Raw genomic sequence first — 141,634 nt, forward strand, 5'->3', positions numbered from 1 at the left:
CTATAACCTCCTAGCGCTGACCACGCAACCTTAGGTGAAGACCCGAGGTGCGTGGTTCGACTCTCCCTAACCGTGTCGGTTTGTGTTAATCGGAAAGCTGAGAAACGGTCCATAGTTGCGTCCTTGTGCTAGGAACGCCACTCAAATTGCTCAGGATGGCATGCGATGAGCTTCCTGTATGTTGTTCAATGAGGTAGTCACCAGCTACTACAAATATACCCGGTCTCAAAATGACCCTGGCTGTTCACGGGGCGAAAACCCCCAGCATAAAACAAACAAACAAACAAACAAACCATCTGAAACTCCTCGGGAATCTACTGTTACGTGGTAATTTCATGATTGAGCTGACCCCATAGTGAATGTCATCTTTTCCAAAAGAGTTTAACAAGATTTTTATCCCGCCAAAATCCAACATAACATTACAGAAATAATGTATGACTTCTGACGCACCTGACTTTCGTAATGCTACTTTCGCTAAAATCCATTTGATTTTTAACAGTCTGTTTCAATGTCTCTTTAAAAAAATTCGGCGAACAGAATGGCGATTTGAAATCGATGTACCTGTACGTACACAGTTTAATTTCTCACGGCGAGTGTTGTAAGAAAACAATTTATAAATAAATCAATATAACAAGGACCCGAATAACATTAAATCAAATTTTAATTAATTAGCACATGATAATTAAAACATATAAGTAGATAAAGTCCTCGGATGTCTAAGTCACGTTTGAAATACCAACAATTGGCATTATCTATGAGCGTTTGATTATTTTGTTATAGATGGTAGGTAACCTGTTTCACATCGATCATTTCCTGGGCGGGTTCCGACATCTTGGTTTTTGCCAGTTGACGAACTGCCGCTGTTAAAACCATTGTCCACTAAAGTGTAAAACTTATTTTGAAATCTTCATCAACTAAAGTTTTGGTTTTCGCCACTCCTCCGGCAAACAGATTCTCAATATTTTATGAGATTGGACGCTTAATTCCAGATCCAAGTTCTTCTTGCAGGTGTGAAAGTCAAATGTCAAGAAGATGAGAAATATATCAAATCAATTTGAAGACAGATTGACTCTAGCAGATGCAGGCTTAATTGGCGGAAGCAGAGGATACAAAGGTCTGTTTTGAGGCGGAAGTGATGACAGCGCGGGAAGCTTTGGATTTGCTTTGGCCGGAAGTGGAGACGGCGGTGGTGGCGGCGGACACGGGTAAATTGGATCATTGTCTCGAATCCAGCAAATGCCTCTCTTGCCTCGTGTGAGGATCGGGTATGTGAATAATATCTTCAGTCCACGTGGTGACGGAGCAAGTCCCAGACGGAAATACTTCTTGCCACATGGTTCCTGTGGTGGCACGCCTTCCATTTCTTCTTCGGTCATATATGGATGAATTTTTGGCTTTCGGTGACGCTTCAGACACTTCAAGAAATCAAAACAGCCCATTCTTTTTCTTGAGTTATATATCGTGTCAATGTTTGTTAATGTTTAGGACATCAATTATGACGTCATACGTATCTATGCGTAGTCTATTGTGACGTCATCAGCTAACTGTAATCTCGTCTTGACGTGATTTGATGCATTGACAAATTACAATGACATCTTTTTTTCTTTGTTTTTTTTTATCAAATTGAAAAAATGAAAGATAAGGGCGAAACTCATTTTATAATTCATTCTTCTTTCAAGCTATTGTTTTCGCCTTTGTAACATTATATATATTATTTAAAAAAAAAACAATTTGACCGTCCGTTCAGTATATCGATTTTTTTCGCACAGGAATTCATTTTTGATAATTTTTAAATTAAACTATTTTTATTGCCTTATTACATAGCAATGGAAATTGCCACAAGTTTTACAACTTACACCAAGCCCGTTTCCAGTACAATAATGTTTTAGCAAAAGTTCATGATGGCTGAACTACAATAGCAAAGTATGTATGATAAGTTAAACAGTCGGAGACTAATAAATGACACTAGAATGCAGGATTTTGCATTTACCTGCTAAAATTTTCCCGTGGGAGTACCCCCGGACCTCCGTAATTTGGCACGCCCCTAACTGAAAATCCTGTATCCGACCTTGCTTGTGTAATGTCACAGGGTTGGGTGTCATGCTGGGTGTCGCCGGCAGAATTTGCTTCAGTGAGGTAGCATACCGCCGCCTCCCAAAACACACGAAGAGACTCTCGCCACATACTGTACATGCATTCCGCACACAGGGGAGTCCGTCCTTTGGCCGACCAGGAATAACCAAACCAAATGACACAAATCAGTCACTGATTATTATAGATAGTTCAAAGTATAATAGATTTAACAAATTCAGTGCATTGTAACAGAGACCTATATACTAAAGTATATAGGTCTCTGTTACAATGCACTGAATTTGTAAACAATATTTTTACTTGCATGTTTGCAAAGCAGCTGGAACATCAACATTATCCAACCTCCCAAATTGTGTTTTGACTTTTTAAGACTGACGTGATTGAAGGGGAATATTAAAAGGTATATGCGTAATTGGCCTGTTTCTACCTACAGGTAACGTTTTCAAGATAAATATATATATATAAATGCATTCCGAATGAAAGCCTAAATTTATAGCATACATATGTATAAAAATTCTTCTTATTTGGAAGTTCAATTGTTTATTAAAGTAAGTTATGTTTAGCAATTTGTATTTATACACTATAATACATAAAACAAAATAAACTATAAGACATTGCATATTAAAAGTTGATAAGGTACAGTGTAAGCATATCCTACCCCAGATTTCTTTAGTTACGGGACTCGACGCCTTAACATCATATCAACAAAACTTAGACACAATTGCAGCCAGTTAAATTATGACCAGTGTCGTTTTAATCTTGTAGAATCTCCATCATGTGCTTGTGGTTACCCTTGTGAAAACTCTTTTCACTATTTTTTCAATGTCCAAATTACACGAATATTAGACGTATAATGTTTAATCAACTCTTACATCATCAGCCTATTCGCTTGCATTTATTGTTGTGTGGAAACGTAGACTTGACGATGGCTGAAAATGAATTCATTTTTCGAACAGTTCAAAATTTTATTCAATTTAGTGACAGTTTCTAAATTCATACATTCGTGTGAACAGATATATCTCTATGTTTATTCTAATTTTAACCTATGTCTTACTTAGAATATGTAATTTGATAATGTTTATATTGTAATATGTTCATATGGAGGTACGGACAAAAGCCCCCCCGGACATTAGCCCCCCCGGACATTAGCCCCTAGGACAAAAGCCCCCCCGGACATTAGCCCCTTTACACTAATCAAAAAGTGGACAAAAGCCCCTTCATAAAAAAAAATTATATTTATTTTTTTTATTTTTTATGTTTTTATTTTTTTTTTTTTTTTTTAAATTACAATATATGTTTTAGCAGTGGTTATATTAAGTGCTACATATATATGTAAGTGACTTCAGTCACCAGTGGCTTCTGCAATGTAAACAACCAGTTCGAAAAACAACTACTTGAACTGTTACATAAACAATAAGCTGTTTCACAGGTGTTTCGTAGGTTTTATATTCTCCTGGAAAGAAATATACCATTAATGGCTTCATTGTTTCTTTGATTTTAATTACATTGTATTCCTAAAATTAAACGTATTACAACACAGAGCAACATGTTTGGTTAGGTACATTATGTACTTATTATATTATAATTTGAGACACTGCAAATAGGGATCAAATGTTTATTGCTTTTGTAGACATTTCTTTGATTATCAATATTTGCTGTATATTAGGAAGTCAAAAATTATGTGTAATCAGTAACAATTTGTTCATCATGGAGAACTCTCCTGAAATTTTTAGCTTACTTAATAATATAAAGTTTGAAAAAATAAATTATGATGTTTAACCACAGACATATAATGATACACTGACATTGAACCAAGGACCTTCATTTTGCACACAATTATTCTCCAAATTTCAGAGATAAAAACAACAATATATATATATATAGTTTCTGTTTTTCAAAAGTACAGATTTATATCAAGTATACCAGCTAAATTTATAAAGAAGGGGCTTTTGTCCGGGGGGGCTAATGTCCGGGGGGGCTTTCGTCCGGAGGGGCTTTTGTCCTAGGGGCTAATGTCCGGGGGGGCTAATGTCCGGGGGGGCTTTTGTCCTACACTCGTTCATATGATGATATGTTAATTCACCAGTATAATTAAATTCGAATGCGAGTCACACGGACAAGAAACCTAGGAAGGAAAAGCTTGACATAAGAGAATGTTCCATGGATTGTGTTTACTACGAACAATTGATAAGTGACATGTTTTGAATGTGTAGCTAGATAGTGCCACGTATTATTATTTATTATTACTCTGACCTAACAATTAATAATTTGTGTACATTATTCATGAACATTTCATTTAGTAAATTTATTAAAAATATCAACTTTCATCTGCTCACCCTGATATCTCTACATCTGTCCCTTTTCCTTCCAACTATTTGCTATCTTTCTATATAAATCAATGTAATCATTTTGTGTCGTTATCACACTTTCTGTAACATATATTTGTGGAGAGGGCTTTTCTAAGTTGTAATAACTTGTGCCCGATCCATTTGTTTATAACAATAAAATATTTTCAAATCAAATCAAGCATATCCTAAGTTATTAAAAATGGTACATTAAGTAGCCACGTTATCTTCATGAATTAATACTACGAAAAGTTGTTTTTTCTTCACATAACGTAAAGTGGATTGGCTAAAAGATTTAATGGAATTTTTTATCTACTAGATAGGTAGTCTTGGCTATTAGACCATCTAAATATCACTAATTGGAGGGCTGGGCCTTATGGTCCATTGATGGACACCAATGACTGACAACCTCACGATAGCTTTAGGGCTAGCCTCAGGGCCAGAACCTGGGTTTACCTGGACAGTCTGTTTCGTTACAAAGTACGTTTACCAACTAACAACCGTGCTAGTTTATTGAGAAATACATTCGAAAAATAACAATTTTTTAAAATAGTTTAATGATAAATGGAAAATTGGTGAAATGAGATGAACAAATTATGATTAAATTTTTTTTTTTTTTTTGCCTGATGTAGCAGTCAGAGCAGAGACATATATACATATATACATATATACATATATACATATATGTCTCTGGTCAGAGTTAGAACTAATTGGTATATACTCACTATACTTGTTTTATTTTATTTGTAAAAACATTGTAAGGAATTAAATCATGTGCATACCTAAAAGAAACATACAAAAAAATGAAACTTGTCCTTCCTTGGGCGGAAGACAGGGTGAAAATCTTTCACTTTTTGATTCTTTGTTTTCTAAATGAGACATGGAAGATATTTTTAAAATGAATAAATAATATGCGGCTCCTATGGAAAACGTGAAAGGCAAATTTTTAGTCTTTGAGCTGAGCATTGAATGTAGTAAATGTAATTATGAATAGTTACATATAACCTAAGATAAAAAATAAAAAATACGTATAGATGTATCAAATCTTGTATAAATAATGCATGTGCCTTAGTTCTAACGGGTGAATTTTACAGGTAAATGTACCTGTTGGCAGTGAGACTCATTTTAGGGAAAACGCTATAGGACCCCTATCAAAATAAACTGCCCTCTGGGGAAATTAAAGATGCAGGCGTAGAGAGTTACACCCGTAGGCTCTCATCACATCACCATCGGCAAAAAGTGTCAGGCGCGGATCCAGGATTTTCGAAAGGGGGGGGGGGGGGGGGGGGGGGGGTAGTCCAGTAATTAAGCGAGCGCCGTAGGCGCGAGCCGTTTCTTTTTTCTGGCGGGGGGTCAAGGCCCCCAGCGGTTCCAGGACCAAGGCATTTTTAAGGCTATAAAAAAAAATGTCCTCCTCCGAAAAGGGGGGGGGGCTTATCCTAGAATTTAAAGGGTGAGTCTATGCCCTTCAGGGACGTATCTAAATGTGTGTCCCTGGCCCTTTTGAAGGGCAATCGTATCGGCAGAGACCTGTTATAAATATTATACATAATTAAGTTTATGATTTCACATTTACCACTCAATAACACTGCCACGATACGACCTTACCGAATTTGTGTATTCATGCAAAAATGCCATGCAATATAGACATGGATTATCTTACGTTTTTAAGGCTACTCAATTGATACGGTTTAGAAGCCAAAATATACCAATTTAATTATCAGTTTGGTTTTGTCAGGATATCTCTCCAAACTCATATATCTGTTTGCATGTTCAGAACAAGTAATTGCTGACCAAACTGAATTATTTTGTAATAATAATAAGAAGAAACATGTTTTTTAGATAGCTAAAATATCATTGTCGGCCCCAATCGTCTGTCAAGCTACCGCTGTACCGACAAAGTTAAGCGAAGGGAGGTAACTCTGATAGATCAGAATGATAAATGTAAGAGATTTTATACTACATCGTAAAATTACAGACCAACTACAACCCTGTTGGCGTTATCACTTGACCTTTATACATTATCCGTTTTAAATAAATAAATCAGTAAATAAAAAATAAAAATCAATAAATAAAAAATGAAAATAAATAAATGAACAAATAGATAAATCAAGAAGTAAATACATAAATTAATTTAGTTCGTAGTCTAAACATGTCAACAATATTTCTGAAATCTAATGTGATTTAATTGATATTATATAACTGTTAAATCACGGACTTTTATACAAGCATAAACGTATGTGCTTTGACTATGTGACAACTCTTATGTGTACTATTAATTAATTAATTTATTTATATATATTTATTTATCTTTATTTATTTATTTATTTATTTATTTATTTTATCTCATCTTATTCATGTTTTGAAGTAATGTAAATATTTGTAATTTTTCAAGTGTATTTCTCGATCAATTCCACCATGATTGTAGGTTGGAGTATACTTTAGATTGAAACAGACTGTACTTAGATTTTTATATTTTGTCCAGGTGACTCGGGTTCTGCCCTGAGGCCAGTCCTATAGCAATCTTTTGCCAGGTGGTTCACACCTCCTTTCGGTCAAGTCCCCAAATTAGTGATATTTAGATGGTCTAATAGCCAGGACTCCACGTATACTTTGGCTACTGCACAGGAATCGGACGTTATATTGACGGTTCGTGTTAAAACAACTTTTGATATTTTGAAGGAGCCCTTATGATAATAAACATATATCTTTTCACGAAGAGGTGTTTTCCAGTTAACCGATGAGCGTATATCTATTAATTGATAAAATCAATCAATAACAGAAAGGGTTGCTCAAAGACATAAAATGATTTAGTTATCGATATATTTTATGTCGAATTGTAACTGGAAACCATTCAGGAATCGCCAGTGTTTCTATGAGTCCAAAATGCAGGAGAGTCTGAAAAAAAATCAAAATTGACCCGAAGATTTGTAAAGATACATGAAACATAAAATCAGATATAATTTTTAGTTTGTAGAACTGTAATATTATAGATAGCAAGTATATAAAACGATGTTGTTTGAAATCAAAATTTCTGATTTAGAAAGGGGAAAGTGCTTTCTCAAATGGCAAAAAAAAAAAAAAAAAAAAAAAATTGGTATACTTGGGTTACTGCACAGGAATCGGACGTTATTTGAAATGGTCTAAAAATAACGTGATTCCTGCTGTTTAGGTAAAACAATAGCTATAGTTCACATAATAGAAGTGAGAATGTCAGATTCCTGATTAAATAATGTAATTCCTGCAATTTTTTTGATATGATACATCTATAAATGTCGTCTCTCCCCTTCTCCCTTACCATGCAATGTGTATTTAGTTAAGGTTTGAGCTTCAGAAGTACGTGTCCATAAGAAACCATAATATATACCGAAGATATGTACTTGACACTGAAACTTATCATTTGTCATATTCATTTGAACTATTGGGGTTATGTACATAATGTACTTTTATCATGTACGTCAGCGGGCCCAGTTGTTCAAAAGGTGATTAGGCTAGTCACATTTTAACAACATTTTTCAAATCCTGATATAATAATTTCTGGTAAAACTAACTTGACAAAACTTCATGAAACTCTGTAATTCTCTTCCAACTGGCATAATTTAAAGACGACATACTCACAGGTTTTTCAACAAATGAGAAATGACATTTTCACTAATCAAGTGATTGAGCTAATCACCTTTTGAACAACTGGGCCCAGGTCTCTTGCACTACGGTGTTAACTCTAGTGTATTACAGTATTAACTCTAGTGTACTACCGTGTTAACTCTAGTGTACTACAGTGTTAACTCTAGTGTACTACGATGTTAACTCTAGTGTACTACAGTGTTAACTCTAGTGTACAACCGTGTTAACTCTAGTGTACTACGGTGTTAACTCTAGTGTACTACGGTGTTAACTCTAGTGTACTGCAGTGTTAACTCTAGTGTACTACAGTGTTAACTCTAGTGTACTGCAGTGTTAACTCTAGTGTACTACAGTGTTAACTCTAGTGTACTACGGTGTTAACTCTAGTGTACTACGGTGTTAACTCTAGTGTACTACGGTGTTAACTCCAGTGTTCTACAGTGTTAACTCTAGTGTATTACGGTGTTAACTCTAGTGTACTACAGTGTTAACTCTAGTGTACTACAGTGTTAACTCTAGTGTACTACAGTGTTAACTCTAGTGTACTACAGTGTTAACTCTAGTGTACTACAGTGTTAACTCCAGTACACTACAATGTTAACTCTAGTGTAATACAGTGTTAACTCTAGTGTACTGCAGTGTTAACTCTAGTGTACTACGGTGTTAACTCTAGTGTACTACGGTGTTAACTCCAGTGTTCTACAGTGTTAACTCTAGTGTATTACGGTGTTAACTCTAGTGTACTACAGTGTTAACTCTAGTGTACTACAGTGTTAACTCTAGTGTACTACAGTGTTAACTCTAGTGTACTACAGTGTTAACTCTAGTGTACTACAGTGTTAACTCCAGTACACTACAATGTTAACTCTAGTGTAATACAGTGTTAACTCTAGTGTACTGCAGTGTTAACTCTAGTGTACTACAGTGTTAACTCTAGTGTACTACGGTGTTAACTCTAGGGTATTACAGTGTTAACTCTAGTGTACTACAGGGTTAACTCTAGTGTACTGCAGTGTTAACTCTAGTGTACTGCAGTGTTAACTCTAGTGTACTACAGTGTTAACTCTAGTGTACTACGGTGTAAACTCTAGTGTATTACAGCGTTAACTCTAGTGTACTACGGTGTTAACTCTAGTGTATTACGGTGTTAACTCTAGTGTATTACAGTGTTAACTCTAGTGTACTACCGGTCGGCCTTTTGGTGAGCATCTTCTACAGATCCATGCCATTCAGTCTAAATCACTAACTTGTATACGGAATGCTTAACTTTTGTTTCACGTCTGTAACATACTCAGTAAAGTAAAAACCTTTTTACGATTAAAAAAAAAGAAAAAAGGAAAAAGTTGGGAAAAAACAAAGAAAGAGAAAAAAAAAAGGGGGGGGGGGGGGGGGGGGGGGGGTCGCTGATATTATGCAGAGACGTATATACCTGATATACAAGTCTCTGTTTTATGTCAGTAGCGACATCTTGGAATTATGCAACGAATTAAGGCCACTTTTATTTATGAATGGGATCATGTTATGATGTCATATATCAAACTAGATTTTTAATCATATATAAAAACAGTGGCGTAGGAAGTCGTCAAAAAGTGGGGGGGCAAATTTTTTTTTAACCTTAAATTTAAATTTTACGAACTAAACAAATCGTATGTCATCTACCCCCCCCCCCCCCCCCCCCCCCCCCCCCCCCCCCCCGGAAAATGAATATAGCACATTTCCAATCATTCGGGATGTCAGGCGCGGGTCCAGGAGTTTTCGAAAGGGGGGTCCAGTAATTAAATAATAAGCGAGCCGATTTTTTTCCCCTATTTGCGAGAGGTCTGGGGGCCGCCCAGCGAGTCCCAGGGTGGCAAAGCCCCCCTGCGGAAAATGAATATAGCAAATTTGCAATCTGCAATCGAAAGGGGGGGGGGGGGCAGTAATTTAGTGATAATGCGAGCGCCGTAGGCGCGAGACGAAATTTTTTTTTGCTGTTTCCTCGTACCTGTCGGTAATTAGTATCACTCTATTCACGTTAAAACTGCGCATCTTATTGATGTTGCGTTTCTGTCTTGTTCTCATTATGAACTCAATTAACTTCACAAATTATCATCAACTTATCGAATCTATGTGATGAAGTTAAGCAAAATTTCGTATTAAGATATAAATATAAACTTACCAGACTATTGCAGACGACCGACACACAGGTCCGAGGATTGATATACTAGTATAAAAGTCGGAATTTTCCGGATGTACATGTACAGGATAAAGTCTTTATCGCTGCCTTCAAGAAAACATTATCGGTTCGAAAATTTACAGATATTTATCGAAATGAATATATAAATTCGTGTTTTTTCCCCTTTTTTGCCCCCCCCCCCCCCCCTGCCCCCCCGCTTCCTACGCCAATGAAAAAGTTTAATTGAGCCAGAAAACTAAATATCATGGAGTCGCTTTCAGTAGATTGAGGCCTTGTCCAGTCATGATTTGTTCATAGAGGAAGGGAGAGAACTCCTGTTACCTAGAAAAGAGATGAAGAAAAATGTCCATATTGTCCAAGATATGGTCAATACTTGTATGTATTGAAGATAAAACACATTTTGTTTTGTTTATGTGTCCATTATAAAAATAAAGTCTGATTATTACTGTATAAATGTGTTATTCATGAACAAATGTTATCTATACACAATGAAGATTAATTAAGAATTGTCTGTTAATTTACTGCCTAAGCATTCAAGACAATAGATGTACATTTCTCCCTTCTTCAGCTTAGTAAACTCTGACTGCGTTAAAATCAGCGTAAATGCAGTGAAAAAAATGCTCAGCGGATTAATAAGCGCGGGAAAAGGTAACATAATCATGACGTCGTCTCTTTGTGACGTTACCGGAACGCAAACTAGACGGCGCCATTTTCAAAAGACTGATCAACGCTATTTTAGCGTTTTCTCCTGTTACCGTATGATCTCTGTACAAAAAGCTAATGTCAAGTGAGTATTTTGTCAAAAACTAAACCGAAGATTGTGGAAATGAGTGAATATTTAACTTCTCCACGAGGTAAGCTAACAACAAATGGCTGAAGCGTACAGTTCGTATATAACATTCGACCACGTCACTACTAAATCTTTGTCAATATCCGCTGTGCTTGACAACCATAGTTAATCCGAAACGGAAATTATGGATTGTGAATATATGAACTAATTGTTAATGTAAAATGTATTAAAACAAAAATATTGAGTTGTTTCTTTTTAATTTTGTTAACAATACTGGTGTCTTTACGTAGATTTACTGGAACTATATTATCTTAGCAACAACGGCTGCCATAGTTACCAACGTCGCAGCACATCCCGACTTTTATTTACGGTGTTTCAACGATTTGTTTCATGTAAATATATGTATTGATCGATGTTTTTATTGCGTTTACGGTGGTATGAACGCAATAGGATACAGACATATTCAATATATCGCGCTAACGCTCTATATAGAATATGTCTGTATCCCATTGCGTTTATACCACCGTAAACGCAATAAAACACCGCTCAATCCCTACATATCCAAATATGATAATAGCACTGATATGCATACATTGATATACTTGTTGAATAGTTTTTTGCTGGGTTATCGCCGCTTGAACAGTCAGGATCATTTGAGGCGGGGTCTCATTGTAGTAGTTGGTGACTACCTCACTGAACAACATTCGGGAGGCCCGTCTCATGCCATTTAGAGCAATTTGGGTAAAGTGTCTTGCCAAAAGGACACAACCACGACAGCACAGACTGGCTAGTTCCTTAGCTTCCCGAGAAACACAAACCGACACGGGTAGGGAGCGTCGAAAAACGCACCTAGGATTTTTACCGGAGGTTACGTGGTCGGCGTTCTCACCAACTGAGTTATCTACTGAAGTTTACATGCTTAAGTAACCACACAATCAGCGCTGTGATCATCCGGGGCCTGCAGAGTTTACCATTCCATAAGGATCTACATAAATGTATCATGAAAACCGTACATGTCATATTGAAATCTCTTATATTGAGCTGATTTGTTCAGCACTAATAAAGTTATAAAACCTGAAAGAGAAATAGAAAATATAGCATTAGAGACATATAGCTGCAGGTAGTGAGGGATATCAAGAGACTGGCAAAACCAAGTGTTATTGTGATATGTTAGATACATAGATATGTACCCTGGCCTTGAAAGGCTCGTTAAAGAGCCCTTAACCTTGAGTAAGCTGTACAAGAAACCGTCAATATCAGATACTTGTAATTTCCCTTGTATAACAAAAATGGTAGAAATGTTCAGGCAACCAATTAAAATTTTGTTTTGAAGTCAGGAATATCTTTACTCATGTGCTTGCTGCCAGTTAAGTAGCAGTTATTTCCCTTCGTTAATGTTTGCATCGTCGGAATTTACTGATTTGTTGACGGAATATAAATAATTTGTTAGTGGAATATAGCTAATGCCGCCGATATCCACATCCACACATTAAGTATTCTCTTGGCGCCCATATATACATCCACACATTAAATATTCTCTTGGCGCCCGTATCCACATCCACACATTAAATATTCTCTTGGCGCCCATATATACATCCACACATTAAATATTCTCTTGGTGCCCGTATTCACATCCACATATTAAGTATTCTCTTGGCGCCCGTATCCACATCCACACATTAAATATTCCCTTGGCGCCCGTATCCACATCCAGACATAAAATATTCTCTTGGCGCCCGTATCCACATCCACACATTAAATATTCTCTTGGTGCCCATATATACATCCACACATTAAATATTCTCTTGGCGCCCGTATTCACATCCACACATTAAGTATCTCTTGGCGCCCGTATCCACATCCACACATTAAATATTCCCTTTGCGCCCGTATCCACATCTACACATTTAGTATTCTCTTGGCGCCCGTATCCACATCCACACATTAAATATTCTCTTGGCGCCCGTATCCACATCCACATATTTAGTATTCTCTTGGCGCCCGTATCCCCATCCACATATTAAATGTTCTCTTGGCGCCCGTATCCACATCCACACATTCAGTATTCTCTTGGCGCCCGTATCCACATCCACACATTAAATATTCTCTTGGCGCCCGTATCCACATCCACACATTCAGTATTCTCTTGGCGCCCGTATCCACATCCACACATTTAATATTCTCTTGGCGCACGTATCCACATCCACACATTTAGTATTCTCTTGGCGCATGTATCCACATCCACACATTTAGTATTCGCTTGGCGCCCGTATCAACATCCACACGTTTGGTATTCTCTTGGCGCCCGTATCCACATCCACATAACATTATAACCATGGCGCTCGGGGTTCATGTAACAAAATACTGACAGCGAAACTCGCAGGTAGGTTTGGACAATCAATTCCTAGTGTCTAGGACATCTTAATAGACAATGAAATTCATCCTCGTTCTCATTGTAGTCACAGTTGTTACAATATCTATTGTTACGATCAATATGTCTACTTGTGCAGATAAACGCAGTTTAGTTATTGCAATTCTACGTTGCTAAGGTAACGATCAAGTGCAGAGTAACATCGAATAGATACCTATATATAGGTCACATTTACTCATAAAACTCAGAATCAAATAATGTTTATTTTACCTGGTCGTCTATACGCTGACTAATTAAAGGTAATATGACACCGGAAGGAGTGTCTCACAGATGTGATTAAATCTATATTGTATTATTAAATCTTAACATGGCTCCCAGATACAGAACTTATCTACTATCACAATGGGGTTTTTGTTTGTTTTGTTTTTCTGGTTTTTTTTGAGTTTTTTTGTTGTTGTTTTTTTGTTTTTTGTTTTTGTTTTTGTTTTTGTTGGTTTTGTTTCTGTTTTTTTTTTTTTTTTTTGTCATTATATTTCCAACATTCGTTATCTTTAATACGGCCGCCATTTCTAAAAACTACTATTTTGGTTTTCTCCGTATCCAGTACCAGTTTCTTTACAAAGCACTTTTCAGACCTTCGATTGATTCGGAAAACAAGTCTAAATCATTTACGTGCGGGAGGAGAAATAAACTAAGTCCTCAAAAGGCGTAGTTGGTAGTGCCATTTTCAAGGAAAGTGAACGGTAAAAGTAATGGATATATATATAATATAAACTGTCCCCTTGCATCAATCCGACGTTGTGAGTGAAATAATTAGAACATTTGCCTTTAACTATTGGAGACAAGACCGTACTAATGATTAAAGGGACATAACTGAAAAAAAAAAAATAGATAAATAAAAAAAAATGCGAGTTTCACTTGTAACACAGACTAGCCCTATTGACATAGATCAAAGGCCTTGTGGATTTTGAAAGAGTTTTTGAAATGATAGATTGAAATGCAAAATAGCGTTCACAGTACTAACAACGACAGGAAAGAATCAGAATTGAGCGTCTGTTAGAATGTCGTGTTCCGTAAATGCGTCTCGCAGGTGGTAAGTTTAGGTTCATGACACAACAAATACTGACGGTGAAACTCACAGGTAAGTTTGGGGTCATATTACTAGGCGACTATACATTGTAATTTATTTCGGTAGATCGATTGTAAAAAATATTAGCATTTTGTTAATTTCTGACAGTAAAAACTCATAGATAAGTCGAGAGTCCTTCAAGTGACTGTTGATTTTGTTAATGTATCGACATTGTGACTAAAGTACGTTATGTACATACCTGGGTTGTAAAGGTACAACACAATACCCAGGTAAGATATATATATTGATCATAATTGTAACAGTTCATGAGATTAATACAACATTGAATTAACACAAAAAGTGAAAATAAAAAGGGGGCAGAACAACTCCAATAGGCATATTTCCAAAAGCGCGTATAGATAAATGAACAAATATTTAATTAATTAACTAATATTTTGTTAATTATCAATGTAAAAATCCTACTTCTACAATACCTAAATGTTAGTGACACCGTACAGATTAGTATAAGATTGATGCCGATACACTTACGACATTATCGATTTTAGTGAATTGTTCACGGTTGTCTCCAGATCGCCCTGTATACTGTAGACTGGTTAGGGAGAGCTATTCTTTGGTTTGTTTTTGTTTAACATCCTATTAACAGCCAGGGTCATTTAAGGACGTGCCAGGTTTTGGAGGTGGAGGAAAGCCGGAGTACCTGGAGAAAAATCACCGGCCTACGGGCAGTACCTGGCAACTGCCCCACGTAGGTTTCGAACTCGCAACCCAGAGGTGGAGGGCTAGTGATAAAGTGTCGGGACACCTTAACCACTTGGCCACTGCGGCCCCCGAGAGAGCTATTGTATGAAACAGTTTCATTGTCTAAATTGCATTCAGTCTGCTTCTGTGAAAACTACTAGGGCATAATACACTGTAATTATAATCGTAGCTGAACTGATGTAGAGATATTGTCATACAATATATCTGCAGTAAAATTGGCAGAAAGACATTTATCATAGCTTAGAGTGGGTCTCATGTATTCGTTTGTGGTTATAATATAGAAATGGAAACTTTGGTTCGACTTCTCAATCAAAAAATGAATCTTTCACTATAAATTTCAATCCTGGTAACATTATTTCAGAACCTTGCCATATTTTGACTTCCCAGCAGCGCTACTTGACCCTATGGCTAAACGTCAATGTGTCGAATGTCTCGGAAGTGATGGATCGGTACAGTTGCTAAACGCCTATGACCTTTTTCGTGTAATGGTTAGCATGGAAGCCAAAATTTGATAGGTAAAAGAGCAGATTTCTAAAACTGTTAGGTTGCGTACCAGTGTTAATTGAAGAAAATTATTCCTGTTCCGTCTTTGAACTTCGCTACAGGCATCATTACAAAAAACGCCGTCATACATTTAGCACGTGATTGTATTCCTGCCGTCCATTATAACTATGACGTCATCAAAGGCTACGAATTCAGTGTCGGATTAGGAAACAGATTCAAATTCAGATTTTTTTTATTTCCTTATGTTACAAGGCACATTGGAGGTTAGACATAATTACAAACGCCCATTAGTAAACCCTCCGGATAATTCATCAAAAAGGTTCTTATTAGCAAATCATTGATTTAAAATTATATTTTATCAATATCAGAATGCAATCTATAAACTGTTGACATTTTAATTACGCGGAATATCTGAAATAAAATATTGTAATAGTCTCCCAACATTTGTACCATTTGAGATTTCGATCTGATATAGAAATCATTTAACTCATCAGTTTAATGGCAGAGTGTCCATCAAGGTTAAATGACAACGCAAACCACCTAGCCGATTATTATAACGTGGCTGACGCTATAACGCCTAACCGATTATTATAACGTGGCTGACACTATAACGCCTAACCGATTATTATAACGTGGCTGACACTATAACGCCTAACCGATTATTATAACGTGTCTGACACTATAACGCCTTACCGATTATTATAACGTGTCTGACGTTATAACGCCTAACCGATTATTATAACGTGTCTGACACTATAACGCCTAACCGATTATTATAACGTGTCTGACACTATAACGCCTTACCGATTATTATAACGTGTCTGACACTATAACGCCTAACCGATTATTATAACGTGTCTGACACTATAACGCCTAACCGACTGTTATAACGTGTCTGACACTATAACGCCTAACCGATTATTATAATGTGTCTGACACTATAACGGCCAACCGATTATTATAACGTGTCTGACACCATAACGCCTAACCGATTATTATAATGTGTCTGACACTATAACGGCCAACCGATTATTATAACGTGTCTGACACTATAACGCCTAACCGATTATTATAACGTGGCTGACGCTATAACGTGGCTGACACTATAACGGCTAACCGATTATTATAACGTGGCTGACGCTATAACGCCTAACCGATTATTATAACCTGACTGACACTATAACGCCTAACCGATTATTATAACTTGGCTGACGCTATAACGCCTAACCGATTATTATAACGTGGCTGACGCTAGAACGCCTAACCGATTATTATAACGTGTCTGACACTATAACGCCTAACCGATTATTGTAACGTGGCTGACACTATAACGCCTAACCGATTATTATAACGTGACTGCCGCTATCAGGCCTAACCGATTATTATAACGTGGCTGACGCTATAACGCCTTACAGATTATTATAACGTGACTGACACTATAACGTGACTGACACTATAACGCCTAACCGATTATTTTAACGTGACTGACACTATAACGGCTAACCGATTATTATAACGTGGCTGACGCTATAACGTGACTGAAATAGAGACGCTATGTCTAATATTTAGCGACAGCTGGTTCCATAGTCTTATTGTAGAAGGAAAAAAGGACAGATTGGACGATTCTAGTCTATTATTTGGTAAGTCATAATTTTCTGCATTACGGAGATTGTGTCGAGAGTTATTTGCAACAGGATTAGGAAGTAGGGCATTAAGATAGTTGGGAGTAACATGATTATGTATCTTATAAAAAAGGAGAAGTTTTCGACGAGATCGTCTCTGAGCTAAAGGTTCCCAACCCGTTTCAATGTAAAGTGATTGTCTACTGGTATAGGAAGGTAGACCAGTGACAATGCGACCGGCTTCGAGTTGTTATTTTTCTAATCTATCTGCATCTGATAATGTGCAACCATCCCAGAGCTCGCAACAATATTCTAAGATTGGAAGGATGAAGGATCTATAAATTCTCTTTAGCGTTTTTCGCGACAGAATGTATTTTAGTTTTCGAAGGGCACCTAGTTGTTTAGATACAGATTTACATATGTGTTCTATATGAGAGCTCCACTTACCATTTGAGTCGATGTATACTCCAAGATGTTTATGACAACTGACAAATTCAATATTGACACCATTAAAACTTATATCGATTATATGATCCAATTCAGTATTAGAGAAAAGCAAAGCCTCTGTTTTTGAAGGATTAAATTTAACCAACCAATTATCAGCCCGTAATAAAATATTGTAATAGTCTCACAACATTTGTACCATTTGAGATTTCGATCTGATATAGAAATCATTTAACTCATCAGTTTAATGGCACAGTGTCCATCAAGGTTAAATGACAACGCAAACCACCTAGCCAGTTATTATAACGTGACTGACACTATAACGTGGCTGACGCTATAACGGCTAACCGATTATTATAACGTGACTGACACTATAACGTGTCTGACACTATAACGCCTAACCGACTGTTATAACGTGGCTGACACTATAACGTGTCTGACGATATAACACCTAACCGATTATCATAACGTGTCTGACACTATAACGCCTAACCGATTATTATAACGTGTCTGACACTATAACGCCTAACCGACTGTTATAACGTGGCTGACGCTATAACGTGGCTGACACTATAACGGCTAACCGATTATTATAACGTGTCTGACACTATAACGCCTAACCGATTATTATAACGTGTCTGACACTATAACGCCTAACCGATTATTATAACGTGTCTGACACTATAACGCCTAACCGATTATTATAACGTGTCTGACACTATAACGCCTAACCGACTGTTATAACGTGGCTGACACTATAACGGCCAACCGATTATTATAACGTGTCTGACACTATAACGCCTAACCGATTATTATAACGTGACTGACACTATAACGCCTAACCGACTGTTATAACGTGGCTGACACTATAACGGCTAACCGATTATTATAATGTGTCTGACACTATAACGGCCAACCGATTATTATAACGTGTCTGACACTATAACGCCTAACCGATTATTATAACGTGGCTGACGCTATAACGCCTAACCGATTATTATAACCTGACTGACACTATAACGCCTAACCGATTATTATAACTTGGCTGACGCTATAACGCCTAACCGACTGTTATAACGTGTCTGACACTATAACGCCTAACCGATTATTATAATGTGTCTGACACTATAACGGCCAACCGATTATTATAACGTGTCTGACACTATAACGCCTAACCGATTATTATAACGTGTCTGACACTATAACGCCTAACCGATTATTGTAACGTGGCTGACGCTATAACGCCTAACCGATTATTATAACGTGACTGCCGCTATCAGGCCTTACAGCTTATTATAATGTGACTTACACTATAACGCCTAACCGATATTTTTTTTTTTTTATAACGTGACTGACACTATAACGCCTAACCGATTATTATAACGTGACTGACACTATAACGCCTAACCGATTATTATAACGTGGCTGACACTATAACGCCTAACCGATTATTTTAACGTGACTGACACTATAACGGCTAACCGATTATTATAACGTGGCTGACGCTATAACGTGACTGAAATAGAGACGCTATGTCTAATATTTAGCGACAGCTGGTTCCATAGTCTTATTGTAGAAGGAAAAAAGGACAGATTGGACGATTCTAGTCTATTATTTGGTAAGTCATAATTTTCTGCATTACGGAGATTGTGTCGAGAGTTATTTGCAACAGGATTAGGAAGTAGGGCATTAAGATAGTTGGGAGTAACATGATTATGTATCTTATAAAAAAGGAGAAGTTTTCGACGAGATCGTCTCTGAGCTAAAGGTTCCCAACCCGTTTCAATGTAAAGTGATTGTCTCCTGGTATAGGAAGGTAGACCAGTGACAATGCGACCGGCTTCGAGTTGTTATTTTTCTAATCTATCTGCATCTGATAATGTGCAACCATCCCAGAGCTCGCAACAATATTCTAAGATTGGAAGGATGAAGGATCTATAAATTCTCTTTAGCGTTTTTCGCGACAGAATGTATTTTAGTTTTCGAAGGGTACCTAGTTGTTTAGATACAGATTTACATATGTGTTCTATATGAGAGCTCCACTTACCATTTGAGTCGATGTATACTCCAAGATGTTTATGACAACTGACAAATTCAATATTGACACCATTAAAACTTATATCGATTATATGATCCAATTCAGTATTAGAGAAAAGCAAAGCCTCTGTTTTTGAAGGATTAAATTTAACCAACCAATTATCAGCCCAAGATTGAATTTTTAACAGATCGTTATTAATGTGTTGTTCAATCAGATGTGGGGATTTATCAGAGTACAAAAGAGATGTGTCATCCGCAAAAAGTTTTGACAGACTGTCTAAATTATCGGTAATATCATTAATAAAAATAATAAATAAGAGTGGACCAAGGACCCAGCCTTGAGGTAGACCAGCATTAGTATATTTTACCGAAGATTTAATATTTCCAAAAAATACATAATTAATCAACCAGGCTAACAATTTGCCTGATATACCATAACTCATTAGTTTCACTTCCAGACCCTTATGCCACACTCTGTCGAATGCCTTAGAAATGTCACAAAAGACTAGACAGGTAGGTCGTTTTTTTCTAAATTTTCACATATATTGTGGTATATTTCTATAAGCTGATGAACAGTAGAATGACCTGGTTGGAAACCCGACTGGTACTGATATATAAGAGAATTATCTAACAAATAGTTGTGCAAGTATTTAGCTACAACTCTTTCAAAAACTTTACCGATTGTACAAACTAGTGCAATCGGTCTATAGTTTGAGGGATCTTGCTTATCTCGCTTTTTAAAGATTGGCATAACTAGTGCATGTTTCCATTGAGTGGGGAAAGATCCAGTTTCCAAAGAGACTCGAAAGATTAAACACAAAGGGTAGGCTACAGTGGCTGACATTATAACGGCTAACCGATTATTATAACGTGGCTGACGCTATAACGCCTAACCGGTTATTATAACGTGACTGACGCTATAACGCCTAACCGATTATTATAACGTGACTGACGCTATAACGCCTAACCGATTATTATAACGTGTCTGACGCTATAACGCCTAACCGATTATTATAACGTGACTGACGCTATAACGCCTTACTGATTATTATAACGTGTCTGACACTATAACGGCTAACCGATTATTATAACGTGACTGACACTATAACGCCTAACCGATTATTATAACGTGGCTGAAACTATAACGTGACTGACACTATAACGTGGCTGACACTATAACGCCTAACCGATTATTATAACGTGGCTGACGCTATAACGCCTAACCGATTATTATAACGTGACTGACACTATAACGTGGCTGACACTATAACGCCTTACTGATTATTATAACGTGGCTGACGCTATAACGCCTAACCGATTATTATAACGTGACTGACACTATAACGCCTAACCGATTATTATAACGTGACTGACACTATAACGCCTAACCGATTATTATAACGTGACTGACACTATAACGCCTAACCGATTATTATAACGTGGCTGACGCTATAACGCCTTACCGATAATTATAACGTGGCTGAAACTATAACGTGACTGACACTATAACGTGGCTGACGCTATAACGCCTAACCGATAGTTATAACGTGACTGACGCTATAACGCCTTACTGATTATTATAACGTGACTGACGCTATAACGCCTAACCGATTATTATAACGTGTCTGACGCTATAACGCCTAACCGATTATTATAACGTGACTGACGCTATAACGCCTAACCGATTATTATAACGTGTCTGACGCTATAACGCTTAACCGATTATTATAACGTGTCTGACACTATAACGCCTAACCGATTATTATAACGTGACTGACACTATAACGTGGCTGACACTATAACGCCTTACTGATTATTATAACGTGGCTGACGCTATAACGCCTAACCGATTATTATAACGTGTCTGACACTATAACGCCTAACCGATTATTATAACGTGACTGACACTATAACGTGACTGACACTATAACGTGTCTGACACTATAACGCCTAACCGATTATTATAACGTGACTGACACTATAACGCCTAACCGTTTATTATAACGTGTCTGACACTATAACGCCTAACCGATTATTATAACGTGGCTGACGCTATAACGTGACTGACACTATAACGTGGCTGAAACTATAACGTGACTGACGCTATAACGCCTAACCGATTATTATAACGTGTCTGACACTATAACGCCTAACCGATTATTATAACGTGACTGACACTATAACGTGACTGACACTATAACGTGTCTGACACTATAACGCCTAACCGATTATTATAACGTGACTGACACTATAACGCCTAACCGTTTATTATAACGTGTCTGACACTATAACGCCTAACCGATTATTATAACGTGGCTGACGCTATAACGCCTAACCGATTATTATAACGTGTCTGACACTATAACGCCTAACCGATTATTATAACGTGTCTGACGCTATAACGTGACTGACACTATAACGTGGTTGACGCTATAACGCCTTACCGATTATTATAACGTGACTGACACTATAACGTGACTGACACTATAACGTGGCTGACGCTATAACGCCTAACCGATTATTATAACGTTGCTGACGCTATAACGCCTAACCGATTATTATAACGTGACTGACACTATAACGCCTAACTGATTATTATAACGTGACTGACACTATAACGTGGCTGACACTATAACGTGACTGACACTATAACGTCGCTGACGCTATAACGCCTAACCGATTATTATAACGTGACTGACACTATAACGCCTAACCGATTATTATAACGTGACTGACACTATAACGCCTAACCGATTATTATAACGTGACTGACACTATAACGCCTAACCGATTATTATAACGTGACTGACACTATAACGCCTAGCCGCTTATTTTTAGCATTTCTGTCGCTATACCGCCTACTTCGCCGGTGATTATAATGTGACGACCCTACACCACCTATAGCCACTGATTATAATCTGACAGATTATTTTAATTATGTTACTATCGATCGACTGGAAATCTGATACATGCATGGGCATTTCTCCCAGCTGGTTATCATTGTTGATATACGCTGGTGTTTATCGTAATATCAAGTTTTGCAACGAAAGATATAAATAGGTAGAATCGGTCAATATTGTTTCTTATCATCCTCTTAACAAAATGTTAATGTAGAAGATTTATGTTTATCATTGTTTACTTATATTCAATAGCTGCAGCCACAGTAAATACAAACAATGAGAATATGATATGCCTTTGGTATGGAAGATTATCGTAAAAGGCCACTAACATCGAGCGTTCCATGATTTGAAGTAGCATTAAGCTACTGGAGTTTGCTACGTCGACGCCGGTATATGTCGATAGGTCGCTATCGGCCTTTGTTACATAGATGTGCTAAACACTACCCGTCACAGAGTTGTCGCAATGTTCAATTTACTTGATGGGAACACATATTTGATATGGCCGGAGAGCATTAAACAATAAATCTGGGAAAACCTGTTAGTGATATTGGAGCTTAATCTAGAAGTGCATTACGCACGTGACGTATAGGTGTGAACTGATTTTGTAATTATTGCTGAAGGCACATGTATATATAATTATATTGCTCGTGCCCTCCGCGCTAGCGAACTGTCCAATACCTAATTGCGATTTATTTCGAATTTCAGTGGAGGATTATCTGCCGAAGCCTTGTCACAATACTATCAGCACAGCGATGGTTTACACAGCAAATTCCTCTGCTGTTGTTTGTGAGGATATGCAGTCGGAGTTTCCAAGTGTAAACCAAATTAACCACAGCGTCTTACTAACGGGTTTGCTAGTAGCCTTATTTTGTGTCGTACGATTTTTGTACAGGAAAACAAGGAGAAATTGGACGAGTGTCAACATCTTCATCATCGGAGGGGGTCCGATCGGGTTAGTTGCAGCTCTTCTGGCCGTCAAATCAAAACGGCTACGAAAGCTTACTGTCATTGAATCGGAAAGCAGAAGGGATTTAGTAAAACGTGAATACCAGGTTTGTTTTGACATCGAGAACATCGCCTTTCTCCAAACTGTTGGTGTAGAGTTTGACAGTATCGAAGGGTGCCGTGATAAACATGGATTTTACACCAGAGTTGGGATATTTTTGGATTATTGCTTAACCATTCTAGAGAACTCCGAAAAGAAAATACGTTTGTTATTTGAGACAAAGGTAAGTTTCTTCAGTATTTTGACAGGCGTAAACAAGTTTGATTATTATTTTCGACATATATTTGAATATTCGTATTTCTGATTATATTTATTTATTTATTGTTTTTTAGGAGTAAGAAATGAGATCAAAATATGTATTGTTGAACTAAAATGCCAAAAAATAGTAAAAAAGTTCATCAAACAAAATATACAAAACATGAAAATTATATTCCTTTGAACGAAAATCATCAATACTAAATCAAGAGTATCCATGGTCACGTACAGATATACAGAATATCCATGGTTATATATATACAGAATATCTATGGTTATATATATACAGAATATCTATGGATATATATATACAGAATATCTATGGATATATATATACAGAATATATATGGTTATATATATACAGAATATCTATGGATATATATATACAGAATATATATAGTTACATATAGGCAGAATATCCATGGTTACATATATACAGAATATATATGGTTATATATATACAGAATATATATGGTTATATATATACAGAATATATATGGTTATATATATACAGAATATCAATGGTTATATATATACAGAATATACATGGTTATATATATACAGAATATCGATGGTTACATATATACAGAATATCCATGGTTATATATATACAGAATATATATGGTTATATATATACAGAATATCTATGGATATATATATACAGAATATATATAGTTACATATAGGCAGAATATCCATGGTTACATATATACAGAATATATATGGTTACATATATACAGAATATCCATGGTTATATATATAGAATATCGATGGTTATATATATACAGAATATATATGGTTATACATATACAGAATATCAATGGTTATATATATAGAATATCGATGGTTATATATATAGAATATCGATGGTTATATATATACAGAATATCGATGGTTATATATATACAGAATATCGATGGTTATATATATACAGAATATCGATGGTTATATATATATAGAATATCTATGGTTACATATATACAGAATATCTATGGTTATATATATACAGAATATCTATGGTTATATATATAGAATATCGATGGTTACATATATACAGAATATCCATGGTTATATACATGTATATACAGAATATCCATGGTTATATATATACAGAATATCCATGGTTATCTATATACAGAATATCAATGGTTATATATATACAGAATATCCATGGTTATATATATACAGAATATCCATGGTTATATATATACAGAATATCCATGGTTACATATATACAGAATGTCCATGGTTACATATATACAGAATATCCATGGTTATGTATATACAGAATATGCATGGTTACATATATACAGAATGTCCATGGTTACATATATACAGAATATCCATGGGTATATATATACAGAATATCCATTGTTACATATATACAGAATATCCATGGTTTATTTATATATATACAGAATATATATGGTTATATATTTACAAAATATCCATGGTAATATATTTACATTCTGTGTTGTCTATATGTCGTTAGTAAACCAAATTGTATTCATGAGACTGTATACTACAATTTACAACGATTCCATCAGAGTAGGAATACAGCCCCAGGAGGATCTTTCCATCAGGGGTTTGTTTATCCTTTAGACGATCTTTCCATCAGGGGTTTGTTTATCCTTTAGAGGATCTTCCCATCAGGGGTTTGTTTATCCTTTAGAGGATCTTCCCATCAGGAGTTTGTTTATCCTTTAGAGGATCTTCCCATCAGGGGTTTGTTTATCCTTTAGATGATCTTCCCATCAGGGGTTTGTTTATCCTTTAGAGGATCTTCCCATCAGGGGTTTGTTTATCCTCTAGAGGATCTTCCCATCAGGGGTTTGTTTATCCTTTAGAGGATCTTCCCATCAGGAGTTTGTTTATCCTTTAGAGGATCTTCCCATCAGGGGTTTGTTTATCCTTTAGGGGATCTTCCCATCAGGGGTTTGTTTATCCTTTAGAGGATCTTCCCATCAGGGGTTTGTTTATCCTTTAGAGGATCTTCCCATCAGGGGTTTGTTTATCCTTTAGGGGATCTTCCCATCAGGTATTTGTTTATCCTTTAGATGATCTTCCCATCAGGGGTTCGTTTATCCTTTAGAGGATCTTCCCATCAGGGGTTTGTTTATCCTTTAGAAGATCTTCCCATCAGGGGTTTGTTTATCCTTTAGACGATCTTCCCATCAGGGGTTTGTTTGTCCTTTGGAGGATCTTCCCATCAGGGGTTTGTTTATCCTTTAGAGGATCTTCCCATCAGGGGTTTGTTTATCCTTTAGAGGATCTTCCCATCAGGGGTTTGTTTATCCTTTAGAGGATCTTCCCATCAGGGGTTTGTTTATCCTTTAGAGGATCTTCCCATCAGGGGTTTGTTTATCCTTTAGACGATCTTCCCATCAGGGATTTGTTGATCCTTTAGACGATCTTCCCATCAGGGGTTTGTTTATCCTTTAGATGATCTTCCCATCAGGGGTTTGTTTATCCTTTAGATGATCTTCCCATCAGGGGTTTGTTTATCCTTTAGGGGATCTTCCCATCAGGGATTTGTTTATCCTTTAGAGGATCTTCCCATCAGGGCTTTGTTGATCCTTTTAAAGGATCTTCCCATCAGGGGTTTGTTTATCCTTTAGAGGATCTTCCATCAGGGGTTTGTTAATCCTTTAGGGGATCTTCCCATCAGGGGTTTGTTTATCCTTTAGGGGATCTTCCCATCAGGGGTTTGTTTATCCTTTAGAGGATCTTCCCATCAGGAGTTTGTTTATCCTTTAGAGGATCTTCCCATCAGGGGTTTGTTTATCCTTTAGGGGATCTTCCCATCAGGGGTTTGTTTATCCTTTAGAGGACCTTCCCATAAGGGATTTGTTTATCCTTTAGAGGATCTTCCCATCAGGGGTTTGTTTATCCTTTAGAGGATTTTCCCATCAGGGGTTTGTTTATCCTTTAGAGGATCTTCCCATCAGGGGTTTGTTTATCCTTTAGAGGATCTTCCCATCAGGGGTTTGTTTATCCTTTAGAGGATCTTCCCATCAGGGGTTTGTTTATCCTTTAGAAGATCTTCCCATCAGGGGTTTGTTTATCCTTTAGACGATCTTCCCATCAGGGATTTGTTGATCCTTTAGACGATCTTCCCATCAGGGGTTTGTTTATCCTTTAGATGATCTTCCCATCAGGGGTTTGTTTATCCTTTAGATGATCTTCCCATCAGGGGTTTGTTTATCCTTTAGAGGATCTTCCCATCAGGGGTTTGTTTATCCTTTAGAGGATCTTCCCATCAGGGGTTTGTTTATCCTTTAGAGGATCTTCCATCAGGGGTTTGTTTATCCTTTAGAGGATCTTCCATCAGGGGTTTGTTTATCCTTTAGATGATCTTCCCATCAGGGGTTTGTTTATCCTTTAGAGGATCTTCCCATCAGGGGTTTGTTTATCCTTTAGAGGATCTTCCCATCAGGGGTTTGTTTATCCTTTAGACGATCTTCCCATCAGGGGTTTGTTTATCCTTTAGGGGATCTTCCCATCAGGGATTTGTTTATCCTTTAGAGGATCTTCCCATCAGGGCTTTGTTGATCCTTTTAAAGGATCTTCCCATCAGGGGTTTGTTTATCCTTTAGAGGATCTTCCATCAGGGATTTGTTTATCCTTTAGACGATCTTCCCATCAGGGGTTTGTTTATCCTTTAGAGGATCTTCCCATCAGGGGTTTGTTTATCCTTTAGAGGATCTTCCCATCAGGGATTTGTTTATCCTTTAGACGATCTTCCATCAGGGATTTGTTTATCCTTTAGACGATCTTCCCATCAGGGGTTTGTTTATCCTTTAGAGGATCTTCCCATCAGGGGTTTGTTTATCCTTTAGGGGATCTTCCCATCAGGGGTTTGTTTATCCTTTAGACGATCTTCCCATCAGGGGTTTGTTTATCCTTAAGAGGATCTTCCCATCAGGGATTTGTTTATCCTTTAGAGGATCTTCCCATCAGGGGTTTGTTTATCCTGAAGAGGATCTTCCCATCAGGGATTTGTTTATCCTTTAGAGGATCTTCCCATCAGGGATTTGTTTATCCTTTAGAGGATCTTCCCATCAGGGGTTTGTTTATCCTTTAGAGGATCTTCCCATCAGGGATTTGTTTATCCTTTAGACGATCTTCCCATCAGGGGTTTGTTGATCATTTAGACGATCTTCCCATCAGGGGTTTGTTTATCCCTTTAGAGGATCTTCCCATCAGGGCTTTGTTTATCCTTTAGAGGATCTTCCCATCAGGGGTTTGTTTATCCTTTAGGGGATCTTCCCATCAGGGGTTTGTTTATCCTTTAGAGGATCTTCCCATCAGGGGTTTGTTTATCCTTTAGGGGATCTACCCATCAGGGGTTTGTTTATCCTTTTAGGGGATCTTCCCATCAGGGGTTTGTTTATCCTTTAGAGGATCTTCCCATCAGGGGTTTGTTTATCCTTTAGAGGATCTTCCCATCAGGGGTTTGTTTATCCTTTAGGGGATCTTCCCATCAGGGGTTTGTTTATCCTTTAGAGGATCTTCCCATCAGGGGTTTGTTTATCCTTTAGGGAATCTTCCCATCAGGGGTTTGTTTATCCTTTTAGAGGATCTTCCCATCAGGGGTTTGTTTATCCTTTAGAGGATCTTCCCATCAGGGGTTTGTTTATCCTTTAGACGATCTTCCCATCAGGGGTTTGTTGATCTTTTAGGGGATCTTCCCATCAGGGGTTTGTTTATCCTTTAGGGGATCTTCCCATCAGGAGTTTGTTTATCCTTTAGACGATCTTCCCATCAGGGGTTTGTTTATCCTTTAGGGGATCTTCCCATCAGGAGTTTGTTTATCCTTTTAGAGGATCTTCCCATCAGGAGTTTGTTTATCCTTTAGACGATCATCCCATCAGGGGTTTGTTTATCCTTTTAGAGGATCTTCCCATCAGGGGTTTGTTTATCCTTTAGAGGATCTTCCCATCAGGGGTTTGTTTATCCTTTAGGGGATCTTCCCATCAGGTATTTGTTTATCCTTTAGATGATCTTCCCATCAGGGGTTCGTTTATCCTTTAGAGGATCTTCCCATCAGGGGTTTGTTTATCCTTTAGAAGATCTTCCCATCAGGGGTTTGTTTATCCTTTAGACGATCTTCCCATCAGGGGTTTGTTTGTCCTTTAGAGGATCTTCCCATCAGGGGTTTGTTTATCCTTTAGAGGATCTTCCCATCAGGGGTTTGTTTATCCTTTAGAGGATCTTCCCATCAGGGGTTTGTTTATCCTTTAGAGGATCTTCCCATCAGGGGTTTGTTTATCCTTTAGAGGATCTTCCCATCAGGGGTTTGTTTATCCTTTAGAGGATCTTCCCATCAGGGGCTTGTTTATCCTTTAGAGGATCTTCCCATCAGAGCTTTGTTTATCCTTTTAGAGATTATGAATATCTGTACATGTAGATGTATACGTTACTTGGTACATTGTATCAATATTACTCAACAGGTGAATATTGATTATATTAGTACATCAATACAGGTATATAGTGGCGGTGTGCATGTTTGCTAATGATGTACACAACAGGTGTTTATTTACTATTGTAGGAAATTGAAAATAGTCCACACCAGTACGTAATGAAACTATTCATGTATATCAGTCATAGGCATACAAGTTCATTGTTAACCTTTTCACAGACTGGCTAATAGAGTTTTGTTTATTTTGTTTAACGTCATATTAACAGCCAGGCTCATTTAAGGACGTGTCTGGTTTTGGAGGCAGAGAAAAGCCGGTGTACCCGGAGAAAAACCTCTGGCCTACGGGCAGTACCAAAGAACTGCCCCACGTGGGTTTCAAACTCGCAACCCAGAGGTGGAGGGCTAGTGATAAAGTGTCGGAACACCTTAACTACTTGGCCACCGCGAACCCCTGGCTAATAGACAGACAGCATGATTACATGTATCTTAGATCAATGAATTCTATAAACTTAAAGATGATGAATCTATGTTTGTATAGGTATACATGTATTTGAGCAATCACAGCCTCCCCGTGTTATTTACAAAATTTAATTACATGATCTAGGATGTGAATATTTTCATCATCATGAAGATCCTTTGATCGATTCATATTAGTTTATTTTGTTTAACGTCCTATTATCAGCCAGGGTCATTTAACATCCTATTAACAGCCAGGGTCATTTAAGGACGTGCCAGGTTTGGAGGTGGAGGAAAGCTTGAGTACCCAGAGAAAAAACATCGGCCTAATGTCAGTACCTGGCAACTGCCCCACGTAGGTTTCGAACTCGCAAATATGAAGGGATTCCCTAAGAGTGTCCCTATGTATGTTATAATATGGACATAAGAAGATGATGTTTATGATGTTTCAAATCCAATACCACAAATATACTCAGGTGAATCATTCAGATGATCTTTAAATATATCATAGTCGAACTGGCTTGTATCGTTCCTGAATTCACATAAACCATTTGAATGTCTTCATCTGAGTTCATCTCAGTCAAATGGGTTTCTGTTGAACATATAATATAAGAATTCAATTCTCACTCAGTAATTTGAATTGTATTACGAAAGGATTAAACATTTAGATTTGCTATATCAACAAGAAGCGGACCAGGGTTTTAAAATGAAAACTGTATTTATTTTACAACAATAGCGAAACAAGTTATATCAACTTATATTATTCATGTTGGCCCAGATGGAAGCGCGTGAGGGGTCTTACTGTGGGAGGAAACCGGAGTACCCGGGGAAAACCACGTGGTCAGGCAGGTGACCCCATACCTTTTCACGTCCGATAGGGGAATCGAACCCCGACCGCCTAGGTGAAAGGCAAGTGTGTTACCACTGTGCCACACGACCACCCAAGGACCAGGGTTTTGTTCAATATCCATCAATATTATTAACAGTTCTTTAATCACATTTTGGCTATATTAATTATTTGACACATTGAAATTAGATTTGATATACCACGATTCTGTAAGCATGCCATGTATTGTTGCGATACGACAATATTGGTTCGATTCCTCACAAGCGCAACTAACCATTGTCAAATGCGTCATCTTCCGGTACCAATACAGGACCGTATATGTACAGCCATGCCACTGTAAACATTGGGTGAGCTTACTTAATTTACAAAGTTAAATAAAAACAAACGAGAACATAAAAACAAAATCATAAAGACAGAAGTAGTATATACATACGCATAATGTTTTCCATTTATTCAATGGCATTTACAACAATAAAGAGAAACGCACGGATTGTCAATCTTTTAATGCATGAATGTTGAAAATCGCTAGGTAATTATCATCGTTAAGATAGTGTAATAATTAATTCCCGGAAAACAATCATCGATAAGATTTTGACAGAGAAAAGAAAACAATGTAACATATTTTTTTTTTAAATTAATTTGTTCAACTTGATAGCTATTGTCCTTAAAACTGGACATTAACAAAAAACACACCAATGTGTATTTTCTCGTGAGTATCGTAGGTCCTGATTTTTCTGAATAACGGAAAACTATGGATTATAAAAAAATTATTTTCTCTTGGCTCAACTTAAACCTCGATATCTAGTACTTCAACCAGGATTTCCCGAACGTCAACCCGATCTATGTACCCCTATGCACTTAAACTTCGACTTCCGTACTTCAACCGAGATCTGCCTAACTTAAACTCGCTCCAATCAGACGGCTGTTTTAGTCTATCATTAAGCGGACATTATCAGATAGCCTAATTAACGAACATGGTTGGCGTACACATTTTCAAATACACAATGTGCAGAAATTGAATTAACTATGTATGAATACTATTCCACAGTCTTGGAGTTAAAAGCACCATTAGAACACGAAACTTGAATATTTCATAACGCTGCCAGAGGAAACGCACCAAAGCACCACAATAATGACCGTACGTCCGGGTTTACAAACCAACGACAAATTGTGAACATGTCTTACATGTTGTACACGTGACTATCATACGTTCATCGACCATGCCGGAGAGGAAGCTAACCTGGTCGCCATTGCCAGCCGCCAGATACACCTACGAATTCTTAAAGGATAGGACATTTACTAGGTTATTAATACCTCTGGTATCCCGGGAATAGGTGGAACTCCTGATGATGTGGAGGTAATGGGCAGTGACAGCCCTATTAGGTCGCAATGCCGGTAGTCTTTCATTGTCTGTACTGATTTGATTGTGTCCGTCTTGAACGCCTCCTCCGGCCACAATAATACTTCACATTCTATCGTCGGAGCGTGACTCTGGAAATGACTAAGCTAATGTTATAGGGCAATATAAGCATGGTTAGTTCAGGCTTTGAGCGCTCTGGGTTATAATTAGTTGTTTAGTGCTGGTCAGTTTAACGTATTCACTATCCAGAATACTATCCAAGGAGAGTGGTTCTACAGGAGCACGTATTTCGGGCTCCCTAACGTAATCCATAATGACTTTACTACTGTCTTTCTCTGATTGATTAAAGGCACAGGTTCTACGATGTTTTAAAGGCATAAGATCTACGATATTGACTCAGAAACATATCGGCTGTTTTAATTGATAAAACATGCGTACTGAAAAAGGTATGAATATCGAGAGCGATATGGCAACATCCAGGGTCACACGAGGACGAATGTCGAGGGAGAGATGACAACAACCAGGATCACACGAGGACGAATGTCGAGGGAGAGATGACAACAACCAGGGTCACACGAGGACGAATGTCGAGGGAGGGAGGACAACAACCAGGGTCACACGAGGACGAATGTCGAGGGAGGGAGGACAACAACCAGGGTCACACGAGGACAAATGTTGAGGGAGAGATGACAACAACCAGGGTCACACGAGGACAAATGTTGAGGGAGCGAAGACAACAACCAGGGTCACACGAGGACGAATGTCGAGGGAGAAATGACAACAACCAGGGTCACACGAGGACGAATGTTGAGGGAGAGATGACAACAACCAGGGTCACACGAGGACGAATGTCGAGAGAGAAATGACAACAACCAGGGTCACACGAGGACGAATGTTGAGGGAGAAATGACAACAACCAGGGTCACACGAGGACGAATGTTGAGGGAGAGATGACAACACCAGGGTCACACGAGGACGAATGTTGAGGGAGAGATGACAACAACCAGGGTCACACGAGGGCGAATGTTGAGGGAGCGAAGACAACAACCAGGGTCACACGAGGACGAATGTCGAGGGAGAGATGACAACAACCAGGGTCACACGAGGACGAATGTTGAGGGAGAGATGACAACAACCAGGGTCACACGAGGACGAATGTTGAGGGAGAGATGACAACAACCAGGGTCACACGAGGACGAATGTTGAGGGAGAGATGACAACAACCAGGGTCACACGAGGACGAATGTCGAGGGAGAGATGACAACAACCAGGGTCACACGAGGACGAATGTCGAGGGAGAGAGGACAACAACCAGGGTCACACGAGGACGAATGTCGAGAGAGAAAGGACAACAACCAGGGTCACACGAGGACGAATGTTGAGGGAGAGATGACAACAACCAGGTTCACACGAGGACGAATGTTGAGGGCGAGATGACAACAATCAGGGTCATACGAGGACGAATGTCGAGAGAGAAAGGACAACAACCAGGGTCACACGAGGACGAATGTCGAGAGAGAAAGGACAACAACCAGGGTCACACGAGGACGAATGTCGAGGGAGAGATGACAACAACCAGGGTCACACGAGGACGAATGTCGAGAGAGAGATGACAACAACCAGGGTCACACGAGGGCGAATGTCGATGGAGAAATGACAACAACCAGGGTCACACGAGGACGAATGTTGAGGGAGAGATGACAACAACCAGGGTCACACGAGGACGAATGTTGAGGGCGAGATGACAACAATCAGGGTCATACGAGGACGAATGTCGAGAGAGAAAGGACAACAACCAGGGTCACACGAGGACGAATGTTGAGGGAGAGATGACAACAACCAGGGTCACACGAGGACGAATGTCGAGAGAGAGATAGCAACAACCAGGGTCACACGAGGACGAATGTTGAGAGAGAAATGACAACAACCAGGGTCACACGAGGACGAATGTTGAGAGAGAAATGACAACAACCAGGGTCACATGAGGACGAATGTTGAGAGAGAAATGACAACAACCAGGGTTATACGAGGACGAATGTCGAGAGCGAGATGACAGCAACCAGGGTTATACGAGGACGAATGTCGAGGAAGAGATGACAACAACCAGATTCACATGAGGACGAATGTCGAGGTAGACGAAACCTCCAGTAACCCGTTTGCTGGCCAAATCAATCGAATCAGAAAAAAGAACTGCAATTATAACTCAGGTTTTCTGCTTTTTAATCAGTAAATTTTTATCTGATAACAAAATTTGTGTAGAAGATTGAATATGATAAACAAATTGGATAGAAAAGAAGACATGTAACAGAGTATTGGTCGTTTTCTGATATCATTAGTAAAATGCTGAAAGTTTTGACATTGTCAGTGAGATCTATATCCATGTGTAGAGGAATCATACCGAACTGATAATTATCACAACAAAGAGGAATGATAATGACGTTCAGGGTGAGCACGTTATACTTCGTTAACTCGAACTCCGATCATTCGAAGACCTTGCTTAACTCGAAGTTAAAGCTCAGCTCGTCATTAAGGATTCTATGTAAAATATACTCGGTTCCTGCGAACATTCGGGATCGCTTCAGCCATATTTGTATTGACCGCGTTCATGTGACCTGGCGAGATCTCGCGAGACACAGGGTAATCCTCATGCTGGAAAGAGTTTCCAGTGATACTTTAATCACGTGATTAAAATTACAAATATGGCCGCGAAATGTTTGGAAATTCTGAGTTGGATTATAAAAGAGTGGACAGATCTGTTATGTGGGATGACATGTATGTCTGTATGATCAGATGGGGCCGCGGTGGCCGAGTGGTTAAGGTGTCCCGACACTTTAACACTAGCCCTCCACCTCTGGGTTGCGAGTTCGAAACCTACGTGGGACAGTTGCCAGGTACTGACCGTAGGCCAGTGGTTTTTCTCCGGGTACTCTGGCTTTCCTCCACCTCCAAAACCTGGCACGTCCTTAAATGGCCCTGGCTGTTAATAGGACGGTTAACAAAAACAAACCAAACCAAACTGTATGATCATGTATGTCGAAAAATTATCAACATTTCAATAGGTGTGTGTTGTCAATCCATAAGACATTAAAATAGTTGAAAACATTCCATGTTTGGACATAAATCATCTATGATGAATATATATAAGGTAGTCGGTAAGAAAAGTATTACAAAAAGTAATAACTATTGTAAAGGTATGTTCCCTAATGTAGCTATAGAAGGGACGTTTAACTGAAGTAATGTTGAAGATTTTCTCATTCCATTTTTCTAAATCTGTCATCCTGAAACTATTCAGTTATTTCCATAAAATTCGGTACGATGTTTTTGGATCTGTAAAATGTTTAAGTTTGATCTGGCGTATCTGGTATAAATATAAGACTGTAAATAGAAAATATTGTATAACTTTTCTGGAGCAAGGTAATTGCTACCTTTATATATCATTGTACCTCTCCTAAATTGATGAAAATCCGCTAATGACAACTATTTTAAAACGGAAAACATACCAACAGACGGAGTTTGATAGGAAACATCTTGCATCCCTGTTTTTGAGCTTTGTAAATTTTTGAATCAGATTTTGAGAGCATCAACTCCAAACTATTGAACAATATAAGAAGTGAGAAAATGCACAAACATTAAAACATTTGATTCTAGCACTTTAAGGAAGATAATTTTAAATTCTTCTCAACATTACGAAGTCTTTATATCTATTTTCGTCAACACAGTTGAAACATGGTCTTCCCAACTTAAGCATTGGGCCTCCTTTACACCCAGTAGTGTAGCAGATTGTATCTGGTCAACCAACATGTTATTTAAAGTGATATTCAACGCATAACCATTTCGACTTTGCGTTGATTTACTTGATATAATCATACAGTTTGTCTTGTCGCCGTTCATTAACAGTATCACACTGTAATTCTAAAGGAAATCTTTAACGAACGTTAATAATAACAGAGGTCCAAATATAGATCCCTGAGGAACTCCGTGAGTACAGTTTAATTTTTGTATCTAATCAACATGGTCTAGGCAATTGATTTTTCTCTAAAATCTAAAAAGACAACAACATTGAAGTTGCCTCTATCAGCTATCTGTGTCAATGAGTTGACAGTTCAGTAGAGCAGTTTCACAGGATGATCAAGTAAAAAGAACCCTAACTCAGCTGGACGGTTTCCGGAAGTTGCGATTATCTGAACGATTTCACAGAGACGTAAATAGGTCGGATTAGATTAAAGAGTAATTATCAGAAATCTATCCCATCGTTACGCATTTACTATTTTAGTACTAAACGTTGAGACTTTGATCTTTAACTTAAAGCATTCATGTTTAATCCCGACAAACAAGTGTGAAATGTTAAAATCATCGGCATTTCATCGATTATACAAACAACGATCCTCTTTATTTCTTCTGTTTGATTTATATTCGGTTGTGTCAGTTTTTGTTTCACATCAAAATAAAGATCTAATGTAGGTAAAACAGTACTCATTGACACATAAGTGTTACGGAAAACAGGTTTTTTTTAAATCAGGAAAACGCGTGGTCAAAATGGCGACTGCACAAGTAGATGGAAATGATACTGTATGGTAGTTGTGAATTAAGACATTTTAAAACACGGTACGGGTAGTTGTCGTGTATCTATAATCTATAACAGATATAATATTGCATTATTACAATATTACATTATTACAATATTATAATATCATATTAATGCATTATTACAATATAACATTATTACATTAGTGCAATATTACAATATTAATTTATTGCAATTTTACATTATTACAATATTAAATTATTACAATATATAATTACTACAATCTTAAAATTATACGTTATTATAATATAACGTTATTACAATACCCCGGTATTACATTGTTACATTATTACAATATTACCATATATCATTATTACATTTATACGTTATTACAATATTACGTTATTACAATACCCCGGTATTACATTGTTACATTATTATAATATTACCATATATCATAATTACATTTATACGTTATTACAATATTACGTTATTACAATACCCCGGTATTACATTGTTACATTATTATAATATTACCATATATCATTATTACATTTATACGTTATTACAATATTACGTTATTACAATACCCCGGTATTACATTGTTACATTATTATAATATTACCATATATCATTATTACATTTATACGTTATTACAATATTACGTTATTACAATACCCCAGTATTACATTGTTACATTATTACAATATTACCATATATCATAATTACATTTATACGTTATTACAATATTACGTTATTACAATACCCCGGTATTACATTATTACAATATTACCATATATCATTATTACATTTATACGTTATTACAATATTACGTTATTACAATACTCCGGTATTACATTGTCACATTATTACAATATTACCATATATCACTATTACAATTATACATTATTACAATATTACCATATATCATTATTACATTTATACGTTATTACAATATTACGTTATTACAATACCCCGGTATTACATTGTTACATAATTACAATATTACCATATGTCATTATTACAATGATACGTTATTACAATATTACGTTATTACATTATCACATAAATAACTATTTTTCCATTGTTTGTATGTAGAATGCGGCTTTCTGATTGGTTGAGATTTATTTTTTCATACCACTATGAAAAAAATCCGAGAATGGCGTAAAAAATGTGACGTCACAATTCGACAATTGACGTTGCATATTGATTTGAGAAAAAGAATCCCATATAAAACCAGTAAAATTGTACATAAAACATGTTTTAAATTAGAAAATTGTTTTCAAAAATTAATTATTAGCGTTGATGTCATTTTTTTTGGTTTAATAGGGGTATGAAAAACATTTTGTTTGCAAACTTCTGTAAGAAACTGATGAAACTCCGATGAAACTAAAAAAAATGACATCAATGCTTAATTACATCATTACATTTTCGTTCGAGGTTTTAAGTGTACATTGTAAGTGAATAAAACCTTAGGAGGGAATTACAGACCAGTCATCCTAACGTCAATAGTTTGTAAAACAATGGAAAGGTTCGTCAGAGACCATATTATTAGACACATGTCCAACAATAATCTATTTACGAACGAACAGTATGGATTGATGGCCAAATAGATCAACGTCCCTGCAACCAATCCGTGTTCTGAATGAATGGACAGATGCTCTCGACAAAGGAGGCAATGTAGATTGTGTTGATGTGGACTATCAAAAGGCCTTTGATACAGTATCACATAAAACGCTGATAAACAAACTAAAGGCATATGTAATAGGATCCTGACAATAACCTGGTCGAGCACAACAAGTGACAGTTCACGGAGAAACCTCACAATGTGCAGGTGTTCCACAGGGGTCGGTAATTGGCCCTTTGTTATTTGTGATTTTCATAAATGACCTGCCTCACTTGATATCTTCAACTATCTGGCTGTTTGCAGACGACAACAATATCTATAATTAACACCGATGATGACCATGGTATACTGCAAGGGATATACAAACGATGGAGTCGTCATGGTTATTGGAATTCCACCCAGGGAAATGTAAGCACGTGCATGTTGGAAATACTCGGACTTTAAAAGATATGCACTTGGAGACGAATTTCTGGAATTAGCACTTGAAAAAGGAAAAGAGTACTCTAATATATATATAGATAAGGCTCTCAACTTTTACAAGCAGAGAAAGTCATAAAAGCTCGCTCAATGTTCGCCATCATAAGGAGGATTTAAAACACCTGGGACCAGACACTTTCGTACCTTTATACAAATCACCAGTAAGAACCAATTTGATTATGTAAGCTCTGTCTGGTCACCGTATAAAGTTAAACATGTGGAGCAAATAGAAAACGTTCAGCGTAGAGCCATGAAACAACTTCCGGTATGAACACATGCCGTACTCCGAAAAAAAATGAAAAAGCTAAAACTACCAACCCTAAGCTATAGAAGGGTTGTATAATGTAAAATATTAATGTAAAAACTTTATATATTTGTATTTTACCCTTGTGTCCTTCAATGTATGTAAATCCTTTGTGTGAGAATTCTCAATAACATTACTCCCAATGCACTTACTGGGGAAAAGACTCCGGGTATAACATTCTTCTAATCTCTTGTTCAAAGAGAAATTTTGATTGACATATGAACGCTGCACCGTACCACAGACACTGTGTAAAATGGATTACGTTTGCGTTGTTAAGAATTCGGAACAAATATGTTCTTAAATTATATCGGGATTTCTATATTGGGCACAATTTTAACTGTTTAGGTATTTGTTGGCCAGATATTGGCTGCCGATAAAAAAATCTGCCGGGCCCCAATTTCATTTGAGTTGAAGTCACTTTAAGTTGCAACCAACATATTGACATAACAGTTAAATTGTCATAAATAACCTGACAGTAACCAACCATGATATGACCTACACATTATCGTCACAAAACTACAAAACAAGCAGGGCAGTGGTCGCTTAGTCCATTTTAGATACATTTAATGGTCGCATAAGTTTCAGATTCTACATTGGAAGTCACGCCACCGTGACGTTGACCATTTATACTCTGCCTGAACGTCCTAATGTCATGTTTCTTATATGAAAGTCACGCAACCGTGGCGTTGACCATCCCATGTCTCATAGGAAAGTCACGCAACCGTGACGTTAACCATCTGTACTCTGTCTGAACGTTCTAATGTTATTTCTCTTATAGGAAAGTCACGCAACCGTGACGTTGACCATCTATAATCTGTCTGAACGTCCTAATGTCATGTCTCTTATAGGAAAGTCACGCAACCGTGACGTTGACCATCTATACTCTGTCTGAACGTCCTAATGTTATTTCTCTTATAGGAAAGTCACGCCACCGTGACGTTAACCATCTATACTCTGTCTGAACGTCCTAATGTCATGTCTCTTATAGGAAAGTCACGCAACCGTGACGTTGATCATCTATACTCTGTCTGAACGTCCTAATGTCATGTTTCTTATAGGAAAGTCTCGCAACCATGACGTTGACCATCTATACTCTGTCTGAACGTCCTAATGTCATGTATGTTATAGGAAAGTCACGCAACCGTGACGTTGACCATCGATACTCTGTCTGAACGTCCTAATGTCATGTCTGTTATAGGAAAGTCATGCCACCGTGACGTTGACCATCTATACTCTGTCTGAACGTCCTAATGTCATGTCTCTGATAGGAAAGTCTCGCAACCATGACGTTGACCATCTATACTCTGTCTGAACGTCCTAATGTCATGTCTGTTATAGGAAAGTCACGCAACCGTGACGTTGACCATCTATACTCTGTCTGAACGTCCTAATGTCATTTCTTTTATAGGAAAGTCATGCCACCGTGGCGTTGACCATCTGTAATCTGTCTGAACGTCCTAATGTCATGTCTGTTATAGCAAAATCACGCAACCGTGACGTTGACCATCTATACTCTGTCTGAACGTCCTAATGTCATGTCTCCTAGTAAATTGGAAGCAACGCCACCGTCAAATGAGAAAGGGTTCGATCTAATCATGGGATGACTGAATGTTCACAGGTTTCTGTGTTGAAGGAACTCTAATTCCCAAAGTATCTTTCTCATCACGCTAGCCCTTCGGTTTGAGTCGTTAAGTTATCCACGTCATCCATTTAAGTGTTCCTATTTTGAAATTACTAGCTAGCGGGTGGTAGTCTTAGTAATCAGGATTGATGGTTACACCGTTTCTTGCCATATCGATCTGTGTACGTCAGTGTGCTGTAAGAAAGAGTGGAAGGTTTGGGTGACGGAGCGGTTTCCTTGGGTGCGGCAGTAGGACCGGGGCCCAGGTGTGTGACGGAGCGGTTTCTTTGGGTGCGGCAGTAGGACCGGGACCCAGGGGTGTGACGGAGCGGTTTCCTTGGGGGCGGCAGTAGGACCGGGACCCGGGGGTGTGACGGAGCGGTTTCCTTGGGTGCGGCAGTAGGACCGGGACCCAGGGGTGTGGCGGAGACTTCTGTGGGCCGGGGTGGAGAGGTCTGGGGATTAAGTAGCTGTAGAATCCAGACATTTAGTCAGTTCGGATATATCTGATATAGAAAAATTGTATATATGTTCCCTGGGAGTTTAACCGACATGACCGTACACAGAGTCGCCTACTTGATTGATGTTCATAATTGTCTGCCACAAGTCAACTTACTAGAGGATTATTGATTTTACTAAATATTCAAATGACGTATTACATCATGATTTGTCAACTAATAATGATGTAATGGTGTATTGAATTGTGAAGATATTACGTAACACCCTTCAAAATCACTATAGCACGTGAGCACTGTGTCCGGTTCTCCGATTTATAGAACATTGTTGTAATATATAGCAACAATACATTTATTTTCCAACACAATACCGTAATATTCGTCGTTTTGTAGCACAGGAACGAAATAACAAAACAATTATTTCCCTATAACCGTCCAATATGTTGCCTGTATCCGTCAAACATGTTTCATATAACCGTCCAATAAATTACCTGTAGCCGACCAATAAGTTACCTGTAGTCGACCAATAAGTTACCTGTAGCCGACCAATAAGTTACCTGTAGCTTTCCAATAAGTTACCTGTAGCTTTCCAATAAGTAACCCGTAGTCGTCCAATAAGTTACCTGTAGCCGACCAATAAGTTACCTGTATACTTCCAATAAGTTACCTGTAGCCGAACAATAAGTTACCTGTAGTCGTCCAATAAGTTACCTGTAGCCGTCCAATAAGTTACCTGTAGTCGTCCAATAAGTTACCTGTAGTCGTCCAATAAGTTACCTGTATACTTCCAATAAGTTACCTGTAGTCGTCCAATAAGTTACCTGTAGTCGTCCAATAAGTTACCTGTAGTCGTCCAATAAGTTACCTGTAGCCGTCCAATAAGTTACCTGTATACTTCCAATAAGTTACCTGTAGCCGAACAATAAGTTACCTGTAGTCGTCCAATAAGTTACCTGTAGCCGTCCAATAAGTTACCTGTAGCCGACCAATAAGTTACCTGTAGCTTTCCAATAAGTTACCTGTAGCTTTCCAATAAGTAACCCGTAGTCGTCCAATAAGTTACCTGTAGCCGTCCAATAAGTTACCTGTAGTCGACCAATAAGTTACCTGTATACTTCCAATAAGTTACCTGTAGTCGACCAATAAGTTACCTGTATACTTCCAATAAGTTACCTGTAGCCGAACAATAAGTTACCTGTAGCTTTCCAATAAGTTACCTGTAGCTTTCCAATAAGTAACCCGTAGTCGTCCAATAAGTTACCTGTAGCCGACCAATAAGTTACCTGTATACTTCCAATAAGTTACCTGTAGCCGAACAATAAGTTACCTGTAGTCGTCCAATAAGTTACCTGTAGCCGTCCAATAAGTTACCTGTAGTCGTCCAATAAGTTACCTGTATACTTCCAATAAGTAACCCGTAGTCGTCCAATAAGTTACCTGTAGCCGACCAATAAGTTACCTGTATACTTCCAATAAGTTACCTGTAGCCGAACAATAAGTTACCTGTAGTCGTCCAATAAGTTACCTGTAGTCGAACAATAAGTTACCTGTAGTCGTCCAATAAGTTACCTGTAGTCGTCCAATAAGTTACCTGTAGCCGTCCAATAAGTTACCTGTAGTCGTCCAATAAGTTACCTGTAGTCGTCCAATAAGTTACCTGTATACTTCCAATAAGTTACCTGTAGCCGAACAATAAGTTACCTGTAGTCGTCCAATAAGTTACCTGTAGCCGTCCAATAAGTTACCTGTATACTTCCAATAAGTTACCTGTAGCCGAACAATAAGTTACCTGTAGTCGTCCAATAAGTTACCTGTAGTCGTCAAATAAGTTACCTGTATACTTCCAATAAGTAACCCGTAGTCGTCCAATAAGTTACCTGTAGCCGACCAATAAGTTACCTGTATACTTCCAATAAGTTACCTGTAGCCGAACAATAAGTTACATGTAGTCGTCCAATAAGTTACCTGTAGTCGTCCAATAAGTTACCTGTATACTTCCAATAAGTTACCTGTAGTCGTCCAATAAGTTACCTGTAGTCGTCCAATAAGTTACCTGTAGCCGACCGATAAGTTACCTGTAGCTTTCCAATAAGTTACCTGTATCCGTCCAATAAGTTACCTGTATACTTCCAATAAGTTACCTGTAGCCGAACAATAAGTTACCTGTAGTCGTCCAATAAGTTACCTGTAGCCGTCCAATAAGTTATCTGTAGTCGTCCAATAAGCTACCTGTGTCAGTCCAGTAAGTTACCTGTAACCGACCAATAAGTTACCTGTAGCCGAACAATAAGTTACCTGTAGCCGACCAATAAGTTACCTGTAGTCGTCCAATAAGTTACCTGTAGCCGTCCAATAAGTTACCTGTAGTCGTCCAATAAGTTACCTGTAGTCGTCCAATAAGTTACCTGTATACTTCCAATAAGTTACCTGTAGCCGAACAATAAGTTACCTGTAGTCGTCCAATAAGTTACCTGTAGCCGTCCAATAAGTTACCTGTATACTTCCAATAAGTTACCTGTAGCCGAACAATAAGTTACCTGTAGTCGTCCAATAAGTTACCTGTAGTCGTCCAATAAGTTACCTGTATACTTCCAATAAGTAACCCGTAGTCGTCCAATAAGTTACCTGTAGCCGACCAATAAGTTACCTGTATACTTCCAATAAGTTACCTGTAGCCGAACAATAAGTTACATGTAGTCGTCCAATAAGTTACCTGTAGTCGTCCAATAAGTTACCTGTATACTTCCAATAAGTTACCTGTAGTCGTCCAATAAGTTACCTGTAGTCGTCCAATAAGTTACCTGTAGCCGACCGATAAGTTACCTGTAGCTTTCCAATAAGTTACCTGTATCCGTCCAATAAGTTACCTGTATACTTCCAATAAGTTACCTGTAGCCGAACAATAAGTTACCTGTAGTCGTCCAATAAGTTACCTGTAGCCGTCCAATAAGTTATCTGTAGTCGTCCAATAAGCTACCTGTGTCAGTCCAGTAAGTTACCTGTAACCGACCAATAAGTTACCTGTAGCCGAACAATAAGTTACCTGTAGCCGACCAATAAGTTACCTGTAGCCGTCCAATAAGTTACCTGTATCCGTCCAATAAGTTACCTGTATACTTCCAATAAGTTACCTGTAGCCGAACAATAAGTTACCTGTAGTCGTCCAATAAGTTACCTGTAGCCGTCCAATAAGTTATCTGTAGTCGTCCAATAAGCTACCTGTGTCAGTCCAGTAAGTTACCTGTAACCGACCAATAAGTTACCTGTAGCCGAACAATAAGTTACCTGTAGCCGACCAATAAGTTACCTGTAGTCGTCCAATAAGTTACCTGTAGCCGTCCAATAAGTTACCTGTAGTCGTCCAATAAGTTACCTGTAGTCGTCCAATAAGTTACCTGTATACTTCCAATAAGTTACCTGTAGCCGAACAATAAGTTACCTGTAGTCGTCCAATAAGTTACCTGTAGCCGTCCAATAAGTTACCTGTATACTTCCAATAAGTTACCTGTAGCCGAACAATAAGTTACCTGTAGTCGTCCAATAAGTTACCTGTAGTCGTCCAATAAGTTACCTGTATACTTCCAATAAGTAACCCGTAGTCGTCCAATAAGTTACCTGTAGCCGACCAATAAGTTACCTGTATACTTCCAATAAGTTACCTGTAGCCGAACAATAAGTTACATGTAGTCGTCCAATAAGTTACCTGTAGTCGTCCAATAAGTTACCTGTATACTTCCAATAAGTTACCTGTAGTCGTCCAATAAGTTACTTGTAGTCGTCCAATAAGTTACCTGTAGCCGACCGATAAGTTACCTGTAGCTTTCCAATAAGTTACCTGTATCCGTCCAATAAGTTACCTGTATACTTCCAATAAGTTACCTGTAGCCGAACAATAAGTTACCTGTAGTCGTCCAATAAGTTACCTGTAGCCGTCCAATAAGTTATCTGTAGTCGTCCAATAAGCTACCTGTGTCAGTCCAGTAAGTTACCTGTAACCGACCAATAAGTTACCTGTAGCCGAACAATAAGTTACCTGTAGCCGACCAATAAGTTACCTGTAGCCGTCCAATAAGTTTCCTGTAGCCGTCCAATAAGTTATCTGTAGCCGTCCATTGATTTACTCGTATCCTCCCAATAAGCTTGCTGTAGTCGTCCAATAAGTTACCTATAGCCGTCCAATAAGTTACATGTGTCAGGGTGTCAGGGCCAGAGGAAACTCGGACTACCTGTAGCTGACCAATGCATTACCTTTATCTGTTCAATAAATTACCGATAACTGTCCAACATACCTTTGGTTGTCAAATAAGTAACCAGTAATTGTCCAATAATTTACCTGTGTACGTCCAATAAGCTACCTGTATCATTATGTCAGTCCTAGGAACGCTCATTATGAATCAGGATAACGACCAGTACGATTATACCCCGGCTTCTCATCAGCGGTCTTCTGTTTCCAAGAGACGATGCTGAAAGATGTTATTATCCTGCGAAATTTAACATGAACAATAATATACCACCTACGGCAGATCACGAGCGAGCAACCGGGTGGCTCAGAAGTAGTTACGGCAGCTCACGAGCGAGCAACGGGTGGCTCAGAATTGGTCATCAATAAATACAAGCTGTAGCGGTCTACATGTACGTTACTCGTCACAGACATATTCCATTTTTGTTCTATATACCTTCCACCTAAATCGACTCTTTGAATAATCCAATGTTTTGGTTTGGTTTATTTTGTTTAACGTCCTACTAACAGCCAGGGTCATTTAAGGACGTGCCAAGTTTTGGAGGTGGAGGAATGCCGGGGCTACCCGGAGAAAAACAACCGGCCTACGGTCAGTACCTGACTATCGTGTAGCGTTCATGTCAGAAAATTGATTCAGCGTTCGAATGACCATTTTGAAAATGGAAATTTCACTTTAGTGGGTTATTAGTGTAGGTGACAGTCCGTGTGTACTAATATAATAAAAGTATAAACATTTTGTTGCAGTTCACTTTACAATATTTAATTTATGCAAAACAGATTTTCCCCTATGATCATTTTTCTTTTGAAAATTACACAGCATTATTGTCAATCTTAATTACTTTGCACAAAACTCCTACTTAGTATTTATAGGCAATCTATTTTATACTGTTTGAAGATTTGAAGATGCTTTTAGCACATAATAATGAATGAACTGCAATAGGAAGCTGTATTTTTGACCTTCATAAAATTTCGCTTAATGTACGTAAAAAAAGCATGTTCTTACTCAAAATTGATCACATCCTTATCTTCTGTTCCTAATGTATTCAAAATTGTGACTTCTTGCTTTGCGCATTTGATATCTAAAATGAAATTGTTATTATTAGCATACTCATGTTTAGTTTCTCTAAAAAAAAACAAAAAACCAAAAAACCAAAAAAAACAAAAAAACAAAAAAACAATACAAAAAACTGGCTGTTAATAGGAGCTATCGTATTTTCTTCTCAGGCCATTTTGAAACCCGACCTTTCATCCCGAGTTAATTGTCCGAAAGTAATTTGTAATTTTAATGTACGAGTGGGCTCATTTTTTCTGAGTTAACGAAACAGAAGATGGGTGGCCCGCAAGGATGCCTTCTGTCTGTCACATTGTTCGATTTAAAATCAACAGTATAGTAAACTTTGGGACCATTTACGGGGGATCAATATTTGTACACGATTTCGTTATTTGCTACAGATCCAGCTAAATACATGCAATCGAACGACATGTACAGCAGTGCTTAAATAAACTTCAGATATGGGCAGATAAAAACGGTTTCAGATTTTCAAAATTTTTAACCATTTGCATGCATTTCTGTCAAAAGCAGAACAAATATCACGACTCCCCCATGAATCTGTATGGTAGTTGATATATGTCGTTGAACAAACAAAATTTCTTTGACTGATGTTTGATTCCTTCCAAACTAACATTCCTCTGGGAAAAAAAACCCACACCATCTAAAGGGGCATTCCTTCGTTAAGACATCAGAAACGTGACGTTTCGTACGCAATTACCGTCTGTCTCTGCGGTAATTAGTGATACTTCGGGTCGAATTGAGAAGTTCTATGATATAATACTTGAAGCACTGTGGATTCCCTTGAGAGCAAAACTGTCGTATTAATTTATAAAGATAATAATTTTTACTACTTGGGGAAATACACATTTCCCATTAAGTTTCATTTTGGTGATACGTTCCTTTAAAAGATAAATGTTCAATTGCACTTGACATTTTCTTCGAATTCTGTCCCATACAGATTCCTCGGCTGTCATATTGCGTAGTTACATTCGATGAGTTCCGAGTGGTCAACTGCTCACAGATGTACGCCAAACCGTGAGGTTATGTATCTTATCTTGCATTATGACGTCATATAACATGACCAAGAGCTATATGTAAATCTCAATTTTCCCCATTGTCGTTTGTAAGCAGTGTTCTGATATGTCAAATCAGAAAAAAGTGAAAAATATCAGAAATGTGATATTTACCTAGTGAAAAACATCACTTTTGCGGAATGAATGTGTAATAAATGCATATATGTATTCTAATTACGTCATTACGCTTCATAAATTACAATGGGGCCATTGTGTGGGGAATTTCAAATCAGTCAGAATAGAAATTATTCATTAAATCTGATTCAGTAGCTGCATATTGAAATCTATGCGTGATAACTTCATATCATGATACTTTCATAGTCTATCAATAGTCGATACAGATTCACCTACATTGTCAACATTGCCTTTTACACCAGGCATAAATAAACCATAACTCGTTTAAATGTATCCACGATGCATTTATGCTCGGTTACCATAAGCAAAGTACCTGATTAGAGCATTTTTGTAAAACTTAATAAAACAATCAATAGTTTTCCGGCTAGTTTGTAAATAAGATACATAAGTTTACTTCTAGGAACAAATATTCTGATTGCAATTCGACAAATATAGTCCCTGCCAACTGTATATGGACCGGTCCGTTCTGTTGTTAGAAACTATCGTTCATTGAACATTGCATTATACATGAAACATGGATGTCTTTTTTGTGTAGGCATTCAAACATCAACCATACTGAATGACACATTCCCGGACAATCATACTGAATGACACATTCCCGGACTACTATACTGAATGACACATTCCCTGACAACCATACTGAATGACACTTTCCCTGACAACCATACTGAATGACACATTCCCTACCAACAATACTGAATGACACATTCCCGGACAACCATACTGAATGACACATTCCCTGACAACTATACTGAACGACACATTCCCGGACAACCATACTGAATGACACATTCCCGGACAACCATACTGAATGACACATTCTCGGACAACCATACTGAATGACACATTCCCGGACAACCATACTGAATGACTCATTTCCGGACCACCATACTGAATGACACATTCCCGGACAACCATACTGAATGACACATTCCCGGACAACCATACTGAATGACACATTCCCGGACAACCATACTGAATGACACATTCCCGGACAACCATACTGAATGACACATTCCCGGACAATCATACTGAATGACACATTCCCGGACAACTAGACTGAATGACACATTCCTGAACAACCATACTGAATGACACATCCCCGGACAACCATACTGAATGACACATTCCCGGACAACTAGACTGAATGACACATTCCTGAACAACCATACTGAATGACACATCCCCGGACAACCATACTGAATGACACATTCCCGGACAACTAGACTGAATGACACATTCCTGAACAACCATACTGAATGACACATCCCCGGACAATCATACTGAATGACACATTCCCGGACAACTATACTGAATGACACATTCCCGGACAACCATACTGAATGACACATTCCCGGACAACCATACTGAATGACACATTCCCGGACAACCATACTGAATGACACATTCCCGGACAACCATACTGAATGACACATTCCCGGACAACCATACTGAATGACACATTCCCGGACAACCATACAGAATGACACATTCCCGGACAACCATACTGAATGACACATTTCTGGACAACCATACTGAATGACACGTTCCAGGCCAACCATACTGAATGACACATTCCCGACCAACCATACTGAATGACACATTCCCGACCAACCATACTGAATGACAAATTCCCGGACAACCATACTGAATGACACATTCCCGGACAACCATACTGAATGACACATTCCTGGACAACCATACTGAATGACACATTCCCGGACAACCATACTGAATGACACATTCCCGGACAACCATACTGAATGACACATTCCCGGACAACCATACTGAATGACATATTCCCGGACAACCATACTGAATAACACATTCCCGGACAACCATACTGAATAACACATTCCCGAACAACCATACTGAATGACATATTCCTGGACAACCATACTGAATGACACATTCCCGGACAACCATACTGAATGACACATTCCTGGACAACCATACTGAATGACACATTCCCGGACAACCATACTGAATGACACATTTTCGGACAACCATACTGAATGACACATTCCCGCCAACCATACTGAATGACATGTTCCCGGACAATCATACTGAATAACACATTCCCGGACAACCATACTGAATGATACGATCCCGGACAATCATACTGAACGACACATTCCCGGACAACCATACCGAATGACACATTCCTGGAGAACCATACTGAATGACACATTCCCGGACAACCATACTGAATGGCACATTCCTGGACAATCATACTGAATGACACATTCCCGGACAACCATACTGAATGGCACATTCCTGTACAATCATACTGAATGACACATTCCCGGACAACCATACTGAATGACACATTCCCGGACAATCATACCGAATGACATATTCAAGGACAACCATACTGAATGACACATTCCCGGACAACCATACTGAATGATACATTCCCGACCAACCATACGGAATGACACATTCCCGGCCAACCACACTGAATGACACATTCCCGACCAACCATACGGAATGACACATTCCCGGACAACCATACTGAATGACACATTCCCGGACAACCATACTGAATGATACATTCCCGACCAACCATACCGAATGACACATTCCCGGACAACCATACTGAATGACACATTCCCGACCAACCATACTGAATGACACATTCCCGGGCAACCATACTGAATGACACATTCCCTGACCATACTGAATGACACATTCCCGGACAACCATACTAAATGACACATTCCCGACCAACCATACTGAATGACACATTCCTGGACAACCATACTGAATGACACATTCCCGGACAACCATACTGAATGACATATTCCCGGACAACCATACTGAATGAAACCTTCCCGGACAACCATACTGTATGACACATTCCCGGACAACCATACTGAATGACACATTCCCGGACAACCATACTGAATGACACATTCCCGACCAACCATACTGAATGACACATTCTCGGACAACCATACTGAATGACACATTCCCGACCAACCATATTGAATGACACATTCCCGGACAACCTTACGGAATGACACATTCCCGGACAACCATGCTGAGTGACACATTCCCGGACAACCATACTGAATGACACATTCCTGGACAACCATACTGAATGACACATTCCCGCACAACCATACTGTATGACACATTCCCGGACAACCATACTGAATGACTCATTCCCGGACAACCACACTGAATGACTCATTCCCGCACAACCATACTGAATGACACATACCCGGACAACCATACTGAATGACACATTCCCGGACAACCATACTGAATGACACATTCCCAGACAACCATACTGAATGACACATTCCCGGACAACCATACTGAATGACACATACCCGGACAACCATACTGAATGATACATTCCCGGCCAACCATACTGAATGACACATTCCCGGACAACCATACTGAATGACACATTCCCGGACAACCATACTGAATGATACATTCCCGGCCAACCATACTGAATGACACATTCCCGGACAACCATACTGAATGACACATTCCCTGACAACCATACTGAATGACACATTCCCGGACAACCATACTGAATGACACATTCCCGGCCAACCATACTGAATGACACATTCCCGACCAACCATACTGAATGACACATTCCCGACCAACCATACTGAATGACACATTCCCGGACAACCATACTGAATGACACATTCCTTGACAACCATACTGAATGACACATTCCCTGACAACCATACTGAATAACACATTCCCGGACAACCTTACTGAATGACACATTCCCGGACAACCATACTGAATTACACATTCCCGGCCAACCATACTGAATGACACATTCCCGGACAACCATACTGAATGACACATTCCCTGACAACCATACTGAATAACACATTCCCGGACAACCTTACTGAATGACACATTCCCGGACAATCATACTGAATGACACATTCCTGGACAACCATACTGAATGACACATTCCCGGACAACCATACTGAATGACACATTTTCGGACAACCATACTGAATGACACATTCCCGGACAATCATACCGAATGACAAATTCCCGGACAACCATACTGAATGACACATTCCCGGACAACCATACTGAATGATACATTCCCGACCAACCATACGGAATGACACATTCCCGGCCAACCATACTGTATGACACATTCCCGACCAACCATACTGAATGACACATTCCCGGACAACCATACTGTATGACACATTCCCGACCAACCATACTGAATGACACATTCCCGGACAACCATACTGAATGATACATTCCCGACCAACCATACTGAATAACACATTCCCGGACAACCATACTGAATGACACATTCCCGGACAACCATACTGAATGACACATTCCCGGCCAACCATACTGAATGACACATTCCCGGACAACCATACTGAATGACACATTGCCGGATAACCATACTGAATGACACATTCCCGGACAACCATACTGAATGACACATTCCCGGACAATCATACTGAATGACACATTCTTGACCAACCATACTGAATGACATATTCCCGGACAACCATACTGAATAACACATTCCCGGACAACCATACTGAATAACACATTCCCGAACAACCATACTGAATGACATATTCCTGGACAACCATACTGAATGACACATTCCCGGACAACCATACTGAATGACACATTCCTGGACAACCATACTGAATGACACATTCCCAGACAACCATACTGAATGACACATTTTCGGACAACCATACTGAATGACACATCCCCGGACAACCATACTGAATGACACATTCCCGGACAACCTTACGGAATGAGACATTTTCGGACAACCATACTGATTGACACATTCCCGGACAACCATACTGAATGACACATTCCCGCCAACCATACTGAATGATATGTTCCCGGACAATCATACTGAATAACACGATCCCGGACAATCATACTGAACGACACATTCCCGGACAACCATACCGAATGACACATTCCTGGACAACCATACTGAATGACACATTCCCGGACAACCATACTGAACGGCACATTCCTGGACAATCATACTGAATGACACATTCCCGGACAACCATACTGAATGGCACATTCCTGTACAATCATACTGAATGACACATTCCCGGACAACCATACTGAATGACACATTCCCGGACAATCATACCGAATGACATATTCCCGGACAACCATACTGAATGACACATTCCCGGACAACCATACTGAATGATACATTCCCGACCAACCATACGGAATGACACATTCCCGGCCAACCATACTGAATGACACATTCCCGACCAACCATACGGAATGACACATTCCCGGACAACCATACTGAATGACACATTCCCGGACAACCATACTGAATGATACATTCCCGACCAACCATACCGAATGACACATTCCCGGACAACCATACTGAATGACACATTCCCGGACAATCATACTGAATGACACATTCCCGACCAACCATACTGAATGACATAATCCCGGACAACCATACTGAATAACACATTCCCGGACAACCATACTGAATGACACATTCCTGGACAACCATACTGAATGACACATTCCCGGACAACCATACTGAATGACACATTTTCGGACAACCATACTGAATGACACATTCCCGGACAACCTTACGGAATGACACATTTTCGGACAACCATACTGAGTGACACATTCCCGGACAACCATACTGAATGACACATTCCCGCCAACCATACTGAATGACATGTTCCCGGACAATCATACTGAATAACACATTCCCGGACAACCATACTGAATGACACGATCCCGAACAACCATACAGAATGACACATTCCCGGCCAACCATACTGAATGACACATTCCCGGCCAACCATACTGAATGACACATTCCCGGACAACCAAACTGAACGACACATTCCCGGACAACCATACTGAATGACACATTCCTTGACAACAATACTGAATGACATTTTCCCGCCAACCATACTGAATGACACATTCCCGGACAACAATACTGAATAACACATTCCCGGACAACCAAACTGAACGACACATTCCCGGACAACCATACTGAATGACACGATCCCGGACAATCATACTGAACGACACATTCCCGGACAACCATACCGAATGACACATTCCTGGACAACCATACTGAATGACACATTCCCGGACAACCATACTGAATGGCACATTCCTGGACAATCAAACTGAATGACACATTCCCGGACAACCATACTGAATTGCACATTCCTGTACAATCATACTGAATGACACATTCCCGGACAATCATACTGAATGACACATTCCCGGACAATCATACCGAATGACAAATTCCCGGACAACCATACTGAATGACACATTCCCGGACAACCATACTGAATGATACATTCCCGACCAACCATACGGAATGACACATTCCCGGCCAACCATACTGTATGACACATTCCCGACCAACCATACTGAATGACACATTCCCGGACAACCATACTGTATGACACATTCCCGACCAACCATACTGAATGACACATTCCCGGACAACCATACTGAATGATACATTCCCGACCAACCATACTGAATGACAAATTCCCGGACAATCATACTGAATGACACATTCCCGGACAACGATACTGAATAACACATTCCCGGACAACCATACTGAATGACACATTCCCGGACAACCATACTGAATGACACATTCCCGGCCAACCATACTGAATGACACATTCCCGGACAACCATACTGAATGACACATTGCCGGATAACCATACTGAATGACACATTCCCGGACAACCATACTGAATGACACATTCCCGGACAATCATACTGAATGACACATTCTTGACCAACCATACTGAATGACATATTCCCGGACAACCATACTGAATAACACATTCCCGGACAACCATACTGAATAACACATTCCCGAACAACCATACTGAATGACATATTCCTGGACAACCATACTGAATGACACATTCCCGGACAACCATACTGAATGACACATTCCTGGACAACCATACTGAATGACACATTCCCGGACAACCATACTGAATGACACATTTTCGGACAACCATACTGAATGACACATCCCCGGACAACCATACTGAATGACACATTCCCGGACAACCTTACGGAATGAGACATTTTCGGACAACCATACTGAGTGACACATTCCCGGACAACCATACTGAATGACACATTCCCGCCAACCATACTGAATGATATGTTCCCGGACAATCATACTGAATAACACATTCCCGGACAACCATACTGAATGACACGATCCCGGACAATCATACTGAACGACACATTCCCGGACAACCATACCGAATGACACATTCCTGGACAACCATACTGAATGACACATTCCCGGACAACCATACTGAATGGCACATTCCTGGACAATCATACTGAATGACACATTCCCGGACAACCATACTGAATGGCACATTCCTGTACAATCATACTGAATGACACATTCCCGGACAACCATACTGAATGACACATTCCCGGACAATCATACCGAATGACACATTCCCGGACAACCATACTGAATGACACATTCCCGGACAATCATACTGAATGACACATTCCCGACCAACCATACTGAATGACACATTCCCGGACAACCATACTGAATAACACATTCCCGGACAACCATACTGAATGACATATTCCTGGACAACCATACTGAATGACACATTCCCGGACAACCATACTGAATGACACATTCCTGGACAACCATACTGAATGACACATTCCCGGACAACCATACTGAATGACACATTTTCGGACAACCATACTGAGTGACACATTCCCGGACAACCATACTGAATGACACATTCCCGCCAACCATACTGAATGACATGTTCCCGGACAATCATACTGAATAACACATTCCCGGACAACCATACTGAATGACACGATCCCGAACAACCATACAGAATGACACATTCCCGGCCAACCATACTGAATGACACATTCCCGGCCAACCATACTGAATGACACATTCCCGGACAACCAAACTGAACGACACATTCCCGGACAACCATACTGAATGACACATTCCTTGACAACAATACTGAATGACACTTTCCCGCCAACCATACTGAATGACACATTCCCGGACAACAATACTGAATAACACATTCCCGGACAACCAAACTGAACGACACATTCGCGGACAACCATACTGAATGACACGATCCCGGACAATCATACTGAACGACACATTCCCGGACAACCATACCGAATGACACATTCCTGGACAACCATACTGAATGACACATTCCCGGACAACCATACTGAATGGCACATTCCTGGGCAATCATACTGAATGACACATTCCCGGACAACCATACTGAATGGCACATTCCTGGACAATCATACTGAATGACACATTCCCGGACAACCATACTGAATGACACATTCCCGGACAATCATACCGAATGACATATTCCCGGACAACCATACTGAATGACACATTCCCGGACAACCATACTGAATGATACATTCCCGACCAACCATACGGAATGACACATTCCCGGCCAACCATACTGTATGACACATTCCCGACCAACCATACTGAATGACACATTCCCGGACAACCATACTGAATGATACATTCCCGACCAACCATACCGAATGACACATTCCCGGACAACCATACTGAATGACACATTCCCGACCAACCATACTGAATGACACATTCCCGGACAACCATACTGAATGACACATTCCTGGACAACCATACTGAATGACACATTCCCGGACAACCATACTGAATGACATATTCCCGGACAACCATACTGAATGAAACCTTCCCGGACAACCATACAGAATGACACATTTTCGGACAACCATACTGAATGACACATCCCCGGACAACCATACTGAATGACACATTCCCGGACAACCATACTGAATGACACATTCCCGGACAACCATACTGAATGACACATTCCCTACCAACCATACTGAATGACACATTCCCGGACAACCATACTGAATGACACATTCCCGGACAATCATACTGAATGACACATTCCCGGACAACCATACTGAATGACACGATCCCGGACAACCATACTGAATGACACATTCCTGGATAACCATACTGAATGACACATTCCTGGATAACCATACTGAATGACACGATCCCGGACAACCATACTGAATGATACATTCCTGGACAACCATACTGAATGACACGATCCCGGACAACCATACTGAATGACACATTCTCTGACAACCATACTGAATGACACATTCCTGGATAACCATACTGAATGACACATTCCAGACCAACCATACTGAATGACACATTCCCGGACAACCATACTAAATGACACATTCCCGGACAATCATACTGAATGACACATTCCTAGACAACCATACTGAATGACACATTCCAGACCAACCATACTGAATGACACATTCCCGGACAACCATACTGAATGACACATTCCCGGACAACCATACTGAATGACACATTCCCGGACAACCATACTAAATGACACATTCCCGGACAACCATACTGAATGACACATTCCCGGACAACAATACTGAATGACACGATCCCGGACAACCATACTGAATGACACGATCCTGGACAACCATACTGAATGACACATTCCCGGACAACCATACTGAATGACACATTCCTGAACACCGATTCTGAATGGCAGTTTTCCACAATGTCATTTCAAGATATAATCCGAATATTATTATCATTTTGTACGGTGAATGAACGTTTTTCTTCAATAAATAAAATCACATTTCTCGAAATTAATCAATCTCAATATCTGTATGTAATGGCCATTTCTTACGTTATATGTTATCTGATAAAACTGTCCTATTACTATCATTAACCCCCTTGGTTGATTGGGGATGTTCAAGAAATATTTAAACTGTCCATTTTGGCATGTTTTAATTTAACAGTGTACATTGTGATAAAGTGCCTTCTAGTTTTGAAACTGTGGTAATTTCCCTATAGCTCAGTCGGTAGAGTGCCTAGGGACCTAGTCTTGTTTTCCTATTTCAATTTGGGAATTCCCCAAGTCTTACAACGATGGTTTGTTTAAATCTAATTTCTGTTTATCATCAACAGCGCAGAAGTTTATTGTATATCTGCCATAGTTTCTCAGAGGGAACATTACGTGTATCGTGGTATTGAAGATGTGATATACAGTGCAGTGTCTATACAACGTTACAATACCTATAAATGCAGTGTGTGAGCTTTAAATCTTGGGCAGATTAAACGAAATAGGATTAAGAAGATTACTTTTGGAAAATACACCTGGTGACTCCTCACTTATGTATCTAGGTTAGAGACATTTCCTCTTGAAACTTCAAAAAAAAAAAAAAAAAAAAAATGTTAATTCTAGTGAGAAAGTTAGACTGTACTGTAACTTAACGTAATTAAAAAGTTCTCAGCACTAATTATTCGGTGCGACCACGAGTGTATACATGCACATTGTATAATTTAATGTCCAATTTGCCGTTGGTCTTATATACTGTATATATTTGAATTAGTCATTTCAGCACAAGTAGTGTCAAAAGACCTTTGTCCGATAATTTGACCTGTGTATGAGCTGAAATGTATTATTACCATGTACAGGTATAAAATACAAGTTACACACATATGCAGACATTCGATCACATGTTCTGTAGTATCGAGTCATTTGCGCAGTAGGTGAAACACACAGATCATTAACTACCAGTATAGCCCGACCGTCGACCTGATGTATCCCACTTTCGATAGCCCACGACGTCGCTACTAAGCCTTATAGGCAGGGATTATATGCAGGCTAGATGTGTCACATCGATGTACCTATCAACGGTTTAGGATGCTATAGCCACTGAGAGGTGGCGGGTTTAAGCATAGTCATCCAAGTAAAATGGATTTGATTTGTGAGTGAGACGCCGTATAATTCATTTGATAGGTACCGCGACGGAAAAAAAATCAAAATGTCACAGCCGCACGACCTCGGAAGATTCACTTTGTGTGTATACATACATGTACATGATATATATATTTTGGAAGGTAACGTGGATCAGGTGAAATTGATTTCCTGACCGAGTGAATATGCACGTGTTTTCAGCAAGTACACCAGATGTTGCCTGACTTTATTACATTGGTTCTAATGATTAACTGTTTACCTGTACAGGTAGGCGACAATAATTAATCGCAATTATTGTAAACAGATTGCTAGATGAAGTGGTTCTCTGCGTTTTTATATCCGTCTCCCGATGAGACCTGTTTTCCGTGTTCAATCTGACCGTATTCCTGTTGTGATAAATTTGACATTTAATACATCCCTAATCTATAGTGTACTGCTTGAATTCAATAGAGGCCTGAAGGACGAGCCGATTAGCCTACATATGTTAAACTTCTGTCAACAAGAAGCGGTTTTTAAATAGAAGAAATATGTCGCACGAGGATTTTTCAGATGGATGGCTAATTTCGAGATATGTATCCGCTGAGGGTCACCTGTATCTGACTGTAATGTTCCTGCTGGCTTTCCTCGGGGGTCGGGCAGTCTACGGACAACTTCGCAAGAGGATACGAAAATTGGACGTAGTGGTCATAGGAGCAGGCCCCGTGGGTCTCACTGCCACATTTATAGCCATGCACAGCCCGAGGGTGGGGCGAGTGACAGTTTATGAGGAGTCGTCCCGCGAATGTATTATCAATAGCCCCTACCAAGTCACGTTTGACTCGACCAGTTTCAAATTCTTAGAGACAATTGGTGTTGATTTCAATAACATGGAAGGCTGTCACGAATCTGGGCTATTCTACACCAAAGTTGGAGTGTACCTGCAATATATATTAGATCAAATTCAGTGTATGAAGCAACACTGTAATGTTCTGTTTGGAACCAAGGTAAGTGTCCTTAGGGATATATTAGGTGATAAAATTGAACGTATGGTTCATATATTATTTCTCAGAATGCCCCAGGGAATCAACCCTGGTATTGCTAATTCAATACCAACCAGTAAATGGCAAACAGAAAGATCATATGCGTACAAATAGGACATTGCTCTACGATGCATGTCAAAGGCATGGGTGTTCTGAACGACATGTAAGCGATTTCCCGGGCATGGATGTTCTTCTGAATATGTTAGCGATTTGGCCCAGGCTCGGATGTTCTGGCAAAAGCATGGGGTTTCTGAATGATATGTTAGTGATTTGGCCCGGGCATAGGTGTTCTGAACGATATGTTAGCGATTCGGCCCAGGCATGGATGTTTTGAATGATATATTATCGAATTGGCCCGGGCATGGATGTTTTGAAAGATATGTTAGCGATTTGGCCCGGGCATGGATGTTTTGAATGATATGTTAGCGATTCGGCCAGGGCATGGATGTTTTGATATGTTAGCGATTTGGCCTGGCCTTGGGTGTTTTGAATGATGTGTGAGCGATTTGGCCCGGGCTTGGGTGTTTTAAATGATATGTTAGCGAGTTGACTCGGGTTTGGGTGTTTTGAATATTAGCGATATGACCCGGGCTTGGGTGTTTTGAACACCATGCAAGGACAACAGGTTATATACAGATTTGTTTGTTAACATAATAAGTAAAACAGGAAGCTCTGTTGCAATAGGAACGAGTAACGATTGACCTCAAACTTGTGACCTTTCACTCTCGAAACGGACATCCTACCACTTGGCTTAATTGAAATTCTCGCTAGCCTTAGCTAGTTATGTGACTTTTACACTACACTTTACAACCTCTCATCTTTTATTTTTGTTTTTGTTTTTGTTTATTGATATAAAACTTTATCAAGCTAAACTTCATAATCCCCTTGGGTTTTTTCTTCATTTAGTTTTCTTCAAATCTGTTCAGTTACGTCAACAATTCATAAGTAAAGTATATAACCGGAGAGAAAAAATGCAACGACTAGACAGGGACTCGAGCCCGGGACCTCTGAGCTCTAGACGGACGCGCTAACCATTTGAGTTACCTGGCTACCTGCGTTTGGCCAAGACCATTTCCGCTACATTTCTCCCTCCTTCAACAAAGTCTTCGACCCCGAAGACACACACAGGAGACCATATACCACATCCGTGGGTATTTACTTGGGGAGCAAATGTAACAGGAGAGCAAAAATGCAACGACCAGACCGGGAGTCGAACCTGGGACCGTCGAGTTACATCCCCGTAAGATAAACGTAAAAGTATAGATTGGATAATCAAATGCCGATAAGTTTCACTGCCAATCCATGGTGGCTTTTCACGTTTAATTAATCTATCATTAATTTTTGGGTAACCGTCTCATGTTGACTTTGTAAAAAAGAAGTGGGCAAAATCACAACATCGTCTACGACTTTTCCCTTCGCGGCAGCAACCAGCACGTCTGATCGACTTTCTACTTCTGATGCGTAGCTTTGATCGCCAGTCCGCCATTCTTGAAACAAACCATGTAGTTTGCGCATGCGTGTATGACATGTTTCCGTGTCTCAATAACATATATAACCGTTATTAGTGGGTAGTTTCTCGATTTAAATTACAATTATGAAGAACTACGGTATTGATTTTCACATCATATCATCACTAGGGTATGATGTATTCTATCATTCAACATAGTTTTGTAATTTTGTCATGATTTATATGTTACGAAAACATAGAGAGGTTTTAAGGCAAGGTCATCCAGTTTAAGTTCCGGGACTACTGTTGTAAAGTGAGATTGGTGCTAGTTCAAATCTCATCCAGAAGGAAGCTACCATTTGACAGCGACATGGTCTGACGTCACAGTACATGTACATTGTACGTGGATATTGTGACAAGAGATGTCTGACGTCATGGTACATGTATGTGGGTATTGTGATACGAGATGTCTGACGTCACAGTATATGTATGTGGGTATTGTGATACGAGAGGTCTGACGTCACAGTATATGCATGTGGGTATTGTGATACGAGAAGTCTGACGTCACAGTACATATATGTGGGTATTGTGATACGAGAGGTCTGACGTCACAGTATAGGTATGTGGGTATTGTGATACGAGAAGTCTGACGTCACAGTACATGTACGTGGGTATTGTGATACGAGAGGTGTGACGTCACAGTATATGTATGTGGGTATTGTGATACGAGAGGTCTGACGTCACAGTATAGGTATGTGGGTATTGTGATACAAGAGGTGTGACATCACAGTACATGTATGTGGGTATTGTGATACGAGAGGTCTGACGTCACAGTACATGTATGTGGGTATTGTGATACGAGAGGTCTGACGTCACAGTACATGTATGTGGGTATTGTGATACGAGAGGTGTGACGTCAAGTATATGTATGTGGGTATTGTGATACGAGAGGTGTGACGTCACAGTACAGGTATGTGGGTATTGTGATACGAGAAGTCTGACGTCACAGTACATGTACGTGGGTATTGTGATACGAGAGGTTTGGCGTCACAGTATATGTATGTGGGTATTGTGATACGAGAGGTCTGACGTCACAGTATAGGTATGTGGGTATTGTGATACGAGAGGTGTGACATCACAGTACATGTATGTGGGTATGGTGATACGAGAGGTGTGACGTCACAGTACATGTATGTGGGTATTGTGATACGAGAGGTGTGACGTCACAGTACATGTATGTGGGTATTGTGATACGAGAGGTCTGACGTCACAGTACATGTACGTGGGTATTGTGATACGAGAGGTCTGACGTCACAGTACATGTATGTGGGTTTTATGATACGAGAGGTCTGACGTCACAGTACATGTACGTGGGTATTGTGATACGAGAGGTCTGACGTCACAGTACAGGTGCGTGGGTATTGTGATACGAGAGGTGTGACGTCACAGTACATGTATGTGGGTATTGTGATACGAGAGGTCTGACGTCACAGTACATGTACGTGGGTATTGTGATACGAGAGGTCTGACGTCACAGTACAGGTAGACGGGTATTGTGATACGAGAAGTCTGACGTCACAGTACATTTACTTTGGCATGGTGATGCAAGGCGTTCTTCCTCTGAATAACAAAAAGCCCCAGAATCAAAATTTTCGACGGGTCGGTTTCTGAAGGAACCCGACAAACTTTGCGTAAAGAACTACATTGACCTAAATTCATGGTCACATGGTCAAATTTGTTGGAACACTAAAATGACTTCGTCCGATTAACCAAACGCTTTAGAATCAAGATATTTAACTGGTCGGGTCTTGGGATGAAACCTGACGGATTTTGTAAAAAGAAAATCGTCTTGACCCATACTCAAGGTCGCAGGGGTCAAATTTGTTGAATACCTTAAAAGTCTCCTTTTCAATAAAATGTTTTTTCAAGAAGCCGTCTCGTAGGTTCCTCGGATGAATCCCGACAGAGTTTGCGAGTATATTACAATTTTAGCCAGTAGGGATAATCATACATCACAGGATCGGCTGTAGCGAGTTTTGCAATAACTCTCCATAAAAACCCATCATCATTAAAGTCCCGTAGTTATGTCGTCATTTAAGTCTGATAATTGAATCTTGCTTGTAACAATCATTTTAACTGCTTAAAATGATGTTATCGGCCAATAACGTAAAGCATGACGTCACCGTTTGTAATTGTACAACGACGTAATAATTCCTAACAGAAAAGCTACCGTAAATAAAAGTGAAATTCCACAGGAATTGTGTACAGTAGAATAAATTAAAAGAATTATCTTGAAAATATGTTTCTGTTATGGAGCTGTTACACAAAATTTCCATTTATTTAAAAAAACATTCAGATTAATCCTTAATAAAACATATATTTCAATCACAGCGAGCCTGTACATTCCTGGCTGTCTGTGGCATCCAAAAGAACACCGCAAGCGTGTAAATTTAGGGCATCCTATGGGATCCAGTGGGCACTGCGAGTCTGTAAATGTAAGGACTGTCTGTAGGATCCTAAATGACAGCTGGGTCTCGTACATTTAGGACTGTCTGTAGGATCCCAAATGACACAGCGAGTCTGTATATTTAGGACTGTCTGTAGGATTCCGAATGACACAGCGAGTCTGTATATTTAGGACTGTCTGTAGGATTCCAAATGACAGCTCGGTCTCGTACATTTAATACTGTCTGTAGGATCCTAAATGACACAGCGAGTCTGTATATTTAGGACTGTCTGTAGGATTCCGAATGACACAGCGAGTCTGTATATTTAGGACTGTCTGTAGGATCCTAAATGACACAGCGAGTCTGTATATTTAGGACTGTCTGTAGGATTCCAAATGACAGCTCGGTCTCGTACATTTAGGACTGTCTGTAGGATCCTAAATGACACAGCGAGTCTGTACATTTAGGACTGTCTGTAGGATCCTAAATGACACAGCCAGTCTATACATTTAGGACTGTCTGTAGGATCCCAAATGATACAGCGAGTCTGTGCATTTAGGACTGTCTGTAGGATCCTAAATGACACAGCGAGTCTGTGCATTTAGGACTGTCTGTAGGATCCTAAATGACACAGCGAGTCTGTACATTTAGGACTGTCTGTAGAATCCTAAATGACACAGCGAGTCTGTACATTTAGGACTGTCTGTAGGATCCTAAATGACACAGCGAGTCTGTATATTTAGGGCACTTTGTGGGATCCCAAAGGACCCTTTGATACAGTGTGTATTGATCAAATGTTATCTTCAGTAACTTCATATGTATTCAGGTATCGAACGTGATATTGATTTATAAGTCTGGCACTGCCCTGTCAAAGATTCAATATTTAGTTAGTGATAAAGTGAACAAAGCAATCGATTTAACAACGACTTTGCCGGGATATACATAATGTAAAGTCACATACAGGTTTCTTTGATTACTGTGTTATGTGTCGATCACTGATAACAGGTCATATTTAACCTGTCAAAGTTACCTCAACTTACCGGTACACTGTCCATATCGACCTCGGTCAGGAGATGTGACATTTATGGTATTTTATTTTCCTTCCCTAATCTACTTTCTGAATCTGTGTTGCAGTACAATGAGACGTGCACCTCTTTGAGAGTATCGCGTGACAAAATGTCGACTGTGAAAATGACTACTGTGCTGCAGTATAGTGTTATGTTATGTTGTAGGTTTAAAGTCTCGATTTAGGTTACAGCCTCTACTCGCGGCTCTAGGTTAGATCATTAGTCCGGGTGACTGTTAGCTGGTATCAGTGAGTATTATTTGGAATGGGGCGACTGATTCGCCCGTTGTCAGTATAATGTGACCGGGTGGGGTGTGCTGCTGGGTGTCTTCGGCAGTATGCTTCAGTGAGGTAGCACTATAAATCGGCAAAAGTTCCGGCCTATCACAAGGAGACTTAACACGAACATACCGCAGCCTCCCAAAACACACATACGCACTCACCACATGCATGCATGTCGCACGCACGGGAGGCCGTCCTTAAATGACATTAGCTGTTAATAGCACGTTAAACAAAATAAACCAAACTAAACCTCCTTTCACAACACAGGGTTGGGACCGGCTATGGCGGAGTTCGCTGCAGTACAGCGAGACGTGGACCTCTTTGAGGGTATCACGTGACAAAAATGTCCGAGGATTATTTAGTTACTTAACATCTGAAGTCAGGTGGCTGATATGTTCAAGGATATTGAGGTTACGTAACAGATAATCACGTGACGAAAATGTTAATGGATGATTGGGTTATTTAAAATCTAAAGTCAGGCGGCGAAAATTTTCACGGTTGATTGGGTTATCTAAAATCTAAAGTCACGTAGCGAAAATGTTCACGGATAATTGGGTAACATATAATCACGTGGCGAAAATGTGCATGGTAATTGGGTTACGTAACAGAAAGAGTCACGTGACGAAAATATCATATGAATTGTTTCCGAAATAATTATAAGGTGATTCATTTGTGATATTCGCTCGAATAACAATAACCAACTATTTTTGTGCTAACTGGTTACATGTATATTGATATGGTATCAAAGAGACCTCTGTATGTATCCATCGGAACTCCTCGTGAAATATTACTCGATAAAATCACTTGTTTTTCTTGAAGATCGGACTGAAATCCAGGTATAACACTCTGTGGTATTTAACTGGAAGTAATAAATCGCCTGGAGTGTTTGAAACGTTCTTGTTCTGTGTGATATTGCAGATCAATCACACTTATTGATCTAGTGCGCTGGCGATACGTTTGATGTTCTTAAACGCGCACTTGATCCCTGGCTGGTGCATATTCATTAGGGGATGTAACGTAGTCTTGATTTAAATGAGATTTATTAGGCCAACTGTGAACGAAATAATGTTTAATCTATCGCGTCTTATATTCGATGGTGAATCAAGAAGTGATTTAAAACCTGACACATCTGGTATGCCAGCCAGCACATGGATCCTTATAGAAATCTGATACAACGTCCGTTTAGGTGGACATTTGAAATGACGTAACGTACGTGGTACCGTTAGCCGGTATACATGTAATTATATATAGTGACGCCTTGTCAAAATGGCGACCCATGCGGACAACACAATGAGTTGTATCCGGTTGGAATCTAGTGACATCTCTTGCTCGATCTTTGTTATCTGCCCCCGTCACCAAGGGAGCCCAGCGCCACCCTTCGCTCTCGTAGATTCCCGTTTCAAGTTCTCGCACACTTCCAAAATTCACAGCGGGGACAATCCCGGATCACAAATCACTAAACTTCTCTCTATCTTATCAAGAGAAGTCTGAAGACCAGCGATGATGTCGCATCTGGGGATATTCTTGATGAACCAAATTATTTAGACCAAACATCCCACTTTATTAGACAAGAAGTCTTACCGATAAAAAAAACCGATAATCCTGTTGATACTTTGATTATCTGAATTGTATCAGAATTCCAGCTGGTTTACTGGAGACTGGTAATCTGAAGATAAGAGATTATCGATTCTCCGTAAAGCCTTGCGCATGCGTGCACAAATGTTTCTTTAATTATACTTTAATATATCTGTTTTGTGTTGACTGTATAAGGACAGAACAAGCAGTCATCTTGGCAGACAGACTATCGTCCTTACATTTAAAACAAATTGAAAAGTTCTAGGTCCACGATATTAGGTTCCATCTTGAATCTGTCGAGCTTCTTTAACTAAGGGGTATAAGTTTCACAGAAAATCTAACAGTTCCTAAAAAGTGGCACAACTGTCACCACCCTACCACACTGTAATAGTATAGACCAGCTGTTTCGTTTTAGTTCCGATTCTCCTGTGATGGACATACTGAGCCAACTCCCGATTGACTGCATCCACGTAGCACTAACTCTTTCTCCTGATCATTGCCTCTCTTCATTCAGTTTCTGTGAAATTGATAGCTGCTTCTTCATGTGACAATGGACTTGATGGATCCTTCAACCATTAAAGCCTCTTTACACTTCCTGCGTTGATGCAGACTTTGACAATCAGGAAGATCGCTTCTTCTTCTGTTAGCTGCATATTTAAAATGAGACACCGCCATCCTCGCCCAGATTCTGTGTTGACGGATACAGGAGCAATCTGACACCCAGACTGAATCCGCATGCCTTCTCCAGTTCCTGGTTACTACAGTCATTGTGAACTGCAATGGTAAACTGTCTACCTCCAAGGTAGTGATACAACCACATCATTCTGAATATCCCTGTTGAATCATCTTAAAGTGCCTTCCTTCCAGGTTTGTAGCCTCCCTGCATCCTTGTCAATATTTATGTTCTTGCAGCCTTTCCAAAATACACTGTCTTACATCTCCATACTCTTGCCACTACACCCGCCATATGCAACAAGAATAATTTGCACGCTGCGGATCTGGTACACACCAATCTGATTAAAATCACAAAAGTCATATAGCTACGTTTAGTACGTAATACTCCTGAATGGCGTAGTACGTAGTAAACGTAGCCATGTAACAGCTGATTTTAATCAGATTGAATACACACTTTCCTGTCTGGATATCTGTTTGAACAGACCGCCAGACTTATCGCCTCTCCGAGTGAATGACAGACGCGTGGATCAGTAATGGGACATTCAGGAACCCTGAGGAGTACGTCCACATTACTATGCCCTGGTATCACAGTATCACACACTTGGTGTCGTTGAAAGCTTGGCTTACCCTGATCTATGCTTCACAATGATAGTAAATAGTCCTGTTAACGTTCGCCCCATCAACATGAACATGACAGGAATATAAACATGGCGTCAACAAAAGATAATCGGGTAGTGGAAATTGTCATTTTACCCTTAATTATATGTCGGGGTTACGAGGGCGGGTGTCTAGGGGACACCAACAGCCAGGGTCATATGAGGACGGGTGTCGAGGAGACACCAACAGCCAGGGTCGTACAAGAGGGTGTCGAGGAGACACCAACAGCCAGTGTCATATAAGGACGGGTGTCGAGGGGACACCAACAGCCAGGGTCATATAAGGACGGGTGTCGAGGGGACACCAACAGCCAGGGTCATATGAGGACGGGTGTCGAGGGGACACCAACAGCCAGGGTCATATAAGGACGGGTGTCGAGGGGACACCAACAGCCAGGCTCATATGAGGACGGGTGTCGAGGGGACACCAAAAGCCAGGGTCATATGAGGACGGGTGTCGAGGGGACACCAGCAGCCAGGGTCATATAAGGACGGGTGTCGAGGGGACACCAACAGCCAGGGTCATATAAGGACGGGTGTCGAGGGGACACCAGCAGCCAGGGTCATATGAGGACGGGTGTCGAGGGGACACCAACAGCCAGGGTCATATGAGGACGGGTGTCGAGGGGACACCAACAGCCAGGGTCATATGAGGACGGGTGTCGAGGGGACACCAACAGCCAGGGTCATATGAGGACGGGTGTCGAGGGGACACCAACAGCCAGGCTCATATAAGGACGGGTGTCGAGGGGACACCAACAGCCAGGGTCATATAAGGACGGGTGTCGAGGGGACACCAACAGATTATTCAATGATTAGAAGAAGCCATGACAAACAAATTATTGAAATGTCACTTTCTTGAATGTCAACAAATATAGGATAAAAGACGATGCCAATCAAATTCATTTTTATTTGAATTGGTACATGGTACATGGTACATGGTACATTGTACATGGTACATGGTACATGGTACATGGTACATGGTACATTGGTATTTTGTTTGCATGTGTTGCATTTGCATTTTGACCCGTACTAGCTAGGGTGTTTTAGATGTGATAGCGTGATTGTTGTTCTGAATTGGTCTGGTAGGACATTCCAAATATTGATGCTTCATATAGGAATGAGTGTTTTTGCCATACTTAGTGGTCCTAACATGTGGTATATTGTTGTGGTATCTAAAAGTTTTATGACTTACCTCTTGTGTGGATCAGGTCGTAGGTATGTTGGTGAGTTTGAAAACATTTATGGCAACATTTCTGTGTACTCCAATTTTGAGCGAGGGTAATTTTGAACGTGCTAGTGTCGTAAATGAATTATAGCGCCCTTTACTGAATTTTCTTCACTTTTCTTCTTTTTTTTCTGCCGCAGAAGTGCCTTGGCAGTGGATAGAAGTTGATGTTGGAGAGAATAAATGACTGTTAGATGGTGTGCTTGCTTAGTCTGTTTTAGTGGGGTTTTTTTTCTATACATTTAAGAGTGTTGAGTTTATTTGCTTTTTTGCAGGTTGCAGAGAAATGAGCATGTTAGTCTATTGGGATCCCCAATGATTTCACTATTGGTGGCGTTGTTGCCTAGTTGAAAAGTGATGTTTTCTTCTTGTGTTTTGTTACACACTGTCGTTGCTTGGAATTTGTCTGAATTTACTGGCATGTAGTTGCCGGTGAACCATTGTATGGGTTGCTGTCTATTTGTAGTGGGGTTTTCACAGTGTCTATAATGAAGTGCGTGCTTCACTGACTGTGCTGTCTTCTGCGTAATTGTATAGGTTAAGGAATATAGAGAAAAGAAGCGGACCTAAAATCAATCCTTGTGGGACTCCTTTATATAATTCATGAAATTTACCGTAATTGTTCATAGTTTTACATTCTGTTCTGTGCTATAGGTAGTTTGACAATATTGAAATAGATCTGTGGTCGAATTTGAAAGTCAATAGTTTTAAGTTTTAGGAGAAAGAAATTGTGCAGCAAGCAGTAAAAGGTCTTTTTCTGGTCGAGTGCCATTTTCGTATCATCAATGACCTCAATAATGCCATTCGGCACCCATACCCAGCTCTATACGGAGAGGTACAGGTGCACGCCATCATTAAAGAAGTCACTGAGGTGGAAATATGTTGATCTCTCAAAGATCTTGGAATGTGCGGGGAGTATACCTACTGGTCTGTAGTTTCCTTTGTCTAGTGCACTGTTCGGGGGCCGCGGGGGCCGAGTGGTTAAGGTGTCCCGACACTTTATTACTAGCCCTCCACCTCTGGGTTGCAAGTTCGAAACCTACGTGGGGCAGTTGCCAGGTACTGACTGTAGGCCGGTGGTTTTCTCCGGGTACTCCGGCTTTCCTCTACCTCCAAAACCTGGCACGTCCTTAAATGACCCTGGCTGTTAATAGGACGTTAAACAAAATAAACCAAATAAGCCAAAGTGCACTGTTCTTTATATGTATTGTAAAGTTATTTCAATTTTTAGCGCAAAACCAAATTAAAAAAGAATAGCGGAGTGATAAATTAGCGCACTGACAATGCTTACCATATAATCCAATATAGGTAAATTACAATTAGTTCAATCATAATTTAGCGGAATGCTTTCAGCGTGAAAAAACTCTAAAATATGATTACCGCTAAAATTTGTACGTTTACAGTATATCTCTTCAAAGATCTTGGAGAGCGTAGGAAGTATACTTACTGGTCCATAGTTGCCATTGTCTATTTCCTGTTGTTTTCGTTCCTATTCCTATCTTACAGCAAAGATCCAACACGAGGTTTTTTTGCCGTTTTTACATGGTAGGGGACGATTAAGGGATTATAGGCGATGGTTACGGGATAATAAGTAATATTTATATTTCCACTAAATTCAGACTCAATGAACCTACCACAGTTAACTCGAGTCATTTTTCAATGAACTATATCAAGTCCGACATTTGTCGAGCTTGGACTATATTTTTTTAATTCCTTTTCAAAAGTGATCATATTTATATGAAATAAATTCCTTTAAAACTAATCTTTGTTTTAATTCGCTATTAAGTTTGTTCACGAAAGAAATCCTGAAAGTATTAACCATATGTAGACGAAGAGTGATGACGTACATTTCGGTAAGTTCTGTGGTAGACTTGCACAAGTCCCTATTTGTCAAAGACAAAATATTGTACAAAATATCAAAAAAATATAAATATAAGGATTGAATAAAGTTATATTGAGGTGTATGGGGGTATAAACCTCAATAGGTCTTGAGACAAATTTATTATATCATTATTCAATCCTTAAATGATTAAGGAAATAACTTGTAGACCGGAAGTTACGTCATAAAAACCAACGATCGTAACCTATATCCCTAAATAATTTATTTAAGAACCGAATTCAAGGTACCCGATCGTAACTTACACAAATCTACTTCCCGTGTTAATGTAAAGATGATTTTTACTTTTAACATAATGATTGTGGTGTTCGTCTATCACTAGCCTAAACATCTCCATTCCTGACAAGACCTTGTTGATTTTTTATCATTTCAGTTTGATAAAGAAATACGGAAGAGTCTGGAAAAAGAAAGTTGCCGCACACTCGTAATTGTCTGTGATGGAAAGAAGGGTCAGTCGGCTAGATTTCTGGGGCTGGACGAGTTCACGGAGGAAGTGTCATGTCAAACATTCGGCGCCATGGCAGGAGTTGAACGCCCGCACTTGCGCGAAGTTCCCACACAGGAAATCCGGGCACATAATTTGAACTTTGACCTTTCAGCATATGGACCATATAGTCAAGACCAAAATGGAACAACTGGATTTAGTTTGAAAATATTCGGGAATAGTAAATGCCGATATATGTGTTTAGCGATAAGGAAATGTGATTCGCCTACATTAAAGGCATTGCGAACTATACTAGACAGATCGGTAAGTGACGTCATAGTTAATTAAGGTCGTATCTAATCACAGTTGTTCGGGTTTTATCAGGTTGGGGAATACCACCAGTTTGTCTATCATACGTCAATTGAGGTATATCAATGTTACTAAAATTAGCCAAAATCATTTTAAACTTAACTTTATAAAAAAAAATGCGTTAAAAATCGCATTTATTTAGTCATGAAACATAAAGCAATGCGCCTTTAAATTATATATTGCAAAATTCACTTTTAACAAATGCATACCCAACTGGGGTATTATACGCAAGTTGCCGTTTTTTCGCAACATGTTATTTATTAACAATAACAGAATACAAAGGTCATTATTGAATTTGGAGTTATAATATCACTCTAAGTAACTATAGATAAACCCCAAACAGCTGTGAACCAATGTTAATCATTAAAAAACGGTGATTGAAAAATGTATTTGCGGGATTTCGAAAACATCTGTTTCCTATGTCAAGTAATGAGTGCAAATGACTGCCATTATGAAGGAGCTGTGTTTTGACAATTTTGGCTGAATTTAAACTTCCCTTCCGTCACCGAGTGGTGGACGTTCCCCAGAGCTAAGGTATCTGCTTACATTGCTTGATAATCGCTGTTTGTTTAAAATTAAAAAAAAACAACAAACATTTTTCAAAATTAATTCCAAACTGATACAAGATTTCTCTCCCCTTGTGTGTTTCATATTACCCCGTCAAGGTAGATTTCATACCCACCACGAAACATTTAAAGATGATTGTGGAATTGTTTCATCCTTATTTTGAAATAGTCGCCTTATTTGAAAAAAAATGCATTGTTTTCTCCAAAGATTTCTAGATGTCGAGAAAATTAGCTTGGAAAGTAATTTTTTGGAGCAAAGCAAATGGCGGCGCTCATGTCAATTTTCATGACAATCGGTTCATTATTTCCTGACCGTGTCGGGTCCTTCTTTAAATGTAGCGGTATATCGCAAGCAAGTTCAGCGGTACACTATATTTTGTCGTGTGTTTGTCAGACCAGACATGTTGTGGACGTGAACCGGAACCGCTTTTACGTTTGTATTGTTGAACCATTCAAACAGGTACTTTCAACTAAGAAAAACAAGCGTCATATTAAAAACGTAAGGAATGGGTTTCGATGTGACAGTGTTTCGAGAGATGCAAGTCACGTGAGGAAGACCATGGTAACGTTTTATGGAGGGCATCTCACGAGGAAATGTTTTATTTCCAGTAATAAGAGCAATATGGAGTTTTCAGTGCTAATATAATGTTAATATTTTGATATTCTCTGTTGCTTCGGTACTCAGATACCAGAACTGTCAGGCTGCCGTCCAGAATTGCTCTTCAATGTATTGTGAATTGGAAAAAAATAAATATTAGTGACATCATCATGATCTTTAAAAAAACTGTTGATGCTATTTCTGTTTGAACACTGTTTTGATGTAGTGACTGCTAACTGGAAGATTAATCAACGTATCGAGGTTTTCCACAGATCGTTAACTTGTTGTCCATAATTAACGTATAAATTTGTAAGATTTTTCCTGAATCATTGAATTATTGTCGCCTCATTAACGTATAAATCTGTAGGTTGTTCCTGAATCATCGACTTATTGTCCATAATTAGGGATTTTCACCAACCAGTGAAAAGACCTATTGTTTCTGTTATGTTTATTATTATTATTATTCTGCATTCTATATTGTGACAGCAACTGCTCCAAAATGTTAAGAGCTATGTCGGCGACATTTTCTTATATTGTAAAGTCATATATTTATAAGTAGATCTATAATCAAATATGGGGCTAAAATAATAAATTTGTCTGGCAAAAAAAAGCTCGCCAGCTGTCAAAATTACCCTATTTTGAATTCGATTTTTTTTCTTCATTTTTTTTCTTCATCTTTTTTATTCTTTCATATATCTAGGCTATATGCCATTCCGACGATTTTGATTCCTTTAATGTTTCTTTACCATTTTCCATTAACGTGGTACACCATTTTGAATATTTTCTTTGGTCTTTTGGAAATGTCGACAATGAAGAAAACTCATGCTTCAACTTCTTCGTTTAACGCCAAAATCAGTTATCGGTTTATCAAGTCCCACGTGACCTCTAAGGCGTATGAACCATTTGCACTGATAAATGATTGGTTTGCTTCATTCATACATTCGTTTTAATTATCACTGATCATGTCTGCTTTATTGATCACTGATTGGCTAGTCCGTGTCAGTTACAACGATCACTTATTGGCCAGTTTCAGCCCATGTCTGTTTTAATTATCACTGATTGGCTAAAGTCCGTGTCTATTTTACTGATCACTGATTGGTTATAGTCCATGTCTATTTTACTGATCAGTGATTGGCTACAGTCCATGTCTATTTTACTGATCAGTGATTGGCTTCAGTCCATGTCTATTTTACTGATCAATGATTGGCTACAGTCCATGTCTATTTTACTGATCAGTGATTGGCTACAATCCATGTCTATTTTACTGATCAATGATTGGCTACAGTCCATGTCTATTTTACTGATCACTGATTGGCTAGTTCTTGTCTGTTTTAATGATCACTGTTAAGCTACTGTCATGTCGTGTTTACGTTAAATCTATTACCATATGGTGTCCTTCTTATCTATAGAAAAACTATTGTTATATACTGTCATACATAACATCGTACCTTTTCTCCACAGATGATGCGAAACATATTTCTGAAGTGTTTCAATACTTACAAACTAAAATCAGAGCCAGGATTGAGCGAGTCGTTCGTACTAAACCATATGAAGTACAGTCCCCGCCTGTTTGAGGTCCGATACACACAAAAGTGCGAAACGGTGGCCTACTTCGATGATTGTGACATGTTTGTAGTGGTGGAAGGAGAAGCTGCCCTCTCCTGTAACTTCCATACAGGTATACTATAAATACATGTACGCCCAGTGTAGTAAAATAATATCTGTCTGGGGTTACGTAAAATTGAATAAAAATCAACAAAGTTCAGGCAACCACTATTATAAGTAGGTGAACACGTGATGGATGATCAACTATGTGATGTACAGATACACCACGTGATTGACGGATACACCACGTGATTGACGGATACACTACGTGATGTACAGATACACCACGTGATTGACGGATACACCACGTGATGTACAGATACACCACGTGATTGACGGATACACCACGTGATGTACAGATACACCACGTGATGTACAGATACACCATGTGATTGACGGATGCACCACGTGATGTACAGATACACCATGTGATTGACGGATACACCACGTGATGTACAGATAAAATTAACCACGTGATAAACGGATACACTACGTGATGTACAGATGAAATAAACCACGTGATAGACGGATACACCACGTGATGTACAGATACGCCACGTGATGTACATATACACCCCGTTATTGGGAGATAAATACATGTAATACCTGTTAAGACAGACGAGACTTCGGTATACCATTTATGATACATCAAAGACTCAATGTGTGATCCATTTCTTCGTTGGTGTTTCAGGTATGGACATCAATCAGGGAATACGAGGCCTGCATTCACTAGATCAATTCATTACCAGAGTAACATGGGCGGAATCCGAGCAGAGTATATCATCGGCCTTGGCATACAAGATGCAACATTCTACAAAATTATTCAGTTCATTGTCACGTGATGGCATACAGGAGTTTCTGTTCTCATGACGTCGATATTTGATCTACCTAATCCTGTATCACTATGACAAAATGTAGGTCATACTACATCCATATCATGTGTACTGCCCACACCTATAATGAATGCCAGGATTTTTTTTATACTCGGCAGACGATCACGGCGATGATTGGACATGGCGCCGTGTTCACGTGACATCCGTCCCCAATCAAACAGTTGTTAACGCTGGTTTTCAGTTTGTGAAATGGAGATGTTCTTGAAATTCACGAGGAAGTTCCTTTGGTCAGTCATGCAGTTATGACTTTAAAAACGTTATTGTATTTTTCGAAATATACTTGGTGGATTTTTTTTTCTATTCTACTCTAGTCATTAGTTAGGCAGGTTCAAATTCAGAATTTGTAATAATAATAAATTATTTGTATAGGATTGGCAGTCTCGTTTTCTTTATCAATGTTTCACAGAAAGAATCATGTAAATAATGCACCTAGTGATTCCATTTTCAGTGCATCTTTTAATAAACTATTAATTAGCTGGGGAGATATAAGCTATATACAGTTAGAAATGTTTAAACAAGACGTAAGTCTGCTTTCACCGATTCAACCACCTTACCTGAAGACTGTTCCCATTGGCGCCTACATTGCAATACTCTCTCACCTTGTTTTAAACTACCCACATTTTGTGGACTTGTATGGGCCAATATTGATAAAATATATAAATTTTGCAGACCAATTCTACCATGTCTTGAGTGAAAACAAAATTCGAAAGGCCGCAAAGACCACATCTTAACATATCAATGGTGATATACAAAGACAAATTGATCCTTGAGATGCCCAGACATGGTGATGGTTAAGATGTCCGGACATGGTGATGGTTGAGATGCCCAGACATAGTGATGGTTGAGATGCCCAGACATGGTGATGGTTAAGATGCCCAGACAAAGTGATGGTTGAGATGCCCAGACAAAGTGATGGTGGAGATGCCCAGACAAAGTGATGGTGGAGATGCCAAGACAAAATGATGGTGGAGATGCCCAGACAAAGTGATGGTTAAGATGCCCAGACATAGTGATGGTTGAGATGCCTAGACAAAGTGATGGTTGAGATGCCCAGACAAAGTGATGGTTGAGATGTCCGGACATGGTGATGGTTAAGATGCCTAGACAAAGTGATGGTTGAGATGTCCGGACATGGTGATGGTTAAGATGCCCAGACATAGTGATGGTTGAGATGCCCAGACATGGTGATGGTTAAGATGCCCAGATGTAACCCTGGTAAATACTAGCTGCAATATACCGCTCGGCTAGGGAGATCTTCTCTTTAGCTCGATCGGTTGAGCGTTAGACTAGTAGGCCAGAGGTCCCGGGTTCGATCCCTAGCGGAGGCAGTGATTTAAATTTAATTAATCATGCGCTCTGTTACATTGGCGCCCATGTAGGGACCCGGGGAAAATACTCAGGATTGCTCCACAAGCATCGCTGTTACTCCTGGAAACTCGAGGACAAATTCTTTACTGGAGGGGGAGTATGTAACCCTGGTAAATACTAGCTGCAATATACCGCTCGGCTAGGGAGATCTTCTATTTAGCTCGATCGGTTGAGCGTAAGACTAGTAAGCCAGAGGTCCCGGGTTCGATCCCTAGCGGAGGCAGTGATTTAAACTTATTTTATCATGCGCTCTGTTACACAGACATGGTGATGGTTAAGATGTCCAGACAAAGTGATGGTTTAGATGCCCAGACATGGTGATGGTGGAGATGCCAAGACATGGTGATGGTAGAGAAGCCCAGACAAAGTGATGGTTAAGATGCCCAGACATGGTGATGGTTGAGATGCCCAGACAAAGTGATGGTTGAGATGCCCAGACATGGTGATGGTTGAGATGCCCAGACATGGTGATGGTTGAGATGCCCAGACAAAGTGATGGTTGAGATGCCCAGACATGGTGATGGTTGAGATGCCCAGACATGGTGATGGTTGAGATGCCCAGACAAAGTGATGGTTAAGATGCCAAGACATGGTGATGGTTAAGATGCCCAGACAAAGTGATGGTTGAGATGCCCAGACAAAGTGATGGTTAAGATGCCAAGACATGGTGATGGTTGAGATGCCCAGACAAAGTGATGGTTTAGATGCCCAGACATAGTGATGGTTGAGATGCCCAGACATAGTGATGGTTGAGATGCCCAGACAAAGTGATGGTTGAGATGCCCAGACAAAGTGATGGTTGAGATGCCCAGACATAGTGATGGTTGAGATGCCCAGACAAAGTGATGGTTTAGATGCCCAGACAAAGTGATGGTTGAGATGCCCAGACATAGTGATGGTTGAGATGCCCAGACATAGTGATGGTTGAGATGCCCAGACAAAGTGATGGTTAAGATGCCCAGACAAAGTGATGGTTGAGATGCCCAGACAAAGTGATGGTTAAGATGCCCAGACAAAGTGATTGTTAAGATGCCCAGACATAGTGATGGTTGAGATGCCCAGACATAGTGATGGTTTAGATGCCCAGACAAAGTGATGGTTGAGATGCCCAGACATAGTGATGGTTGAGATGCCCAGACAAAGTGATGGTTGAGATGCCCAGACATGGTGATGGTTGAGATGCCCAGACAAAGTGATGGTTAAGATGCCCTGACATAGTGATGGTTGAGATGCCCAGACAAAGTGATGGTGGAGATGCCCAGACAAAGTGATGGTTGAGACGCTCCGACAAAGTATACGTAGTGATTGAAATGCCCAAACATAATAATTCTTGAGATGCCCACAATATACATCATTATTTCTAATGTATGTTTTTCAATTAGGTGATAGCTATCAATGTCAATTTTATATTCTGTAGAAACTATTAGCAATTGAGTCCAATCGCCTCTACCACCACAACAGACTGAGTAACAGACGTTGATGAGTAACAGACGTTGACGAGTAACAGACATTGATGAGTAACAGACGTTGATGAGTAACAGACATTGATGAGTAACAGACATTGATGAGTAACATACGTTGATGAGTAACAGACGTTGATGAGTAACAGACGTTGATGAGTAACAGACATTGATGAGTAACAGACATTGATGAGTAACAGACATTGATGAGTAACAGATGTTGATGAGTAACAGACGTTGATGAGTAACATACATTGATGAGTAACAGACGTTGACGAGTAACAGACGTTGATGAGTAACAGACATTGATGAGTAACATACATTGATGAGTAACAGACGTTGATGAGTAACAGACATTGATAAGTAACAGACCTTGATGAGTAACAGACGTTGACGAGTAACAGACGTTGATGAGTAACAGACGTTGACGAGTAACAGACGTTGATGAGTAACAGACGTTGATGAGTAACAGACATTGATGAGTAACAAACATTGATGAGTAACAGACGTTGATGAGTAACAGACGTTGATGAGTAACAAACATTGATGAGTAACAGACGTTGATGAGTAACAGACTTTGATGAGTAACAGACGTTGATGAGTAACAGATGTTGATGAGTAACAGACGTTGATGAGTAACAGACATTGATGAGTAACAGACGTTGATGAGTACCAGACGTTGACGAGTAACAGACATTGACGAGTAACAGACGTTGATGAGTAACAGATGATGAGTAACAGACGTTGATGAGTAACAGACGTTGATGAGTAACAGATGTTGATGAGTAACAGACATTGATGAGTAACAGACGTTGATGAGTACCAGACGTTGACGAGTACCAGACGTTGAATAGTAACAGACGTTGATGAGTAACAGACGTTGATGAGTAACAGACGTTGATGAGTAACAGACATTGATGAGTAACAGACATTGATGAGTACCAGACATTCATGAGAAACAGACGTTGATGAGTACCAGACGTTGAATAGTAACAGACGTTGATGAGTAACATACATTGATGAGTAACAGACGTTGACGAGTACCAGACGTTGACGAGTAACAGACGTTGATGAGTAACAGACGTTGACGAGTAACAGACGTTGATGAGTAACAGACGTTGACGAGTAACAGACGTTGATGAGTAACAGACGTTGATGAGTAACAGATGATGATGAGTAACAGACGTTGACGAGTAACAGACGTTGATGAGTAACAGATGATGAGTAACAGACTGAGTAACAGACGTTGATGAGTAACAGAAGTTGATGAGTAACAGACATTGATGAGTAACAGACGTTGATGAGTAACAGACGTTGACGAGTAACAGACGTTGATGAGTAACAGACGTTGATGAGTAACAGACATTGATGAGTAACAGACATTGATGAGTAACAGACGTTGATGAGTAACAGATGATGAGTAACAGACCTTGATGAGTAACAGACATTGATGAGTAACAGACGTTGATGAGTAACAGACGTTGATGAGTAACAGACATTGATGAGTAACAGACGTTGATGAGTAACAGACATTGATGAGTAACAAGACGTTGATGAGTAACAGACGTTGATGAGTAACAGACGTTGATGAGTAACAAGACGTTGATGAGTAACAGATGTTGATGAGTAACAGACGTTGATGAGTAACAGACGTTGATGAGTAACAGACATTGATGAGTAACAGACGTTGATGAGTAACAGACGTTGATGAGTACCAGACGTTGACGAGTAACAGACATTGACGAGTAACAGACGTTGATGAGTAACAGATGATGAGTAACAGACGTTGACGAGTAACAGACCTTGATGAATAACATACATTGATGAGTAACAGACGTTGATGAGTAACAGACTTTGATGAGTAACAGACGTTGATGAGTAACAGATGTTGATGAGTAACAGACGTTGATGAGTAACAGACATTGATGAGTAACAGACGTTGATGAGTACCAGACGTTGACGAGTAACAGACATTGACGAGTAACAGACGTTGATGAGTAACAGATGATGAGTAACAGACGTTGATGAGTAACAGACGTTGATGAGTAACAAGACGTTGATGAGTAACAGATGTTGATGATTAACAGACGTTGATGAGTAACAGACGTTGATGAATAACAGACATTGATGAGTAACAGACTGAGTAACAGACGTTGATGAGTAACAGACGTTGATGAGTAACAAGACGTTGATGAGTAACAGATGATGATGATTAACAGACGTTGATGAGTAACAGACGTTGATGAGTAACAGACATTGATGAGTAACAAACTTAAGAGGAACAATAATATGTATGTAGCACTGCCTTCAATTTTATAGTAAACCAGTGATGCATTCTGACAGGAAAAGAGAATAAATTCCTAAATAAAACAATAAGTCAAACATGTTATGAAGGAAACAAAGACCTGCAGTTCTTATTTTATCTAAGATTAAGGTGGTTGTGATTTTGAGGTGGTCTTGAATTGAGGCTTCTCTGTATAGCAATGTTCTGTGTTCCCTCCATAATGCCTGATTTGCTAGGCTTCACCTCTGTAAACAGACCTGGACTTGGGTGAAAGGAAATACTCAGCCCTATACTTAACTGTGTAGTAACTAAACAAATGAAGGATAACAAAACTCACTGTGCAATTACATGACCCCAGAAATAGGGAAGGCATGTAACTTAATCCAAAGAACATATGGTACGATTGATATCGATAGAAAACAAACCTTAAAACATTTAAAAGTACATTCCCTTAAATGTAGAATCACATATTTCACTGAAGATATTAAGTCATATGTGATTATGTTTGTTTGTGTGCTGGGTTTATCTCCTCATTGAATACCCAAGGTCATTTTGAGGCAGGTTTTCCTTGTAGTAGTTAGGGACTACCTCAATGAACAACATATGATTGGCTTCATAAAATGCTAAAAAGAATGTAAAATTATGCATCAGTTTAAAAGTTTAACGTTTGACATGTAATTCAAATTCAAAATTTTAATTAAAAAATAAAGATAAATCAATCTTTATGCACCTGACAACAGTTTACATACATATCAACTGAAGTTTATATTCACTTACAACTTAATGACACCTATTTTTGAATGATTAAAATGCTGCATTTGTTGTCTGTGTATTTATTCACTTATACACCATTAAACTTGAAACAAGAGGCCCAATGGGCCTGACTTGCTCACTTGGTTCTTTAGCAACTTTGAAGTTGATCTTGGCATTTATATGCAGATACCAACTACTGCTGATTACCACTTTACTAAATTATTAGAGAAGGCTAGCAAATCTGGTAGCCCTTCACCCCTGTATGCCACAGGCCCAATATTAGGTATCTGGGCCTCATGGTTTTAATATCAATAAGTCATTTAAAGGAAAAAGTTCACGCTAGACCCTTTGGGCAGGTGAGCTAATAAGATACTTATAATCACTTCAATGCTGATGATGGACTCCACACCATGGCATGAGCTGATTAACTCTCTGGGCTGGTGAGCTACAGAAATCACATTGTCATTCGGCCTTCAGTACTCTCAGTACTTTGATTTAAAAAGTGATCACAATCTGAATACAAGTTTCAAGTGACTGATTGATTCCAAGGAAAATCATAATTCACGTAGAAATATTATCAGTCCTGTGAAAGTTAATCTCTCTCACTTTCCATTGGAATTTTTGTCACATGTGTAAGTCAGCTATTTGTTTCAAGTATCATTAGGATCCGTAGTCGTAGTCAGGTGTACCCTGCCGTAAGGTGGTGAAGAAGTGGATGTGATCCTCAGGTTTGACGTAGGTGTCCCTGACACAGGGTAGGCTGTACATTCTGTCCTGCCAAGGAGCCAGGTGTGGGTACCTATCGGAAGTAATGGCTGACTCAGGAGAAACCACAGTCATCACACCAAGTCGCTCAAACCAGGGCCAGATCATGAAGTCGACATTGCACGGCTTAGAACCTGAAGTATAAAGAGGATTCATCTGATGCTGTCATCAAAGGTTACACTATACACTGTAGTTAAAATTAGACAACTTTAACTTTTGACCAATCAAAGGTGAGGGATGTGTATTTGTGGAAAGTTTGAATTATGAAAAAATAAAAAATATCAAAAAAAAAAAAAAAAAATCAATAATATTGGTGTAACATTAATGAATAGGAATGGAGTAAATATGATTAGCCCTCCACTTTATTTGGGTATTTGGTTTGTTTTTGTTTAGTCCTATTAACAGCCAGGGTCATTTAAGGACCTGCCAGGTTTTGGAGTTGGAGGAAAGCCGGAGTACCCGGAGAAAAACCACCGGCCTACGGTCAGTACCTGGCAACTGCCCCACGTAGGTTTCGAACTCGCAACCCAGAGGTGGAGGGCTTAGTGTTAAAGTGTCGGGACACCTTAAGCACTCGGCCACCGCGGACCCTTGAAACACAGGTACTTCAATACATTTGGGTAATAAAGAAGATCAGAGTATATTGACATTATAACAACATGAATTCCACAGAAGTGGATGTGTCACCTGTGCAGAAATCTAGGTGATTACAAGAGATACTACACAGAAATATCTTTTCTAGATTTTTTATTTATAGTAACAGTGACCTTGACCTTTGGACCAGTAAAAAAACCAATCCTATGCAAGCACCTGTGGTAAGGAGAAACGGCATAAAAATTAAGTTTGATGAGCCCCAACGAACTTCAGTTATCACAAGGAAACAAATTTTCTAGTTTTAGTAACAGTGACCTTGACCTTCAACCTTCAGACCTGAAAAGCAATAATCCCAGGCAAGCACTTTTGGTAAGGCATACCTGCATGAAGTTTGAGGTTTATTGGCCTAAGGAAACTTGAGTTATTGCATGGAAAACTCTGCTGCCGTCGACATAGTACCTATGTATGATTTCTAAGCCCTCCACTCCATTTTGGGTACTCTAAAGAATATCTGAGAATTCCGAAATAATAATGAACAGGTAATTCTATCGCAAAATTGAAAAAAAAAAAGAAGGAGATTAAGACCAGGTGTTTCGACAAGAGTAAGCCTCTTCTGCTTTATTGAAGTCAACATACAAATCTAGGTCAAATCTGGGTTTAATCACATTCTCACAATGAAATCTAAGGTGGTAATAATAAAACCATTAGGCATAAAAAATGTCCACCTTCATATCGTACAAGAAAACAGAATATTTCCAAATGACATCATGATGTCGAGCATAAAGCTGTCTTCATCAATCTTCATCTCCTGAAATCTAACTCTTTATTATGTTGGTAGTCGACATCTGTCATGAAAATCATGATAAGAGTTCTTGAGTATTGAAATAACTGTGATATGTAAACACTGTGAGAAGATAAAGCAGGGGTTTTACTACCCAGAAACAGAGAGTTAAAAATTGGGAAATTGAAATAACTCTTTTCATACGGCTTAGTTGTAAGTTGTCCCCACTACTTAGGTTGTCCGTAGAGATTGAGGTAAGTGGCAAGAAATGAAATTAACTGTGATATGTAAACACTGTAAGAAGATAAAGCAGGGGCGTTACTACCCAGAAACAGAAAGTTAAAAATTGGGAAATTGAAATAACTCTTTTCATACGGCTTAGTTGTAAGTTGTCCCCACTACTAATGTTGTCTGTAGAGATTGAGTTTAGTGGCAATAAATGAAAGACAAATATAACTCATATGTCCTTCTCTTTGATCCGGTCTTCACAACTTACCTCCAAAGAACTTTCCACGCTTACCGAGCTCTTGATCATAGAAAAGCATCTGGTAATGGAACATGCGTACATTCTTTTCGTAGGAATCATCTCCCTTCGATTTAGGTATATCATAGAAGAGGGCAGTTACCTGATTCAAGAGAAAGAAATTTATTTAGATTTTAATATATGGAATCAATGAATGGCTCTGTCAGAGAAGAGGGGGCACAGAGAGAATTATAAATTTGATGAAGAGGGGACAAAGATAATTACAAACCTTTCCAAATTGTTCTGCTAACATCTTGTCTTTGGCCTTGAGAACAGGATCACTGGGTATAAGACGTTGCTCCGGATAAACATCATCCAAGTACTCATTACAAACGCTGGACTCGTAAATCACAACTCCATCCTTCTCAAGTACAGGAACAAGAGCATTGATGTAGCGATCTCGAAACCAGTCGGGCTTTGACCTCAAATTAATGTTGACAGTTTCATATCTGTAATTGAAAATCAAATAACTGACATACACATATTTGGAATATTTTTCTCAAAAAATTAAGTCACGAACCAAATATCTTTTCCACAAAGATGATCAAAACAATTACTTTTGGCACTGAAGGGATAATTTTGGGCTGGTACTATTCAATGGGTATGGCCCAACAACCTGGATTTCTGATCTGAAGTTGAGATGGTATTTTTTTCCCCCATAATTTTTGCTATTTTTGCAACAGTTATTCCCAGTTGATTAATTCAGTATTAGATTTTTGTCTAGAAATCTCCATCTACATTTTCCAACTGATCTCTTTGAAACTTTGCAGGCTTTATGACCATGATATGTACAATGTAGTTGTGTTTCCCTGAATGGCATTTTGAATCAACTAATTTTGTAAGAGTTATTTCCCTTACATTTTCATTTCTGTAGATACTCTCTCAGTTTTTAACTATTTTCTTACCATTTGCAGACTTGGCTATGGCATGAAACTGTAATTTCTCAGTGGCTGTTAAATAAGACAATCTTGTTTTTCAATATTTCCATTCTCTTGATACAATAAAGTATTTCTTTTGGGCATGGGACGGGCACATAAAATTATATATTATTCCTCCGTCTGTTTTCTTGAGGGAAGACCAACTTACGGAATGTTTTTGTATTCTAGCACAAGTCTGGTACGTTGGGCATATGGACAGAACTTCATACTGTACAATCGTAGGCGGCCCTCTGTCAGAGGTGGACAGGTTGAATCTGAAACATCAAATATACAGGTTAAAATTTGTCCAATGGTTTGGTTTGGTTTGCTTTTGTTTAACGTCCTATTAACAGCCAGGGTCATTTAAGGACGTGCCAGGTTTTGGAGGTGGAGGAAAGCCGGAGTACCCGGAGAAAAACCACCGGCCTACGGTCAGTACCTGGCAATTGCCCCACATAGGTTTCGAACTCGCAACCCAGAGGTGGAGGGCTAGTGTTAAAGTGCCGATACACCGCGGCCCCCTTGTCCAATGACATTACATCTTATGAGAATTTTTTCAAAAGGCCTCGACAGTCATCCAAGTTCTGTTATTGAATATATAAGATTTTATTTCTTGTTCCTGCTGCTTCAGGAAAAGGTTTGAACAAAATCCTGTCATTAAAACAGAGAAATAATTTGAAGAATTTCATAATTTCCCATTTCCATTACCAGATCCATTGCTCAGGTTCCAAGAAGGCCCAAGAACCAAATTTATATATACAAAACTGAGAAATGATTCTGCTTCACCAAAAAATGCTACTGATACAATTTGGTCAAAATCAACTTAGCTATTCAGGACTTGCAGCAATTCAAAGGTGGATCAATAACTCAGATTATGCATGGTCACCAAACAAGAAATCGCAAACAATTCCCCTCATGTGTCAACACATTTATATATTCTCATACTTATAGAATATGGAAGTACACATTTTCTTCAAATGGAAAAATATGATCTTCAATTGAATTATTTAGCATCTTAGTTTTTAAAAAAATCAGATGACAAACGATCAAGAAAACCACCTTATTATATCTTTGTTGACTACAAATTTATATATATATTGGTAGTGTTGGTAGTAACTACGAGACTCCCCCCCCCCCCCCCCCCCCCCCCATCATATGTTGATGCAATAATGCAATGGAAAATTACATATACACGTACCTCTATATTCTGAACATCATTACAGAGAGGGGCAATCATAGGTTGAAAATACCTGGTGCCCAAACCTTATAATCTTATTATTTTGCAATAAAATATGTTTAAATTAAACCAATACCAAGGACACCAGATATCAAACGACCTCAAATGGAACACTTGCATCAGCAACATCACATGGAAAGCAAATTCAACTTTAGTTTTTTTTAGAACAAATTTAAAACACTGCCCAAAAGAGTGCAAGAATACTGCCCTTGTCAGATCATTTATGCACCATGACATTACTTGGGACCCCTATCTAAAATCGGACATAGAAAAACTGGAAATAATACATAAGGAACAGTCCGCGAAATTACTGGAGATTTTAAAAAAGATGAAGGATGTGTCACAGAACTGCTTCAGCATCTAAAATTACAAAATTTACAAAACAAAAGGAAATCACAGAGGTTAAATTTCTTGAACAAAGTAGTTAAGGGAGTAATACCAGCTCTACCCTCAGATTTGAGATAACCCGACACTCAGGAAGGAGACAGAAAACCAACACCAAGTGTTAAGAGAACTATGAAACATCGACAATTCTAAATAGAAACTTTGTCAACAAGAAACATACAAACTCCTTCTTCATCAAAACATCCCTTAGGTGGAACCAGCTGGACAATTGTGTCGTATGCATAGAAATCGTAAAGTGATCAGCCTATTTAAAAACTCAACATCTAAGGTAATAGTGATGTTCTGTTTAATCAATTTAATCGATGATTAGTTGTTTTACCTCTGACTAAGACTAATCCATGATGTTTTTTGTGACCGATCATGGTTTGACTATAACATTGAAATTTTCAAGATTTACAGCTGACTTCAACAATTAATAAATGAAGAATATCACTGGTAAATTGAAATGCATCAAAACATTTAAGAACATAGCTAGATGCCTTAAAACATATCCCAACATTTTCCACTATATTGGTTAATGTTTCTGGCAGATATTTCCTTTTCTGTTCATGATCGATTAATAATCAATCATTGATCGTTTAAGAAACAGTGATGATCGATCATGAAACTTATATCGATTCACAGCACTATAAGATAAGTAACAGATTTCTCTCTCTCCCATCATGTCATGCCATTATTGGTATCTACGACATATATATCCGATTAAATGTATATATGTACTGAAAGATAACAGACTGGCAAGACATACCACAGCTGTACAGGTAAAAACCATAGGTAGTTATTAGGGCACTGTCCGTTACCTGTACGAGTGTACATAGTACACTACTAATCTATACCTAGTGTGGTACTAGTGCAAACTTCACAAAAACATCCATACCAAAAATAAGGACTATGGGCAGATAAAACAAATATCATTAACAGCATATATCTTGTATTGATGAATAAGTACAGTGTACCTCTGTTGACAGTGTCAATATATATGTACCTGTACAGTGGCTGTATGAAATGAAAGACAAAGTTGTACAGTGGCTGTACGACACATACCAGTACAGTGGCTGTAAGACACATACCTGTACAGTGGCTGTACGACACATACCTGTAGTGGCTGTATGAAATGAAAGACATAAAGTTGTACAGTGGCTATACAACACGTACCTGTACAGTGGCTGTATGACACATACCTGTACAGTGGCTGTACGACATACCTGTACAGTGGCTGTATGAAATGAAAGACATAAAGTTGTACAGTGGCTATACAACACGTACCTGTACAGTGGCTGTATGACACATACCTGTACAGTGGCTGTATGACACATACCTGTACAGTGGCTGTATGACATGTACCTGTACAGTGGCTGTATGACACATACCTGTACAGTGAGCTGTACAACAAGTACATGTACAGTTGCTGTACATGCCAGTTACTGACATTGGTCCATATCGGTACGTCCTAGTTACTGACATTGCTCCATATCAGAACCTCCCAGTTACTGACATTGCTCCATATCAGAACGTCCTAGTTACTGACATTGCTCCATATCAGAACGTCCCAATTACTGACATTGGTCCATATCAGAACGTCCTAGTTACTGACATTGCTCCATATCAGAACGTCCTAGTTATTGACATTGCTCCATATCAGAACGTCCCAATTACTGACATTGCTCCATATCAGAACGTCCTAGTTACTGACATTGCTCCATATCAGAACGTCCTAGTTATTGACATTGCTCCATATCAGAACGTCCCAATTACTGACATTGCTCCATATCGGTACGTCCCAATTACTGACATTGCTCCATATCAGAACGTCCCAATTACTGACATTGCTCCATATCGGTACGTCCCAATTACTGACATTGCTCCATATCGGTACGTTCTAGTTACTGACATTGCTCCATATCGGTACGTCCCAGTTACTGACATTGCTCCATATCAGAACGTCCCAATTACTGACATTGCTCCATATCGGTACGTCCCAATTACTGACATTGCTCCATATCGGTACGTCCCAATAACTGACATTGGTCCAGTTGCTCAGTTTGTGTTATCACAAGGCATACTATAAAACATGATCTGTTTCAGAATTCAAATTTCTTTATTTTGTTACAGAATATAATAATTCATCAATGCGTATCAATACACCTCAATAAAAATCTAATGACTTTGCTTTATTTTATATTTGACATCTGTATAAACTTTCCTAATAAATATTTCCTAAAGGTGGCCTACATTTGTACCCCTTACCTTCGGGCCTGCTCTTAACCAAATAACCCCACTAAGGGGATCTTTTTCATGTAAGGTGGACAGTTCTCACACAGGACACAAACAATTCCACACACTGAATGTTAGAGGTTATTGGTTAGAATTGAGCCAGTGCCTTGACCCATATTATAGGTATATGTTTTTTTCAATTTTTCTGTAATTTTACACAAGGACTACCAATATGCCCTCGTCCTGTTTTCTATCCTGTGACAATCACCTTGATGTTGTTCAATTTTCATTATATTTTTTTTTAAATTGGTGTTATCTTGATGTATAAGCAATGAAACAGGAAAGGATGAGTATATATGGAGTTTAATAGATAATAGAGTATAGAAATGGGATTTATAGGAATGAATCCTAGCTGTTATTGAGCTGGGGGGGGGGGGGGGGGGGGGCTGCTAAGAAAGGTAACGTTACTGAATACCTTCATTAACTTTAACTACTCTTTTAAGTCTTCTTTCATCTAGCGACCTCTCACCCTCCGAGCTGACATCCTTCCACCAGACTAAAGGGAAATTTTCACTAGCCTGAGCTTGTAAGGTGACCTTATAAACTCAATAATAAAAATTTACACTTCCCCAGAAGACAACCACAAACCAGTTTCTCTCCTGCCTGTGTTAGGACCCCAAATAGGCCTAGTGACCATAACATCTTTCTCTCCTTGCAGACATCAGATCACTAAGCTTAAGGGAATTTCCCACCAGCCTGAGTTAGTAAGGTGATCTATACTCTCCGCTGCTTTACCAGACCATACCATATTTTACAGTGTGCCCTCTCATATCGGGGTCATTTTGCAGGTCGTCTGCGGCAATCTAGACAATAACACAATAACACACAGGGTGTAAAAAAGGCAAAGTACCCAATGGTAGATTTCCACGAGACGTAAACCGAAGATTCATGATGTTTTTTCGACCTTTTAAAACATAACAGTTACGACATTATAACCAAACAATTAACCATATCAATATTCAAAATCTTGTTTAAAAGATCACAGGTACTTGTGGAGCGAGTGTGATTTTGTATTAAATATCACCCGGCCTATCAGATAGTTAATTTCCATGGCCACAACGTGAATTGTCATTATTAGCCATTAACTTAAATAATTAATTATGTATCTGGTTGGTATAAACGACGTGTTCTCGTTTTACTCACAATATGGTAACGTTAGGAACCTATTACATTAAGAAATCACAGTCCTGTGCACAAGTACCTGTGTAAAATATTACCAAAGATGAAGGCTTTCACAAGCCCTATAGCTGTATGTGTACACTACCTTTGCCTAGGTGTTTCACGGACATGGCTGGTATTTCACACGACAGTTGACGGACTCCTCCTTTTGTTGTCAGAGCTCGAGGAAGCTGGAACAGTCCTGCCAGCAGTCTACCGAACTTTGACATCGCACACTCTTATATATTGTCGCTTATCCTGTTAGAGTTACTCCCCCTTAAATAGTATTGGTTGTCCGCATGTAGCGGACTTTTACCCTAGATACTGTTATGTTTACGTTCTAGAATTTAGCTACTGTTGTAGCGGACTTTTACCCTAGATAAATCAATACTTATAGTGATAATAATTATAAGAATAATAAAACAAAAAAGACAACACCCCACCCCAAAAAATAACTAGAAGGCATTGCCAAATTAAAATAGCTAATTAGTAAATTTGGCCACATAACGTTATACAGTCTCTGTGTAACGTTAGAATAATACCAAAATTTAATTGACTAGCTATATAGACCACTAGCTATATATATAGACCACTAAAAAAACTTCACTGCACATAACCCTCTTCATATGGCACGCCATTCTGTCATAAAATACACAAAATACTTAAGGTCAAATTTAAGGTCAAAAGATTTAGGTCAAATCTTTTGACCATAAGGTCAAATAAGTTTAAATCCTACATAATGGCAAAATCTTTTGCCCTTAGGTCAAATCTTTTGACCTTTTAAGGTAAAAAAAAGATCGCTTAGATAATGGCAAAAAACGACTTTTTTTTCATTATGTCCACTTTTTTTATGTTAAGGAGTATTAGACACACAATGTAAAATCTTTTGACCTTATGGTCAAATCTTTTGACCTTAAGGTAAAATAAAATCCATTATGTGACGGCAGACGTGTTGATGCACCACTTGTAGGAAAAGGGAATCGTCCTCTGCACTGGGCATGCGTACAGTACAGTTTTATTTAATCAATGGAAAAGGAAACACTTAACTTCAACATTGAAAAGTGTGTAGAAAATCATATTCAATATTTAGACTACATGTATATCAAATCATTTAATATTACGAGTGAGATTGATTGTGGCCATAATGGCAAAAAAGTTTATTTACCTTAAGCAGAGACTTATATACTAAAAAAATTAGTATATAGGTCTTATTATACGTCCCTGCTTAAGGTTAAAAAATCTTTTGACCTCAAGGTAAATAAAATTTTGGAATTATGGCCATAATGGCAAAAAAATCTTTTGACGTTAAGGTTAAACAAATCTTTTGACCTTAAGTGGAATGAAATCTTTTGACCTTAGGTAAATAAACTTTTAAAATTATGGCCATAATGACAAAAAAGTTTATTTACCTTAAGGTTAAAAAAATCTTTTGACCTTAAGGGGAATTGTTTATATTCAAAAATATAAGTGTATATAACAATTAATTATGATTTTTTTTTACCTTAAGGTAAATAAACTTATTTTTGTTTGCCATTATGGCCATAATGTGAAAAGTTTATTTACCTTAAGTAAATAAACTTTTGACATTGGGTGTCCAGTAATTTAGTGATAATGCCAAATAATGCCTCCCCCCCCCCCCCCCCCCCCCCCCCCCCCCCCCCACCATTTGTACAATTCAGTTCAGGATTTCATAAGATACTTGTACACAAGCTTTTTTTTATTCTAAAAGGGATCAAGCATAACCTTTGACCTTTAACCTTGTCCGAATATGGACTAAATCTGTTCATAGGTTCATGAGAGATCTTGTACAAAATATTTACTTGGATGAAAACGATATTCCCTCACTCCACTGGGCCAATATCATGAATCTAGGCCTCTTCTTGGTATTCGGAAAATATGGTTTGAAAACAGATGCCCCAACATCAGCTTAACAAGCACATCAAGGTGACTAGTTTAATCTGTTATACATTAGATTTATACTTTGTATAATAACTATGTTGATGAGTTTGACAACATAAACACTAGCCCCAAGTTTCCTCTGGCCCTGACACTACGTCTGGTGTAGAGCCAGAGCGCAATGGTGTCAGGGCAAGAGGAAACTCGGGCTACATATAATCACTAGTCTCTAATGGTAGTGCTTTTCGTAATGTAGAGGAAAATGGAAATTGCCAGGTGGGTGATCTAGTTGAGTAGAGGACGGGGTTGTTAGAATTTGTGAAATGCATCCTTCAGCCATTAAATCAGTGTAACATTAATTAATTTTTTTCTTTGATTCTATCAATATTAAATAGCAGGGTCGTAGCTGGACCCTTTATTAAGTGGATTCATGAGCGCCGTAGGCGCAAGTCTGAAAGTTTTGGAAAGTTTTGAAGTTTTGAAAATATAAAAATGGAGTTCAAACAAAGTCGATGGTCCTGCTTTTCCCCCAGTAAACTTTATTTTTTCTATTTCTGTTCCCGATGTATCAGTGTCACTATATGGTTCTACTATGTATACAAGGTGCATTTGACTTCATATTGATACATTTAAAAAAACAACTTTTTTATGAAAAATTAAGTGGATTCATCTGCGTACTTGTGTACAGGGAGCTACGTGCCTGAATAGTCATGCTATCAGTGTGGTATACAACAGGACACAATAGTCATATAATTCATTGACAGTTTATTTTCCAAAAGTGAAGCTGTTTGTTCACAACAAAAAAATTACAAATTTCATTACCCAATGAAAGCATACAAAAAGTTTTCCGAGATAATCTTAATGACAAAAAAAAAAAAGAAAAAAAAAAAAAGATTCCAGAGGGATCTTGGCACTCGACACCACATAGGGGCCGTAATAGCTCTGTCCGTTAGAGCTCCGAGGTGCATGGTTTTGAAGCTCCCTACCTGTGTTGGTTTGTGTTTCTCGGGAAACTGAGAAACAGATAGGTTTGTACTGTCGTGATGGTGTCCTTGGTCTGACATTTTACTCTAATTTCTCTGGATGGCATATGGCGGACCTCTGGTACATTGTTCAGTGATGTAGTCACCAACTACTACAGGAAGACCCAGCCTGAATATTACCCTGGCTGTTCTTGGGACGATAAACCCAGCAAATTCTATGCAAGTTTAAAGTTACAATAGTCCAAAAAAGGAACCTGGAACCAGCCATTTGAAATATGAGATAATGATATAAATAGATGCCTTAGTTATACATTTTTTTTTTCTGTCAGTCTCAACATAAACATACTCAACTAGGGACCAAGGGCATCCTAAATAAATCCCAGAAAGTAAATCTTTCTTACATTTTTTTCCCCTGTCAGTCTCAACATAAACATACCGTACTCAAAAATCTACGCAAGAAATAACAGTAACATACTTCAAAGGGCAGCATATACAGTGCATTTCGCTTAAATGGGTTGCCTATTTGTGGGGGCTTTTTACCCGATTACCCGACTTATGCAATAAGCCGAAATGCACGTCGCCATCTTGGATTTGGTCCGTAATGGTTGTCAGACTTGGGTCGATTTTGGATGAAAATATTTGCGTTATTATTTCTAATAAACAGTGTTTTTGTTTGTGCTTTTACTGATGTCAAATTGTCAGATTACTATTACTAATTGTATAAAAATACATGTATTAAAATAACAAAACCTTAAAGATTGTTTCTTATTCGTGACACAGTACAATCGTAGCACCTCAAATCGGGGGTCATACATCCCTGTTTCATCCATGTGTTCCTAATTTGACATACAATCTAAGAACTTGCCGACAATTACAGCTAAAATCATTTATGTTTATCATAGAGACATTCTTTTGGGTTTTTTTTGTATATGAAATCTGACAAAATCTCTTTCAGTATTATTAAAGATATAGCAAACATCAACTGTTAAATTCAAGATGGCTGTTTAATAGCATATGTATTTCTTTATTTTCAAATCAGTCTTCAGTTGATAATTCACAAATAGAGACAAAGGGGGAGTCTACATGTCAAATCTGAGAAATCATGATTGTTTCAGTACTTCTAGAGGAATAGCAATAACAAGGACTGTTATGAAAGAACAATGGGGGATTTACTACAGACGTTAGGTGATTTGAACAGCCCACTATCTAATGGCGGTGGTGTTAATATACAAGTTAAAAATTCAATTAGTAAAACATGTAATACAAATGCCCTAGCTATAGCTAGTAAAAATAAATCCATTAAAAAATTACAAGCAATTTTTTATAACACAAACACATGTAAATTAAACGAAATATATCAATGATATTTTCAAGAACATTTAAATCTACAATTACAATGTATTTCAGCTTTTTTTTATAACTTTTTATAAAATTATGACAAAATGTTTCCTTTTTGGGTATGCTTTCCCATGTCATGAAAGTAACAGTCAAAACATTGAACAACAGTACACAATAATGAATTTGATCATGATTTCACAAGTAGCGAGTATAGAAATGAAGATTATTGGAGTAAGAACTATAGGTTACAGATCAATTAATGTCCACATAAAGACAACTCTATCATCACAACCATAAAAAACAGATCCCAGAAGGACCTTATCCCAGGATCTTGGTCCCAGAAGGATCCTTCACCCAGAAGGAACCTGGTCCCTGAAGCATCTTGGTCCCAAAAGTAACCTGGCCTCAGAAAGATCTTGATCACAAAGGGACTTTGGTCTCGGAAAGACCTTGAACTCAGAATGACCTAGGTAACAGAAAGACCTTGATCTCAGAATGACCTTGGTCCCAGAATGACCTTGGTCAAATAATGGCCTTGATCAAAGAATGACCTTTTTCCCAGAATGAATATCTCAGAAAGACCTTGATCCCAGAATGACCTTGGTCCCAAAATGATCTTGGTCTCAGAGGGACCTTGATCTCAGAACTATCTTGGTGCTAATAATTTGTGGTGAAATTTTCCTGTTATGGAAAACATATAGATCTTGACCTTTAAAGCAGTGACCTAAAATTTTGGTCACATAATTTATCATTTGATTCCATCAACTCTTTTAAATAAAGTCATAAAACAACATTAACTTAAACAAGAGGCCCAATGGGCCTGTATCGCTCACCTGGCTCTACAGCAACTTTGAAGTTGATTGAGGTCATTTCTAAAGATACTATGTTGATTACCTCTTTATTCAAATATGATTGTAAGCTAGTTTTATTCATATTAAAAATTTTCTAGTCCTTCATTCCAGCATTCTATTGGCCTAATATCAGGTCTTGGAGGCTCTGAGCTATCGCAAAATTATTGTTTACAGATTTAAGCCGATTTCACCCCTGTGACCTTGAATGTAGGTCAAGGTCATTTATTTGAACAAAATTGGTAGCCCTTCACCCCAGCATGCTACAGGCCCAATATCAAGTCCCTGGGCCTCTTGGTTATTGAGAAGAAGTCATTTGAAGATTATAGCCTATTTGACCCATGTGACCTTGAATGAAGGTCAAGGTCATTTATTTGAACAAACTTTGTAGCCCTTCACCCCAGCATGCTACAGGCCCAATATCAAGTCCCTGGGCCTCTTAGTTATTGAGAAGAAGTCGTTTGAAGATTATAGCCTATTTGACCCATGTGACCTGGAATGAAGGTCAAGGTCATTTATTTGAACAAACTTTGTAGCCCTTCACCCCAGCATGCTACAGGCCCAATATCAAGTCCCTGTGCCTCTTGGTTATTGAGAAGAAGTCGTTTGAAGATTATAGCCTATTTGACCCATGTGACCTTGAATGAAGGTCAAGGTCATTTATTTGAACAAACTTTGTAGCCCTTCACCCCAGCATGCTACAGGCCCAATATCAAGTCACTGGGCCTCTTGGTTATTGAGAAGAAGTCGTTTGAAGATTATAGCCTATTTGACCCATGTGACCTTGAATGAAGGTCAAGGTCATTTATTTGAACAAATTTTGTAGCCCTTCAACCCAGCATGCTTCACCCCTAATATCAAGACCCTGGGCCTCTTGGTTATTGAGAAGAAGTCGTTTGAAGATTATAGCCTATTTGACCCATGTGACCTTGAATGAAGGTCAATGTCATTTATTTGAACAAACTTTGTAGCCCTTCACGCCAGCATGCTACAAGCCCAATATCAAGTCCCTGGGCATCTTGGTTATTGAGAAGAAGTCGTTTGAAGATTATAGCCTATTTGACCCATGTGACCTTGAATGAAGGCCAAGGTCATTTATTTGAACAAACTTTGTAGCCCTTCACCCCAGCATGCTACTTGCCCAATATCAAGTCCCTGGGCCTTTTGGTTATTGAGAAGAAGTTGTTTGAATGAAAAAGTTGACGCCGGACGGCCGGACAGACGGCCGGACGGACGGCCGGACAGACGGACGGACGGACGACGGATGCCGCACCACGGCATAAGCTCACTTGCCCTTCGGGCAGGGGAGCTAATAAAGTCATAAAATAACATTAACTAAAAAACAATCCTGACCTTGGTCCTGGTAATCAGGGCCCTTATTTATGAAACCATTTTCATGCTCAAGCCTGAAATCTGTGCTTAACCCAATTTCCTTTAAACTCATGAAAGAGCTAAACATTTAAAATAATATCTCACTCAAAGTCTTTCTGAAGTTCCTATCAACTTTATCAACAAAAGAATCCCAGTGTGAGTGCAAAATTTGTATTTGAATTCGAATTTTTTAGTACGAGTACAGTTTCATGAATATGGGTTGTGGACATGTAAATATAACTTGTTAACAGGGAGATCCAAGAGGGATCTTGGCTCTCGCCATTGAATGATCTTTATTGGTTCTATGAAGGATTGACCTTTTCCCTACTTTCCTTTCTTGGCTTCTTCCTGTAAATCACTTGATACATGAGGAGATCTAAGAATAACAAACTTCCACTACCAAAATCAAAGATGGCCTCTTGTCAACTAGTTTGTTTTCTGATCGGACACAAAATCAAATGGGCACCAATATCTATCCAGTACTTTTCACACTCAAGAAATAGCAATAACTATCTTCAACTGTCAAACTCCATGGCCGTATGTCAGACATTTAGTTTTTTTATTAGTCCCAAAATCAAAACATCACAATAAGGGACCAAAGGGAACCTAAATATGAAATTTGAGAAAGACCCTTCCAGTACTTCTCAAGAAACAAGTGATAGCAAACTTTCATTGTCAAAATCCAAGATGGCCACTGTTCACCCAGAGTTTCTTTTTATTAGTCCCAAAATCAAAAGGGCACAACTAGGGATCAAGAGAACCCTATCAATGAAATCTGAAAAAGACCAGTCCAGTACTTCTTAATAATAGGGAGAACAAGAATCTATTAAGGGCCTACAATGGATGACAGGCCATGGACACAGGGTGATTTGTACAAATTCACACAAGATGGCCATCTGTCGGCCATTTTGTTTTCCAGACCCGATTCAAAACTGAACAGGCACAACTAGGGACCAAGGGGGATCTACATGACTTCTAAACTGATTCCAGTATAACCACCTCACAAACTTTGTTGGAGCGGGTATAAAAATAATATTTGGTCTTTACCCGACGGAATGTGTATAAATTACTTTCCATGAAATGGTAAATTCAGCTTTCAACTAAGATTACAAAGCCTGCTGGTGACCATAGTGTTCCTGCCAACACCTTGGTCCAAACAAGCACCTTTTTACACCATAATTTTGTAAGTCTGCCATCTGGGAGATGGTGGGTTAATAAGCTATATAAATGCCTGTAATGTATAAATTCAATACATTTTAATACAGTACAGGGCATCCAGTTGACCCTTGACTTTTAGCAATTTCAGAAGTCAAATCACTATTTCTGAGAAATCTGAAGGGTCAAAACATATGTCAAATAGACATGTCCCTTCAAACCCAAGAGTCAGATCTCATTTTGGGGAGTCAAAAATATACTCTCAAGGGTCTACTGGATGCCCTGTAGTATAACATTGAAAAGCAAATTGAAAATATACTGTATGAAGAGAAACAAAGACAACAGTTGACTATACTTGACACTGAAGGATGCTGCAGATTAAATTTTATCAAAATCCTTTTATTCAAAGGACTTAAATTAAAACCCTTAGCATCATTATCCCAATTTGGTCCAGAGGGCGGCGTCCAATATGGAACTTAATTTATCTAAGGATACTTCAAACTAATTTCATATTTATCTGTTTATCTGAACAGAAAAGGATTTTAAAGGTTTATCTGTTTCTCCTGATGGGCCCCGCCCCCTTTCCCAAGATGGTATTGACCAGCCATTTTTTCAAAATCAAGCTAATTTTACCCAAAAATGCTGCAGACCTAATGATGGAAATCCTTCTGTGAAATCATAAAGGATTTTGAAAGTATATAAGTCACTGTACTTCCCATATTGCATTCAGTTCCCAAGGGGATGGGCCAAATCTTTTTTTTTCCTTTCTTCATTTATACACAATGGAATAGCATTACTTTTCCCCAAGGTTTCTGAAAACCATATTTTTCAAATTTTATTTATTTTACAAAAATTCAGAAAAAAATTATATCAAACCTTCCCAAAGAAATCCCACGCTGGGCTGATGACCCATACAGATCTGTACCTTCCCTGGCGATGGTCTAAGTACATGCATACCCATTCATCACTCCACTAATTAATTTAACAGGAAAAAACGGAGATGTATTTGCAGGGTTAATATTTATTTCCCCAACCCCCTATCTATACAAACTTGAATCTAATTCTAACAAGGAGACTTCAGACCAAAATGCTTTTATCTGAATATTCGCCCTCTACTCTTATCTCCATTGCAAAACACATCCCCCACCCCCATTAAACGTGTCAGTTTGTGTTTCTGGGGAAGCTGAGAAACAATCCTGACTATGCTTTTATGGTTGTGTCTTTGGGCAAGACACTTTTCCCAAATTGCCCTGGATGGCATGCAACGGGCCTCCCACATGTTCACTGAGGTAGTCACCAACTACTACAAGGAGACTCCACCTCAAAATGGCCCTGGCTGTTCACGTACAGCTAACAACAAACATTAAACTTGATTAAACAAGGCAAATCAAATAATGGACCAAAGATTTGGAAGAGCCCACCATCTTCAGACAATGAGGTCTGTGATATGTAAACACACAATTATCAGAATTTTGCTGTCATTTTTATAGTACTGTTAATACCATTAACTATTCAGATTTCCCTGACCAACCTCTTATCTATCAACAATGTATGTACATGTTTACATCACTAGAAACATGTTTTACCATTTCACCTGGACGATAACCTATTGTGACTCTTCAATCAAAAATATTTTGAAGATTGTCTTAGTTTGTGTACATTTTAAGGTAAACAACACTAGTTAGGCCCTCTTGAGGATCCTAGGGTCCACCTATGTACAAAATGTGTAAATTCCCTAAAGGAACCTGTAGGCCCCTCTATGTACATACTGTGTACACTCCCTAAAGGAACCTGTAGGCCCCTCTATGTACATACTGTGTACACTCCCTAAAGGATCCTGTAGGTCCCTCTATGTACATACTGTGTACACTCCCTAAAGGAACCTGTAGGCCCCTCTATGTACAAACTGTGTACACTCCCTAAAGGAACCTGTAGGCCCCTCTATGTACAAACTGTGTACACTCCCTAAAGGAACCTGTAGGCCCCTCTATGTACATACTGTGTACACTCCCTAAAGGAACCTGTAGGCCCCTCTATGTACATACTGTGTACACTCCCTAAAGGAACCTGTGGGTCCCTCTATGTACATACTGTGTACACTCCCTAAAGGAACCTGTAAGTCCCTCTATGTACATACTGTGTACACTCCCTAAAGGAACCTGTAGGCCCCTCTATGTACATACTGTGTACACTCCCTAAAGGAACCTGTAGGCCCCTCTATGTACATACTGTGTACACTCCCTAGAGGAACCTGTAGGGCCCTCTATGTACAAACATGTACTGTTGACATTCCTTAGAGATCCCCTCTGCATACATACTTATGCAGATAATTATGTCTCAATTATTAAGTAATCTCATTTTCATCAATTAAATGGTTTGACATCGAAATTCTTAATCTGGTTAGCTGAGGACTATATCTCCAAATCTTCCTCTTCTTCGAGCAGGCGTTTTCTTTTAAACAACCGATGTTGAATCCTCCAACGTCGGTATCCAATCAGTGCCGTCAGGCCATATACAAACATACAGATATATCCTACTACCTACAACAAGAAATAGCAACGTTAGTAAACAACTACTGATGAATAAACATTGGTAAACAACTACTAATGAATAAACATTAGTAAGCAACTACTAATGAATAAACATTAGTAAGCAACTACTAATGAATAAACATTAGTAAGCAACTACTAATGAATAAACATTAGTAAACAACTACTAATGAATAAACATTATTAAGCAACTACTAATGAATAAACATTAGTAAGCAACTACTAATGAATAAACATTAGAAAACAACTACTAATGAATAAACATTAGTAAGCAACTACTAATGAATAAACATTAGTAAACAACTACTAATGAATAAACATTAGTAAGCAACTACTAATGAATAAACATTAGAAAACAACTACTAATGAATAAACATTAGTAAACAACTACTAATGAATAAACATTTAACTCAGTAAATTACAACTAATGAATAAAAATTAGTTAACAACTACTAAATGAACAAGAGGCCCATGGGCCTTAACGGTCATCTGACAAACACTTACACTTACAGCAGGGACACACACCCCAATCCAGCATTATTACCATAAATTATTTATCGCAGCCAGTTATGTTTTAGATCAAATTTGGTTTTTATCCATTTAGCTTGTCCAGGAAGAGCAGCATCATAAAGCAAAATTTTAGCCAAGTTCCCATTTTTGGGGCATGCCCCTCTGTCCCAATGGGTCAGACAAGACTCATTTATATCAATTAGGATTGCCTTTCCCCAATGATGTTTCATACTAAATATGGTTGTAATCAATTAAGGCATTAAGGAGGAATTGCATTTTTAAGAAATGTTTAACCTAAGCACTCCTTTTGCCCCATCTTTTTTTCCCCAGGGGTCAAACCTGTCTCATAAAAAAATATGATTGCCGTCACCTAATATGTTTCACATCAAATTTGGTTGTAATGCACCAAAAGGTTAGGGAGGATTAGGATTTAACAGCAAATATTCACCAAAGTTCCCATTTTGGGGCCCTGCCCCTCAGGCCCCAGGGGTCACACTAGCCTCGTTTATATAAAATATGACCACCCTTCCCAAAGGATGTTTCACACCATATTTCGTATTAATCCACCCAAGGGTTAGAGAGAAGTAGATTTATAGCAAAAATTCACCAAATTTCCCCTTTTGGGGCCCCGCCCCTCTGGCCCTAGGGGTCAAACCAGCCTCATTTATATAAAATATGACCACCCTCCACCAATGATGTTTCACACAATATCTGGTTGAAATCCACCAAAGGGTTAAGGACGAGTAGGATTTTATAGCAAAATTTCATCAAAGTTCCCTTTTTTGGGCCCGTCACTCTGGCCCCAGGGCTCACAACAGCCTCACTTATATAAAATATGACCACCCTCCCCCAATGATGTTTCACAACATATCTGGTTGAAATCTACTAAAGGGTTAAGGAGGAGTAGGATTTTATAGCAAAATTTCATCAAAGTTCCCCATTTGGGGCCCCACCCCTCAGGCCCCAGGGGTCACACTAGCCTCATTTATATAAAATATGACTGCCCTCCCCAAATGATGTTTCACAACATATCTGGTTGAAATCCACTAAAGGGTTAAGGAGGAGTAGGATTTTATAGCAAAATTTCATCAAAGTTCCCCTTTTGGGGCCCCGCCCCTCAGGCCCCAGCGGTCACACCAACTTCATTTATATAAAATATGACCGCCCTCCCCAAATGATGTTTCACAACATATCTGGTTGAAATCCACTAAAGGGTTGAGGAGGAGTAGGATTTTATAGCAAAATTTCATCAAAGTTCCCCTTTTGGGGCCCCGCCCCTCAGGCCCCAGGGGTCACACCAACTTCATTTATATAAAATATGACCGCCCTCCCCCAATGATGTTTCACACCAAATTTAGTTGTAATCCACCCAAGGGTAAAGGAGGAGTAGGATTTTATAGCAATATTCACCTAAGTTCCCTTTTTGGGGCCCCGCCCTTCTGGCCCCAGGGGTCAGACCAGCCTCATTTATATAAAATATGATTGCCCTCCCCCAATGATGCTTCAAACCAAATTTGGAAGTAATCCACCCAAGGGTTAAGGAGGAGTAGCGTTTTGAAAGAAAAAGTTTACGGACGGCGCACGGCGCACGACGCACGGCGGACGAAGCACGATGACTATAGGTCATCCTGACCCTTTGGGTCAGATGACCTAATAAAAAGTTAAATTACTGTTAATGATTAGAATAAACATGGTCCATTGGAGTTTGTGGGGTGTTTTACAGTGTGAGAAAAAACTCAAATTTTGAATTGATGATTTTTGAAATTGTGACCTACCACACACAATATGAGTTTATGGATAGTGGAGCTCGGAACATCACTGCCCATTTTCTGATAGAAGTCAAAGGCGCTTGCCACCAGTGAGGATCCGACCAGATAGAGGAAGGAAAATATGGAATACACAACCATATCCTGTGGATGGAAAATCAGGTACATAATAATGATTAAAACATTCTTCTTATAAAACACATTTCAAAAACAAGAGGCCCAAAGGGCTTGTATCACTCAGCTTAATTTTTCAGGAATCTTTTTTTTTGTCAATTATCATGTCAATAATACAAGTGACTTGTCTGTTCACGTGTCTGTAATAAGTGCCAAAATGATTTAATAAAATGAAAATAAAATGAAAATAACCTTTATTATCATCATTTATATGGTTAACAAGTCACATAAGCTCTATAGAGCTTTTATTATGATGCCACTGACGGAATAAATATTGTCTTGGATGCATGTTGGGGGAAAACCAACGTGCTATCGGTGGGGAAACAACAAACCCAACAGACATCCCCTGCCCCGTGCGACTCGAACCCACATTCTAGGGGAGAGTGGTTTGAAGCTCACGCATGACTGCACTGATGACTGTCAGCACATTAGCGATCATGGCTACAGAGGCACCCAATGAATATGAGTATAAAGTATTGCACTGTAAAAAGAACCATTAACTTATACAGTAGGTTTTCCAAGAAGGAACAGTCCATCAAAGATATATAATTGAAACAATTAAACATCAAACTGTAATTCCAAACTTTAACTGTGAAAATATCAATATCCAAAATGACCATGGCCACCTGTCATGCAGCCATTTTTTTTCTGGTCTCTCTCCAAATTGACCAGATATAACTAAGGACCAGTACCAGGTGACAGGTAAATACTATAACGTACCAGGTGACAGGTAAATACTATAAAGTACCAGTTGACAGGTAAATACTCACTATGAAGTACCAGGTGACAGGTAAATACTATAAAGTACCAGGTGACAGGTAAATACTATAAAGTACCAGGTGACAGGTAAATACTATAAGGTACCAGGTGACAGGTAAATACTATAAAGTACCAGGTGACAGGTAAATACTATAAAGTACCAGGTGACAGGTAAATACTATAAAGTACCAGGTGACAGGTAAATACTATAAGGTACCAGGTGACAGGTAAATACTATAAAGTACCAGGTGACAGGTAAATACTATAAGGTACCAGGTGACAGGTAAATACTATAAAGTACCATGTGACAGGTAAATACTATAAAGTACCAGGTGACAGGTAAATACTATACAGTACTAGTTTACAGGTAAATACTATAAAGTACCGGGTGACAGGTAAATACTATAAAGTAACAGTTGATGGGTAAATACTATACAGTACCAGGTGACAGGTAAATACTATAAAGTACCTGTTGACAGGTAAATACTATAAAGAACCAGTTGACAGGTAAATACTATAAAGTACCAGTTGACAGGTTAATACTATAAAGTACCAGGTGACAGGTACATACTATAAAGTACCAGGTGACAGGTAAATACTATAAAGTACCTGTTGACAGGTAAATACTCACTATGAAGTACCAGTTGACAGGTAACATGTAGATGAGTCCTGTGCTGTGGATTGACCAGATGAAGGTGCTGGTTGTGATAGTGAGAACAAGGACAAATAGCATCACCCGGAAGTGCCAACTGAGCGGAAGCTGGAGGAAATCAACACCGCCTCGGCCAAACGAAGATGTCAGACTCACCATGGACATCAAGGAGAGAATCTGATGTTAAAAATTTCATTCCAGATGATTGCATCAGCTCCCATCTCAAATTTTCAAAACATTTCATGCGCGCATTAAAGAGGAGTAGAATTTTAAAGCAAACTTTTCTCTAAGCTCCACTTCTTGGGCCTAGTTGTCCCTCTCTGTCCCCAGAGGTTGAACCAGATTCATTTATAGATGTTTCAAACCAAATTTGATCATTATCTACTCAAGCATTAAGGAGGAGTAGCATTTAAAAGCAAAATCTTTCCCCTTTTGTGGCTATGCCCCCTCTGTCCCCATGAATCAAACCAGCCTCATTTATATAAATAATGATCGCCCTTCCTCAATGATATAATTATGTTTCAGACCAATTTGAACTGGTTGAAAATTGCTTTGGAGTTCAGAAGGAGAAGCATTTTGAAAATAAATCTTTACACATAACAATAAACAAAGTACAATGGCTATAGATTATCCTGACCAATAAGGTCAGATGACATAAAAGATGGGCCCCCTTTACCGATGGATACTGAGGACCAAATCTGATCACAATATCTTCATCTCAACAAAGGTAGAACTGAAGGATAATTGTCTATTAGACCCTGTCCATATGTCAACCCAACAATTTATACAAAGTTCAGTCATATCATGATCACCTGACAATTTGGGCAAATGTTCAAACATTCTAGAATAGAAGCATTTTGAAGGAAATATTTGATGCAATGATCCCAGAGAGACTATATATGATGATATTAGCCTGATATATATATAAGGACACCTGGTCCAAAAAAAACTTACAACTTGAAGTAAGCGCAGCATTCCTGTACATGATCTAATGTAGGGTTTGTTACAGAAGAGGAACACCACTTCTGCTGGCTCTGAAGCAAGTCTTTTCTGTTCACTCTGGTACCGTCTTCGGGAGTCAGGTCTGACCCCGTTGTGGGGCGACCCCGGTCCTGAGTAGTTCATGTTAGCCACACTAGATGACTCTGAGTCACACAGACTAGTCCGTTCTTGGACAGGACTCAAATCTGGATCACTTTCCTCCATAATCTGAAATTTGACAAAAATCATCATCATTAACTGATTAAATCCTTTTGTTTTTTCAGAGCTAAAAAGTATTTGAATTCAAATATTCTTAAGTAAGCGATCCAAGAGATATCTTTGATTTCTCAAATATTTCAAATTTTGACCTTATAAGTATTCTGCTGCAATGCATTATTTTACACACTGGTATGCCATAGATAATAGTTAATACCTCCACTATATAATTACTGGTTGATTTGAACAGTCCACCATCTGATAATGGTAGACTGAAACACATAATAAATCAATAACAAAAGATATTATATATATGAATACAGTACAGATGTCTGAAGTTGGTGTTGACTTCACTCACAATAACATAAATATCAACCGTCTACTGTAGACATATTGAACATGATTTACTGTATGTTATACATCGCAATTAGCTGAATTTTCATGCTGTCTGTGGTCAAACATGTGATTATTACGACATTGATCTCTAATTTAGCACATTTCCATAAGTTTAGCTTGAACTTACGACGTAGGTTCTTTCTTCTTAGAAAATATGTATCTTCACAAAATTCTTTTTCATTTTCGACATCTTTTATGCTCAGTTTCAGCAGCCGACATCATGTCGCTTATGTACTTAATAATTATCATTTCAGATTTCACGTTTCATAGAATTTGTGTTATTTCGCAGCTTTTCTGACCGTATTATTTGTTTTCATTTACTATCATTGATTCTTATTGCTTTAAGATAAAATATCTATTTATATAGCATGCGTATCTAATTATTTTTATTTACACAACGGCCCGGCCAAAAATCACGTGATAATCAAAATGGCAGCCTCCAGGGATGAATATATTTATCTTCTTCTTCTTTAGGTTTACGGGGTTGTTATATGATTGTCATTGAAAAAATCGTGACGTACGACAACAGATGTTGCAAATAGGGCCATGAGTGGAAACGACAAAGACTTTGCGCCTCTGACGGCAATATGTGTGCGAAATCTGAATGACAAGTTATATGAGAAGCGCAAAATGGGAGCTCTGGAAGTTGAAAGGTAGGTCAAGTGATCGTGATAGACCCATCGTGATGACTGAATAAGGTTTGCGGAAACCACCGGCTTGCGTATAATACGTTAACTTACCAATTATACACAAATTGAGGTATACATACAAATGTAGCTCTGTTCCTATAAATAACCAAAATCAATTTAAACTTAACATAAAAAAAATGTCCAAATCTCATTTTATTAATGGTTATGAAAAATTCATCGTCGGAAACCCATGGTTGATACCAATGCAAAAATAAAATTAATTGCATTTGGGAAAATACCAAAAATTGATGCAATACTTACAGTTACAGTAACATCAATTGGTTTCTTATATAAGTAGCCAACTGCAACACGTTCATGACAGTTAACATCTTCAACTTAAGTAAAATATTATTTACATTTTCATAAATTAATGTGTCTTTAAATGGTACGGTAGCTTAGGCAAATCTGGATATATATGTTCAGAAAAGTGTTTCCTTATATCTAGCAGAGAATGCTGCGGATATAACTTTTTATCATGTATTCACATTTGAAGCAGTGAAATGAATATTTTTAGTCTAGTTGTGCATTTTCAGTCGTATTTGAGTAATTTCATTGTAGCAATTATTCAATATCCATATTCACTCTGTGTTCCGTAGCAAACTATATAAGTGATAGAGTCAATCCGATATGGCGTGGTTGTGTGGTCTGCACAGAAGCATCCCTTTCATGATGATTCTGGCATAAGGTACGCTTGGTTAGTCTCTGCATAGATCAGAGTACAAATAGATTTTGTTATTGTTGGATGTTTGTTCTGATTGTTGCTAGGATTTTTTAAAAAAATCTTTAATGATGTCTGTGTTTACTTTTAATTTAGGATGGTGAGAGATTTCTCGGTTACTGGCCAGACTGTTCAGATTCAGCGGGTCCTGAAAGTTCTTGGTGAAGACCTGGCATTGTCCCACAACCCTAACTCACGGAAAGGTGGTGTCATAGGTTTGGCAGCTACAGCCATTGCTCTAGGAAAGGTTAGGTTTGATCAAAACAACAGAAAGGTTGCAGTTAACTGTTTCTGTGATCTCTGGTGATACATGGTTCAGACAGATGATAAAAAGTGCTGGAATTTTCGGTCAGTGTGGGAAAAATGCGTACTTGATATAAATATGCTTTTTTCAGATTCCTTAAAAATGGGTAGTTTGTTACAAGAAAATTATAAAAAGATTTCAATCATCAACATTAATTATTTACTTAAATTTTTGATAATATCTTGATTGCGATGCATGCATGGTTATTCATTTCGGGCTCAGTCTTTTGAGAACTTTAAATTTGCTTACCTGACACAATTTAAATCATTAAAGATAAAAATTATCTCCATTCCATACAAATTAAGTGGACAAAAACTGCACTAGGAGATTGAGAAAAAGTGATGGAAGATGCTTGAAAAGTGCTTGAATTTTGAGGTGGAAAGTCTGTACAAACTACAGTGATACCAAAATCAAAATTAAATGTGAAAGATATATTGTAAGGGTCACTAAGAAAAACGGCCTGCTGGTTATAAATTGTTTAGTGGCCACCATCTCTTCAAATTGCTCCATGTTCCTCTATCTGTTCTTCAACAAGTTTTGTTATTGCTAGTTCTTGAAAAGTGCTGATCTTTCCCTAACACATGTATATGCAGGCTGCCTATTGGTCCTTCATTACACAGGTTTAAACATTGAATATTACACCAGTAATGCAATTTTTGTATGTTGAAGTTTGCAGTCACTCTTTTGCTAAAATATCGGGTGAATTCTTCAAGTTCTATTAATTTCCAGTTTAAGACTTTCTGAGCTTCTTCTATTATGTGATATGACATTGACGTTTTGTTGCTAGGAGTCGACTAATTATGTGGCGGAGCTTGTCAAGCCTGTACTGGACTCCTTCACTGACCAGGACAGTAGAGTGAGGTACTATGCCTGTGAAGCTTTATACAACATCTCAAAAGTCTGTCGGGGATTTGTCCTTCCTTACTTCAATGAGATTTTTGATGGCCTGAGTAAGGTAAGAAATTTAAGCCCCAAACAAAGCTATAAAAAAAATTATTATTATGTATTAACATTATACACTATTTAAGCATTGATGTCATTTGTTTTTTAGTTTCATCGGGGTATAAAACAAGTTTTGTTTGCAAACTGTATGAATCCGCGTAGCGGATTCTTACAGAAGTTTGCAAACAAAATTTGTTTCATACCCCGATGAAACTAAAAAATAATTGACATCAACGCTTATAATTAATTTTTGAAAATGATTTTCTAATTTAAAACATGTCTTATGTACAATTTTACTGGTTTTAAATGGGATTCTTTTTCTCAAATCAATACACAACGTCAATTGTCGTATTGTGACGCCACATTTTTCGTGCCATTCATGATTCTCAGAATTTCTCTCATAGAAGAATGAAATTTTTTTTTCGACCAATCACATTTGAGTATTTACCATGAAAACAAAGAAAAATTAATTATAGAATAATGCATGCTTTGTTAGACCTTTGCATATGTAAGATACATTTTTCTCACATACTTCACAGGATTATCCCACAGTTGCCAGGGAAAAGATAAATCAATCTTACACGGGGGGGTAAAGACAGTCGGCACGCGCTATATGACGCTGCTCACAATAACGTATCGTCATCATTTTACGTTGAGTAACTATGTCTTAAATGATGACGTCATTAATTTTGACGCACATTGCAATGGGCATTGCAGATGGCGCGATGAAAAGTTTCATAAAAGCTGACATATGCTTGCAAGTATGTGAGAAAAATAATCAAACATGGGTCTGTTCAGCAAACAAGGATATCTCAACCCTCGTGTAAGAGTTTGGCAACCTGCACTTGACAAGCCTCATGCTGACTGGCCAAACTCTTACACTCGGGTTGAGATATCCCTGTCTACAGAACAGACCCATGTTAGATTCTATTAGTCCCATGTAGAACACCCATGTGGGTTAACTCCATCCCATATAGGTGCACCGAGTGACCTCAGGTCCGGGACTGCTTTTTATGTACAAAGGGGAGTAACTTTTGCAGTTGTTAGGAGAATCATATTTGAATCAGACTCCGATTGGGGCCATGCCCTAAGCCTACTCAGTAGGATAGACTAGACAAATGCCGCACACCAAAACTGTGTGACGTCACTGGGAAAACCCTTCTGTTGGTTCATATGTATAATAACTTTCACTTTCATTTTTATTATATATGTTTCCTTAACAGTTCATTTTGCATTATATTTCGGTTCATATATGATGAAGTTGAACTATATTTTCTATGTGTCATTTGAACAAATTATAAATTGTGTTCATTAATTAAATATAAACGATTACACACTACAGAACAATGCATGCTTTGTTAGACCAGATTTCTTCATCTAACAATGTAGAACATTATGTCATAATCTACTGTAACATGCTAAATTTAGACTCTTAATTTAAAAGAAAACAACAGAATATTGTATGTGTGACGATTGCTGTAATTATTCCACAGTTATCCTCAGACACCGACCAGAACGTCAAGAATGGAACTGAGCTCCTCGACAGACTGATCAAGGTTAGTTTTGCAATATTATATAAGCATAACCGGTATGTAAAAATTGTCCTGTTTCTGCGAATTATGATAAACAACAAGCATTTTTAGACTAGATTTTAGTAGTATATGGCAGAGGGTATGGTCTCTGTCGGAATCCATCAGGAGGCTGCTCTGGTGCTGCATGGATAAATTATTAAATAATTAACAGAAATTAATTGACTTCTCACAAAAATAAATCTCAAAAGTGATGACTTCATTTAAAAAGAAATCAAGAAAATTTGAAAGCGTTTTATAATGCTTATCAGCATAAAAACAAACCTATATTTTACCAGCGAAATAGTTTTAGCAGTTGTAATGTAAATGATAAACAAACACGTTTTAAACAATAATTATAGTTACTTAGTGCCTGCTTAGTTTTTAAACTATCTGTACGATGTAACTTTTATGCGGCACATTGGTAACACACTTAATAATAATAATACTTTATTTTCTGAGGGTGACATATTTAGCATGTGCTAATCTTACATATGGCCCTCTATAACAACATACAAAACATAATATACATTAATCAACAGATAACATGATATCTTGAAATACATACAATGTAATTGGATAAGAGTTATAGTAACGAACATGCAGGTACTCATAGAATAATTGTATATACAGTCAAACTTCGATGTTTCGAAGTTCAAGGGACTAACAGAAAAACTTCGAAACAGCGGGACTTCGAATTATTCATGGTTGACAATAGATCGATGTTTTCTTGATAATGACCATATCCGTTAACGTTACATGTCCTCAGTGTCTTCGTGTTGATCGTCGCCTGTCAGGCTCACATCGAAAAGTTTAGTTAATTTATACCTCAAACACAACAAAATAAAAATTCTTTTCATTAATTATACCTAAGCATTTTATTAATTAAACAAAATATGTATCGGTTACAAAACACTTATATCGCGTTTAACAGATAAAGCAAAAGAAGTACAATGTACACTTACGTAAGTCGTTAGGCTTTTCTGCTAAAGACACGTGCGTTTACGTTATGTGCATATAAAATACGGAATGCCGATCGGTTGGAGAATGCATGATTGAATGACAAATAATCGATTTACTTGGATATTTATGTATAAGTTTGAAACGTGACACTTTGAATATGAGTGAAGCCATCGCTAATTGTTTGTGTTTAAAATTGGTCCAGTTGTTTTACAGTTCCGTAAAATTTACTCACCGACCGCTGATTTCAATGGTGGCGGAGATTATCAGAGACGACTACCGAAATGTTTTACCGGAGTGATTAAATGTCATGGCTTCTAAATACACCTTTTATCTATCAATTTGGTCTGATTATTAATTAACCCCATGACCGGGAGTGACAACACACGCTATCGTTATCCCTATTGTCAGTCAGGGCATTTGGGGGAGAGGTGTGAAATCTTGCCGCAGGGGTCACGACAAACACCTGTCCAGTGGTCAGTACAGGTAATTTTTTTGTTCGAATCATGAGATGTCAATTACCTATAATATCATAGCTAACGGGTCATGAAAAAAAGTTCGATACATCGAAAACTTCGATTTATAAAAATTCGAATCATACATAGTTTCTTTAGTAGTGTTATATAGTGGGAAAATTCGGGACCAAGCAAAAAGTTCGATACAGCGAGAAATTTGAATCAACGAAGTTCGAATCATCGAGGTTTGACTGTAGTTACATGTATCATTCGGAAAGAACATGAATTTCTTTATATATACATTTATAGGGAAACATTTAAAATCAATTAAGCATTGATGTCATTTTTTTTTAGTTTCATCGGGGTATGAAACAAATTTTGTTTGCAAACTTCTCTAAGAATCCGCTCTGCGGATTCATACAGTTTGCAAACAAAATTTGTTTCATACCCTGATGAAACTAAAAAAATATTGACATCAACGCTTATAATTAATTTTTGAAAATGATTTTCTAATTTAAAACATGTTTTATGTACAATTTTACTGGTTTTGAATGGGATTCTTTTTCTCAAATCAATGCGCATCGTCAATTGTCGTATTGTGACGTCACATTTTTCGCGCCATTCTCGGAATTTCTTTCATAGAAGAATGAAAAGAATTTTTCGACCAATCACATTTGAGTATTTACCATGAAAACAAAGAAAAATTAATTATATACATTTATAGGGAAACATTTAAAATCAATAGATCATAATAAAACCGCGATCACATGAAAAGGTATATATAGGGTTACCTGCCCGACCGTGTAGGTTTTCTCCGGGTACTATATGATTTCCTCCCACAGTAAGACCCCACACAGGGTTCAATCTGGATCAACAAGCATGATTGATATAAGTTAGTATAAGTTGTTTTGCATTTGTCGTAAAATGAAATTAACAAAGTTTACATTTAACAAAAACAGTTCCATTATATTTTTTTAATTATTGATCTTCAGTTTCCATGTGCACGTTACAGTACCTTGATGGATGATCTCGAGTATTTAATGTAATTATGTCATCTCCACAGGACATCGTAACCGAAAGCTCAGCCTTTGATCTACGGGCATTCATTCCAATTTTGCGAGAAAAATTGTATGTTAAGCAACAATATCCACGCCAGTTCATCGTGTCATGGGTACGTATCCACACCAAGCCAATGTTTTGTGAATAGGTATCAATTCTAGGCCAATGTTTTTGGGATAGATATCCATCCTAGGTCAACGTTTTATTCATAAATATCCACCCCAAGCCAACGTTTTGTTGGTAATTATCCATGGATAATGATATATCCACGCTAAGCCATTGTTTTGTGGGTAATTTTCCATGCCATGCCATCATTTTATGGATAATTATCCATGCCAAGCCATCATTTTGTGGATAATTATCCATGCCAAGCCATCATTTTTTGGATAAGTATCCACGCGCCAATACATTGTTTTGTGGTAATTATCCACACCAACCCATGGTTTTGTGGGCTAGTATCCATATCAATTCACCGTTTCTTGGGTAAGAATCCATGCCAATCAGCTTTAGGTTATCGATAATACTTTGTAAGTAACTTGAGACAAAATCTTTAAGCAGAATTCTGATTATATTTAATTTGTATTGTTAGATTGATTTAAGACAAAAATATTTGTTAATGTTTATTTTAATAATGGCAACTGATGCTCATTGGGCCTGGGCTGTTATGTCCCCTCCATGATCTGAGGATTAAATTGCTTTGTTACTCCAATTATCGCAGTTTATCAAAGATTGTCATTCATTTGTTTTTTGAATTAATTAAGATGATAATATTTTCCATCAAAGTTCTATAATTAAGGACAAAAATTAATGCACTTTCATTACACTGTAACACTGTTTTCCATCAAAGTTCTATAATTAAGGACACAAATTAATGCTGTTTCATTACACTGTAACACTGTTTTCCATCAAAGTTCTATAATTAAGGACAAAAATTAATGCTGTTTTATTAAATTGTTACACTCGAAAAATCCATCTAATTTTTCTATGAATTTTTGAATTTCAACAAATATGATGTCAAATCACGATCAGGAAGAGGAACATACAGGTTTCAGAATGCTCTATTTTATAATTAGGTTCATCGTCATATATTGATAGGTTGTTAGGTCTATCATGACTTGTTGATAAATTGTTACTAAGTATGTTTTCTGTACTACAGATTGCCGTCCTAGATGCCGTTCCAGACATCAATATGCTCGTACTACTACCTGAAATATTACATGGTCTTTTTGAGATTCTCGGTGACCCAAACCCGGAAATCAGCAAAATGTAAGAGATGTTGAGGTCATCTGATCTGACCCAAAGGGTCAGGATGACCATCATGTCGTCTGTCGTTGTGCACTGTGTTCTGTCCATATACTTTTCACAGATTTAATTTCTTTTCAAATTCCACCTGTGGGATCTAATTACATCAAGCTTGCCAGGAATGATTCTGAAATGGTCCAGACCAAGTGTTGTTATTTTTCAGTTAATTTCAAAATCCAAGATGGCCGCCATCTTGTAAAAATACATTTCAAAACCTCCCGTTCCATTGTTGCCATTGAGCTAAAAAATTATAGTGGGGATGTTAAGGAAAGGAAGCCAATATGACCATCATTTTGAAAAATATATTTTGAACTTTTCTGGTTACAAAAGTGTGATTTTTGTCGAAACTTGTCAGGAATGATCCTGAGCTGGTCCTGATCAAGTTGGTCTAAATACCAACATGGATGATTATAAGACTCTTTCATATGTGTATATGTAGGATAGGGATATTCCACACGAGGGGTCACAAAATGTGGTGAAACCCGAGGCTTGCCGAATTTCTGGCGAAAGTGTCCCTCAGCCATCCATTTTCTTCAATTTTTTAATTTCTTTATTTGACGTTTTTACTAAATATACTTGTGATATTCTGAAAGATCATACCCTATTTTGGCAAACTATGTTTGCACACACATTTCATTCATTTTGTGGTTAAGTGATGAACGAATCAACAATTCGCCGATAAAAATTACCGTAACTTGACCGACTTTTACGTGGCCGTGATCAAATTGTCAACATCCGAGAAAAAGAAGTTCTATCAACAATACTGAAAGACAACGCTGAAATGAGTTTTCCAACTTTACATATAATTTGATTTGCACCTCGACATATTTAATCATTTCACAGAACACACTGTACTTTTAAATGTCAAGTCAAATTTTTTTTTATAAAATACTACGTCACTGCATGACGTCACGACTGTCATTGGAATTCCATTCATAGTTCAAGGATAGGTATTGAGAGTGATGTCGATCTCGATCGCCATGACGCGGCGATGCTTCGTGGCTGGTAATTTTAAATTCACTGTGATTTTGGCAACTTCGTGTGTGAACCCTCGAACAGTGACTCTATACGAGTATTCGATCTTTTCTGTGACATAGGATTATATGTGTTTAACCGGTTGTCTTGATGGAATGACGAAGGTAGGTCAGTCGATAGGCTAACGATGATCATATTGAAAGGCTAGGATGGCAGTTAGTTTTCATGGTTACTCTACACAAATATAGACTCTGAGTTACAATTAAAATAAATATTTTTATATGAACATCGAGGGGTGTCATTTTTACCGAATGTTCGTTCATTTAAGAGCCAATTCCCAACTTCCAAATACACAGGTTACTGAGTAGGCCTAACAGTTACTGACAGTACAGTAGAAATCTAGAGTAAACAAATTCCAGGGCCCCCTGCTGACGCAAACGGAACCATTTCATAGGTTGTGACGTTTGACATTTTCTTTTTTTATATTTTTTTATGTATGGCTTTTATTTTACTTCCTGTCATTGCCAGGTGATTGTGTGTGTTTACATGTTTTTAATGACAAATGACAAATCTGTCGGGTAGGCAAGTCTGTATTGTACTGTAACTGTTACAACAGGCCTGTAGGCGTAGTCTAACTGTTTGTTACAGTAACAGAGTTATATGTTCGCTCAGATGAAATGTCTAATCGTTTAACCGTGTAGCCCTATTGATTTACTGCTGATATGATATATATTTATCTAAGAATGTATGTATTTTTATAGTTAAGTCCAACGTTTCAAAACCGACACCGACGATAAGGACTGTCGGATGTGAACACAAGCAGACGACATTGTGAGAGTTGTCCCCCTTGAACGCAGATTAATCCGCGCGCGTGAAATGCTATGTAAGATAGATTTATCTTACAACGCTATCTTACATGGGCAAACTCTATCCAACATGGCGAGATATGAGAGAAACATTGGTCATTTTATTTTGATTTTTATGTTTGAATATTTATGATTTTGCAATCATAGTTTTTTTTTTGTTAAAAAACACACATACCCGGGGTATTTAACTTCTTCTCTAGTTCTATCAATCAGATTTAGATGAAACCTACTAGGAATTATCCCAACATAGTCTTGACCGTGTGTTGTTATTTTTTGTGAATTGTTCTCAGTATTGCTATACAATGTACTTATACTAAGGTCTTTATAGTCAGATGACCGGTCAGGTTCATGGGCCTTTTGATTTTGTGATAACATGCACTGTCTTCCATTTTAACTGCTTTATGCAAACAGCATGATATCAGCTCAGTTGTCATGTTTCATAGGAAAATTTCAACAAGTCAACTCGAATTAAGTTTGGCATGAAACATTCAAAAGCTTATGATGAAACATTGTTCGTCTTCTGTGGTCGTGATTGCCAACATTAATAGTATGTCTGCTTAAGGACTGTTTGGGTATACTGTATATCAAATGAATTATAAAGATGTCTCTATCTGGATGGCCTGTATTTGATTATTTTGGGTTTTTCGGGTAATTAACTATTTGTTTTATGCTTTTAACGTCTTTGATCAAAACTTTTTGCCCTCTGTGCAGGCCTCAGGAAAATAGTTTTGACTAATCAGGCATGAAACAACTACCGTACTATTCTTAATGCTTCCATTTTTGTGTTGCCTGCTGGGTCATTCTCACATGGGAGTAGGGATATTTATAGCCAGTAGCTTGACCCAAAGTCATTCTCATAGGGGAGTAGGGATATTTAGCAAGTAGCTGGTAAGTGTCACATTTATTTTTCCCCTCCATTCCTCCATTGCTTCTAAAGTTACTATATCAGGGTAGGGAATCAATATAGTATGTATACAGTGGACTGGGCTACACGGTGGTGACCAGATAGCTCAAATAGTAAGAGCCTCCGTCTAGAGTTCAAAGGTCCGGGGTTCGAGTCCCGGTCTGGTTGTGGCATGTTTTCTATTCTATTACAATAGCTCCCTGTATCTATACATCTAGACAAACTCTTATCATACATTGATGTACTGGATGTTATCAACTCTCTGATTGTGCTCAAAATGCCGACAGGATAGTTGATATTAAAGTACAGGTTTGAATTTCCTTGTGAGTACTGTAAACGTACTTATTTTAGCGGTAGTTTAATTTTAGCGCTTTTCGCGCTCTTTGTGGAGCGCTAATTCATGTACAGAGCTAAAATTTTGAATTTAAAACTGAATATTTACCGTATAACGGTAGTCAATGCAAGCCGGCGGCCATCAATTGTCGATACCATTACTAGCTAGAATATTCCATTGATATCAAACAGAATACTGAAATCGGCTTTGGGAAGATAATAAATAACATAACATAACAACTACAACTCACATGTCATTTTAATGAAAACAGTTCACTAGTGACTTACCTGTAGAACACGGGTCGTCTATTCAGACATCTGTCAGTGGTCGCATTTTAAGTCGGTGTCTAGTTTTAGAACACGGGTTGTCTGTCAGTGCTTGCATGTTTTGTCGGTGCCTAATTTTAGAACTGAAATATTTTCCGGATTTATTTTAGCGTAGTCGGGATGACTGTGCTAATTCACGTCCACGCTAATAAATCATATTTTACAATTTTCTGTGTTTGCGCTAAAATTTGACTGCGCTAAAATAAGTACATTTACAGTATTTGAAATATGTCGCATGCTTGAATTTTCAATGTATACTTTATGTATTATGCACAGGTGCCAAAACGTCCTACAAGAATTCCTGAATGGTATCAAAAAGACTCAGTCAGGTGTCAACTACGAGGGAATGGCCAATATCCTCATTACTCACAGCCTCTCTGATCGTATGTTGTTTTCACTTTCCCTGTCTGAGATTCCCGTGTCTGTCAAGTAGAGATCGTTTGTGCAGTTGACATCAAAGGCAGTAAATGAAGCCATGTAAAAGCATTTAACCAACCATGATTGACCTTGACATTGAATGCTATGAAACCATCGTACCATATTGCGTATATGTATATATGCTTATAGACTCTGATCTACACTTAACATGCATGTATTTGTATTTGATCAATATATATACCTGGTATATATGATTGACAGATCCGCTGATTCAGTATACAGCCATCTGCTGGCTCCAGGAGTTTGTGGCCCAAGCCGAGCGGACCATGCTCCAGTATACGTCAGGGATCATACATGCTGTGCTGCCTTGTCTCGCTACAGAGGGCCACATCACTCGCTCGTATCCTTGAAGACATCACTAAACTAACAGATCATTAAAAAAGTTGTAGAATCATCTCTGTCCATGACATTTTGTCAGTTAGGATCTGTTTAATGTTTTAAAATGAAAACCTTCAAAATTGAATTCTAAATGAGGCTTGTTGTCTGAATTGAAATATTTCGTCTCAATCTTGCTGAGGTAACGGGCTATTGAAAGAAACAACCTTGAGCCACGTAAACAATAACAGGTCAAGTATGGTAATATACATAATAAGGTTTTCATAATTGATCCATATCCAATAAATTTTTCTGTAAAGCTGTTTTTTTGGGATGATCCCAAAAATAAATCTTTTCAACGGATCAATTTTCTGGATTGATCCCGTAAACTAACAATTGTCCTCTCTAAAAGTTAATTTCATAGGTTTATCAGGATCAAATAAAAAAATCATAACTGATACATTATGTAATTAAGAAAATACAACATGGTTCAGACCTAGTTTTGGGGCCAAGTGGCTGATAATTCATCAGTAGAAACCAAAATTCATGCAGATGAGGCACTCCAAAATCTTTTCCTCTTCTGGAAAAAGTATAGTTCTAATGTAACTATTGTTAAAAGTAGAGTTTTCTTGTCCAAATTATAATTTCAACCAAGATTCTATGTGTAACTTCAGAATTAATATATCCAGAAAGCTCAAACTGCTTCTAATTGTCACTGTAGAGAAATTTTGACTTCAGTTTGTAAAAAGTTAATTTGTATTTAATCATAACTTAAGTTCAAACTTTAGATTTTTAGTCATAACTCGTTCAATGTTTTCAAGGTTCCAATTGTCCTGAACCCAACCGTAAGGTACATACATGTATATCATGTCACAGCTCAGGAATTAAAAAGTGTCTAAAGTAAATCATTAATATTTCGACAACTCCTTATTTTTTTAAGGATATGTAGCCCCATGAGTGATGGATTTTGTCATAGCTTGCTTATTTGGTTGACTGCCATTTTTAATTTAAGGAAGCTGAGGTCAAATATATTAAAAATTTAAGCAGTTTTTTTATTAGCTCACCTGCCCGAAGGGCAAGTGAGCTTATGCCATGGTGCGGCGTCTGTCGTCCGTCCGGCGTCAACTTTTTCATTTAAACAACTTCTTCTCAATAACCAAGAGGCCCAGGAACTTCATATTGGGCCTGTATCATACTGGGGTGAAGGGCTACCAAGTTTGTTCAAATAATTGACCTTGTTTGATTTCTAACAAAGTTTTTTAGGATGGATAATGTGCGGAACAAACTAGTTTAGCTGGTGAATGAAAATAAATCTGAAGTCAGAGTGCTCAAATATACGTTAGGAAAGCTTTTGTCATCATCAGTTCTTGTTTGCACCAGCTGAAATATTATTGACACTTAACCCTGTTAGTGTGAGTGAGGCTGCCAAACACTTAAATCTTGCCCTGCTGAACCTGATATGTGAGGAGGATGATCTACCTACCCCGGTCCTAGGGAGTCCAGTCAACCCTGACCCAACCCAAGGGAGTCAAGTCAACCCTGACCCCACCCTAGGGAGTCCTGTCAAACCTGACAGTCAGAATCCGGACACACAGGCGACCAATCATGAGGACAGCCCTGTTATAACAAAAAGCAGGTGAGAATATATAATTACTCAATACCTCATTAAATATTCATAAACTCACATATACAATTAAATCAATATTAGATTTTATATGAAACAGCAAACATAATACCATATCTTCTGGGTTTTATTTTTCAGTGCAATTAGACTTAATGTAGCAAATGTAATTTCCGTGCTATGCCGAATGTTAGAACACCAGAGCTTAAGAACCAGAATCGCTGCTCTGGAGTGGCTGTCTCATCTCTTACTCAAGGTACCAAATAAGGTAAGAACAGGCAACTGACATTCCAAATAAGGTAAGAACAGGCAACTGACCTTCCAAATAAGGTAAGAACGGGCAACTGACATTCCAAATAAGGTAAGAACAGGCAACTGACATTCCAAATAAGGTAAGAACAGATAACTTACCTCCCAAATAAGGTTATAACAGGATATTAATCTTGCTAAATAAGGTAATAACAGGAAATTAATCTCCCAAATAAGGTAATAACAGGAAATTAATCTACCAAATAAGGTAAAAACAGGAAATTAATCTACCAAATAAGGTAATAACAGGAAATTAATCTACCAAATAAGGTAAATACAGGAAACTAATCTACCAAATAAGGTAATAACAAGAATCTAATCTACCAAATAAGGTTATAACAGGAAATTAATCTTGCTAAATAAGGTAAACTGCTAAATGAGGTAACAAGAGGAAACTAAATCTAGTTAAATAACCATGAAAGGTGTACAACTGTTACCTTGGTAACAACTTTTCTATTCAAAGAACACTGGTAACCCTTCTTAATATAGCAAATTCTTTTAATCATTTTTCTGTAGGAATGAACGGATTTGGTCCATTTTTGTCCTTTAGCAACCTTGGGTGAAGGAGAATTTTTTATAAACAGTGGGTTGGAATTAAACAAGTCTCCTGACCAGAAGTCAAGTTCAAAGGTCATGGTCAATTTTTTTTTTTTTTTTCACTGATGAACATTTTGTAATGACATTATGAAGCATAGTTAGTCAGAATTAAGCAATAGGTCAACTGACCAAAAGTCAAGGACACTAAATCAAAGGTCAAGGTCAAATTATTTTGTAATATTTCATTTAGGTTCACTTAAGTTTCATCATTGACAGAGGTTCTTGATTAGATGAATTGAATCAAACTTTACAACTGAGTTTTATACCAGTATATGCAGGTGGAAGGAAACAAGAGTCGAATCAGTTGATATTTCACTTCCTACTTGCATTTACTTTTGAAGTCCAAATGTCAAATGTCTAACTGAAACTCTGCAAAATTGGCAGATGGCTTCCTAATGATTGTGGGGGATATATAAAGTCGCATGTAGGGGCCCTTGCTGACTTGTCAGTATTTTAATTTGCTCTGAACTTTCTTTTGAACCAGAACACTACATTTAGTTAAAGGAAGAAGCTAACAGAAATAAATGGTGAAGAAAGGTATATCCCAAAATGGGGAAAATATGTGTATGATGTAAGTTAAGTGTGCTTTTCCATAATTACCGGAATATTTAGGTGGGTGATACAGGTCCCGTGGACCTTACAGCCTATTGCTTTTCTCTGTTTCATGCTGTGTCTTTACCATAATTATGCATTATCACATTGCTGGTGGTCTTGTTAAATGTGAATATTCAGACTTTTTCTTTTTTTCCAGACATTCCAGCATGTGGACAGATTTTTCCCAGTCCTCTTGACCACACTGTCCGATACCTCCACAGAGGTATGTGTTAGCCATCTTGTTTTTGCTTGATGTGTACTACTGTTGGTATATAACCCCAAACTGCTGGAACAGCCAGAGGTTCTTAGTTGGCGCCCCAGCTTGGGCAGGCCATTTTTCTTTAGCTCACCCATCAGAAGCAAACATGAACATGCTCTGGTAATATAAGTATCATAATTATGTATGTCCTTAGCCTATATAAATAACATGGCAACAATTGTGGCCACATGAAGGATATTTTGAATTGGAATCAGACAGTTTGATATCTTAAGCTAACTAGCCCTTGTAATGTGTATCATCAGCTTAATGATATCATTTTACCAATTTTGATTTGTGAAAAATACTATCATAACTTTTTTTCTTTTTGTTGAAAAATACAAATTTAGGCCTGAGATAGGAAGACAGGTATCTTGGCTGAGTAAGAGAAAGTGGTGTTTGGATGAAGATGATCAATTTTCTTTTTACAGGTTGTGCTTCTAGATTTAGAAACACTTGCTGAAATTTCATCTAACCCTGCAGGGTATCTAGTTCATCAGGAGCAACCAGGACAAAACCCAGGGTCAAAGGGCAAAAGTAAAGAAGGGCAGACAACTCCATCATCTAAATCTGCAAACAAAGTGAAAACCAAAGAGGAGGAGACAAGTGAATTTAGATCAGGACTTAACATGTATTTCACTAAATTCATGAAGGCGTTGTTGGATTTGTTCAAAAAAGACCAGAATTTACTTGAGCCAGAGGAGAGAGGGTACTTCATCATAAGGTTTGTTCTTCAGTCTCACCTCTACTACCTGTGTTCTTCATGTTTTATAAAGTTTTATATATTTCAGAAAACTGTCAAAGATTTGTATATTTCAGAAAACTGACAAAATTTTCTGTATTTCAGAAAACTGACAAAGTTTTGTATATTTTAGAAAACTGACTTAATTTTTGTGCGGTTTTCTTTATTTCAGAAAACCGACAAAATTTTGTATATTTCAGAAAACAAACACAGTTTTCTATATTTCAGAAAACTGACAAAGATTTTTATATTTCAGAAAACTAAAATAGTTTTTTTATATTCCCGAAAACTGACATAGTTTTGTGTACATGTATTTCAGAAAACTGACTTAATTTTTGTGTGTTTCAGAAAACAGATAAAGTTTTTCATATTTCTGAAAACCGACAAAGTTTTTTATATTTCAGAAAACCAACAGTTTTCTATATTTCAGAAAACCCAACAAATTGTGTATTTCAGAAAACTGACAAAGCTAACTTTCACATCTGGATAATTGATTGTTTTTTACATTTAAGACAAAAGTATGAAGTGTATAATTCTTATATTGTTGACAACTGTCACAAGTCTATGTTAATGTATACATTTAGGACAATATTGTAGTATGCGTTGTACATTTTAGACAGTTGATAAAGCAGGACTACGATTTCTCAGAGTGCCAGCCATGTAACCTCAGGTGAAGATCTGGGGTGTGTGGTTCGACACTCCCTACCTGTGTCGATTCATGTTTTTGTTGTATATTTCAGACAGTTGTCACAGCTGTTAAATGTTGTAAATTTCAGACAGTTCTCACAGCTGTTAAATGCTGTATATTTCAGACAGTTCTCACAGCTGTTAAATGCTGTATATTTCAGACAGTTGTCACAGCTAATAAATGCTGTATATTTCAGACAGTTCTCACAGCTGTTAAATGCTGTATATTTCAGACAGTTGTCAAAGCTGTTAAATGCTGTATATTTCAGACAGTTGTCACAGCTGTTTAATGCTGTATATTTAATACAGTTGTCACAGCTGTTAAATGGTGTACATGGATATTTCAGACAGTTGTCACAGCTGTTAAATGTTGTAAATTTCAGACAGTTCTCACAGCTGTTAAATGCTGTATATTTCAGACAGTTTTCACAGCTGTTAAATGCTGTATATTTCAGACAGTTGTCACAGCTAATAAATGCTGTATATTTCAGACAGTTGTCACAGCTGTTAAATGTTGTATATTTCAGATAGTTGTCACAGCTGTTAAATGCTGTGTATTTTAGATAGTTGTCACAGCTGTTAAATGCTGTATATTTCAGACAGTTCTCACAGCTGTTAAATGTTGTAAATTTCAGACAGTTGTCACAGCTGTTAAATGTTGTAAATTTCAGACACTTGTCACAGCTGTTAAATGCTGTGTATTTTAGATAGTTGTCACAGCTGTTAAATGCTGTATATTTCAGATAGTTGTCACAGCTGTTAAATGCTGTATATTTCAGACAGTTGTCATAGCTGTTAAATGCTGTATATTTCAGACAGTTGTCACAGCCGTTAAATGCTGTATATTTCAGACAGTTGTCACAGCTGTTAAATGCTGTATATTTCAGACCGTTGTCACAGCTGTTAAATGCTGTATATTTCAGACAGTTATCACAGCTGTTTAATGCTGTATATTTCAGACAGTTGTCACAGCTGTTAAATGCTGTATATTTCAGACAGTTGTCACAGCTGTTAAATGTTGTATATTTCTGACAGTTGTCACAGCTGTTAAATGTTGTAAATTTCAGACAGTTGTCAAAGCTGTTAAATGCTGTATATTTCAGACAGTTGTCACAGCTGTTTAATGCTGTATATTTCAGACAGTTGTCACAGCTGTTAAATGCTGTATATTTCAGACAGTTATCACAGCTGTTTAATGCTGTATATTTCAGACAGTTGTCATAGCTGTTAAATGCTGTATATTTCAGACAGTTGTCACAGCTGTTTAATGCTGTATATTTCAGACAGTTGTCACAGCTGTTAAATGCTGTATATTTCAGACAGTTATCACAGCTGTTTAATGCTGTATATTTCAGACAGTTGTCACAGCTGTTAAATGTTGTAAATTTCAGACACTTGTCACAGCTGTTAAATGCTGTGTATTTTAGATAGTTGTCACAGCTGTTAAATGCTGTATATTTCAGATAGTTGTCACAGCTGTTAAATGCTGTATATTTCAGACAGTTGTCATAGCTGTTAAATGCTGTATATTTCAGACAGTTGTCACAGCCGTTAAATGCTGTATATTTCAGACAGTTGTCACAGCTGTTAAATGCTGTATATTTCAGACCGTTGTCACAGCTGTTAAATGCTGTATATTTCAGACAGTTATCACAGCTGTTTAATGCTGTATATTTCAGACAGTTGTCACAGCTGTTAAATGCTGTATATTTCAGACAGTTGTCACAGCTGTTAAATGTTGTATATTTCTGACAGTTGTCACAGCTGTTAAATGTTGTAAATTTCAGACAGTTGTCAAAGCTGTTAAATGCTGTATATTTCAGACAGTTGTCACAGCTGTTTAATGCTGTATATTTCAGACAGTTGTCACAGCTGTTAAATGCTGTATATTTCAGACAGTTATCACAGCTGTTTAATGCTGTATATTTCAGACAGTTGTCATAGCTGTTAAATGCTGTATATTTCAGACAGTTGTCACAGCTGTTTAATGCTGTATATTTCAGACAGTTGTCACAGCTGTTAAATGCTGTATATTTCAGACAGTTATCACAGCTGTTTAATGCTGTATATTTCAGACAGTTGTCACAGCTGTTAAATGCTGTATATTTCAGACAGTTGTCACAGCTGTTAAATGCTGTATATTTCAGACAGTTGTCACTGCTGTTAAATGCTGTATATTTCAGACAGTTGTCACTGCTGTTAAATGCTGTATATTTCAGACAGTTGTCACACCTGTTAAATGCTGTATATTTCAGACAGTTGTCACAGCTGTTAAATGCTGTATATTTCAGACAGTTGTCACTGCTGTTAAATGCTGTATATTTCAGACAGTTGTCACAGCTGTTAAATGCTGTAGACGTATTCCAGTCATTATCCCAGATTCTTGTGGAGGAAGAGGATGTGAATTTTGCTTGTAAGATGGTACAGAGCCTCAACACCATCCTTCTTACATCAACAGAACTGTTTGATATGAGGAATCAACTCAAGTCTCTCAGTACACAGGTAAGTCTTCAACTCAAGTCTCTCAATACACAGGTAAACCTTCAACTCAAAGTCTCTCAGTACACAGGAAAATCTTCCACTTAAGTCTCTCAGTACACAGGTAAACTTTCAACTCAAGTCTCTCAGTACACAGGTAAATCTTCCACTTAAGTCTCTCAGTACACAAGTAAACCTTCAACTCAAAGTCTCTCAGTACACAGGAAAATCTTCAACTGCAGTTTCTCAGTACACAGGTAAATCTTCAACTCAAGTCAGTACAAAGGTAAACCTTCAACTCAAGTCAGTACACAGGTAAACCTTCAACTCAAGTCTCTCAGTACACAGGTAAACCTTCAACTCAAGTTTCTAAGTACACAGGTAAACCTTCAACTCAAGTCAGTACACAGATAAACCTTCAACTCAAGTCTCTCAGTACACAGGTAAACCTTCAACTCAAGTTTCTCAGTACACAGGTAAACCTTCAACTCAAGTCAGTACACAGGTAAACCTTCAACTCAAGTCTCTCAGTACACAGGTAAACCTTCAACTCAAGTCTCTCAGTACACAGGTAAACCTTCAACTCAAAGTCTCTCAGTACACAGGTAAATCTTCAACTCAAAGTTTCTCAGTACACAGGTAAATCTTCAACTCAATTCTTTAAGTACACAGGTAAATCTTCAACTCAAAGTCTCTCAGTACACAGGTAAACCTTCAAATCAAGTTTCTCAGTACACATCTCATTGATACAGACATGTTGTATGTTGTAGGTCATTGATACAGACATGTTGTATGTTGTAGGTCATTGATACAGACGTGTTGTATGTTGTAGGAGAGCTGTGTTTTGTTCTGCTGTTTGTACAAGTCCTGGTGTCACAGCCCTGTTGCCACGGTATCGCTGTGCTACCTGTCCCAGAACTACCGACATGCCTGTGACCTTCTGCTATCATTGTATCCTTTCAGTTTACATTATCTCGGATTTAACGAGTTCCATCTATTTTTAGCTCACCTGGCAGATCTTCAAGTAAGGTTTTGTCATAGTGTTGCAGCCACCGTCAACTTTTCCATTGAAGCGAGATCTTCTCATAAACAAAAAAGCCATGATTTTTGGCTGTTGGGTTCCTGGGATTGAACCCCACAACATTTGCAAAAAGAATTGACCTTGACTGATATTCAAGGTTACAGGGTCAAAGTTGTTTAAGCATTAACAAATGGCTTCTCCTCACAATAGGCCTAGAATCATGATATTTGATTGGTAGGTTTCTGAAATGGACCCCAACAAAATTTACGAAATTACCTGGATTTATATTCAAGATCACAGGGGTCAAATTAATCAAAACAGCTTCCTTTGGTTATCCAAAAGGTCTGGAATCATGATGTTTGGCTGGTAAGTTTCTAGGATAGAGCCCCACAAAGTGTGCAAAAAGGAATGACCTTGACCTATATTCAACGTTACAGAGGTAAAACATTCAAGCAGCTTTTTCTGATTAACCAAAATGCCTTGATTCATGTTATTTGGCCAGTTGATTCCTGGGATAGAGCACCAAATATGTGTTGATAGAGAAAACCTTGGCCCATGTTCAAGGTCACATGTATCAACTTTGTTAAAACATTCAAATGACTTCTCCTGGTTAACCAAAAGGCCTAGAATCATAATGTATGCCTAGTAGATTCCTGGGATGGAGACCCCATAAAGTTTGTCTGTAATTTATTCATAGATTTCTGAGTTTAGTCTGCCTCAATGTTTTTTTACATGTTGGCTAAATATATCATGTTTCCATGATGTTGATTCTTTATTTACATTAAAACTAGCTGGTTTTTTATTTTTTTTTTATTTAAATTTTAAATGAAAATTAAAACCCTTACGAATATTTGGCAACTATACAGTCTCGTATCATCAAAGAAATGTATACTAGGTTTACAATGCAGGCCTATTGGGCCTCTTGTTAGAAACTGCAAGTCTGTGAGAGCCTACTCATTTAGATTCATTAAGAGGAGGGGGGGGGGGGGGGGGGGGGGGTGCAATAGTATGCATTGTGTCCATCTGTCTTTCCGTTCTTTATCCTGTCCAGGCTCTATCTTCTACACTAATTGTCACAGAACTTCACTTTTGGGACATGGGTTCATCTAGGTGAGATGGTGTGTCGTGTATCAAACTTAGGGCGCTTTGACCTACATTTTGACCTTTAGTCTACATCAAAGAAAAAGAGAGCTCAATTTCGTATATACATCTTCATTTTGACCTTTGACCAACCTAGTACATCAAAGAAGAGAAATTTCTTTGGGTTGATTCTCTGTATTACTGCTCACTGGAATTTCTCACTTAGTACATGGCTTACTTCGGGTATGGAGTTGAAGCGTAACTGGACTGGGATGAACGCCAGCAACCATGTAGCTCAATTGGTAGAGCATTCTGCTAATGTACGGAGGTCCCATTTTGAACCCCGGTCTAGCCGTGCATATTTCCTCTCCTATTACAGAGTCACTTGCATTGAGGGTCTGATATTGCCTTCTAAAATATGTCATATTACTGAATTCATTCATATTTAAACCATCAGTCATTGAATACAGTGAGTCTGTCGAAACACTCACTTGTACACAGGTGAGTAGACACTCTCTTGTAGACAGGTGAGTAGACACTCTCATGTAGACAGGTGAGCAGACACTCTCTTGTAGACAGGTGAACAGAAACTCTCTTGTAGACAGGTGAGTAGACACTCTCTTGTAGACAGGTGAGCAGACACTCTCTTGTAGACAGGTGAGTAGACACTCTCTTGTAGACAGGTGAGTAGACACTCTCTTGTAGACAGGTGAGCAGACACTCTCTTGTAGACAGGTGAGTAGACACTCTCTTGTAGACAGGTGAGTAGACACTCTCTTGTAGACAGGTGAGTAGACACTCTCTTGTAGACAGATGAGCAGACACTCTCATGTAGACAGGTGAGTAGACACTCTCTTGTAGACAGGTGAGTAGACACTCTCTTGTAGACAGGTGAGTAGACACACTCCTGTAGACAGGTGAGTAGACACTCTCTTGTAGACAGGTGAGTAGACACTCTCTTGTAGACAGGTGATCAGTAGACACTCTCTTGTTGACAGGTGAGTAGACACTCTCATGTAGACAGGTGAGAAGACACTCTCTTGTAGACAGATGAGCAGAAACTCTCCCTTACTGTAAACATTTATCCTTGACTCCTTTTCAGTGGAAACCTAGAGGTTACAGTTGACTTTTTGAAAGAGATTGACAAGTTAGTCCAGCTAATAGAATCTCCTATATTTGCCTGTAGGTATTTGTCGATGCACAACTTTGAGTACATAACAATATGTAACAAGATCTTATTGTAACTGAGGAAAAAATCCAAGCCCATAAAGGGAAATGAAATTTAAGCTTTAAAATATTAATCGTTCTTCTTTAATTAAAAACTGATATTTTGGTCCAGATATAGTCAATGAGGTCGCCAATTAAAGGAAATGTTTCCAACTTTTGTCAGATATGGCCAACGAGATCCAAAATTAGAGGGTTCCAGCGGCCTTCTACTACTCCTCTTTAAGAAACAGTCCATTATATTCAAGATCAATCTGCATCTGCATCTTGTGAACATACAATCCTGTGATTATATCATTTCCAGATCTGCGTCTGCAGCTTCTAGATGTTCACAACAACCAAGATCTCATCAAGAGCCTATACGGTCTTCTCATGTTGCTGCCTCAGTCTGAAGCCTTCAAACTTCTGCGATATCGTCTAGATTGTATACCACATTATCAACTAGCCACTATTTATGATAAGTAAGTTTTTAACCAGATGGGGGACATGTAGAGGGGGTTGATGGGTAATGTCAGACCAAGAATCGGTGTATGGGGACATGCAGAGGGGGTTGATGGGTAATGTCAGACCAAGAACTGGTGTATTGGGGACATGTAGAGGGGGTTGATGGGTAATGTCAGACCAAGAACTGGTGTATTGGGGACATGTAGAGGGGGTTGATGGGTAATGTCAGATCAAGAACTGGTGTATTGGGGACATGTAGAGGGGGTTGATGGGTAATGTCAGACCAAGAACTGGTGTATTGGGGACATGTAGAGGGGGTTGATGGGTAATGTCAGACCAAGAACTGGTGTATTGGGGACATGTAGAGGGGGTTGATGGGTAATGTCAGATCAAGAACTGGTGTATGGGGACATGTAGAGGGGGTTGATGGGTAATATCAGACCAAGAACTGGTGTATGGGGACATGTAGAGGGAGTTCAGGGGTAATGTCAGACCAAGAATTGGTGTATGGGGACATGTAGAGGGGGTCGATGGGTAATGTCAGACCAAGAATTGGTGTATGGGGACATGTAGAGGGTGTTGATGGGTAATGTCAGACCAAGAACTGGTGAATGGTGGACATGTAGAGGGGTTGATGGGTAATGTCAGACCAAGAACTGGTGAATGGTGGACATGTAGAGGGGGTTGATGGGTAATGTCAGACCAAGAACTGGTGAATGGTGGACATGTAGAAGGGGTTGGTGGGTAATGTCAGACCAAGAACTGGTGTATGGAGGACATGTAGAGGGGGTTGATGGGTAATGTCAGACCAAGAACTGGTGTATGGGGGACATGTAGAGGGGTTGATGGGTAATGTCAGACCAAGAACTGGTGTATGGGACATGTAGAGGGGGTTCATGTGTAATGTCAGACCAAGAACTGGTGTATGGTGGACATGTAGAGGGAGTTGATGGGTAATGTCAGACCAAGAACTGGTGTATGGGGATATGTAGAGGGGGTTGATGGGTAATGTCAGACCAAGAACTGGTGTATGGGGACATGTAGAGGGGGTTGATGGGTAATGTCAGACCAAGAACTGGTGTATGGGGGGATATGTAGAGGGGTTGATGGGTAATGTCAGACCAAGAACTGGTGTATGGGGACATGTAGAGGGGGTTGATGGGTAATGTCAGACCAAGAACTGGTGTATGGGAGACATGTAGAGGGGGTTGATGGGTAATGTCAGACCAAGAACTGGTGTATGGGAGACACGTAGAGGGGGTTGATGGGTAATGTCAGACCAAGAACTGGTGTATTGGGGACATGTAGAGGGGGTTGATGGGTAATGTCAGACCAAGAACTGGTGTATTGGGGACATGTAGAGGGGGTTGATGGGTAATGTCAGACCAAGAACTGGTGTATTGGGGACATGTAGAGGGGGTTGATGGGTAATGTCAGACCAAGAACTGGTGTATTGGGGACATGTAGAGGGGGTTGATGGGTAATGTCAGATCAAGAACTGGTGTATGGGGACATGTAGAGGGGGTTGATGGGTAATGTCAGACCAAGAACTGGTGTATGGGGACATGTAGAGGGGGTTGATGGGTAATGTCAGACCAAGAACTGGTGTATGGGGGACAGGTAGAGGGGGTTGATGGGTAATGTCAGACTAGGAACTGGTGTATGGGGACATGTAGAGGGGGTTGATGGGTAATGTCAGACCAAGAACTGGTGTATGGAGACATGTAGAGGGGGTTGATGGGTAATGTCAGATCAAGAACTGGTGCAAATGTTATTACTGATTATTTTCAGTATTTTTGAAACTTATCTTGCAATCTCCCCCCACAATTTTTTAGCAAATTTCTTGAAACTCCATTGGCTTAATAACTATAGTATATGGTGTTGCTTTCCTGAGTTTTGATTTGACATCAGTGATTATCCAGACATCTGTATCTCTGCAGATCATCATCATTCTCAGTTTTCAACCAATGTTCAAACTTGTTTGTAAAATTTTGCTATGACATAAAATTGTACTCTCTCATTGGTATTTTGATTAGAAAGTGAATCTGATATTTCAGTATTTTGTATTCACTTGATACAAAAATGCACTTTAAAAAAAAAAAAAATTCTGTTTTCTTTTTGTCCTGGGACTGTCATATAATTATTGTTCCACCCTGTAGTATTCTTCTTACTAATATCTTTACAGGCACAAAGGCAAAAGCCTACAAGAGCAGCGTCCCCTAGTGTCAAAGATCAACTTCACAGATCTCCTGAAACATTTTCAGAAAGTCCAGGAAAAGCATCGAGAGGCACGCCATAAAATGGCTTTCCGAGGAAGAGCTATGCACACAAAATGACACAATATTTTACAATCAGCTGTTGAATTACGTAACCAATGACAATGTATTTCACAATTATCTATTGATGCTACGCACCAGTGACTGGAGATTTCCAAAAACAATTATGTATTGTTGAAGATTATTATACCCCCGCAACGAAGTTAGGGGGGTATACTGGAATCAGGTTGTCTGTCCGTCCGTCCGTACGTCTGTCTGTAGACGCATTTTGTCCGGACAACTCCTCCTAAACTGATGGGCCATTTCCGATGAAACTTCACACAAATATTAATGATCATGTGTATATGTGCATGCCACTTTATTTTTCTCAAAATTATGGTTGCTATGGCAACTGGTCACTATAAACAGGTTTTCTGATAAGAACCATAACTTAAAAAGTTTGTCCGGACAACTCCTCCTAAACTAAATGGCCAATTTCAATGAAACTTCACACAAATATAGAGGACCATGTGTAGATGTGCATGCCACTTTCCTTTTTTTTCAAAATTATGGTTGCCATGGCAACTGGTCACTATAAACAGGTTTTCTGATAAGAACCATAACTTTAAGTTTGTCCGGACAACTCCTCCTAAACTGAAAGCCTGATTTCAATGAAACTTCACACAAATATAGAGGACCATGTGTAGATGTGCATGCGTTTTAATTTTTCTCAAAATTATGGTTGTTATGGCAACTGGTCACTATAAACAGGTTTTCCGATATGAACCATAACTTAACTTTGTCCAGACAACTCCTCCTAAACTGAAAGGCTGATTTCAATGAAACTTCACACAAATATAGAGGACCATGTGTAGATGTGTATGCCACTTTCTTTTTTTTTCAAAATTATGGTTGCTATGGCAACTGGTCACTATATTACTGGGTTATCTTAGTTAGCCTCTAATTAACAGTTCCAATTCACCATTGACTCGTGCAGATTGCGGGGGTATTAGTCAGCCATCCTGGCGACAGTTCTAGTTTTTTATGGCACGTAGTCATCTCTGAACAATTCAGTGATTGTTTGTAATTTATCAATTTAAGTCCTTTATGTAAATTTTACTGCAGGAAATAATTTCATATATATGTACATGTCTTTAGTATGCTTGTTTGTTTGCTGGGTTTATTGCCCCGTGAACAGCCAGGGTCATTTTGAGGTGGGGTATCCTTGTAGTAGTTGGTGACTACCTCACTGAACAACATATGGGAGACTCATTACATGCTCTTACAAGCTGAGATATTGAGATATCTCCCCCCCCCCCCCCCCCCCCCCCCCCCCTCTTCCTCTTTAGTATACGACACTGCCATAATTGTGAATTTCCATGACAAATAGTAACAAATGGAATATTTGAACCGTTTGGTTTGGTTTATTTAGCGTCCTATTAACAGCCAGGGTCATTTAAGGATGTGCCAGGTTTTGGAGATGGATGAAAGTGAAGAGTACCCGGAGAAAAACCACCGGCCTACGGTCAGTACCTGGCAACTGCCCCACGTAGGTTTCGAACTCGCAACCCAGTTAACCACTCGACCACCACAGATTAGAACAGAATCTGGTTTCAAGAAAGAGTCAAAAATTGTAGAAAACCTGTAGTTTAGATATCAGAAAATACTCTTTTGAACTGTTGGTGTTTGGAGAGGTTTACCCGAAGAGATTTTAACATGAATGTAGGTAAATTTGGATAGACTTGGAACTCAAATATGATCAAAAGTGGATCTTGGAAGTGATGCTGTTATAATCATTAAAATATGCTTGGTAATATATACTTACAATATGGATATAGAGACATTGAATGTCTGCATCCATTATTTGTCTTATCATTATAAGTCATCATCATCATCATCGTCGTCGTCATCATCATCATCGTCATAAGTCGTCGTTATAAGTCGCCATCGTCATAAGTCGCCGTCGTCATCATCATATCATTGTCATCATCATAATCATCATCATCATCGTCATCGTCATCATCATCATCATCATCAGAACTAATGACAAAATACCTGCATGACTCTTCATTATACCACCATAGTTGTTGATGTAATGTAAACTTAATTAGCCCACCATCATCAGATCATCAAATTGCCGTGTGTCCATGGTCCCTTGGCTGAAAGTTGTCCATCCATAAAACATTCCTTGTTATCAGTATTTCTGGAGAAGTACTCGTAATATATTTCCAAGTCTTCACAGGTAGGTTGCCCTTGGTCCCTATTTGAACCCATTCAATTTTGGGTCTGATCGGTTAAAGAAAATGGCCGACACTCGACCTTCTTGCGTTAAAGGTTAAGTTTGTTATTGCTGTTTTTTTAAAAGTGCTGTAGGGATATTTATCAAACTTCACATGTAGGTTCTCCTTGGTCCCTATTTGTACACATTTGATTTAAGTCTGAATTGGGGTTGAGGGGGAGGGAAACATCTTGGATTTTCACAAGTTTGTTATATTGCTATTTCTTGTACAGTATTGAATAAATATTTCTCAAACTTCACATGTAGGTTCCCCTTGATCCCTAGTTGAGCCCATTCAGATTTGATTTTGATCTGGAAAACAAAATGGCTGACAAGTGGCCATCTTTGATTTTGACAGTAGAAGATAGTTTAGTGCTATTTCTTGAAAGGTCTTCTTAGATATTTTTAAGACTTTCATACATAGGTTTCCCATGTTATCAAATGTTACAAGTAAGAAGGGAAAAGGTAGAGAAAAGATCAGTTTTTCATAGGACTGATATGGATCATTTAATGGTGGGCACCAAGATCCCTGTGGAATCTTTTGTTCAACAGTACAGTAAACAATTGGAGAAAGAAAAGCATTGTTTTATGTACACTCATTCCGTTTCATTCTATTAATAAACCATACTTAGCTACATGTGTAGTAGGAGTGGGAAAATGCACGGTCAGACCGGGGTTCAAACCCGGGACCTCCGAACACTAGCCGGATGCTCTACCAATTGAGCTACCTGGTCGCCGATGATCGACCCGGTCCAGTCCTGCTACACTCTTCCCTCCTTTTTAAAGTCTTGGATCCCAAAGACCTAACAACTGACAACCCAGGTTCGGGTATCCCCTTGTCAAGCATTCGCCTCACTTGAAATAAGGTTTGGTCACAGGCACCAAATGTATTAGGAGTGGAAAATCCACGGCCTGACCGGGGTTCGAACCCGGGACCACCGAACACTAGCCGAAAGCTCTACCAATTTAGCTACCTGGTCGTGGATGATCGACCCGGTCCAGTTTCCACTACACTTGTGGCTTTATAAGAAATCAAAGAGTAGAAAATATAATATAATATTTAATAGTGCAAACTTATCACAGACCCTATTTGTTGTTACATATTTAATATGTTAATTGTAGATATTGTAGACAACTGTATTTCTATAAGAATCATGAAAATGTAATATAGCACCACTACCTGTTGTATCATGGCTACTGTGCATTGTTGTTGTTAATATTCTTCCTCGATCAAATCACTTATTTAATATGTATTTATGTTTAATTTCAATAAATGACTCATATGACAAGAACATTTCAAGTCTTCGATTACTTTTTAATTCTCATAGAATTCAGACTAGACTTATCAATGTATCACTCAATATACAACCTACTACATAATGTATTCAAACATAACAGATATAGAAACACAGGTGTTTGATACGATAGATGATAATATATATAGAATCTATTAACCAGCCAGGAGAGTACTATCATAGCCACTGACGTGTTGTCTCCCTCGAATTCTCCTCTCACTGCCAGACCAGGAGTTGACGTCATCCCGACACCTCAACCTGGTGGTTGTAGGTCCTCTCACTGCCAGGCGAGGAGTTGACGTCATCCCGACAACTTGTCATCCCGACACCTTAAACCTGGTGGTTGTAGGTCCTCTCACTGCCAGACGAGGAGTTGACGTCATCCCGACACCTTAACCTGGTGGTTGTACGTGGCATTAGTCAATGACCGCGAATATAGCGAAACTAAACCTCGCGAATAATACCCACTGTACAGTATGTCATAACAAAATAAGTGCAAAATGGATCATCCAAGAGAAAGATGTGGTATTCCCCGCGAAGATCATCGGACATATACTGTGGCACCATGCAATGTCTTTGTTTCAAATTTAGGTTGCCAATTAAATGCTAAGGATCTGAAATATATCCACACAAACACATCGTCCGTTAATCAATTTAACTATTTAGTGTACAACGAAAAAAAAAGTGCGAGACTTGGAATATCACGCGAGAAATGAGATTTTTGTATGTTGAAAATAGGTAGGTAATTATGTATCGTAAAAAAAATAATGAATTGCTAGAAAACAATCTTCAAGAGAGTTAAAAATATAAAGTAGTTTCTAATTTGTGTATTCAATTTGAGATTCGTTCCCTTAAAACTGGACATTATTTCAACTTTGAGTAACTGAATGAGTTTAACATACTGGGTTGTTAAAACAGAGACATATATATGTATATATGTCTCTGGTTAAAATAATAACTTATTCAGATTTATATGAATGTCGTAACACTCGCTTAATCTCGGCTTCTAGATCATTCTCATCTTATTTTCCCATGCCAGATACAAAAACTGAATCTACCAACACTAGCATATAAGAGACCACGTGGCAACACGATAGAGGTCTAAAAATACTATCCGGGAAATATGAAGTGTGAAGTGTCAGATATTTTGAAAATCAGGGATGATTCCTCATCACGTAGACATGGCCTCAAGATCTTTAAAAAAACGTTCGAGAATAAATGTTAGAAAATATTGGTTTACACAGACAGGGACATATAATATGTTATATATATCTCTGACACAGGGAACTGGGACATATAATATGTTATATATATCTCTGACACAGGGAACTGGGACATATAATATGTTATATATATATCTCTCTGACACATGGAACTGCCGTTGTATTGACACTCCCTTCGAATGTAGTAAATGTAAATTAGACCAGAGACACGCATATATATATATATAATATATATATATATATATGTACCTGGTTAGACCATACTCTGGTTATATAAAATTAGAAGAACACTGGAAAAATCAACCACAGAAATATTGTTTAAAAAAAAATCAAACTATGAATGTTTCATTTTCATATATCATTTATTACAGAACTGTCTGTCAAAGGAATGTAGTTTTCTACTTTTGTCGGAATAAAATCTACGTATATATGGCTCACGTGGGTTGCCTCCCCTTGGTGCTTCTCTGTACCGCCCACCTCACCTGTACTTTACCAAAGATATGCACACCTGGGCTTGGCTACTCCTACCACACCATCCTAACGGACGTCACACCCTACCATGGATTATCAGTCATCACTTGTGTCAGTCACAACACCTGGCCAGTCCCCATGGGGGTCCTATTATACGTTCATCCTGTCGTTACTGTAGTGTTTTAGCCTCTATTAAAAGGTGCAATTAATTACCGGAGTTTACCTGTAGTCACACTTATATGCGCAGTCTCTGTATATACACATTTCTTCATGGGCATGTTATTTTCTTAACTTTCTTAAATTTACATAACCTAGAAGGTTTCAGTGTGTGGCACGCGGTATGTGGTCTCCTGTGTCAGCTATTGTTATGCTAATCTTAATATACCATTTGATCACATGTACATAACTTATATTCCCTATATTATAACTTGAATCTCATTATAGTTATAAAATTTAATGTATATATGATACTTGCGTATGAACATACATTTTATACAGCCATGCGGGTCCTGTCAATGCATAATACGATATATATTTTGTAAATTTTATCATAAAGGTAAATTTTGATTTTTTTCATCATCATCGTCTCTTCATAAAAAAAATTGCGGTCATATGTTTATTTCATTCTTTATGTTTTACGAGAGAAGACGTACCATAAGGGTTTAAACTTGTGTATGAACCCATTGGTATATACCAATGGGATTCAGTTATTTAATAGGAATTCGATTTGATTTAAACATATTTGATTAAATTTTGCAAATATTTGCAAAATTTATTAAAATATTTTAAAATCAAATCGAATTCCTATTAAATAATTAAGTTCAAATTCCATTTCCATTTTATATCCGCGCTGTTATGGTATAACCAGAGACGTATATACCAGGTCTCTGATATACTGAATAGGTATCCGAATGGAATACTCATGTTAGACGAATAAGTAAGTTTAAATAAATTTTATTTTCTGGTCTCTGACCACAAAATATCATCATACATGAAAATTCTACTGCCATTACATCCAAAAATGATAATTAGATTCTACGACGTTTTAACACAGACAAACATAGATAAGCACATATAAAAATTTTCGAATAAATTATTTTAAGTTATATGACATCCTAATTTTAAAACATGTCATGACTTTGAAATATCTATAGAATATATAAAACTCATTACAGAGCAGGTCAGTGTAAGGTTTCAATTTCACAGTATGTCTCGAAATTTATGGCCTGTTACAATTTGTGTCTTTACTGTACCATATATGTACATTTCAGTCGACTGTACCACTCCTTCTAACCACGCGTATTTGCTATTTCATTCTAACATGCCCAATGGATGTAAATTTACGTAAAAAAAAAAAATTATAAAAAAAAAAAAAAAAAAAAAATTGAAATCGACCATCCTATATAAACTTGTTCAGTTGTGAACAGTTTATAACAGAAAAGAGTTTTTTTTAACTTAGGTAAATACTTCAAATCATGTTTATTATGACGTTCTATTTATTACGCCTAACAAGATGCTTAGTCATTCTGACGGTTTTATCTATACATATTGTAGCTCATGTGAATGTGAATGATTATCCGCCATATTGTTCAGATTGTCGAGATTTGCTTCACAGCCATTTCCAATAAGAATATTTACGTATTGAAATACTGCCCATCTTGTAAATCGTATGTAGCCACATACGATTAATTTATAACTGTCCGCCAGCTAGTTAATTTATAGACATATTGTACAATATAATTGTCATAATTACTTTACATGTATATCATATCAGAGACGTATATATCACGTGATATATAGGTCCCTGATCATATAATATATATATGTCCAGATACCGGTTAGGTGTCATCCTGTCAACACATCGTTCCCTCAGGCCATGATCGTGTTTACCTGAAAACATCATCCATAGAAATCAGCGAACCAAGTCCCCAAAGTGTTAGTTGCATTATATAGGAAAATCAGAAATATCTACTGACCAGTTGATCTACCGCGTTAAAATTTTGATATATTAACATCGCTTATACTGCTATATGTACATACAAATGTAAGAGAATTGAGGGTTTGATAATAGGCCTTTCTGGGAACAGATACGTCTGAGGTTTACGAATATTTTTTTTTTACTAATTAAAGAAATTGTACTTCTAATTATGGCATTAAAAACGTAAAAAGTCTCTATTTTCATAAGTAGAGCTTATTGGTATAATTATAATACATCACAAATCATGTATGTAAAAGTCGGGTCAAAACGGGATCACGTGATTGCAAAGTTCAATCACTGACATAGATATTATGATATACAAGTTCGTGTTCCAGCAATAGCAGCCGTGATCTAATCACCAAGTTTATATGTATAAAATTATTTTAAGATAAATCACTTTAACTTAAATATATAAACTATAGCAAATATAGTTTGGTAATTTATACTAAATGCAAATTACATCTCAATTTCTTGCGACGACTATTTCATTATGACATAACCTTCAACCAGTTGAAGTTGGTCCTAGTAGAAGAAAAAGTTGTCTAATCATTTAAATACAAACTTGTGTTATTCTAATACAATTGTTTAGTTGTCTGTGATGATTAATATCAGCCATTCGGTGCAACTTTTTCTTTAACTAAAATCGAAAAAAAAAAAATTAAAGTTTGACTGATAAGACCGGTCCTGCATACGATGAATTAGAAATTACTATTAATTAACTAATTAATTAATCAATTATCCAGATATTCTTTATTGGTGATAGACATTATTACTAATTTGTTACATATGATATCCGTTTCATAGCTATCGTAAGAAGATTTTGATGAAAACTTTTGCTCATGTTTTTAAAGTAAACTATAACGTTGCCCGAATGTTTTACTAATTGGTTATATAAGTATTCATGAATAGATTATCGTGGTTTTTTTTTAAACAGAGTTATATAGATCTTATACAGATTCTCATAAGCTGGACATCGCAACAAATTATTTCATGTAACTGTATTGTATTTTGAATGCAACGATGACGGTGTGGCAGTTAAATAGGATAATTGATGGTATTGATGGTTTTGCGTTGTAGTCCTTCATTCCCACTCAGCCAACATGTTGTTTTTGCTATATAAACATTACCTGAGTTTACCTGTGGAAAATGTAGGTATAGTCTGTTTCAGTATACGTATACATGGGACTCAAAGGTGACTAACAATAAAAGTGATGAAAATGTTTAAGAATACCTTTAAAAATATACATTCATGTGTACGTATTAATAACAGAATACATATACTGATAATGTATTACTTATATTAATAATGATAGTACACAACACTTCAAAAATGAAATAATGGAAAAATCTTTCATAATTAAAAATGCACCATATACAGGTAACAATGATATACAGTGTACTTTCAATCATTTTTTTCCCTTGTTCTTTTTCCCCCTTTCAATTAGATATGAATACTATCTTATAATAAGCAACTAATTCTTACAAATGGAATTATTGTTTCAACAACAATAAAGGTGCATTTTGTTAAAATCACATAAAGAGTTAACGGCATAAACTTCAATGATATGTAGTCAAAACTGTTTACAAGAGTATGTGTATGTAACCAACACAAAAACAACCAATTGTTATTCCCTCAAAATTACAATAAACAGTATACACCTTGGTCCAATCATTTTACTAGATCCATTAGTTATTTTTCTCTGAACACTTACTGCTTCCTGAACATTAACATTCAATTTCATAAAGGGACCTAAGTGATTATGATATACTTTGAGAAATTGAACTTATGTATTCTAAACATTATATACAAGCGTAATTTAACATTCAATTTCATAAAGCAACTTGAACTTGCAAGGGTTATGATTACCATATACTCGTGTTAAAGGAAGTGACAATTATATAGACTAGTATTTCTTTGTAATAATAAGATTGAACTATTTATTACGTGAATAATTTCGTATGTGAAGACTGCATATATGAGAACCGCCGATATGATTAATTGACTTTGGTGATATTGTGAACTTTATCCGTGATTTCTAAGATTATACTGATTTGTGCTTTATTATTCAATCAGTTTCACTATCATACATGATTTGTTTTACTTGAACTATTAAAATGTGATTTAAAGTGTTTTGTTTTTAATCGTTTTCTCTTAAGTACATTATATATACCTGTTATATATTACAATGAAACAGGTAACGTTGACTTAAACGTATTGATAATGTGACCTTTCAATGTAAAGGTTAAAATTGAACAAACGTATTTTCTGTTTTATTTATAAAACATAATAATTATGATAAAGTGTGAAATTTTTAACAATAAAAGATATAGAAAAATGAATTATTTTCAGTAATTTATGAAAATTTGAGTTATTTTTTTTAAATTTTTTTTTAATATAATAAAAGTATTTGTGATACATATATATTTAGTATACATTATCTACAAACTGTTAACAGCATGTAGCACAGATAATACAGGTAACACAGGTAACCTGAGAATCAAGTACTTCTCCAAAACAGGCTATAACTTACCTGTAATTAGTGCCTATTGTTCTATATTGTTCCTACCCCCAATGTTAAAATAGGTTATGTTGGCTGAGTGGGAAGACACCCTCTTAATATTGTACTATATTGTATTGTATTTGTATTGTACTATATTGTATTGTATTTGTAGTGTACTGTGTTGTATGTTATGTGTAGCCTACTGTGTTGTATTGTATTTGCTCATTGTATGGTATTGTATTTTTGTACTGAGTTGTATTCACGGTATTGAATCATTTTTTTTTGCATTTTATTTTCATTGTGTTATATTGTATTGGTAGTGTACTGTTTTGATTTTGGTATTGTATTGTATTGTATTGTACTGTGTGTTATTGTATTTGTATTGTATTTGTATTGTATTTGTATTGTATTTGTATTGTATTTGTATTTGTATTGTATTGTATTTGTATTGTATTTGTATTGTATTGTATTGTATTTGTATTTGTATTGTATTGTATTGTATTGTATTGTACTGTGTGGTATTGTATTTGTATTGTATTTGTATTGTACTGTGTTGTATTTGTATTGTATTTGTATTGTACTGTGTGGTATTGTATTGTATTTGTATTGTACTGTGTGGTATTGTATTGTATTTGTATTGTATTTGTATTGTATTTGTATTTGTATTGTATTTGTATTGTATTTGTATTTGTATTGTATTTGTATTGTATTTGTATTTGTATTTGTATTTGTATTTGTATTGTATTTGTATTGTATTTGTATTGTATTTGTATTGTATTTGTAATATATCGTATAGTATTTTTAGTGTATTGTGTGATACATTGTATTGTAGTGTACTGTGTGGTATTGTATTTGTATTGTTTTGTATTGTAATATGTCGTATTGTATTTGTATATTGTACTGTGTATTGTGTTGTTTAAACGTCAGCACTGCTATATAGGAGTGCTATAGTACGGATGTAATATGATCACAATCCCATGTAATATGTGTGTCTGAGTGTGTCTTGCATGTTAATTAATAGAAGCGTGTAACATTTGTTGAAAATGTTATTTTAAAAAGAACAATATATTCAGATTTTAATAGACATT

At 38.1% G+C, this 141,634-nt stretch overlaps 4 protein-coding genes across 5 annotated transcripts; 2 read left to right on the forward strand and 2 right to left on the reverse strand.

Moving 5' to 3' along the window:
• Positions 1–23,206: 23,206 nt before the first annotated feature.
• On the forward strand, positions 23,207–75,595 carry LOC117337937. 2 transcript variants are annotated; one of them, XM_033899092.1, is made up of 4 exons: positions 23,207–23,982; positions 71,143–71,517; positions 74,188–74,404; positions 75,023–75,595. In XM_033899092.1, the coding sequence occupies exons 1-4, from the start codon at positions 23,506–23,508 to the stop codon at positions 75,199–75,201; spliced, it is 1,248 nt and encodes a 415-aa protein (XP_033754983.1). In that variant the 5' UTR covers positions 23,207–23,505; the 3' UTR covers positions 75,202–75,595. The 2 variants fall into 2 exon arrangements, with proteins under 2 accessions (XP_033754983.1, XP_033754984.1); XM_033899093.1 differs by lacking the exon at positions 23,207–23,982 and adding an exon at positions 58,273–59,460.
• Positions 75,596–81,014: 5,419 nt separating this feature from the next.
• Positions 81,015–90,037, reverse strand: LOC117337899 (glutathione S-transferase omega-1-like). Its single transcript, XM_033899042.1, has 5 exons — positions 89,850–90,037; positions 84,839–84,944; positions 83,982–84,201; positions 83,726–83,855; positions 81,015–81,988 (listed from the first exon to the last, which is right to left on the reverse strand). The coding sequence occupies exons 1-5, from the start codon at positions 89,971–89,973 to the stop codon at positions 81,750–81,752; spliced, it is 819 nt and encodes a 272-aa protein (XP_033754933.1). The 5' UTR covers positions 89,974–90,037; the 3' UTR covers positions 81,015–81,749.
• Positions 90,038–97,619: 7,582 nt separating this feature from the next.
• On the reverse strand, positions 97,620–105,564 carry LOC117337517. Its single transcript, XM_033898531.1, has 5 exons — positions 105,465–105,564; positions 104,699–104,953; positions 103,724–103,921; positions 102,169–102,303; positions 97,620–99,874 (listed from the first exon to the last, which is right to left on the reverse strand). The coding sequence occupies exons 2-5, from the start codon at positions 104,948–104,950 to the stop codon at positions 99,746–99,748; spliced, it is 714 nt and encodes a 237-aa protein (XP_033754422.1). The 5' UTR covers positions 104,951–104,953; positions 105,465–105,564; the 3' UTR covers positions 97,620–99,745.
• A 167-nt stretch (positions 105,565–105,731) lies between these two features.
• Positions 105,732–131,103, forward strand: LOC117337518 (protein VAC14 homolog). The gene is made up of 17 exons (XM_033898532.1): positions 105,732–105,990; positions 106,841–106,991; positions 107,836–108,003; positions 109,484–109,546; positions 112,037–112,144; positions 113,189–113,298; positions 117,016–117,122; positions 117,379–117,517; positions 118,904–119,128; positions 119,255–119,381; positions 120,771–120,836; positions 121,301–121,593; positions 124,626–124,800; positions 125,609–125,727; positions 127,980–128,059; positions 128,406–128,562; positions 130,731–131,103. Exons 1-17 carry the CDS (start codon positions 105,884–105,886, stop codon positions 130,879–130,881), a joined length of 2,346 nt encoding a protein of 781 aa, XP_033754423.1. The 5' UTR covers positions 105,732–105,883; the 3' UTR covers positions 130,882–131,103.
• The last annotated feature ends 10,531 nt before the right edge of the window (positions 131,104–141,634 follow it).

Source organism: Pecten maximus, chromosome 11 (assembly GCF_902652985.1).
Source record: "Pecten maximus chromosome 11, xPecMax1.1, whole genome shotgun sequence".
NCBI classification, from domain to species: domain Eukaryota; kingdom Metazoa; phylum Mollusca; class Bivalvia; order Pectinida; family Pectinidae; genus Pecten; species Pecten maximus.

What these genes read in the sequence shown, in the direction of transcription:
- LOC117337937 (XM_033899092.1), top strand. Translation starts at nt 23,506, where the DNA reads ATGGTTTACACAGCAAATTCCTCTGCTGTTGTTTGTGAGGATATGCAG. An exon ending in GAACTATACTAGACAGATCG is followed by an intron (nt 71,518 to 74,187) that starts GTAAGTGACGTC and finishes TTTTCTCCACAG; the next exon opens with ATGATGCGAAACATATTTCT. An exon ending in CTCCTGTAACTTCCATACAG is followed by an intron (nt 74,405 to 75,022) that starts GTATACTATAAA and finishes TTGGTGTTTCAG; the next exon opens with GTATGGACATCAATCAGGGA.
- LOC117337899 (XM_033899042.1), bottom strand. Translation starts at nt 89,973, where the DNA reads ATGTCAAAGTTCGGTAGACTGCTGGCAGGACTGTTCCAGCTTCCTCGA. An exon ending in CGTGAAACACCTAGGCAAAG is followed by an intron (nt 84,945 to 89,849) that starts GTAGTGTACACA and finishes TTGATGTTTCAG; the next exon opens with ATTCAACCTGTCCACCTCTG. An exon ending in GCGTGGAAAGTTCTTTGGAG is followed by an intron (nt 81,989 to 83,725) that starts GTAAGTTGTGAA and finishes TTTATACTTCAG; the next exon opens with GTTCTAAGCCGTGCAATGTC.
- LOC117337517 (XM_033898531.1), bottom strand. Translation starts at nt 104,950, where the DNA reads ATGGAGGAAAGTGATCCAGATTTGAGTCCTGTCCAAGAACGGACTAGT. An exon ending in CTGTCAACTGGTACTTCATA is followed by an intron (nt 102,304 to 103,723) that starts GTGAGTATTTAC and finishes TTCCATCCACAG; the next exon opens with GATATGGTTGTGTATTCCAT. An exon ending in ATAAACTCATATTGTGTGTG is followed by an intron (nt 99,875 to 102,168) that starts GTAGGTCACAAT and finishes TTCTTGTTGTAG; the next exon opens with GTAGTAGGATATATCTGTAT.
- LOC117337518 (XM_033898532.1), top strand. Translation starts at nt 105,884, where the DNA reads ATGAGTGGAAACGACAAAGACTTTGCGCCTCTGACGGCAATATGTGTG. An exon ending in CAGCCATTGCTCTAGGAAAG is followed by an intron (nt 106,992 to 107,835) that starts GTTAGGTTTGAT and finishes TTTTGTTGCTAG; the next exon opens with GAGTCGACTAATTATGTGGC. An exon ending in GCCAGTTCATCGTGTCATGG is followed by an intron (nt 112,145 to 113,188) that starts GTACGTATCCAC and finishes TCTGTACTACAG; the next exon opens with ATTGCCGTCCTAGATGCCGT.